At 39.2% G+C, this 144,179-nt stretch overlaps 1 protein-coding gene across 3 annotated transcripts; it reads right to left on the reverse strand.

The window, feature by feature from the left end:
• Positions 1-26,888: 26,888 nt before the first annotated feature.
• On the reverse strand, positions 26,889-106,425 carry STXBP6 (syntaxin binding protein 6; the record flags this gene model as incomplete). 3 transcript variants are annotated; one of them, XM_080619971.1, is made up of 5 exons in its annotated part: positions 26,889-26,912; positions 32,288-32,424; positions 55,163-55,328; positions 57,156-57,286; positions 106,272-106,425. In XM_080619971.1, 5 exons carry the CDS (start codon positions 106,423-106,425, stop codon positions 26,889-26,891), a joined length of 612 nt encoding a protein of 203 aa, XP_080476097.1. The 3 variants fall into 3 exon arrangements, with proteins under 3 accessions (XP_080476097.1, XP_080476096.1, XP_080476098.1); XM_080619970.1 differs by having other exon boundaries at positions 32,288-32,445; XM_080619972.1 differs by lacking the exons at positions 55,163-55,328; positions 57,156-57,286 and having other exon boundaries at positions 32,288-32,445.
• Positions 106,426-144,179: the final 37,754 nt, after the last annotated feature.

A 144,179-nucleotide genomic window follows, 5' to 3' on the forward strand; every position in this document is an offset into this window, starting at 1 on the left:
TATTTCAGCAACTGAATGGGAAAATCCTAAAAGAAACTGAGAAATCAAGCAAGCTAAATCATCATGTTGTTCATACTTAACATTCTGTCACTTCTGTCAGAATTTACTTCTTGGTCTATAATGTGTAAACTGCAATTTTATATCATATATAACTGTAGAGTTTTCTTCTGCTTCTGCACACTGAGAGAGATAAGTAGGATCCTGAAGTTCAGTTAATTGAGATATCTTAAGCCAAATCCTCCCCACATGTACATTAGTCCAAACACAGTCAATCCATCACTGAAGATTATATAGAAGTGGTTTTAATCATGAACATAGTTAATTAAACGGTGCAGGCTTACTCCGAAAAATATGGAAGTGGTTTACGCCTTCAGATTTGAATTATCACCTTCTCCTAGAAGGCAGGATCTGCTTTCTGAAAACAGTAGGTTGCCACTGAAAAGTAAAAACCCAGAACCTATGAACCCAATAAGTATTATTCGACCAAAAAAACACCCACCATCAGCTACAGTGCTCTATCAGATAGAACTATTACCTCTTAAGCACATTTCCAAAAATAGCTTTAAAGTGTTATCCTCTTAAATTTGAACCTTATTGGTAGAAAGTATGCTTTTTTTTAATTTTAGCTCCTATTTCTCTTTGATACATTCTAACAGAAAGAGGAAAAATAGATTTCAGGGAAGGTACCCACTGTTCCAATCACTGGCAAAACAGTAGGAGTTATTTTAATGGACATGATTTAAAGCAGAGCTTTATCAAGCATGACCTTCTATTTAAAACTGCAAAATATAAGGAAGTAATTCTTATACTAAAATATAGCTAAAGTAAAATGCAGAAAATAAAATCACAGGGTTCAAATATTTAAACATAAGAATAATTGTTTAATGCAGTATTTTATCAGACAATTGACCATGTTTCACTCAGAAAGAGGAAAAACAAATTGCAGTCACTAAATCACTCATTCCTGAACATTTTCGTTTTGTAAAATAAAGCCAAAAGAAATTGGGTAAATGTTTTGGTTTTAATCTTTTGACATTCACTAACAACTCCCCCTACTTCCATTCATGGGGGTCAAAAATATGGTGTAGTTCGTTAGAACTACATGTTTCAAAGGAAGGTTAATCTGTTTAAACAGAAATATAACTGAAGGTCTATACTGGATCATCAACTAGACCTAAAGCTTGATAGAAAGCACTGCAGGAAATAAATGTACAAGATGTAGACCAGTGGCTGTAGGACTGAATTAATCAACCATTACTTAGTAAAAATTATATATGTGATTTAAGAGGTCTGAACTGTATTAAAAATAAAGAAATAATCCCAGCATTGATTAGAATGTAACAAAATAATTTTAAATTACTATTTCTTACACTACACAAAGTATGGTATAAAAGGCTCACATGCCTGTAAAACTTGCATTTTCTTTGGTATATTAACTTTTAAAAGTGACTAGGGTTTATCACAGAGTATCATGTTCAGAAACAAGTTAGATGCTTTGGCTAAGAAGCAGATGCATGATAAATAATAGCATGGAAGATTTTCTAATCTGTCCTGTATCTCAGCTCCTGAAGGTCTGGCAATGTTATCAAGATCTTCACCTTCTTGAGATAATGTGGTCTCATATTGACGGGATAAAATATGCCTGGAAGTGGGACAACACCTAGATCAGGTGCTGAGATTACATTACTTACCATCACTGGCTTCCAAAAAAAATTGGTATTGAAACAAGTCATAGACTGAAATGGCTAGCTCACTAGGCAACATCAGACACTGATGAAACATCTAATTCAAACAAGAGTCTTAGAGCCATGGAATGTATTCCGCTGCACATAAAGATATTTAATATAAATCTATAATCATCACACTTATCTCTGTCTTTTGCTATTGATGTTTTGAAACATAATCCAGATTACTAGTTTATCAAAACCTTCTACAGGTAGTGTAGTAAATGAGCAGTCAAACAATTCTTTTCTGGGAATTTTTTACATATGAGGTTTTTATATTTATACTTACTATTAAATGTGAACAAAAGAAGAAAGAAAAGAAAAATACTAACAGTGTTAGGCCTGAAGTCATATCCATGGATATTTGGTTTCTGTGTAGCTATGTGATGCTGTTGGTCTTGTACTTCTGCAGCATAGCTGTTAAGTTCACAAGATCACAAAGATCTTAGCATGTCAGTTTTAACTAAAAGCAACTGTGAATTTAAGACCTTTCTTACAGTATTTGGTGACACAGTCCAAAGACTATTCAGAAGTGTGACGAGCCACTCAATTTTATGAGGGTTCTGGTTTTGCGTTTTTTTTGTTGGTCTTTGATCTTTATACTTTCCATTCCTCTTAATTTCCAAGGAGCCTTAGAACTTCTCTGCAGAGAGATACAGACTTATTTCAGAATAACCTCAACAGGTTTTTCTACTGTGCCATGTACTGAAAGGACACTTTAAAGAATTCCTCAAAGGAAGGTCACTTACAATCTAATTTAATTCATGATGTAATGAGTAATTTGGGGAGCCAGTACAAGGATAATGATGATGTGAAATCCAGTTTGATTGAGTCTATTTAAGTGAACAGCTAATGGAAAAGAGATCAGAAGTCTCAGAAGCATTACTGATATGGATGAAAAAGATATTGAGGTTACCTGCCCCAAGAGAAGATAAATCATAGCTCCATGATTTCTGGTCTTCAGAACTCTCAGTAATGCCCATTCAACCATATTTATACCATTAAGAATTATTTTCTATTGTTTAATTTTTATCTGCTTTTCTGCAATTTTAATGCCATTTCTTCTTAAAGCTATTTATTATGGAACACTTTAATCCTCTTTAATCCTTTGTTCTTCATATTATTTCTTTATCTATTTGAAAGTCATCATAGTGTATTCTCTGTTTTAGTTTGCTACACTAAATGACTTGAATTTGTGCGGACTTTCCTCACTGCTTACACTTTGCAGATCATTTTTGTTGCTCTTCTTTTGCAGGCTATTTTCCAATCATGTCAGACCTCTCTCTGTGGAAGAGTCAAGAATGCAAACAATGCTGAAATTTGTTACTTGTCCATACAGAGGTTATAAACAGGGTTTGGGACTTTGTGAACAATATTTTTGCGTGGATAAGTAAAGAAAAAAAAAAAAACAACAACAAACTGGGACTTTACAGCATGTTTTGTAGTGAAAGACAAATGATGAAGAGGAGAATGCTGGGTAAATTATGCCGGTGCCAGCAAGAGATGCTCTGAGCCTGGAGAGCAATCGCAGGTCAGCAGGAGGGCACCTGAAGAGCAGCACAAAGGAATTCCAGGCACTCCAGACAGTGAATCAGCTTCATCAGGAACACAATTTAAATCCCTTTATGCAAACACAGGTAACATGGGGAATAAACAAGAGGAGATAGAGATGTGCACACACCTGCAGGGTTATGATCTTATTGGCATCATGGAGACGGGTGGGGTGCTCCTATGGTGAGTGTTGGAATGGAAGGATACACTCTCTTCAGGAGTGACAGGAAGGGGAGATGAGGAGGGGGTGTTGTCTTCTATGTAAATGACCAGCTGGGATGCATGGAGCTCCACCTGGCTATGAATGAGGAGCCAAGTGAGACCTTATGGGTCCAGATTAAAGGAAGGGCAGGGAGAAGGGACATTAAAGCGGGTGTCTGTTACAGGCCACCCTACCAGGAAGACCGAGTGGATGAGGCTCTCTACAGACAGATAAGAGCAGCCTCATGTTCACAAGCCCTGGTCCTCATGAGGGGCTTTAACCACCATATCTGTTGGAGTGATAACACAGCAAGGCATAAGCAATCTTCCTGGAATGTATTGACGATAACTTCCTTCTCCAAGCAATAGAGCCAACAAGGAGAGGTGCTATACTGAACTTTATTCTCACCAACAACGACTGGCTGATGAGGAACATGAGGTCGAGGGGCAGCCTTGGCCACAGTGACCATGACATGGTGAAGTTCAAGATCCCTGGGGCTGTGAGAAGGACACACAGCAAACTTGCTACCTTGGACTTAAGAGAAGAGACTTTGGCCTCTTTGGAGATCTGCTTAGTAGAGTACCATGGGATAAAATCCTAGAGGGAAGAGGGTCCCAAGAAAGTTGGCTAATATTGAAGGATCATCTCCTCCAAGCAAGAGGGGATGCATCCTAACAAAGAGGAAGTCAGGCAAAAACACCAGGAGGCCTGTGTGGATGGACAAGGAGCTCCTGGACAATCTTCAGCACAAAAAGGAAGCCTATAGAGGGTGGAAGCAAGGACAGGTAGTCTGGGAAGAATATGGAGAGATTGTCTGAGTAGCCTGGGAGCAGGTTAGGAAACCTAAAGCCCTGACAGAATTAAATGCGGCCAGAGATGTCACAGGCAAGAATAAAGTACATCAGTGATGTGGCCAGCAGATCGAGGAAGGTGCTTGTCCCCCTCTAACTCTGCTCTCATGAGGCCCCATCTGGACTACAACGTTCAGTTCTGGGGCCTTCAACATAAGAAGGATATGGATCTGTTGGATTGAGTGCAGAGGAGGGCCACAAAGATGTTCAGGGGGTTGTAGCACCTCTCCTGTGAAGATGCTGAGAGAGCTGGGCTTGTTCATCCTGGAGAAGAGAAGGCTCAGGGGACACCTTAGAGCAGTTGGCCTAAAGGGGCCAACAAGACATCTGGGGAGGGACTTCTTACAAAAGCAAGGAGTGACAGGACAAGGGGCAATGGCTTTAAACTGAAAGAGAGGAGATTGAAATTAGATATTAGGAAGAAATTCTTCACTGTGATTATAGTGAGGCACTGGCACATGCTGTCCAGAGCAGCTGTGGCTGCCCCTCCCTAGATGTCTCTGAGGCCGGGTTGCATGGGGCTTTGAGCAACCTCGTCTAGTGGAATGTGTCCCTGCCCATGGCAGGGAGGCTGGACTAGATGATCTTTAAGGTTCCTTCCAATCCAAATCATTCTATGATTCTATGCTTCTATGAAAGAAGGATGCCAAAATTGTATTAGGGAAAATAGATAGGATCAAGGATAATGTAGCAGCACACTGACATTGATGGTTTGAATATTGCATGCATTTGGATGTAAGAATCTGTCCCAGGAAAACTGAATTGTTACCGAAGAGAGGAAGTTGGTCAACCAAAGTATTAGTAAAAATTCAGCCAACAGAACTAATTTGAAAGAAAATGGTATTTGAACAAATTTGTTGCATTCTGCAGAAAAAAAAAAGAAATCTATTTTTGTTCAAATATAAGAAATATCCCGAAAGGTTTTTATTTCAGATTTGTTGACAAGGTAAGGCTTTAACTGTGGTTTTTCCTAGCCATGTTTTCTTCTGCTGGTCAAATGCTTGAGGCGGTTTTTTAAAGCACAAAGCTCAGTTTTGCTTCCTTAACAACAAACTTTCATAGCAAGCTCAACAAAAAACATTTGATGAAGACAAGGTGGCTGTTTGGATGAGTGTCACAGGGTGTTATTTAGAAAAGTTGATGTGCTTCCAGAATCATGAGCATAAGTCCCTGATCAGTATCCCAGGTCCTTCCATATGGTTACTATCAAAAATGCAAAAGATGAACAACTTCACTAGTTAATCTTTTAACTTACCAGACAGCTGCATGACTATGAAGCTTTCTTGGATCAAGACAACATTATTGCAGCGGTGTTCCTGTGTCCTCTGTATGTTCACCAATCTGCTGCACTTTGTATTTGCTGACATAGAATAACCTTTCCCAACACTACACCACCAGACAGCAATTGACTTCTAATAATAGAACAAAGTACAGAAGTTTCCTGCTGTTTAGCCTTGTTTTAACAGGTGATAGCAGAAAGCTAGTCACCTGATCAATACTGTAAAAGGAGTAAGAGTTAAACAAAAGTATAATGCAGGCCATATGGATATGATCTTCTACACTCTAACATACTGTTCGAGTTTCTTCAGTCACAGTATGATGATGATGCCAAAGGATAAATGTACCTGCAACTGGCCCATGCAGCATTTTTCAGTGTGCAATGTGGTCATGTTACTCAGATGTGTTTTCTGCCAGTGAAACAACATGAATTTTTATATATAAAGAACTTAGCTCTGGTGCACACATTTCTTGTAATCAGAGTTGAAATTCAAGGATCCCTAACATCAGGCATGCATTAGCTAGTGCAGAACAGACTTCCGGACATCAAAGGAGTAAAGAAACAAGGAAGTGGTCTCCACTCTTAGTTTCCCACGTTGTTATTTGCACTTTTTTCCAATTGTCTCTTCCCACCTGTAGCAGTGCTCTCCAAGCCTTACTTTTGAGCCTGTCTGATGCAGATACCCATCTGAGCATACCTACATCTTTCTTGTAGACACCAATGTCAAAGCTACCCAGTATTTATATCCAGTATCACTAGGTACATTCAGTAAAAGGACCAACATGTTCATGAATAGTTCTTTCCTGGCATCACCAAGAACTCTCGAATGAATTCTTGCAACTTTAAAATGATACCTCAAAGAGAAGAACCAGAATAGAGGAAAGATAACTTTTTCATCTGCAGGAGCTCTTTTTATCTTTTGTGACTAGTGTGGTGGTCTAGTGTAGAAAAATTATTTGAATTTTCATACAACTCTATATGGACAGCACAGGACAGGGAAAAAAAAATCAAAACCAAGCAAATTGGGGAGCTATAGGTGAGAATGAGACCTAAGCTGGAGTCAGTATCAGCCCAGAGTCACAATGTTCTGATGAATGCTAGATACTCCTCTCTTGCAAAGGACATGGGGACAAAGTTACTGTTCTTACCATAACACCATCTATTCTGTCGTCCACAACACTGAAAGCAATAATAATTAACCCTGATGTAAAAGCAACAAACAGCATCTAGTATTGCCACTTAAACAGATTTAAGTGACCAGCATGCTTAGGTTTATACATAGCAAGAAGGGCCAGCACAACTTCAGGACACAGTAAGCCAATGTTCAGGTCTTGCTTAACAACATCCTGTCTTTCGCTTGCAGCTAGGCTTCAACAATCACAGAATCAGTGTCCAAAAGCTTTTTTCCTATTGTTTGCTATGCTAGCACTTGCTACAAGTGACACACTATTATCATGCTTCTCTTCGCCAAAATGATAAAAAAAAAATCTGAACCTCTTTGAACTTCCAGTGTCAAAATAGAAATTCTGAGCTCATTGGCCCTAATATTTTGAAATTCTTAGAGGTCTAGGCTACAATAACATCGTATTGTAAGCAGGAAAATCGCTCATGGACTTCTAGTTAAATTCTTTTCTTTGCCATTTTTTATGGATTCTGCATTATTTCAGTAATAGCAAGTCTAGCAAAATGTACAGTAAATGGGTAGAAATTGTACAGTTTTGACCAGGAAGAGGGGGGTTTGTCTTTTTTTTTCTTTTCCTTTTTTTTTTGTTTCTTATATCTTCACTCTTGATGGGTGCTAAAACTTGTTATCCTCCAAGTTACAGACCCAGATGAGAACATACCACCATACCCAAGAGTCCTCCTTTTTTCTTTTCTTTTTTCCCCATACAGGAGCCTCAGATGCCTAACCTATATCATTCTCTGCTACCTTATGATATATGTAACACAACATTGATACTGTGATGCTTTCTAAACGAGAGCACAGACGATCCTCTTCAACGTTTTCTTCCTCAGACTGACACACAGATCAAAGGCACTTCCAAGATGGTTCAGAACGCAGGTAACTAAACCATTTCCAATCACTTATTACTGCTCTTTCTCAGCGAGCAAATTTTCATGGCACATACGGGTTGGCTGACAACTGTGAAGCGTCTCTATGCACATTCTCATTTTCTTTTGTCAGATATTCAGGTATCGGTAAGCTCAATAAAAACGACACTTGCTTTGAGTGCTTTTTTCTGTTACATTATTCAAGTTCTGCCCTCTGTTTATGTCACTTAGAATATGTCACCAATATATTTTTTGTTGGCACTTTTTAAACTTGTTTCACTTCAAAATGCAATCTCAATATCTGTGGTTTTGAATCCATGGTTATTTTGAGATTTGTTATACTGAACATTCTTCCAAGAGACAATACCAACTCCGTTCTTCTCTTTACCACTTTGTGCAGGTCAGGTGCCTTGTTTGCCAGAAGTACAATACTGTCAAATCAAATTCATTGTAGCTTTGCTGATCCTTCGCATATAATAATCCTGTATTAGTTATAGCAGCTGCATTTTTCAGAAGTTAAAATTCAGTTTCAAAATTACTTGTTTGGGTTTTTTTTATTTTTTTTAATGCGCAAGCATAATTAACATTCCTTTGTGTAACTTTGCTTAGCGTATATCTATAGAAACTGAGATGAACGCTCTATAATATATGTTTCTAAAGCTAGAGAAAGTATCAATGCAATGTCTTGGCTAATTAAAAACCATACTTCACACAGCAGCCTGGACTGGCTTCTCAGTTGAAGGTCAAAGGTATCATCTCCTTAAATTGCATTCTGCATGTCCTGATCAATCTGTCAGAAGTCCTATATGCACCCTTCAGCACTTAATAGAAGCAGAATTTAGCAGAGGGCAGTTAATCAATAGTAGTTATGTACTGTAGCAAGGTGAGAAGACATATGATTTGTGAAGGATGTTTAGGGAAAAATAGTTAATTGTCTCCTACATAGTCTGACCAGCTATCTCAGTTTAAAGAATAATTAATACAACATTGTTGTTCAGAAATATATCTGAAAGAGGAAATTAAATTCTGGCAGAGAAACTGCTCTATTTTTTCTACCTTATCTTAAAACTATTTAACAGATGAGTACATTAATAGCACAGCACACTCTTTGAGAGTTCAAATTCACTAGCAAGAAAAGTCCCAGATTCCTCCTGTTTCTTGACAAAAGAGCATTTCTCCATGTTTTACAAGAAACCATTGTAATAGGAAAAAAAAAAATGTTCAAGTATGACTTGCAGAATGTTATCAGAAGAACTGCGCAAAACAGTTGGAGAAGATGGAATAGCATAAGCTAAAAGAGAAGTGACATAAAGAATTGTACCTGAAACAGAACAACCTTGAAATAGGTGATAGCTAAAACATTAAAGTTAGCTGGTAGGGTCATTAAAATTAGAACCTTTTTAAGTTTTTCTCCTTTTTTGCTACTAGTGACTTTCCTACTAATGTGCACATTAAATATGCAACTCAAGAGAGAAACTGCTTTTTCAGAAATGTATAATGGATAGTACAAATGTTTAACATAGTTTTGATGATTTTTAAAAGGCCAAGATAATTATCACTGCTAGCACAGTGTAGGTGTTTATCAGTTTTAACCACTTCAAGTGACAACTGTAATGCCCTAAGAGCTATTCGTATAAGTTCACATATACACTGATTTAGGAAAAATAAAAAATGATACTACAGCAGTATTACTTTTGTTTTTTCACTTGGATGATTGATGAGGACATTTCTCTCCTTCAGGGTGAATAGTCATGCTTGAATTCATGACAGAAAAGCAGTATGAATAAAAATCACATGAATTGCTTTTTTCTTCTCTGTAAATTCAGTATAATAATGATATTACTAACAACACATTTCAAAGACATGATCTCTACTCTGCAGCTCCAGAAATAGTTGGTACTGTGCAGGAACAAGTATTAATTGGCAAAGAAATCTTTGCTCTTCTTTGAGTCACCATTTCTCAGACTAATTGTCAACTATTTAATTACTGATATTTACTACTAAAAGTGACTTCTAGAAATCTCTTTTCCCCTGATGAATTAAAAAAACAAACAAACAAAAAACCCACCTAAAAATCTAGACTGAAAGGATTGGAAAACTATAGAAGGGAAAAAAATTGCCCCTTCAATCTGACCTCATCACTCAGTTCTAAGGAGGGGAAAAATACACTTTCTTACACCAGTTGTGGTAGCATGTTCTTTACATCTTGCTCCAGGGAATAGTGGAATCTGAACTACTGGTTCAGCTCACAGTAATTAAGGATTTATTATCAAGTAGACAAATGTTTCAGAAATAATTTTCTAAGAAAATCTTTCCTTTTTTGGCAGCTGTTGTCCTACTGAGTTAGAAATAAAAACTGGGATATGGGATAAAAAACTTACAAAATGGAGGATTTTTATGTGAAAATTGAGTCACATTGTAGACTCATAGTACAAATTAGAAATATGCTGTACTGGGGGTATATTTGAGTGTGCATGTGTACATATAATAGAATTTCTACATATCCATTTTATGCATCTGTGAACTGTTTTCCCTTCCATACAAAGCCAGGAACAAGTACTAGCTGAGTGTGAATGAGACTTGCACAGGTTCGCAGTAAATTCCAAACTCCAGGGACACAGATATAAATGTTTACATACAAACCAGTTGTTATTTTCATAGAAAACTGTGAATAAACAACCAGTGAGATGGGGATAAAAACCTGTCCAAATCAAAACAAAACTAAACCCCAAAACAGAGGTTCCCTCATGCCAGTGTCATTGAAGCATTTTTTGTCTGCAAATCAATAAAGGTATGATTTACTGTAAACTGAAACTGACTACAGTGACTACAGGGATTAATGATTGTGACAAACTGACCCAGTACATGCATTGCCTTGTCTAACTGCATTGTGACCCAAGGTTACATTGATCAACAAATTGAATCTTTTATTCCCCTGATTTTAAGTTGACAGGAATTCTAGCTTTAACAACCATTATAATTAAGAAAGTACATTTTTAATATTTTAATCATAATTAAGAAAGTATATTTCTCCATGTCTCTTTCTCAGATGCTCTAGAAAGCCTAGAAATCCCTTTTTTTTCTCTTATAGCAAACACACAGTGGTAATCCCTAATCTTTCAAATCTTAATCCTGGACCAGAAAGACCTATTGTTTTATTCCCTCTTGCATTCCTTGCTTACAGTTGGTAAGCTCACAGGTGGTAATCTATTTCTCAGGTCCTACTTCCTGCAATTCACACTTTGACACATAAAGAATATTAACTTTTCAACCTTTCCAAAGGATCTCTAAATGAGTCAATTTATCATGTTGGGTAGGGAGTCTTAATCTCTTTGGTGTGTCAGGACTGAAAGAAAATATGTTGTGCCACATATCCCACCTTCTCTTTTCCCTTGTTATCTCAAAAGGTCTTCAAAGTGTGTGGCTCACTTTCATCCTACATGGTCAGTCTTCATTCTTTCAGAGGGAAACAAAGGGAAAGCAAAAGAGGAGAAGGGGAGCTTGTTATCTAACACAAGGCATATATCAAAGCTAATGTTACTCTCCAGAAACTGAAATGTCAGATCCAGAGATCAAGGGTATCCTTGACCAGAAGTCAATTTTAACTTACAAAAATAAATTTTACCAAGGAATCTGTTCTGTATTTTACAACATTCAAGAGGCAAAATTAATAAATGGAAAGCTAGTTTCTATATCATTGAATGTAATTTGCAGCATTACATTAAGGACCATCACAAAATTCCATGTGCTTTAGCACAGTAGTCCTTCAAGGCAGACAATGTGAAATTCACCACTTATTTATGACTTAATTATTAAGGCATACACAGAAGATTGACAGAATATGCCTATTACACAGAGAATAGCAGGAGCAGCAAAAAACAGACTTCACATCCTGTAACAAATGAAAATACTTCAGAGAATTTCTCTTTAAACAAGTGTGGCTGCTGACTGCTGAGCACGAGTGCCTCCAGCAGAAGTGGCAATGAGATTAAGATATTCTTTTCCAAAAAGGGTTTGAAAATATTTCAAAATATGTAAATGTTTGCTGAAAAGGAAGACAACTTGTACTGGTTCAGACACGTGTGCGATGGCGTAGTATCTTGTTACAGAATGACAAGTATCAGGCTGATAAATTACAAGCATGGATTGAGACTTATCTTCATGCAAGTAAAGGAAGTTGCAAAGAACATATACAATTTCTTAATACCTCAAAGTTTTTCCCTTTCCCTGATACTTCATAAGGGAAATAACAGTTTCTTTAGCAATTCCTCTTACAGGAAATAATTGTATTCTAGCACAGAGCTGGCCCAAATAACTTTTAACCTCTGATAAATGAAAACTTCTAAACCATCCCTCCTACATTCTCCAAAGTTACAGTTTCACATCCTTTCAATACCAGTAACAGAAGGCTAATTTTTTACTGTACACAACAGTTCATGTAGGACTTTAAAAGTCACTAATACAGTAATGCTCTACATTTTCAAGCCATTTGAACTCTCTTCTAAATCGCCTCTAGGATCCCATTGCTTACAAAACAGACAAGAAAGAACTCGAAGCAGTACAAGTTGTACAAGTTGTTTTCCTTTTCAGCAAACATTTACACATTTTGGAATCATCATTATTGTACATATTAAGCAGCATGACAGAATTAATGAGAATTCTAAGGAATTGCATTTTCCTTTAATCTTTTGTAAATAGGCTGACTCAGACATGCCTTTTGACAGTAGAAATGGTTTCTTCTCACATTATCCATTTCTTTTAGTTCAGCAAACTTCCTGCACAGAATATTGCTCACGTCATTCTTCAAAACCTGTCTCACAGTTTTGAAAAATCCACACAAATATTAGGCTTATATGGACAAATGGAATTTAATGCACCAAAACCAGATAAGTGTTTATTTTGATTGCATTTGCAGTACTAATGTCTAGAAAAAACACATATCACAACTCAGGAAATCTGTTACTGCACTTAGAGACAACAGAAATGCTGTATTGAGGGGAAATGCAGAAAAGAGAGAAAAGAGTGATAATGTGAACTAATTACAATAACTAGTATGATAAGCATTGCTATGGCTATGTGAATTCTGTCATACTGTGTCAAGCAAGATTAACTTGCTAGTCAAGCTATGAAAACTGGCTATATACATACTCTTAAATTTCCTATTTGGGAAATAACCCATGCTTGCTTAAAACATAAAGGCTGGGTATCCACAAAACTAGTTGAAACAAGTTTGCTTCATCAGCTAAGCCTGAACCCACTTAGTTGTCAGAATGTAACTCAGGAGCTGATTAAACCATGTTATCTAAATTGCTTCTGATGATGTGCCTATAACATCTTTCTAGGGATCAGCTGCAGCTGATAGGATGATAGCTATGGACTTGCATTTGCTTACTGGAAGATGTTCTTTTGTTTCATTTGAATATACAATTACATTTTTATACAAGTAGTTATTCCCTGGGTAAGTCTGCTGAATAAGTACCTTCATATATTAATGTGATTTTGCTAACTTGCTCCATTAAATAAGTTTTCTACTATTTGACTCTATGTTTTAGTCTTCATGAAAAGACATGATGTGGCTGCATATTTTCTCTTTTTCAGGCATATCATATGAAATCTTTAAAGATTTTCTAGGAGAGTGTGCTTGTTTTTACATTGACTTACCTTGCAAGAAAAATCCTGAAGCTATTTAATTTGGAGAGATTTCTGGATTCCCCTGACACAAGAAGCACTTGCAGTCTGACTTGGGGTTTTGCTGTCTGTCTGTTGCTTTACAGTCCTTGGGGTGTCAAAAGTATGACAGATTTTAATACAATTTCTAGCAAGATAGGAATTAATATTTACCTCTAAAAAGAATTTGATGGAACTTAGTAACACTACACTTGTTGGACAAGTCATTGTAGTTCATAGCGTAAGTTGTCAGCCACTAATCCCCCTATGCTGCATTTCAGATAGAAACTATGCTGCAAGATATAAAAATTGAGATAAAGGCTTTGTGTCATTTCAGTAGCAACATTTTCACAAATCTCACAACTGAAAAAATCCAGATTTGAAGGCAGCAGATAATGGAAATTTTCACTTAACCCCACTACAGGACAAGGAATCTTAGCTGAGCTGGTGAAATATTAAGCTACCAACACTTCAAAGATTATTTTGTATGGAAGGGATGTGCAAGTAACAGTTTCTTGTAATTTTTGACCAATTAGAATGAAAATTGGGACATCTGTTTACCTTTAAGACCTTTAACATGACATTAGCATTTGGTTAGGCATTGAAAAATTGCTTTACAGCTTAGGGCATGAATGCTCCATCCCTGGCGGTGTTCATGGCCAGGCTGGACAGAGCCTTGGGTGACATGGTTTAGTGTGAGATGTTCCTGTCCATGGCAGGGGGTTGGAACTAGATGATCTTGAGGTCCTTTCCAACCCTAACTATTCTATCATTTTATGAAATATGAAAATGCTTGACTTAAAGTCATTATGATCATACACTAAAATGAAACCCTATGCAGTTCATTAGAGACAGCTAAAATATCTAATGTTAAAAAACAAAGTCTGACTACTTTTCTATTTGGAAATTCCCTGCATGATCTTATGAAATTTAACTCTACATGGATGCTTTGCCCTTTTCTTGCATGACAACCATGAATCTCATTCTTTTCACGAACTATCACTTCTCCCCTGAAATGCCAAGTCCTGTTACCCTTGGAAGGTCAAGGTGGTCCAGTGTATCCTCATTTCTTTACTTCAATTTTTTGGTCATTCTGTGCCTCCCATGTTCACTGCATGTCTCCTCTACTGGATGTCGTCCATGGGAAGTTGTAAGTCTTCTTTCTAAAAGTATGTCTCATCCTGTTCCATGTTGTTCTTTCGTAATACTGTCTCTTTCACTTCAGCTGAGTATCCCAATGCTCAGTTTCCAAATTCCAAAAGCAGGGACAGGAAAGACTTTGAAGAACTTCTTGACTTTGTTCAGCTGAGCTAAGAAAACAGCTCAAGTTAGGCTGCCTGAAATACTGTTTGCAGTATGAATTCTTATAGCAAAAACATTTCAGAATATGAATATTTCTGATGCTTTAATAGGATTTATCTTCTTTTCCTTGACTTCTCCCATGCTTTTAGGAGGGAGGGTTTGTGTGTTTCATAAAGGGCAATTTAATGAAATCTAACACTGACAAGGCACTTTGTCAGAGCAACACAGAGATGCTTTTGTTCCTTACACTAAACCAGAGAATGCCGGAGAACTGTTTGAGCATAAGGCAACAGACATTTCCTTCTCACAGTTGCTGAAGCCTATGACAGAAGGCATACATACACATCATTCCCCAAAATACCTTAAACTGGATTCTTTCACTGTATTGATACAAATGCATTCAGCCTGAAAGCTGGCAGCTTCTTGCAGTGCTTGTAAAATCCAAGCAAAGAAGCAATGAGATATTACTGCTACTTGTGCCCAGCTCTTCTCTTGTGTCTTTCTTTCTCCATAACCATTTTGCAGTAATATTGGGATTTGCAAGCACACCATGAAAGATACATTGCTAGAGCAGGAAGGAAAGAAAAAAAAGATCTTTGTCAGAACCTACGTTTGTTTTGTTTCTGATGTTTTTCATAAAACAAGAAATTAAAAGTGTTTCCGTTATATTCCTGACACATTCTACTAGAAATAAAGAATCGGGTTTATGCTTGCAGATCTCCATTCTATTCCTGCCCATTAACTTATTGTAAATTATTTTCATCCATGCCTTAGTTTATATCTATATGAAAGAAATTTGCTATTTTGTCTTTGAATTCTTATGACAGAAGGATGAAAAAATACTACATGTCCTGGGTTAGCAGTAGCAGTCATTTTTTCTCCTTTTTAGTAGCTGGTGCAGCGCTGTGGTTTTGACTTTCAGCCTGGGGATAATACTGATAAAACCGATGTTTTCAGTTGTGGGTCAGAATGTTTACTCTGACCAAGGACTTTGTGAGTCTCATGCTCTGCCAGGGAGGAGGGGAAGCTGGGAGGAAGCAGAGACAGGACACCTGACCCAAGCTAGCCAAAGAGGCATTCCATACCACAGCACGTCATGCCCAGGAGGTAACAGAGAGTTACACTGAAGGGCGGTTCACTGCTGGGTGGGGGCGAGGTATCGGTCGGTGAGGTGTTGTATTCTCTTCCCTTGTTATTTCCCTTATGATTATTATTATTAGTGGTAGCAGTAGTGATTTGTGTTATACCTTCGTTATTAAACTGTTCTTATCTCAGCCTGTGGGAGTTGCATTCTTTCGATTCTCCTCCCGGTTCCTCCAGGAGCGGGGGGAAGAAAGGGTGGGGGGGAAGTAGACCGTGTGGTTCTAATTTACGGCCTGGGCTTAAACCACGACATATATTCAAGATAAATACCTTTTATTACTATGGCTTCAGAATAGACTTTAGAGAAAAACCTTTAGCACGATTAAGGAAGAAACACTTATGTTAGTGATCTAGCACTATGAAATCTTGTCCTAAATCCTTTCAGACATTTATGCCCTTGTGATGTTGAGTATCCTTATTTTATGTGTACTGCACATCTACATCTTCATCTACAAAGAGCAACAAACTGAAGTCAATAAATAATGCAGCAGGAAGTGTTCAAACCTGAAAGGGCAAGGGCTAAAGATCATACTTCATGCTAAAAATCCAGAGACTTTAGCTGTGGAGCCACTTCTTAGCATGAGGGAGTTGTGAGTAATAAAAGGAAAATAATATTCAGTATGGAAAGACTGTACAAAAGCAGGAACTAGGAAAGCCAGTCAGAGTAGTAAGAGAAGCCATAAATAACCTTGCACATTTACTGTGCAAGACAGACGGAGGAACAGATTCCAGGAAGCATCCCCAGTCTATGAACATAAACACATAACCTCTTCCTTCCCACCTACTTTCTCTCTTTCATTGCATTTGTAGAGATTGCAATATAGAATAGAAACTTCAGGGGAAAAAAAGGGATTTTAATCTAATAACTACCAAGTTGATAAAATTAGCAATAGCTAACAGTTAATGATGCTTTCCTCATAAAGGGATGCTAAGAGTTACGAAATCTTTCCTGGCGGATAAATGGGACCTTTCTCAGCCATCTGCCTTACAAACAATCCCATATGTACAGCTATTATTTCACCTAGACACCGGCAGCTCTGCAATTGTTAATGGTCTCAGTGAAGAATAGTACCTGCCATGCAGTTTCTGTGCTCTGACTTTTAACAGACTTGTTTTCAGCTTGTCTGAAATAGAATCATAGAATAAGTAGGGTTGGAAAGGACCTTAAGATCATCAAGTTCCAACCCCCCTGCCATGGGCAGGGACACCTCACACTAAACTGTGTCACCCAAGGTTCTGTCCAACCTGGCCTTGAACACCACCAGGGATGGAGCATTCACAGCTTCATTGGGCAATCCATTTCAGTGCCTCACCACACTTACAGTAAAGAACTTCTTCCTTATATCCAACCTAAACTTCCCCTGTTTAAGTTTTAACCCATTACCCCTTGTCCTATCACTACAGTCCCTAATAAATAGTCCATCCCCACATCCCTATAGCCCCCCTTCAGATACTGGAAGGCTGCTATGAGGTCTCCATGCAGCCTTCTCTTCTCCAGGCTGAACAGCCCCAACTTTCTCAGCCTGTCTTTATACGGGAGGTGCTCCAGTCCCCTGATCATCCTCGTGGCCCTCCTCTGGACTTGTTCCAACAGTTCCATGTCCTTTTTATGTTGAGGACACCAGAACTGCACACAATACTCCAAGTGAGGTCTCATGAGAGCAGAGTAGAGGGGCACGATCACCTCCTTTGACCTGCTGGTCACGCTCCTTTTGATGCAGCTCAGGATACGGTTGGCTTTCTGAGCTGCGAGCACACACTGAAGCTGGCTCATGTTCCTTTTCTCATTGAACACCACCCCCAAGTCCATCTCAGCAGGGCTGCTCTGAATCTCTTCTCTGCCCAACCTGGAGCTGTGCCTGGGATTGCTCTGACACAGGTGTAGGACCTTGCACTTGGCATGGTTAAACTTCATAAGGTTGGCATCAGCCCACCTCACAAGTGTGTTAAGGTCCCTCTGGATGGCATCCCTTCCCTCCGGCGTATCAACCAAACCACACAGCTTGGTGTCATTGGCAAACTTGCTGAGGGTGCACTCAATCCCACTGTCCATGTCCCCGACAAAGATGTTGAACAAAACCAGTTCCAAAACCAATTCCTGAGGGACACCACTCGTTACTGATCTCCAGCTGGACACTGAGCCATTGGCTGGCCATCCAGCCGGTTCTTTATCCACCGAGTGGTCCACCTATCAAACTGATGTCTCTCCAATTTAGAGACAAGGATGTCGTGTGGGACAGTGTCGAACAAGTCCAGGTAGATGACATCAACTGCTTTACCCCTGTCCATCAGTTCCTTAGCCCCATCATAGAAGGCCACCAAATTGGTCAGGCAGGATTTCCCCTTAGTGAAGCCATGCTGGCTGTCACCAACCACCTCCTTGCTTTTCATGTGGATGCCTTCCAGGAGAATCTGCTCCAAGATTTTGTCAGGCACAGAGATAAGACTGACTGGTCTGTAGTTCCCTGAGTCATCCATTTTCCCTTTCTTGAAAATGGGGGTTATATTTCCCTTTTTCCAGTCGTCGGGAACTTCACCTGACTGCCATGATTTTTCAAACATGATGGCCAGTGGCTTAGCAACTTCATTCGCCAGCTCCTTCAGGACCTGCAAGTGGATTTCATCAGGTCCCATGGAGCACATTCCCCCTTGTGCACATTCAGGTTCTTAAGACGGTCTCCAACCAGGTCCTCTCCTACAGTGGGCCCAAGGTCTTCATTCTCACTGTCCCTGCGTCTGCCTTCCAAGACTTGGGTGGTGTTCTCAGAGCTTTTGCCAGTGAAGACTGAGGCAAAGAAGTCATTAAGAACCTCAGCCTTCTCCAAATCCAGGGTAGCCAGATCTCCTGATAGCTTCCAGAGAGGCTCCATGTTGTCCCTAGTCTTTCTTTTATTCTCAGTGTACCTATAGAATCCCTTCCTGTTATCCTTAACATCCCTAGCCAAGTTTAATTCTAACTGGGCCTTAGCTTTCCTAACATGGTCCCTAGCTTCCCAGACAACATCCCTGTATTCTTCCCAGGCCGCCTGTCCTTGCTTCCACCTCTTTTTTCCTTGAAGTTTCCTCAGCAGCTCCTTATCCATCCAAGGAGGGCTCCTGGCCCTCCTGCTGCACTTCCTTCTAGTTGGGATGCAACACTCCTGAGCTTGTAGCAGGTCATCCTTGAATATCAACCAACAGCCTTGGGCCCCCCTGCCATCAAGGCCTTTATCCCATGGAACCTTACTAAGCAGGTTCCTGAAGAGGCCAAAGTCTGCTCTCTTGGAGTCCAGGGCAGTGAGCTTGCTGCACACTCTTCTTGCTGTCCTGAGGATCTCGAATTTGACCATCTTGTGATTGCTGCAACCAAGGCTGCCCTGGAGCGTTGTAATTCCAACCAGCCCTTCCCTGTTGGTGAGCACGAGGTCTAGCATAGCACCTCTCCTTGTCGGCTTCTCTATTACTTGCAGAAGGAAGTTGTCTTCCACACAATCGAGGAACCTCCCGGATTGCTTGTGCTGGGATGTACCGTCCCTCCAACAGATATCAGGGTGGTTGAAATCTCCCATGAGAACAAGGGCCTGAGAGCGTGAGGCTGTTCCTGTCTGTCTACAGATTCCTCTTGATCAGGTGGTCTGTTACAGATCCCCACAGTAATGTCCCCCATCACTGTTCTCCCTGACCCACAAACTCTCTGTCAACTGCTCACCCGTCCCCAGACAGAGTTCCATACTCTCCAGACTATCCCTAACATAAATAGCAACACCCCCTCCCCGCCTGCCAGGCCTGTCTTTTCTAAAGAGCCTGTAACCTTCCATTCCAACACTTCAGTTGTAGGAGGCATCCCACCATGTTTCTGTGATGCCTATTATATCATACCCCCGTAGACGTGCACACATCTCTAATTCCTCTTGTTTGTTCCCCATGCTACAGGCGTTTGTATAGAGACATCTGAGCCGAGCTCCAAATGAAGCTGGCTCTTTGGCTGAAGCGGCTGGAATATCTCTACATTGCTCTGAGCATTTATCATAGGTGCTGGCGACTGACTGGGTGTGTTGGGATGGAATGATGCCCCCCTCCCCCAACGCATCTAGTTTAAAGCTTCCTTGACCAGTCTGGCAAGCCTCCTACCAAAACCACTCTTCCCTTTCATTGTCAGACCAGCTCCACCAGCCCCCAGTAGACCTGGGCTACTAAATTGAGTCCCATGTTCTAGATACCCAACCCCCTGACTATGGCACCACCCTTCTAACCATTTACTAACCTGGCCAATCCTCCTAGCCTTTTTAAGATCCTCCTCTTTATTCTGGAGAATTGACGAAAAGACTATCTAAGCTCCAGAGCCCTTAACCACCTCTCCCAGAGCTCTGTAGTCCTTCTTTATGTTCTCTGGGCTACGACTATCTATAATGCTGAACAACTGCACATGGGGAAGCAACAGAAAAAAACAGGTAAGATAAAAACCAAGGGTACTTACATTTCTTCATATGTAGGTTTGAAACCCATCAGGACTTGCCTGAAATTTTGCTAGTACTCATTGCTAGGACTGCAGACAGTTGTCTACCCACTTGTGAGAAAATACCAATGGTGTGATGGTTTTAGCTGGGATAGAGTTCATTTTCTTCATAGTAGCTTCTATGGGGCTGTAGTTTGGATTTGTGCTGGAAACAGTTTTGATAGTACAGGGATGTTTTTAGTACTGCTGAGCAGTGCTTACACAGGGTCAAAGCCTTTTCTGCCTCTCAACCCAACCCCACCAGCAGCAGACTGGAGGTGCACAAGAGGTTGGGAGGGGACACAGCTGGGAAAGCTGACCCCAACTCACCAAAGGGATATTCCATATGATATGGTGTTATGATTAGCATATAAATCTGGGGGTAGGAGGAAGGGGATGACATTCAGAGTTACAGCTTTTGTCTTTGTCCTGGGTTCAGCAGCAGCAGTCATTTTTCCTCCTTCTTAGTAGCTGTTGCAGCACTGTGTTTTTGACTTTCAGCCTGGGAACAGAGCTGATAACACCAATGTTTAGACCGACCAAGGACTTTGTGAGTCTCATGCTCTGCCAGGGAGGAGGAGAAGCCGGGAGGAAGCAGGGACAGGACACCTGACCCAAACTAGCCAAAGAGGCATTCCATACCACAGCACGTCATGCCCAGGAGGTAGAACTGAGAGTTCCCGGAAGGGCTGGATCACTGCGGGGTGGGGGCGAGGTACCGGTCGGTGAGTGGTTGTATTCTCTTCCTTGTTATTTCTCTTATCATTATTATTATTGGTGGTAGCAGTAGTGATTTGTGTTATACCTTAGTTATTAAACTGTTCTTATCTCAACCCGTGGGAGCTGCATTCTTTTGATTCTCCTCCCCGTCCCTCCAGGAGCGGAGGGAAGAAAGGTGGGGGGGGGGAAGTGGACTTCGTGGTTCTGATTTACGGCCTGGGCTTAAACCACGACAGTCTTCCCAACTAACCATTATGTCTGATGGAGCCCTGCTTTCCTGGAGATGTCTGAACACCTGCACAATGATGGGAATTGGTGAATGAATTCCTTGTTTTGTTTTGCTTGCATGCATGCACAGCTTTTGCTTTACCCATTAAATTGTGTTTATCTCAACCCACAAGTTCTCTCATTTTTACTTTTCCGATTGTCTCACTGTCACATCACTGAGAAGTAAGTGAGTGGCTCAGTTGCAAGCTGGGGTTAAACCACAAGTGGCAAGCCCTCCACCATTGCTGTCCTCTTCCCTGGGAGCCGCATCATCATGTGGCCCTACTGGCAGTTACTTCACCACCTCTTCTGACTTGCTCACATGGTGACCCAGAAGTCTGCAACTGTTACCTCATTTTGCCTACCCTCTTGTCAGAATTTAGCCACTGTTGATTTGCAGCACAAACAGTGCTCACACTTCCTTATCCCTAAAGAGCAATACTAGGATGCTTCTGAGCTAAACTCTCCTACAGGCCTCAAACGAATGTAGCAATCTACTATTAAAGCTAAATGCTTTTCATCAGAGTGCAAATCACACCTACACCACCAAGGATCTCACAAATGTCATGTATGTTTCCAGATGTTGTATTTAATAAAACTGGTAAAGGTTTTGGAAAGAAGGGAGTCTCATTAAGATCTTGATACTTCCCACAAGCAAATGAACATTTCGCAGAAAAAGGATTTTCTCATCATGTTACTCTAAAGAAAGCTTTACTGCATCTCTTCTTCCATAAACAGGAAAAAAATCCCAACTCATTGATATAGCTGCAAACCAGCATGCTGACTAATATTAGCTGCATATGTTGAAGATTTCCTTTTTGCTATAGTATGAACTGTGAACATTATCTGTTTTTTTACCACATTTCCTTTCTGTTCTATCAAGAACACTTTAAGACAGCAGAAAAGTCTTTGTCTTTCCATTGTTAGCAGCAACAGAATTTCAACACAATATAGGCTTGAACTTAGTTCTTCTGCAAAAGTTATCATGTTAGCTACCAGACCTGTGAAATGGTTTAAAACATCAATTAGAATTCTGTTATTGAGTCTCTCCCATGATTCAAAGCAAACAAATGCCATTATCTCTATGAGAAATTATACACAGAAGAAGATTAGGCTGATGATCAAGAAAAAAAATGCCAACATGGTAAAACTTATCTGTGAAAATGCTCAGAAAATGAAGCAAACGTTTTGTTTGTATCTTAAAGGATAAACGTGCAAAAAAAAAGAAGGAAAAGAACTGCCAAATTGTTGTGTGAACTACAACAAAATGCAGCTTTGATTTTGCTTCTGATCCACTAGAGATCTATTTCTTTTACAGGAAGTTTCATGCAGTTTGGGCATTGGTTATATACGGCTGTCATGGTTTAAGATCAGCCGGCAACCCAGAACCACGCAGTCGCTTGCTCACTCTCTCCCCGTTCCTCCTCCTGCTCCCGGAGGGATGGGGAGGAGAATCGAAAGAATGTAACTCCCACAGGTTGAGATAAGAACAGTCCAGTAACTAAGGTATAACATAAATCACTACTGCTACCACCCATAATAATAATGATAAGGAAATAACAAGGGAAGAGAATACAACTGCTCACCACCCGCCAACCTATAACCAGCCTGATCCGAGCAGTGATCTAGCCCTTCCAGATAACTGCCCCCAGTTTATATAGTGGGCATGACATGCTGTGGTATGGAATACCTCTTTGGCTATTTTGGGTCAGGTGTCCTGTCTCTGCTTCCTCTTGGCTTCCTCTCCTCCCTCTCAGAGCATGAGACTCAGAAAAGTCATTGGTCAGAGTAAACATTACTTTGCAACAACCAAAAACATTGGTGCTATCAGCACTGTTCCCGGGCTGAAAGTCAAAACCACCGTACTTCACCAGCTACTAAAAAGGAGAAAAATGACTGCTACTGCTGAACCCAGGACAATGGCATTCAACACTGGATGGATAACATGCATTCCAGCAAGATTTACCTACCAAGCAAAATAATTTAACAAGGTGACAATATTTTTCAACAGTACATTTTTGAGATTAGCATCTTGGAATTAAGATTAGGACCCCATTTAAGCCTGAAAAAAAGAGAGATGGCAGCAGTCAGTTAATAATCAATGATTTTTCTGCAAGTAGCCCTCAATCAAATACATGGGATTGTTTCTCTGTATCTTTCTTCTGAAGAATTCCACCTTTAGTTTTATTCCCATATAGCAATTAAAATTGCTTTTGCTTTGATAAAAAAATATCAATAAAATTAGATGGCCAAAAGAAATTAGCAATAATTTGCAAATAAGTATTTCATAGCAAATTGAAAGAAAATTAACAAAGAAGTTCTTTTTAACCTATACAGCCTTTAGGTAGGATGCTAACTTCAACCCGAGTTATCTGTTGTCTAGAATCTCCTTGGACACAAAATCCTTCAAACTGATTCCCATTACTTCTTTTTTAATTACAGCATTCTTTCTATAGAAAGTTTTCACCATGAGAGTGGAAACTAATTTTTATTCAGTTTTGCTAGAGTGAGATATAATTCTGCTGGAGTGAAATATGTGTCATTTACAAATAATTTATATCTTGCATAGACAACTCAAATAATCCAAGGACAGTTTTCTTTTCATCACAGTTAAAGTATTTAATGACAAAATCAGGGTTTCCAGAAATGACTCACGAGAGCTGGTCCCGCTTTTTTTTTCCGCAGAACAGCACAAAGTAATTTCTACATCTTTGAGAACTTTCAAGGAACTGGTTACAACAGGTACCAGCAAATATTACAATTAGCAGTATTACGATTCTGGTATATTATAGCAAAATCTACCTACCGTTAAGATCACTTTTTAGAGAGCACGTTTTTGTTAATATTTCACATAATGCACAACTTTTGCTAGACACAAAAGTAGCCTTTTAAGACAGAGTTTGCAGTACAGTAGTGAAACCTAACAATATTTTTATTTTTTGCAGAACTTTAAAAAGATAAACTATTGATGTCATTACAATTTACAAATACATTCTTTCATATGAAACATTAACCTGAATTATAGTATATGTTATATACATGACTATCTAATAATACTAGGTTGTATACACTACAAGCTCAGTTCCAGAAGGAAACTGCAGTGCTGTAAGATTTTGGATACACATTTATACACCTCAAATTTTTTTCTATAAACTACCATATCTTGTCATTTAATGAACAGCAAGAACAAAGTAAACACACAGACAAATCGCTTTTCCTTCATTTAATAACACTTGGTTACTCAAAATTCCCATAGAAAATGGCTTTTTATGGTTGGATAAAAGTCCTGAGTTATGATACGTAACACAACACACTTAAGTGGAGAACAGGAAAAAAAAAATGCTGAAAAACTGTCAGTGAGACTAAAGCAATATTTTAGAATAGTTCAACTCACAAAAGGTCTGGAACTTTACAGTGCAACTGTGACCTTGGCCTGTCTAGCTGATATTCATGTAAACACCTGAAAATCTACGCCTTCTTATCTGAATTTAGACAACTTATTCTTTTCAGGTTTATCTGGAGTTTAGACATTTCTTTTAAATTACTGACAAGCTTAGAAGACCAGCTAGATGGCAGCAGTTCAAAACTTATTCCTTCTTTCTCTCAAGAGAAAGATGTGTGAGGTTAGCAGCAGAATGTAGTTATGAAAAGAGTGGAAAGGATGATGACAGAAGACAGCTATGTGGTCAAGAAGGGCTCCCGCAGCTATTTTTAAAAAATAGCCTAATATTTTGTCTCTAGGAGAAGTTTAATATTTAATGAGGGACTGGTTTTCTGGTTATTTGCAGAAATACTCATAGTTATTAGAAAAGTGCTCAGAAAGCCACTGACTTTTCCAAGGCAAACATTAATTGTATGTAGCTCAATGGAGTATTCAGAACTCATGTTGTTAATAAGCCTGTTCTGATTTATAACAGATGTGGCCAAATTCCTTTTCAGTTGACAGTGCTGGGTGTAGCAACCATTACAGCTGATACTAAACAGATTTAAATGATCCTATGGTGCTACAGAGATGACAAATTTACCCCTTCTCTCAATCCCAGTGTGAAATTCAATAAAAAGCTTCATATAATACAGTTCAAATTACAGGAAAAAAACCCAAACAAACCAGATGTAAAGTCTGAATGCAATCAGTTAACTAGATAGTGTCTTCAATTCAAATGAGAATGTTTTTGTAAAGCCAAGCATCTTTTCACAAAATGGGTATTTCCAAGAGATATTCAATTACTTCAGCTTGCAGTAACTAAAATACTCTCAATTACTAACAGAAGTTTTCATCTCCCTTACAAGCACTGCTCTGAGGATTTTAGACTTTTCAAAGTGTCATTTATAATGCAAAAATATTATTCTACATTGAAAATGAAAACTACAGTACATTCATATAATGCCAGCAATCTGGTAAGATGAGGACAAAAAATGGAGAGCAGGCATCTTTAGAAGATGAAGGCTGAAACCTCTGCTAGGATTCCTGTTTCCAGTTTAATGGTTTTAAAAAACCCCAAAACCCAAAGAAATAAAAAGGTGCAGCATCCTCCCCCTTTTCACTTTAAAGGTGTCTTAGATGATCTTAAAAAAATGTTAAGAAAACAGTGGTGAAGGAAAAGAGTAACCTTTTTTTTTTTTTTAAGAGAATACAGTGCATATATTGCACATAGTGAATACAGAATGAAGGAGTCACCCTTCCAGTGACAATATATATATTGAAAACTGAGACACAAACCAGAAATTATGATATTAATGTACCAAGACATGCTTTTTGAAAGCCTCTACATTAGAAATCAGATCACTAGCTAACACAAAAGTCATTCTAATCAGACAAGTTTCTGAAGTGTTGGAAAATAGTGCATTCTCATTTTCCCACGCATTTGCATTCTCATTTACATAGGCCTTTACCCACAGAATCACAGGCAAAAAGATGATGAAATGTTATTTATCAGATTGTGGAATTCTAGATTGTGTTTGAGGCACAGCTATGTTCACATTGATGTAAATCTTACCTTTCTCCTCAATTTTGAAACCTCAAGCATACATTCTGTAGGTTTCATTATACTATTCAAATAATCAATCCAGAAGTGAAAACAGGAGTATGCATAATGCAGATATGAAATTCAGATATGCACTTGTGAATGCTGGTGATGGCACATGCAAAACTTCCTACATCGGGTAGAAGAAACAAGCTTTTCTGTTTCTCAGGACAAAGCAGTCTATTCTCCACTGGTTACAACCCCAGGTGTATAATTCCAACATTTTCATTCTGCTGATGCTACATAAAATGAAAAGTATACCCCTTCTTTGGATTTTATTTCCACACATATGTCCACAACCAGTTAAATAATGTTCTGTACAACTGGGGAAGAATATTACTATTTTAATTCTGATCAGCTTGTGATTTGGTCCAGTTCCCCTGTTTGCTTTCACTCCTGTAACAAATTAAATACAGGTAGAAAATACTGCAGGACTGTGTAGCAATATTACAAAAGAGGAACAAAAGTCAAAAAGGTAGAAATGCAACACTTTTTCCTGCACAGAAACTGAAAGAAAGCATCTCCACTGAACTGGAAGAAAAAAAGCACACAGAAGTCTGGATCTCCTGTAAAAGATGCTGGATGTAGCCTTTTCAGTTTCTCTTGGGAAGATTTCAAGTCTGGGCAGTATCTCAGCATTTGTGCTTCATGGCAAGCTGAAAAAGAAAGAAAAAGTTAATTAAAGGGAGCTCACGTAACAATAGCTATATCAAGTTAATGTAGCTAGTTTGGATCAGAAGAGTTTGTAAACCAAATTCGCCAAAAGATGTCTCAAATCTGTAACTCCTTTGCACACAGATATGCAGTCATTCCCTTTACTGTGTGTCGTGGTTTAAGCCCAGGCCGTAAATCAGAACCACGAAGTCCACTTCCCCCCCCCCACCTTTCTTCCCTCCGCTCCTGGAGGGACGGGGAGGAGAATCAAAAGAATGCAGCTCCCACGGGTTGAGATAAGAACAGTTTAATAACTAAGGTATAACACAAATCACTACTGCTACCACTAAGAGTAATAATGATAAAGGAAATAACAAGCAAGAGAATACAACCGCTCACCAACCGGTACCTCACCCCCACCCTGCCATGATCCAGCCCTTCCGGGAACTCTCAGTTCTACCTCCTGTGCATGACGTGCTGTGGTATGGAATACCTCTTTGGCTAGTTTGGGTCAGGTGTCCTGTCCCTGCTTCCTCCTGGCTTCTCCTCCTCCCTGGCAGAGCAGGAGACTCACAAAGTCCTTGGTCAGGGTAAACATTCTGACCCACAACTGAAAACATCAGCTTTATCATATTATTCCCAGGTCGAAAGTCAAAACACAGCACTGCACCAGTAGAAAAAATGACTGCTACTGCTAAACCAGGACAGTATCCACCCCTTATTCCATACCATTCACGTCATGCTCATATCCCACATTTTCAATATACCCTCACTCTCATTTCAGTGCACTGTTATCTTAGTGCACAGACCAATCCCTATAAAGCTGCTGAGTCCATTCGGTCCATGATGGTGGGCTCCATCCCTTGTAACAGTCTTTCAGAGCAGGAGAGGCCCATTGCAAAGTCCACCCCTCGATCATGAGTCCATCTCTATGTTGCATCTCTGCCCTGATGGCCTGAAGTGTCATGGGCCCATCAGGCCCAAAATAATTCACCCTCTCCTGCAGCAGTCTCTGCAACTTGTCGTTGGGGACTCCACACAGCTGCCTTCCATCTCCGATGCTTCCAAAGCACTGGAGGGGCCCAGTGGATTAGATACTCGCCCACACTGTCCCACACACCGTGACACTCATGGCTGTCCAGCCTTGGGGAAAACCTCTCGGTCCCCCTGTATTGTCTAAACCCAGACAAGACCCAAACCTGACTCTGCTTAACTCTCGGGATCAGACAAAATGGCCGTGGGTAGAACACACTCTGTGTATGTGCCAACATGGGGATCCCCATCACAATCAGCAGGCAGGTCCCAAGAGTACCCAAAGGCCATTCAAAACCTTCAGAACTCTCAAATGGTGCTGCTGTGCTTGTCACTGGGGCTAGTGTAGCTGTTGTGCTTGAAGGCTCTCTCACCACCAGCTTCTCTTTTTCTGAGTCCAGATTTTCCTCCTCTGCCTTGCTGGGAAATGCTGCGTGGTCTCCTGCATCCTCCTGCGGCTCAGGCTCACGGGGCTCGGCGGACGGCTGCTGGGCGACGCTCTCGGCCGCCGCGGGGTTGGGCTCGGCTGTGGGGCTCGGCTCCTCCGCCGCCTCCTTCCCCTCCTCGGCAGCCGCCTCCTTCCCGGTCTCCGGCCCCGCTCTTGCCGCCGCTTGGTCCCCGGGGCCCCTCTCCCGGGCCGCTTCGGCCGCCGCCGGCTCCCGGGGCTGCTCCCCCTCAGCTCCCCGCAGCCTCACGAAGACGGAGGCGAGGACGAGGGCCAGGACAGTGAAGAGCAGCGGGACGGCCAGGTACAAGTCCACGGCCACGTCCATCCCGCCCTGCTGCCGGAGCCCGCCCGCATTACAAGCCATTACCATAAAGTACAATGAAACAAGAACCTTAGCCCAAGGCCCACACTTGATAAACACTAACACAGCAAATACTGGCTCCAAGCAAGCTACGACATACAGAAACTGTGGTATCAAAAAGAACAACTTTGAGAGCCCATAAATCAGCATTGTGCCTCAGTCAGATCTGTTGTTATCTCAACCCTTCGTGCCCCATGTTGGGCGCCAAAAAGAACTGTCGTGGTTTAAGCCCAGGCCGTAAATCAGAACCACGAAGTCCACTTCCCCCCCCCCCACCTTTCTTTCCTCCGCTTCTGGAGGGACGGGGAGGAGAATCAAAAGAATGCAGCTCCCACGGGTTGAGATAAGAACAGTTTAATAACTAAGGTATAACACAAATCACTACTGCTACCACTAATAATAATAATGATAAAGGAAATAACAAGGGAAGAGAATACAACCGCTCACCAACCGGTACCTCACCCCCACCCCGCAGTGATCCAGCCCTTCCGGGAACTCTCAGTTCTACCTCCTGTGCATGACGTGCTGTGGTATGGAATACCTCTTTGGCTAGTTTGGGTCAGGTGTCCTGTCCCTGCTTCCTCCTGGCTTCTCCTCCTCCCTGGCAGAGCATGAGACTCACAAAGTCCTTGGTCAGGGTAAACATTCTGACCCACAACTGAAAACATCAGCTTTATCAGTATTATTCCCAGGTCGAAAGTCAAAACACAGCACTGCACCAGTAGAAAAAATGACTGCTACTGCTAAACCAGGACACTGTGATAGAAGGGCAAAGTCTCTCTTCGCTACGCTAGAGGCAGCAGGATTTATTTGCTTTCATAGCCATATTTCCCAATGTTCCATTATTTTGCTATCTGTGAGGACAGCTACAGCAAGACACTAGAAACAAAGACATGCCTAAAAGAACAATCATTTCAACTTCATGATTTGGATTGTGAAATACAATCAGAAATTCTAGACCTGTTCAGGAGCTCTGCCATTACATAATGATGAAAAATTAAGGACTGATTGCCTTTCTACCTCTGTAATTACTCATTATTTCTATTTCAAATAATTCAAAACTGTGAATGAGAGGGAGGGGAAAGAGCTAAAGTGACTTAAATCCTGTATAAAAAGTGTAGATAAACTGCAAACCAAGCAAATAACTGAAGTTCTAGACCCTGTATATTAGCTGCAGGTAACACCATGCTAACAAAGCTGAGATGAGAAACTCACCTAGAAATCAGACCTAGCAAGAACTAACTAAGAGCAGTTAAAATTTCCTCATTTACTACCAGTGAAAAGTTGACCAATAAATGACTCAAATTTAATTTGCATAAGCTTTTGGTGCTCAGGGAGTTCTATAACACACTCACCATGGTATCTGCCCCATTTGGCCTTCCCCCTGACCCTTATCCATCAACATCCAATCTTGTCACCATCATCAAGCTGCAGAGTCAAACCACACTCTAACATAACAGGACTACCCCACTGCCTCGTCTTCCTTGCCTATCCCTCCTGAAGAGTTTATAGCCATACATTGCAGCACTTTGACATTGCACAGTTGTGCAATTCATCCCACCATGCTTCTGTGATTGCAACTGCATCATAGTTTTCCAGCTGCGTAATGGCTTCTAACTCCTCCTGTTTGTTGCCTGAGTAATGTTCAGATACAGAAATCAATTTGTAAGAGAAATCTGTATCCAGTCATGATACTGTAGGGGTGAAAATAATTACAGGCTGGCATCTGAAAGTACAGTTACTGTTTATTGAAGGCAAGTATAAAGCAACCACAATCAGAACTCTGCTGACCGAAGTGCTCACACAAATACTATTAAGTTAAAATTGGTGCTTTTCTCACTGTCACTATTTTGTCAGAAAGTTCAAATTTTGCCATTTATGCAACACTCAGCTGGATCTCACTTTCCTGGTTTCACTGAAGTTAATAAGCTTTCCCTTCTGTACAAACAACATCTAAGGTCTCAATAGTAGCTGCCCCTCAAAGACTTAACCAGAAGAACATTAATAATAAACAATACTGTACTTATTCCTAAATGCACCACTAAAACCCAGACAACCCTGTTGCAAACCAAAGCACATCACCATAAACCAACAGTCTTCTCTAAACTAATATATTCCTGTGTGGCTGCCCCATACATTTTTGTGAGGTAACAGAAAAGGAATTGCAGGACTACTGCACTTCTAAGACACAATTCAAGACTTGGGGCATCAATACAGAAAATACTGAAAAACAAAACGAAACAAAAAAAAAACCTGTAAACCCTGTTTTACTGCATTATCCTTATGATCATTAAACGACAAGTACTTGCTCCCCTGAAACATAAAGATGTTATTTTCTTCTTAAAAAGACAAAACTCAGAGCACGTCTTCATCTGTGGAACTGCTGTTCTGCCCATGTGAAGAAGAAAGAGCAACACACACTACTCAAACTTTATTTAAGATTCATATTGGCTCATATATCAAGAGGCATGTTTCACTTTTGAACTCCTTACCAAAGCAGCACTCTATGCTTTATGCTAAAGCAGCAAACTTTTTGCCCCCTATCCTAGAAGCAGTGGTAGCTGCTGTTTAAGGTTGGTTTACTAAGTTGGCATAGTTATCATCACTGTGTGTGGGAGAAGGTGTTACTGATAGATGGAAGAGTCCAGGAGCAGGCTCGTGCCATACTCAGGCCACTAAGCTGAACTATGCTAAACTAAAAGGACCATGAAGTATAGAATTATCCCAGTAAATATTAAAGTAAGTTGTTTTGTGACATGTTAAAGACAACATAAAACAGAGGTTTGTATAGAACTGCAAGATACCAATCCAGGATTTCCTATTGTTAATGCAGTAGCCAGGCTTTTTTTTGGCGTAAGCATGATAAAGCCTAATGCATGTGTTAAGCAGCAAAACTATCAAACCTGCACGCTAAAATAGTTAAGCACATTCAGAAAGCTTTTACTTTTTTTTTTTTGAAAAACATTTTATCTGCTGTGGATGTGTTACACAGCCATCAAATCAAATGCTTTGGATGTTGAATTTCCATCAGAGATGGAAGTTCAGCACAATTATCCAATGCAGAAGCATCAGGCATAGTACTGTAATACCTTCCACCAAGCATAGAAAACATCCATACATTCCTCAGACAGAATAATTCCTCAAAATCCTCCTAAATCACATTTCCAGACATAAAAAGATAAATCTTCAGAAACAGACAGATAATCACTGCTTATCAAAGGGGATTAACAACCATTTCACTCTACTGCTGCACAAAGTATGAGTAATTGTGCCAAACAGTAGTGGGAAGATGGATCTGAAATAGGCTTCAGGAAACTGAAGACAGGTAGTTTTAATTCAAGCAGAAATGCAGCAAGCCTCAGATCTGCGCACAGAAATTACAAATCAGAAATCTGCCAAGTGATGAGGAAATGTATCAAGGAAAACAACAAGCTGTTTGTAAACAGTAATGGACTGCAATTCTTTCTAGAGCTTCCTCCTCTCGAAATAAAGGAGTTCAACTTTAAGCTGAGAGCCGTATCCCACCCAAATCTTACCTTGTGTGCAGTTTCTGCAAACTGCTGAGCACTGTTTTTCAGCTCCTCTGTCTTTTCTTCTGCTCGACCCAGCCTTTCTCCACGCTCATTCAAAGCCTGACTTGCCTTCTGTACTGCACTTGTCACACTGTCTGCTGCTGAATGGAGTATGCTGTTTCCTGCAATATCAAAAGAAGCTATTAGATATATGATTAGTATTCAATACAATTATTTTCATTTACAATGTTCCAGAGCTGATGTGTTTCCTGCTAATCTATCATCCAGTTGCATTTTGGAAAATGGGGTAAGTTATTGTTTTCTCATTCAATCCGTACTATTAGCAAATTACAAATAAGTACCATATGGTAACATAATACTTGAGAGTAGACATAACTTACTTACGTATTATTTTTTAAGCCTTATGCTCAAACATCATTTCAGGAAGCTATTCTATTATGCCAATTAAACCGTTCACAAGTGCACACAGCTTCTTCACAAGACTCTCACGTTAATATAGATGAACTTTCTTTGGAAGTTCCGCTATTTCCCTAGAGAATAAATGATTGACAGCACTGGACACACCTGTATGAAAACACCATTTACAACTGTACTCCAAACACTACTACCACAGTTATTTTACGCTGTTTTGATCTATCTACCTTTGACCCTTCTCCACGTGGGGCACCTGCCAGGTTTCATGTGACAACATAGTTTATTTAAACTTTAGTATTTAAAGTCCCACCAAGGCTCAATATCTTCTAAACCTTTAGCTCTATTGGCTTTACCATCCAAATCAGCTTAGCAGCTTCTGAGTTTCTTCTCTGGCACACAATGTAGAAGTTTCTTCAAGTTTTCAACAGAACTGTACTTCTACTCTACATTTATCTCTTTTAAATGCTAACCTTTGTAAATACTCCCTTCTATATTGCTTCTCAACAGAAGGGATTATCCTTTTTCTGAGCTGCTGCTGAATATTTATAATATGAACCACAGTACTACCTGAAAACTCTCCAGAGAAAGTTACATGTTACCAGTATGAACTGATCAGTATGAAAAATTATTTTGTCCTAGCCTTTAAACTTTGTCAGAAAAAGTACTAGTAAAAATTCAGCTTTTTGCAATACAGGAGCTCGCCCCTTGGTGTCTTCCACAAGCTTTCGAACTTAATGTACCATACAGGGAATTTGTTATCTAGGAATTTGTCGTCTAAACATATACAAAGGCACCGTGAGAGCCAGAAAAGAGAGAGTATTAATCACCAGGCAATGCTGTTGCTGACAGTTTTCTAAACTGCCCCAAATACTGTAACTGCACAGAGCCTTTTTTCACACTGCCAAAACCAAATCCGTAATGGTTTTAAAATGAATTATGCTGGTAAAGGTACAAAAACTAGTTCAACACATGAAGCTGACCCAAGCACTACAGCAAATCTGCTGTTATAACAAAGTCTGCTGTTCTTACGGATGTAGGAAGACTAGTGAAAATGAACATAAACCCACTGCTTTCATTGTTACTTTGAAAAACACATCTACTTCAAAAATATTGCCAGGTTAGAAAAATAAAACCAAAACATTAACTTGAAGGGTTATTTTGCTATTATGTTCATGAGGAAAAGAATAAAAGACCCATTCAAACTCATTTTACAGGTAATACTCCTTTCCTTAGAAACAGCAAACAAACAACAAAGAGCAAAACTGAAGGTTGCCTCAAGTAGCCTGTGGAACAACAGCACCAGCTAGCCATGCAGGAACTCTTGAGATGAAAAACTGCCTTAAAAATTCATTAAACTAAAACACTGCTAGTATCAAACTATGGAGGTGGGGGAAGGACTTAAGAACCTACACACAATGACTCACATCTGATGAGTCAATACTAGAAATACCAAGCAAAGAGCACCCTGACCCCTGTATACCAATACTGTTACATTTTTTATATCAGTAATTAAGAGACAGAAATGAAACTTCATCTTTCAAGTGGTCTCTCTTCAGACACTGAGGAGTCTGATAATGAAACCGAACAACTTTAAATATTGTACACTTTCTTACTTCAACATTTTTCAGTCAATTGCTATTTTTTTCATAATTTGCTTGTTTAAAGGCAAGTTCTTAGGAGATTATTTTGGCTTCTGTTCAGGTAGCTCTTTCAATAAACACATGTAACTGGGCAACACTGCACTGGAAACAGTTTCCATTTTTTGGAGATGTGATCTAAAGACTAACTTCTTGCATAAATCACTGCTAGTTTTCTTGTATGAGAGTTTTAAAAGCTCTCAACAATGGATTAACTGCTGTTTACAAGATCACAGAGCTTCTGTTTAACTCAAGAGAAGCTGGGCACATGGAGAGACCGATAAAAGCAAGCATTATTTGAAGACTGACAAATGTGCTGGGTGGTAAAAGTTAACATATTTTTGATCTTTTTTCAATTTCAACAGGAAATTGCAGAGTGATAATATTCTGTATTTTCTGTATTTCTGAAAATATCAGGATTTATAGCCAAGGATTGATATCTATTTTTCCACTTTCTTTTCAGCAGAGAAGAATGAACTTGGAAGTTTGGCACAACAACAGTAAATTTTTTTCTCTCTAGCTAATACAATATTATGTTCTTTCCAGGTAAGATCTGCTGCATTTTTCTATGGGCAGTGACTTGCAGAAGCTGCTATTGTGAGGCTGCTTTGGAGAACCTTTAGGATAATATTTTCCAATGGCAAGTTAATAAAACAATAGAAAAAAAAGTCTAATCTGTGAGCAACACAGAAACCCATGTATCATGTACTGAATTTCATCAGTGTATTTCTAGGGCATCTGTAGGCGGTTGCTGGTATGACTATGCCTTGTCCTTGTACTAGTACCACTACAAGAATAGCAACACACTGGATGTTTTGGAGAAGCATTCCTATGAACAAACCACCTTCAACCTGTAAAATTTTAAAGCTGTTCTTTAGGAGGTAACTATTGTGATTCAAGATTTCCAGAGAAGTTTGTTCCACGGGTGAACAACAAAAACACCTGAACTGCACCCACTTAGGTGTAAACTTATGCCAGCATCTCTTTCCTAGAGTCTGGAAAGACTGTTTTCTGCTCTTCTTAGTTTTTACTGAAGACGTGACAACTGCTGTTTAACCACTTCCACTCCCTCCTCAGCCCCTCCCCTAAAGAGTCTGAGGGATTTCAGGACTTCTCATCTACTACGTGAGAGATGCAAGTTCCTTAATTGAAGACTCAACTGCTTTTCACCTAGATCTTCTCAGAAAAAAGATTTTATAACACTTGCAAGATGAGATAAACACCACCAAAACAGGGGTATGGGTCAGCTGATGTTCTGAGCCATTTTTAGTAGGAAAGAACTCACAATGTTCCCAAGATGTTCAAGAGTCTGCGATCTCAAATTTTGCATGGCTACAGTCTTCACTGTGAGCAGAAAGAGTCACATGCTGTGTTGCTGCTTTTTCTAAGGTACATGGAGATCCATTTTTGGAGCACATGTATCTTTCTACAGCTCTGCAAAACAGATCTCAGAAGTCTGAAACTAATCAAGCTTAATACAGTGACTTCAGTTTAATTTTGCTATCTATAAAAGCACAGAAATATGTTGCTCATTTATTTTCAGTTACTTAAAGAAGTGCCTTAAAAATGTCACTTTATATTTTTTCTTCTGTAATACTTTTATCATCTGAATTTGTCTACCCAGCAGAGAAGACAACACAGATTTCCAAATCAATAGCTACAACTGTATTACAGTAGTAATACAAATTGCTAAGAAAATTAAACATTTTATTTTGAATTTGCTGTAGTGAAATACAAACCACTAGAATTAAACTCCCCTCTCCCCTTAGCAAAATCAATTAGTGACCTGTATAATTATACATGACATTAATGGGGCCCAAAGAGGAAGAAATAGCAGAAGGACAGCTGCCCCTTGTGCAAGTGCTTCAGACCAGTGATTCTAGCACTGTTACTTGCTTAGGGACACAAAACCTGAGAGAATAACACATTACAGGAAGCACCACAGCTTCTCTCACACTCATTTTTACAATTTTGCTCTTAAAATCACCAGCTATATCAAAGGGTCTTGCATCCCATGAAAACACGTGACATGTCTTTAGGCCTTTTACCATGCACAAGAGAAAAGGACATCCTTAATCCAACATACCCAGTACCTGAAAGATACAGACATATTATCATCAATTAGCACGGGAAGTGGTATGTTTGTTGATGAAACTAACTGGTGTTTAGAGACTATTTAGTTTGCATAACTTGTTTTATCACACATTCATTAAAGGTTCATCGCATCCTCCATTAGCCATATCAAACACAAGGATTTATTTATACATTAGTGATAAGAGTCTACATTGACTAATTTGTAAATGCAAGCACTCACTTTTTAATTCTATATGCATTAATACAGCATTTAGCAACTACCTTCTTCTGAGAAGGAAGTAAACACAATTAGCTATGATAACTGAGAAGTTCCATCTATCATGATTTTTTTTAAACAAAAATGTGTCCACTGAACTGCATAAAACTGGACCTGTGTCACTGAATAAACGTTAATACCATAATGACAATCAGTAATAGTATAGACAATCGCATAGTAATTATTCTAAATGTCTACACATACTATTCACATTCAGATATACACTGGTGCCACTAAAAGTTCAACAGAAGTTTGGAAGCATTTTCTGTCAATAAAAACAATGCTTTTTTTCTCCTTCTCTATTTTGTGTTTTGTTAACTGCCTGTGCACTCTTCACATAAGAACCAAAAGCACTGAACAATTAAAATATCAACAGAAAACTAAAGGGATCTAGGGAGAAGAGAAAGGTGCTGAACAGTTAAAAAGAAGATATCCTTGTGAAAGAAGGAAGCATCACAGAGATGGTTTTGTAAGTGTGTCGCGGAATGGACTCAGTCGGAGATCAATGTGATCAGACAAAGCCATTTTCAGACAAAGTCATTTATTATCGAAAACTAACTCTTTATATACTATTTCTTAAAGTTGTCTTCACTAACTTGGCACATTGTGATTGGATACATATCTGTGTGGCCCTTAACAACTAACATATAACTGGTTAAGCACAGGTGTGAGAACCTGACCTTCAAAGTTTTCCAAGAGTCCTCAATTTAGCAACTCAGTAAATTCCAGCTCCTTCTTATCTTGCTGGGATTCTCACTCCCAATGTTTCGCTCCCATCCTCCTTCATCCTTTGTTGTTCCTTAGTTCATGTCGACCTTCACGTAGGCACCTGCTGATCTGGGCACATAGCCGTTCTTTGCCAGAAAATCATCCACATAAGTGGGGATGTGGTCTGGAGAGGAGGCTATATAGTACAGCACTATTTTTCCTGCCAGATTATTTCAAAAACTTACTGAATAAACAGTTTAAATTGACAAAAGCCAAATATGGGGAAAACAAACAAACCCCCAAAAAACCCAAACAACGCCACACTAGGAGGGGAAGAGATCAATATAAATTCTGGATTTCTGCACAAAGAGTAGTGAAAGAAACCTTAAGACTGTATTTCTAATTATAGCTAGGAATGAAGATTGCTTTCTAGTTTCTCTTATCACTCCTCAAAAATGGATGTGACAAAGATAGAATACAGCTTCAAAAGGGAATTCTGAAAATAAATTACCTTTTCAATTTTCATCTAAAATTAATGAAGATCCTTTTGACAGATCAGCTTTAAATTCTTTTGTGATGGTATTTTTCTAACCCTTCATACCAATTATTATTAATGTACTCCATATACATATATAAAAACTGATTAAATTATAAAATTACAAAGAAAAAAATGCCAGTTTTCTAATATTTTGATCTTTCAAACTTCTTACTGGCAAGTTACCTAAGCATGGAAAAAATGCTCAAGATAACTATGGTTATTTAAGACAAAAAAAAAACTTTTATTGTACTTCTGAAGTTCATTCAGAAACGGATGTATTACCTTTAAAAATCACAGAAATATTTGACCTGAAATTACTGTTCATTTCGTAGGTCTCTCTTAGCATTTCATCCTGTCATCCAGGCTGTTAAATAGTATGGTCCTTGGTGCTGACTTAAAAGGAATGCCAATAGTAACTGGCTACCATTCTCTTGACTATTCCCCTTGGTGTCCACCCACCAAGTCTCTAATTCCCCAGCTTTGCTATGATGATGCTAGAGGACAGTGTTGAATATCTTGCTGAAGTCAAGAGAAAGGACGTCTGTTGCTCTCTCTTCCTCCATCAAGCCAGTCACTTCATCATCACAGATGAGAAGCTGGTCAGGAACAGTTTGCTTTTAACGTATCTCTGGTGCCAACGCTCCTTGCTCTCTGCTAGAAAGGTTTTTCACAAGGATTTGCTCAATAGCCTTCAGAAGATAAAAAATATATTTCAAGTTAACTAGAAATTGAAGTTTTCAACACAGAATTATAACCTGGTTCAAATAATTGTTAAATATCAAAGCTTCTCTATGGATGCAAATAGAATTCAAACTCATGAAAACCTCATTTGATCTTCAGTCCTGCAAATAATATGGCACTTCTTACTTGTCGTTAACTTTCAAATTTCAGGCTTGATAAAAATTACTACAGACCTTTGCATGTCTGAAAGTGGTTTGGGGTTTCATAGTCTTGTTGTTGTTTGTTTGTTTTCTTCTTTCTTACCCACCTCCATCCTGTTTTTCATAAAAGGTTTTGAAAACCAACCTCCCATAATTACTGCACAGCAAAGTTCCACAGTATTTCCTTGATACTAAACTCATTCATTGCTGCTTTAAAAACTTCCAATAGACTGAAGAAGAAAAAAAAAATCATTATGGCAGCTTGTATCAGTCAAAAATTGGTTTTGTTTTTTTTTTTTTTTTCTTAATGTTCTTTTCTGTCTTTTTATCAGTGAAGGGTTGCTATTTTAGCATTCTATTTCTGCTAAGCTCTCTCTCTGTCAGAGAGAGCCTGCTATGCTAAACCTGAAGGCACTCAAGCAGCAGGAAACTGAGAGGGAAGAAATCCTCTAGTGTGGGCTGCTGTGTGGGAATCTGTACTTGTTCCAGCTAAATATCTCCACTGGCAGTGCTGATGAACAGCTTGCAAGTAATCAGGCTCTGCGATCTGCAGCACATGAAGACCCCTGAAGCAGGCTTCCCTAAACCTCCCTGAATCTACTAGGGTACAAGCAGCCCCATTGCAAAACTTCTCTCCATGTTTAAGGATGAGCCCTGGGATTTGCACCACAGGAAAACTGAAGTGTTTCTGAACACAGCAGAAATCAGATGATTCCTACAACATTATTTTGTACTCGCAAAACCTAGAACTAGTCACAGGATGCCTCAATCCTGAGTTACAGTTACTAGTGCTTGCCAATAGTAACACTTCATATGCCCACATGACTTCAGTTTAGTTTCACTTTAATCAATCTAGCTACAGGTAGAAATTTACTGAAGTCAGCATTTTAATATTCTTCAGACAACCTTCCCTTTAGGACTCTCTCTCCAAAAGCACTAGAAATTGGTGATTCTGTCTGGCAAATAAGAAGTGATCACTGCTGCCAAAGACAAAACAGATTTTGGTCTGATCTGGTTTGAATGATCATTAGGTTCCAAGAAAATTCTTGAAGATGTTGTTTAACAAAAACTGATGGACATTTAAGAAAATCACAGCAATCGGCATATTCAGAAAAGGCTGAGAACAAGGTAAATGTATAGTGATAGTTATCTAGCATCTTTTCAAAATCTCCATGTCTGTGGCTTTTTTTGTTTATTTGTTTGTTTGTTTGATACCTTTCAGACATTTCTACCAGCAGGCAAAATCCTGTATTTCCTACATCTCTTCATTAGCACAAGCTGACGTATCCATTCAAATTCTACTCAAAATCAGGATTTTTTTCTCATAAGAAATATTTAAAAAGAGGAAGCATTTTATATAGGATAAAAAGACAGTGACTACTATAAAGAGTTGTATTTAGTATTGAAAAAAAATCTATTTTGAATGAAAGCCTGTGGTGGGTTGACCCTGGTTGACAGGTATGACCTCACCCAGCTGCTTGCTTACTCCCATCCCATGGGATGAGGGAAGAAAATCAGAAGGGCATAAACAAGAAAACTCAAAGGTTGAGATAAAAACAGTCTAATAAGTGAACGGCGAGGGGAGGTAATGGGACACAGGGACAAGGACAACTCACAACAAAACAATGGATGAAATGATGGGAAATGATGGAAACAATGGAAAAGCAGTCACTCACTACCAGCTGCCCAATGCCCAGCCAGTCCCCGAGCAGACCACAGTCCCTGAGTAATGGCTACCTTTTGGAAAGGTAGCTGCCCCCTAGTTCTTACTGCTGAGCATGCTGTTACATGGCATGGAGTACCTCCTTGGTCAATTTGGGTCAGCTTCCCTGGTTGTGTCCCCTCGCAGTCTATTTGCTGGGGGCAGGCAGAATGAAAACCTGAGAAGGACTTGACACTGCATAAGCACTGCTCACCTAAAACATGGGAGTATTATCAACATAGCTTTGGTTATGAAAAATACAGCAGTATATTGGCCGCTATGGAGTAAATGAGCTCCATCCCAGCCAAAACCTAACTAAACCAAAGCTTAATTCACATTTTCCCTGTCAAGGCAGTCCAAAGGGCTTCCACATTTCCAGATGAATTTTTTTTTTTTTTGTTTCAAATGTAATTCACTGAAGTATTGACACTTCTTTTAGCATAAGCCCACACTAGAGAATTTCTTCCCCCTCAATTTCCTGCTGCTTGAGTACCTTCAGGTTTAGCATAGCAAACTCTCAAATCAGCTACCTGATTTGGAAGTGCAAATCTGTTGATACACTGTCACAGAATCATAGAATAGTTAGAATAGAATCTTAGACCTTAAGATCATCTAGTTCCAGGCCCTCTGCCATGGGCAGGAACACCTCCCACCAAACCGTGTCACCCAAGGCTCTGTCCAACCTGGCCCTGCACACCACCAGGGGTGGAGCATTCACAGATCCCTTGGGCAACCCATTTCCGTGCCTCACCACCCTCACAGTAAAGAACTTCTTCCCTGTATCTAACCTGAACTTGCCCTGTTTAAGTTTGAACCGATTACCCCTCGTCCTATCACTACTGTCCCTAATGAAGAGTTCGTGTTTTCCATGCCTCCATTCTAGCACGTTAGTACATTCAGTTTCTCAATAAGATTTAACACTGCTTAACCAGAAGCAAAATCAATAGCATTGACACAGTGAGTGTAAGCAGTACCTTTGTTTAGAAAAAAACTGTGTTTTATCTTCAGGGCATGTTGGCCTAACCTACCATTAGTCCAAGGCTTTCCATCACTACTGTAGCTTCACAGATGATCATAAAGGTTATAGGACAATTTTGTTCTTCCCCTCCTTCTATATCACATTCACCTTCCTGCCAAGTGATTGCTACACATCCTTCCACATGTATTGGTGTGCTGAGGGCCTCATTCAGGAGCTATTTTAAATAAAAGAGGAAACTGCTGCTAAAAAGTACCAAACAGATAAAAGCTTTCTGACCTCTCAAATAGCCACGCGAGAGCCTTATTAAACAGCTCAAGTCAGTAAGCAGATTACAGAAACAGTATTTCTGTGACTATAATCCTATAATTCCCTCTTACAACTTTCCTGTTACAATTCCTGTATCACATGAAGTAAACATTCTCTAGATAATTTCAGTATTTAAATTATCAGCCAGAAAGGATGACTAAGTGATGTGAAAGTCAAAACATACATAGCAAGTAGTATCTTTACTGGATTTATTAATTATAATTTTGAAATGCTTGAACCTGAATTTAAATCTGAACATCAATTTCTGTATTTATCTTTCAAGGATAATGTACTTCCCAACTTAAATTTGAACCTTAAAATCTAGAAGTCTCCTAGCTCAGCCTGGACTAGAGGATTTCCATGGACTTCTGCCTTCTTTGAAAGTAAACAAAACACATGTAGGTCTTTGTACCTAAATCTGGAAAGTTTATAACCTTCAAAAGAAGCATTAATTACCAAAGTCTGGTGACTGTTGTGATGCAAGTGGAATATATTCTGCACTTAATGCGTGATCAGTAAAAGCTAAACTAAGAGTCACTGAACTCTCAAGTCATGGATCAATCTTCCACCTTCATAAAAATCTGATTCTGCCCAGGAAAATAACACAGGTTTCAGGGTAACAACTGATCTCAAATTAAGACTCATTACACTAGTTTCCCCTGTGGGGTAGGCAATTTCTTCCAACACAAATGAATCTTTTAATACTCATTAATGCGAATAGCGGCCAAGAACAGCTGTGAATAGAAAAATGCAGGCAAATACTGCGCATCATTTTGAAGCAGAAACACTTGTAGACTAAAAATCCATCTGATCTGTTATTTTGTCCAAAGCATACAAAACAAATAACATAAAAAAACCCCCAGTATATTATAAGCATTCTTTAAACCTCTATAAACTTTTAAAATATGACTCCATTTTTTTCATTCTTCCTGATTTGCAACATTTGAAAAGAAGCCTATAACATGAATTCTAGTAATTTAGAACATTTTATACTGTAACACTATGTTCTAATATAATCCTAGTTTGACAATTCATTGCTTTTGATTTTGTTATTTACAACTGCATACAAAGTCTTTTTACATATCTGTAATCTTGTACTTTTCAGTCCAAAAAGAGAGCCAAGTTTAACATATCTCAGTTCTCATATGAGGAAAGAGCATATTTTATTCCTGCTACTAGTCAAGTAATATCTATACCATGGGAGTTAAACAAATGCTTCTAAGTTGCTTCTAAGAATAACAGAAAAAAAAACACCTTATAAACCTTAACATTATACTTTTTATTAAAAGGTCCTACTGATTATCAAGAATGCAGGAAGTGAAATGATAATCCTAATTGTTTAGCCGCAAACCCCTCATCAGCAAACAACAAAGCAAGTAAGCTTTATTGACAACTGAGATCAGTTTCTTCCTCTCCTTTCACTGGCCATGTCAGCCCTTTAGATCTGCTAGGTACAGTACACTTCTGCACCATTATCAGCAGGAACCCTGCAGAGCAATCATAGGATCCAGGTGCTCACTGAATAACCTAGAGACGAAGTTCATAGTGAATGGAGCTGCAATGGTTCCTGAAAGGTGACAAGGGAAGTCTGAAAGATACTGACTTAACTCAGCATGAGTGGGAAGGACATACTACTGAAACCCTGTCCAGGTCAGAATAGCAATGACTTTCCGAACTGCAAGCTTAAGTCAACACTTGAGAGAAGTCAACCTCCATACTTTCCTGGCCAAATTCAAAACCAGCTTTAAAAAGCATCCTTTCAGCACTAGCCCTTTAGATGGGAAAGGAGGGGAGGAGGAAACAGAAGACAGAACACTGTTTATATAGGAGTACGAACTGAGGATATGCACCGGTAAGCAGAAACAGCAAGGAGCTAAGGTTCTCATTTTGTATTTTTGTCAAACGTAAATAAAAGCTAAGAGGGAAAAAAATACTTTGATGTTGCATTTTGTTAATAGTCTGGTAATAGAGAGAGAATGGAAAATATTACATAGATCCATCAACTATGTATTATTTTAATGAAAAAAATTTCTAACAGAATGCAGAAATCAGACAAATGTCTTCACAGAAGTTTTTTGTAGCCCAATAGCAGCACAGGATCTACTATGACTAGCTAGTATATTTGGTCTTTCAGTAGCTTGGATCAGCTTCTAACCTTCAATAATGGGAAAGTTAAGTCATTTCAGGGATTGTCATTTCAGATTCAATTCCACCCCTGGGAATCAAAATAGTGGTGTCTATACCAAGCCTCTTCTCTTAGGATGTTCTACAGCTGCACAGTTGTAATGCAATGCATTAAAATCTACAGTGAGTGAAAGTGATGTAGGTCCACTCTGTTTTGCATTTTATGAGTTTAAATACTGTGAAGAGGAAGAAGTATAGAAAAATAAATAAATTCTATACTTAGAAAATTACAATCATACCACAATGGGCATTCTGAAACAACCCTTCTGTAAGTAATTCTGAGCAGCCAACACCCCAGTACTTTGGTCTAAGTCATCAGGACTACAAAAAATGTTCAATTTCTTAATGTTTTATACTAAACAACAATGCTAATCCATGAAAACAAATTGTAAAAATATTATGTCATTGCAACCAAATTTTATGCGTTATTTTTCAAATGGCTTGAGTAGCTTCAAGTAATTTTCTTATTTATTTGCTACCTAGACTGATCATCTGTAACTCTGTATTTTAAATTTACCTCTTCCAGGTTAAAAATCTAAACAGTTTTGAAGCCTGGGTTAGGAGGTTTTCATATATATATGTATGTGTGTGTATATATATATATAAAAATACATATGTTAATCTGTAGACCAGATGAAAGATGCTAGACACTCTGAAACTAACTTTTCCTTCTAAGTCAAAGAAGAACAGGGAGTGACATTCTATTCAAATGTGGACACTGGATATATATAATTAAGCTAGCACAGAATGGCTGTTAAAATCAGGGGTGGAAAGCAGAATTAGAATGGACATTTTATCCAACAGCATTGGCAGCAGACTTCTTTGTTTAGACAGTTATGTACACAAAATTGAAATAGAGCAGAAAGATGAACACAGAGAGAGCATTGTTCAGCAATAAAATACTTAATATTTCTCTGTTTTAGATTTAATTTTGCTGGACACAAAGTTAACTATGTATTAACACATAAAGAAGCAATTTTAGTTCTATTTCTTTATTCCTCTAACCAGCCTCCTTAATCTGCAAGTTCTACTCCCAGTGACCTGGAAAGGGTTATGTTTTATTACCATGTTGAACAAAGGGGTCACCTCCCAACATCCCAACTGCTGAATAATTTTATCCTCCTTCCCCTCAATTCCCACAAGGTCTGGAGGTAGAGAATGTAGTTTAACTGGTGTCATCTGCCTCATCTTCACATAGATTTACCATGGACTTTTGAACATTTAAATACTATTTTCCAATTCAATTTTTGGAAGCACTGAACCTGGGAAGGTCAGCCATATTCAAAGGTAGTTTGAAGTGTGAGAATGTAAGCCAAAGAAAAACAATCCTGACATTTTTTTTTAAATTGTAGTGGCATATTCAGAGTTCTATGTTTTCAAATGCCAGGATTAGAAGAAGGAAAACACAAATGAATAATAACAAAACTGCAGTCTATATACTGTAGATTTTATGAATTAAAATGCAGGTATCAAATTAATATTGCATCTGAAAAATCAGAACAAAATATCAAATGTTAGCAAATAAAGACTATACAAACAAGGCCATCTACGCATTCTTATATCAAAATGGGAACTGCAAAGGTGGAGATGCTAAATTCCTTCAGATGAGAAATGACCTATGCTATCAAAATAGAAAGAGCCATTGCTGTGAGATCACACAGTGGGGAGATATATATACACTGAACTGTTCCTATCTGTGTCAACAGAAGCACAGAAGACTGAAAATGTCAACACTAACAAATGCCTACTAGTTATGGAAATAATGCTGGACAAGAAGTACAACATTACTATACATCTGAATGAAGTATAAGTAATGTCATTGTCTTACGACTCTGAAAGGAACTGTTTAAGGAAAATGTGGCAAATAGGATTTTTACCCAAAGACCAAGGAGTGGTAAGTGAGACAGACCAAGTCTTAGACTTCCTGACTGGAAGTGGAAAGAACCAAAATTCAAAAAGGTAACAAAAGGATACTCTGAAAAAAACCCCAAAAGTATCAATTCATTAAGTACGAGGTGGTTATGAGCAACCCATTACAAGTGAACTAGCGGCTGTGTGGTTTACAAACAAGCTGACGTCAAATTGTTGGAGTGCTGTAATTTTAAGAAAAAGTATTATTTAGTGCTTCATTTGAGTTTTCTTGTCTCAAGCAGCCTATAAATTTACACAAAGTTCATTCTCAAGGATTTAAGACACTCATAAATATTAAGAAATGGATTTGGATGCACACAGAAGTATATCCATAGGGGTATTTTGAATAGTTTATTTTCAGTTATTACTATTGATGCACTACTTGCATTCACTTTCCAAACTGGGAAAAACAGCTTCATTAAATAAAGTAACAGTGACCTAAAGAAATGTGAGAATTACTGGGTTGCAGGAACACAAAAGGGGGACTTTAATTTCTGAAACAGCTGGGCATTCAGGTGGTGCAGTTTTCCCTTTGAAAGGCCTAATTTGGCCATTATCCAGCTCTCCCCCCTCCCCCCCCCAAAAAAAAAAAAGTGAAGCAATTCTGTTTTCCATTTCAAATAGATCTGAAGTCATTATGAACACAGACATCACCTTTTGATGTCAGAGTACAGATAGATCAAAACGAGTCTTATTAAAGGGGAAGAAACTTTGGCTTGTCTTACATGGTTACATGCAAAGGCTATCAGAAGACAGCTTTCAGTGATTGATTAATGCAGAGCAGGATCAAAACAGAAAAACAGAACTAGCATCCAGCTCATTTTAAGCAAGCACTGATGACCCCAAATATGCGTCTAAAATACATATACAAAACCAAACATGTTTTATGTGTTAACCAAACATATGTTATCTACACATAAATACATCTGTATATGTATAAATATATTGAGTATGTGTAAGTCAGAGTTGTACCTTCAAAAGCTGTTACAACCACTAACCTAATGAAGTTATGCAAGGTGAAACAGTAAAAGATATGTTAGTAAAAACAAATCAGGGTCAAACTGGCAGCGCATAGCTTTGCCACAATTAGCATAAATTACATTAAAGATAAATTTACCTCTGGGGTAAGAAGCACCTCAAGTAAACCTTGAGGTGGGCTAACAGGACTGACAAACTGAATATGTAGTAACTCAGGTGTGCTGAAACAAATCAATCAGTAAAGAAGAAAAATATTAACTAACTTCTCTTCAGCTTACTTATCTGCAATTTTCTTTAGGAAAGCACAGAAGATCAGCTACCCACAGCAAGCATTTCAAAGATGCTGTAAACTTCTTAGAAAAGTCATCATTAGCTCATGAGTCTGGGCAATTGCATACAGTAACTTTACAGCTGGAGGATGTGATCTTTTGTATTCACTGTAATGCAACATGGGACCCACACAAGCTTTTCCTTGTCATAGGTAGCACTGTGACACTGTGCTTTCTCCTGGACTCAGACTCATGGCATAACTGATATGCAGAAACTGACTTCTCTATCAACATTATTTTTACAAGCTGTTCACTTTCATCCACAAAAGCACTTTTTTAAGCAGAATACACCAAAACAGTGCAATAATTTGCAAGCCACAATAAACAATAAAATAATTTTAAAAGCAATTTCCTAGACAAATATTTATCAAGGTACAGACACAGTGAAACAAAATACACATAAGCATATAGCTCAAAGGTGCTGGAATGCACTACAGATATTGCAGCAATTCAGTAGAACTGAATTATAAACCAACTGTATTTTATTTATAGAGGAGGGAAGTGAACAGAACTGCCACAGGGGATCAGACCAGTGGTCTGCCTAGCTGTATGCATTACCACCTTCCTGAAGGGATGTAATATAGGCAAACTGGATCAACTATGCAACAAATTCGTCCCCAAAGCCTCAATAATAATGAGTTTGCTTGACGATCAGAAGAACAAGAGAACAGATTACTTCAGATCTTTGTTTATATTAAAAAAAATATTATTACATTAATATCTTTAGATAGCTAATCTTTCCAATGTTTTTACATAGGCAGCACATTAAAGGAAGGGTTTTTATAATCTAAGTGGCTTTTTGTTTTCTTCTACATTTGATCTTTTTGTTATTTTAGTGCTAATCAATCTTCAAGTAAAAACAAAAACGAGATATTACCTATAATTTTTCAAGACAATTACATTCACACACTTTAATTTTTTCTAGGGTTCAACATCACCACATAGTTTTGATGTTGTCTCCCCTTCCTTCAAAATACAGGACTGAAGTTTAAAGTGTAGTCAAAATTACAGAAATCAGAAATGAATAATTAAAGTCTGAAAAACATACAGCACAAAAATAAAGAGACAAATTGAGAGGTCACAAATGCCTTTCAGAAAAACCTATCTTCTCTGTTTCAAATGTACTTCCCCTGGCATTGATGCTGGGACAGAATCCCACAGGATTGAGGGCGTGTGTGTGGTGGTGGTGTCAAATTCATTAGCTCAGAATTTATTTGGAAGAGAAATTCTCCAAGAACAGTATGTTAAATTACACAATTTTTCAATGGCTATCAGGTAAGACCTGAAACCAACAAGTACCAGGTATCGACAGGAGGGAGGGGAGCAAGCATCTTTCCATCCTAACTCTTAACAGCAAGCTTTGCTCATCTTCTTTATTCAGTCATTAATCTTGCACAGTATGGTCAACACCACTATATGCTCACTAGCTCTCAAATGGGGTAATCTGAGTCAGCAGTCTATGAAAAAAAGAAGTACTCATTACCATTATTACACTGGCAATATATACTTGGAGGAGAAAGAGAATGATCCATTAATAAGTCTTGCCAGCTGTCCTAGAGAAAAGGTTCCAGAGGCAAAGATGGCCATACTTTGTGCTTCTAAGAATATTTTAAGTAATTCAGCAGAACTAAATCAGCTGAAAAAAGAAAAGAAAAAAACAAAAAAGCCCCAACAAACTAAAAACACAGCAAGGAAAACAAACAAACAAATAAAAAAAAAAAATCCCAAACCAAAAACCAAACAAACCCCACAACAGAATTAAAAAAAATTAAAAAAAAAAACCCAAACCAAATACAAGCCAAAACCAAATGACTGTTACAACCAATGCATGCAGGTGGTACAAAGCTTAAAACAAAACCAACCAAGCAAATAGAGTATCTTTCAAGGTCATAATCTTCCTTCAACCTGAGGTCTTGCTCCTTTCCAAGGATTATGCACTTCTAATATATATCTAAAGGTGGCAGCACCTGTTAATTTTTACAGGTCCAGAATTAAAATTCTAAGAGCTGCAAATGCTGTATTTGAGGGTTCTATCCAGAAAGATTTGTCTTCAGTATCAGCCTAATGTTATGTCAAGAATTTTTTTTTTACATAGCTGACATAAAAGCAATAGCAATACAAACCTGGCCAATGAATAACAATTAACACAAAAATACTGCAAATTAGACCAGTTCCAGTATCAGAAACTGCATGGTAGAAAGATACAAAAGCAGAAAATATTTCTGTCAAAAAACCCCTCTATCCTCAAATGCCTGCCTTTCCTTTCCAAAATAACATCCAGAATGAAGGTAAGCTATGGAGAGGTCTCTTCTAAACAGACAAACTTGAAGTAATTAGTATAAGATACTAATGGGAGGAATCTTGTTAGTCTTCCTAGATTTGAGTTAGTTATTTGTTCCCAGAATTAGCATCCACACCTTTAATCATAGAATGGTTAGGGTTGGAAAGGACCTTAAGATCATCTGTCATCAATCAAGTTACAGAAGACATTCTAGCCTGCATTACCCTGCTATATCCTTACATGATACTCAAATGAAAACAAAGCAAAAACTGGTTCTGAAGAACAACATTACAGAGCTCTGGCCTGTAATGGGAAATGGGTGTGTGGGGAGGAGGTAGAAGGAGGAAAGCAATGAAGAGGTTCTGTAGCTCCACAGGGACACCCAATGTTTACTTATGGCTAAGCTCCTAAGCTCTTCCTGCAGAAACAGGAGCAGCATGAATTTCACTTTCTTCCCTTCTACCCTTTAGAAAGGAATAAAGCTCAATAAGATAAGCTTGTAAACAAGCCCTTCAAGTTCTTTCATCTTCATTCCACTGGGAGGAAGTGCTCTTTGGTGTAATTTTTTTTTTGTTTTTGAAAATATGCATTAGCTACAAGACACACATTATGTATATGATGCACTTATCTGTATCATTACATACATAAGCATGTGGGTGCATGCACATATATATTCTAATACTTAAAAAGTATTTGTTGGGTATTACAAGTTAAACTGACTAACCACCCCAAAAGAATATTTCTGTTCAAACCTCCCAGAAAGTTCATAAGAATATCACTTAAAATGTAAATGCTACCTTGTAGGAGGGGATGAAGTGACATGCTTCATCTGAAATCTGACTGTCCTAAGGTTTAAGAATGATTTGAATATACTGCTTTGGCTAATTAGCAATATACACCTACAAAACAAGGAAAACCCCACCAAGTTGCAAATTCTGAACTGAATTTAATTAATTTGAAGCTATATAATCAGGTTCTTTGGGCTGCTTGACTACAGCTGGACCTTACTTCTTCCAGTCAGGATGAACTTGAGATTGACAATGTATCTCACTGTACTTTCCATAAGAACTCTGACACTGCAGGTCTCTGACTAAATGGGTTTTGATACACATGGACCCATCCCTGGCCTTCAAACGACTACTAGCAGAACTGCAGGTACCTCCCCGGTATCTGAGCCTGCCAACTAGCAACTCACAGAACAGCTTCTGAAGTCAACGAATGGTGTTCCTTTTGGTCAATTAATTACTTCATTTGCCTCAAATGGAGTAAAAACATAAACCTGTGACTGAACTAACTTCACAGCATTACATATTACCAAGGAGACCTGCTTTAATTGGGAACTACAAGAAATATGGAGAGGAACTTCCTACAAGGGTATGTGGTTATATGACATGGGGGAATGGCTTTAAACTGAAAGAGGGTAGATTAGATATTAGAGGGTAGATTAGATATTTGGAAGAAATTCTTTACTATGAGAGTGGTGAGGCACTGGCACAGGTTGCCAGAGCCGCTGTGGCTGCCCCATCCCTGGCAGTGCTCAAGGCCAGGTTGGATGGCACTTTTGAGTAACCTGGTGTCGTGGTTTAAGCCCAAGCTGTAAAACTGACTGCCACTACTGAACCCAGGACACCTGGTCTAGTGGAAGGAGTCGTTGCCCATGGCAGGGAAATTGGAACAGTGTGGTCTTTCAGGTCTCTTCCAACCCAAAACATTCTATTTCAAAGCTGCTATGACATTTATTTTTAATCAATAACTGGAAGCAATATGGCTCCAATAGATACATTTAAATATAAAGTAATGCAAAAGCTTCTGAAGATGACCGGAAAAAGGGAACTATAACCCCCATTTTTAAGAAGGGGAAAATGGATGACCCGGGGAACTACAGACCAGTCAGTCTCACCTCTGTGCCTGGCAAAATCTTGGAGCAGATTCTCCTGGAAGGCATGCTAAGGCATATGAAAAACAACAAGGTGCTTGGTGACAGCCAGCATGGCTTCACTAAGGGGAAATCCTGCCTGACCAATTTGGTGACCTTCTGCGATGGGGCTATGAAACTGATGGACAGGGGCAGAGCAGTTGACATCATCTCTCTGGACTTGTGCAAAGTCTTCGACACTGTCCCACATGACATCCTTGTCTCTAAATTGGAGAGACATCAATTTGATAGGTGGACCACTCGGTGGATAAAGAACTGGCTGGATGGCCGCACGCAAAAAGTTGTGGTCAATGGCTCAATGTCTGGCTGGAGATCAGTAATGAGTGGTGTCCCTCAGGAATCGGTGTTGGGACCGGTCTTGTTCAACATCTTTGGCGGTGACATGGACAGTGGGATTGAGTGTGCCCTCAGCAAGTTTGCCAATGACACCAAGCTGTGTGGTTCGGTTGATACGCTGGAGGGAAGGGATGCCATCCAGAGGGACCTTGACACGCTTGTAAGGTGGGCTGGCGCCAACCTTATGAAGTTTAACCATGCCAAGTGCAAGGTCCTATACCTGGGTTGGAGCAATTCCAGGCACAGCTCCAGGTTGGGCAGAGAAGAGATTCAGAGCAGCCCTGCGGAGAAAGACTTGGGGGTGTTGGTCGATGAGAAAATGAACATGAGCCGGCAGTGTGTGCTCGCAGCCCAGAAACCCAACTGAATCCTGGGCTGCATCAAAAGGAGCGTGACCAGCAGATTGAAGGAGGTGATCCTGCCCCTCTACTCTGCTCTCGTGAGACCTCACTTGGAGTATTGTGTGCAGTTCTGGTGTCCTCAACATAAAAAGGACATGGAACTGTTGGAACAAGTCCAGAGGAGGGCCACGAGGATGATCAGGGGACTGGAGCACCTCCCGTATGAAGACAGGCTGAGAAAGTTGGGGCTGTTCAGCCTGGAGAAGAGAAGGCTGCGTGGAGACCTCATAGCAGCCTTCCAGTATCTGAAGGGGGCCTACAAGGATGCTGGGAAGGGACTATTCATCAGGGACTGTAGTGACAGGACAAGGGGTAACACGTTAAAACTTAAACAGGGGAAGTTTGGATTGGATATAAGGAAGAAATTCTTTACTGTGAGGGTGGTGAGGCAGTGGAATGGGTGGCTCAGGGAGGTTGTGAATGCTCCATCCTTGGCGGTGTTCAAGGCCAGGCTGGATGAGCCCTTGGGTGGCATGGTTTAGTGTGAGGTGTCCCTGCCCATGGCAGGGGGATTGGAACTGGATGATCTTAAAGTCCTTTCCAACCCTAACTATTCTATGATCCTATGATGATGAAAAGATTAGTGAAATGTATCCCCATGCATATTAGAACATTACGAAAATTGCTAAACAAAAGAAAAAATCTTTTTTTCCACAATTAAAAAAAAATGGTGTGAAAAGCTAATTTAAACTATTTTTTTGGTCATAATTAATTACCTGTATTTTCAACAAATACCAGCATGGGTGTGAGAACAATGCTTCCGGAACTGAGTAAGAATTTATCTGTATGCATGAACATACAAGAAAAGCTTGCAATTATAGTATAAATACAAAACTTTCATAGAAAACTTAGCGTTGCATTAATAATGCCAATCTGAATATTGAAAGGAACAGCAGATGTTAAAATTATTAAGATGCAATACTCTGTTTAAAGACAATGTCCAATAAAAAGGACTGCAGTGCCTTTTATAATTATTGATAGCAGTTATTTACTAATTAGGACTTTTTTTTTCTGTAGACTTTACATTGCTTGAAGCTGACACACAAAGTCAATGGAATTTAGGGTTACCTATTACTTGGTTTCTACCAAGTTTAAACTTATGCACAAGGCACCTGTAACCAAGTGCGTGGAAAAAGCTGGCAGTATGAAGAACAGCAGAAGCACTGTATCTATGAAACTTATTAGTTCCTGGCCTAATGCCACATCTGTAGTCTTTACAGAGTGTGTGTACACACATGGACTGCGTCTGTGCACTATCAGAATGACAGCCAAGGAATACGGAAACAGTCACCATGTGGTATCAGGCAGTGACTGAATAAGCCCAGCTACAAAGCTGTAAAAGAAAGAACATGGGTAAGCTTTATGGGACATGGCTGGGTCTAGTGCATGTTAAAAATATTAACACAGAAGTCAAGCAGAAGTCTATGAACCTAAGTAGCATTCTTCCCCCTGTCCCCTCCACTAATGACACTTGTTTAGGACAAAATGTTGATATCTGGGTCAGTTGAATCAGGAACTGAACTTCAGACAGATCCATCTTACATGAGAGTAAAACTTTCAGAGGCTGAAATGTCAGGTGGTTTATGAATACTGACTTATTGGCAGGAATGATGGGAGTGAGCATCATGAGCAAACAGATGACAAACAAAGGCTTCCATATGAATGAGTGCTTCCATATGAAATGAAAAAAATCTCAGAGGATATCTTCTCCCATAACTGCACAAATTACTCCTCCCTCCTCCTCATCACACAAAAAATAGAACAAAGGAAACCCTAGTTAATGTGGAAGGGAAAAAATGAGAAGAGGAAGTTTACAATAAACTTTGTGCCTTTTTTCTTAGTTTGAGAATAGTAAAATAAAAGGACGATTGACAGAACAGCTCTGACTTACGACCACAAAGCTACTGGTAACCTCAGTGTCAGTAGTTAAAGTGTAAACTGGAGATGATTTTTCCCTTCCTCAAGTTTACCTTTAGTGTTTTAGAGCAAAGGGATGCAAGACAAAATAACAGCCAGAAAAAAGAACATATGAAGGCTGAAGCACAAAATAATAGTTCTGGTAACAGCATACAGGAATATATTCTAGATTTATAAGAGAGGAATTACTAGAAAAACCTGAGTAAGGCTCTCCATATTTACAACTGAAGCAGAGTGGGGTGGGAGGAGAAACAACAACTAAACAAGGCCCCAAGTCAGCTTACACTTTTCTCTACAGTTTGGAGACTCAATGAGAAAGAGAAAAACAATTTCTTATTTCAGCTGTGAAGAACACAGATAGTATAAGAATTTAAAAACAATAATATTCTGGTTTAGAGCAGACAAAAAGGAGACTTTTCAGAAATTTCAGTCTAAAGGAACGACTAAACCAGTTTATTTTCCTAAAGAATATTTTGTGAAATACGTGAAAATACTCCCCAAATAATAGTTTTTGTTGCTCAGTAAGTGGACGGTGAATACCAATTTCACATACTGACCACACTTTTTTTACCTAACCAGATGTTTTTTAGTCTAATCCCAGAAATCCACCTTAAGATATAACTTACGAAACAGAACTCTACACAAGCTGATTTCTGTCAAGATCAAAGTGACTCCCCAAAGACCACTGGAAGTTTAGAAATAACCACTTTTTCATAGACTTGTGAGGAAATGGCAATGCGGAGCAGGCTTTAGTAGGAAGTATTTCAAGCCACCCAGAAATGCTTCTGAATGAACAAAAGTAGGGAGACAAATCAAAACTGAGGTTGCTAAAAAGAGGGAGGAGAATGATTTCTCACAAGGTGAGTAGGGGATGTTGCCTCTAGAACTGAAGACTAGAGAAGCAACCACAGTGGAAGAGTCTGAAGCGGTGCTCAATGAAGAAACGCTGAAGCCTAGAACTTTACTTCTAAGTTAGCATATTCAGATCCACGATTTCAAGATGCAATTAGGCTCATTTCAAAACAGAATAACTCAGTGCAAATCATTTTGTGTCCAACTGCACCAAGTACTCCAGCTTCAACTGACTTACCTCCCATAATTTTAGATTGGCAGTTGATAAATTCTGGCTTCTTGTCTGTAAGGTATCGCTGACAAGTGTGATGTAGAACCTGAAAAAATGTGCACTTTTCTGAAGCTGTGCTTGCTACCCATTGGTCAAAAGCATTTTCAAATAGTAGATCAAATTCTGGGGAATCCTAGAAGAAATAAAAAAAATGAAAATAAACCCCACACACTACTATTATTTCAGTTTTATAAATGACTTGGGAAAAACAGATCTATTAATTTAAAAAAAGTATTATGTTGGAAAAGCAGAAAGGTCATGCAACTCAAGACTGTCATGGGATTATTTTTCCTTCGTATATTTCTGGATGCAAAAAGAACAGAGAGGTTTTTTTCTTGCAGGTATTTTTAATGAGGAATATTCACCTATGAAAAAATATCTGAAAACAAAAAACATTTAAAATTGGAATCTCGTTCTCATAAGAAATACGAGACTTTAACTATGTATCTACAAATACACATTTATTTGTCTTCTGTATTATGCAAGGATTGGTGCCTTAGCACAAAATCTACTTTCATGTTATATTTTAAGAAGATGTGCTTCTGCTCTTAAAGCCAAACCAAAGAAGGAAAACAAATAGCAATTTAGTTTTGTTAGTTATTGTGTTTAACGTATTATCATAAAGTGTTGCATAGGTCTCGGGGTGACATGAACAAAAGAGCAGTCCCAGAAGAAATCACAGCCCAGCTCTATACCATGCAGCAACTACCAAAATAAATGGATTTATGCAAGAGGTATTGCTATATATTTAGCAGTATTTGCTAAACACCATTTTGTAATCTAATCTAGTAAATGCTTTTTTTGAATTGATGACACTAGGAATTCACAGCAAGACAAGTTTGAAAGGAACATGTCTAAGTTTAAGAACTTGATAGGACTTTCAAACTGAGAGTATCTCAAGTATCTCTTATTTACATAGCTGCACAGCAGATGCTGGGAAAGGGCCTAAACCTCAGATCCATTATCTATTTTTAATTGCTCTCATTTTCATTGTCCCCTTACCCAGAGAAAATATAATTCCACCCACTGCATTTCAGAGCAGTGGCCAAAGGGCTTCTTTTTTGTACAGAAGATTATACCGTGTGGTAACAGAATTTAGTGCACCAGTTAGGATGCTTAGGTGGCTGATCAGAGCATAGCTTTGAACAAACCAAGGGGGGTAGTCACAAACACTTTCCTGTACAATGAACACAGTTAAGTCATTTTGTGATCGCTTAATATAGGCCACATTCGTAAATTCTAATTTTGCTGATTTACTACTGAAGATTTGTATTTATGAGCTTATTAAATGTTAGTACGACTTTGTCTTGAGAGGTCAAGGTGGACTCTATATTCCACACTGAAAGAATAATCCCAGAACTAGCCAGGGAAGGGCAAGAGGGGAGGGAATGTTGTTTGTTTTATTTTTGGTGTTTTGTTTGTTTGGTTTGGTCTAAATTGACTTTCACATGTCACTGGCAACTAAACCACACCACCACCCTTTGTATAAAAAGCTAAGAAATGCAGAAAGACCTGAGGACAGGACTACACTAGAAAAAAATGAGAGGCTCACAGTATTTCACAAACTTGAACTTCAGTAACCTCTCATGTCCTTGCTTTTACTTAATGCTCTATCTTACAACACAGCTGGATGCCAAAAGGAACCCCAAGAGGCTTATAGCTGAAGACAAGGCAAACAAGGCTCTTATTTTTCTCCTTGCAAAGAAGAGAGAGTAGAAAGGAAAGTAGGGAAAGGCAAGAAGAAAGAAAACCCATATGAATATAAGCTTTGGCCTCCTCCCACCTTTCCCATTAAAAATCTATTTCACATATTGCATTGATTTATTTCTTTTTTTGAGAATTTGGACTTAAACCTGCATCCTAACTTTCCAGATGCCTTTTGAATAGTGACAGAATGCTTGACTCACAAATCAGTTATACAAGAGCTTAATTTTCTTTTTCTAGAACTGTTCAAACTCACCCGATTAGGGTCTATACCATTGACCTGGCGAAGCTGCTCGAGCATCCACTGTGTTCTCCTGACAAAAGATGTAGAGCCTTCAAATTGCTTCACCTTTGTAATAGATGCTTGAGCTGGTTTCTTGTTTGTCACTAAACATATAAAAGAAAAAGCATGTAACTGAAATAGGCTTAATGTTTCAGGAACATGACGCTTAGTTCACTTTAACAGTAGTTGGTTTGCTGGTGTATTTTCTATAATGTCCCACAAAGCAAACACATCACTGATTCTGAAAGGGCACAGTAGAACACATGCCCTTTTCTGGATAACGTACTGAAAACCACGTTCCAGAATGATGGTACGATACCCAACAAGTATTATACTATTGAAAATCAGATATATTTTAGGAATTATCAGCTTAAGTTGACAATACCCTGGAAAAAAGAGAACTAAAACAAAGGTCTTGCATCTGCTTTTTTACAATCATCTTACTGTTCTTTTTTCCCCACATTGTTTAGCTGAGGTTTCTCACACTCAGCCTCAATTAATTTCTTCTTGGAATTCAAGAAAGGAGAACACACACATACAAAAAAAGGTGTGTGTGTAGAAGACATCTCCACTCTTCACTGATATGGCCCTCCAAAAAAAATATTATTGGAAAAGTCACTTCTCTCTGCTATTAAATACTAGCAGTTAAAGAAGGCTTTTAAAATAACCAAGATTTGAATAAGATTGCTTAGTTTTGTGCACCCTTTTACCCAAATAATCAGGAAAGCTAAGAGGTTGCCCACTCAGAAGATGCATGCTGCATGCACTTCTGCACTCAGGGGTACAGTTATACAGTAAGTAAATATTGGCATGATATCTCAGCATTCCATAATGTTAAAAAGTTAATAATGTGTCTCACTGTTCTCTTTCAGTATTCAAATAATGAAAATTAACCAATGCACAGATCACTGTCTGGATATTAAATGTACTTTGGAATAGATTAGGACAAATGCACATTAATATAAAAAGCTCATTTCAGTATCTCAGACTTATACATTTTCAGTTCAGTGTGTGCGTCTGTATATGTGAAAGTCCAATCACCTTTAAGAGAGCTTAATTTGATAAGCAAAAAATTAATTTCCAAGGAAATTTTAGTAGGTAAAAAAAAAATAAAAAAAATAAATCTGATATTAACATTCCACATGGTAGACAATTGTTTTTAACAAGTTACACTGAAGAAGAAAGCATGAAGTAGAACGTAGCTGAACTCAATATATTGAACAGACTATTAATAAGAATGTAATAAAAAGATTGCCAGAAGTCTCTTCATAAGCAGTGGAAGCACTAAGAATCAAATCAGTGCAGAATGCAATTCAGAATCACACGTTAAACAGTACAGAACAGAGAAAATAGCACAGCATCAGAAAGGCAGCAGCAAAATTAAATCAGAATAACTACTGAAACTCAAAGACTAGATATTACTAAGAAGTGATATTACTATTAAAGATTCTTCGATTGCCCCATGACCTATGTACCCAAGCCTAACAATAACATCAAAGTAGAGGTGACAGGCATCCTATCCATGCTTACACAGTATATACACAGGTTCTGCTTTTGTTGAAAATTTATATACCACTGTGTAGGAAACAAATTTAAAGTTACACAAGCAGACCACAAACTTATGTCCTTACATTCCCTAAATACAGCCTAACATTTGTCATGTCTTTTTTGTTAACTTCAATGATCACTCTGGCAGATTCTAAAGCATTCCACTAGACCAAGTTCCACATATTATCTACAAACGATTATTAATAGAACGCTATATAACAATGGCTCAAGTTTTGTGGTCTGTGGATTATTCCCTTTCCAAGAGAAACAGGCAATAATCTACTGCTGAATGAGGCATGCATTAAAAAGAAAATATGCACAATACTATACAGAAGCCACATAGAAAATTATCACTAGTAGCAAAACAAAGCATTCAAACCTAGGAAGCATTAGACAGACAAATTATTTATCAAGTGCTGTACCTCCTCTTACCCCCTCAGTCTCACGGAAAATCAGTTATAAGATTAAAGTTTAATACAGCAAACTTCTCACTGCTCTGAAGGCTTCTACAAGACATACATTCTAGTGCTCTTGAAAACAGTGGTCATTGCATATTTCAAGATATGATAGTTAAAACACCAAATATCTAATCTCAACATTGGCATCTCCAGACTCCTCCACATAGCACTTTAAATAATTAATGATCAGCAGCTTTGTTTTCAGCTGGAGCCATCAGTGCTTTGTACTTCAGCAAAAGAAGATCACATTAAGTGCCTGAACCTCAGCAACTCTATTGGTGACCAACTATAAAAACATCTTGATTAGATGACTGTTTCTCTATCATCCACCACACAGCAACTCTGGCAGAGTCCAAGAGGGCTAGTCTACACTGGAAAAGCTTATAAGGATCTTGGGTATCTCAGCTGTTTTAGGTAGAAATTCAGTCTCAAGTTAGCTAATGTGATCCTCCTTGAAAAACAGCAGTTTTCCCTTTAGGTCTCCCACTTATAATTACTGTGCACAGCCAAACAGATCTAGTTGCATTTCATCTCTTGTGTCTTGGTATTTCAGGAAAAAGCTAGCATTTCTCAAACATTCAAAAAAAATCAAACAAAAAACCAGCTACCCAAAACCCCACAATACAGACTTTAAAAACTTCATTTACTCCATGACAGCTTGACAGTAATACGGCAGTCATTACAACTCTGTGACACCCTTTGGCAGCTGAGAAAAACCATCCTCACTAGCTGCTCATTATGTTGCTTTGCAAACTAGAACACTTCCACACAAAATAATGAGTGGGTGCTACCCTGCAAACATGTAAGAAGTATATTCTTAAATCTGAAAAAAAAATTGGAAGCAGTTACATGCTCCTAGCCACACATCCTCTGACAAGTCATTCTGATGAGTTAGCTAAAATCTTCCACATGCATTATTGACCTTAAGAAAATAAAAGACAATATTCAAGTTATGCTTCAATTTTAGGTGGGATTGTTTTGTTTCCTTTGCCTATTTTTGTTTGTTTGTTTATAATAGAACTTAACATTATGCCTTCAAAATATGAAGCTGTAGTAGTGTGGACAAAGTATATTTCTTTGGAACCCATCAATAGATGGTAGGTCCATATGGTACTTCTGTGTGTCATCAGATGCAAATAAGTAAGCTTTTTTATTTTCTATTTATATTTTATTTTTTAAAGAATACAGTTATTGGTAGAGGAAGAAAGAATGTGAGAAAACAGTTACAGCAATTTATGATGGAAGACACTGTGAGATTTGGTTTTGGTTTTGATTTTTAACACTATATTAACATACATAACATTTCTGCTGGGACTGAAGAAATCATTAACCATTTTGTATTGTAAATAGAAAGTTACAGTATTAAGCTTCAAAGAGGTTGTTAAGACTTGAGAGGCATGTATTTAAGTTAGATGTTTCAAAAGCAGATCAGAGAATATGAGGCAGAATAGTCAGTTCAGAATCAGCTTTAGAGAATGCTGTGACAGTCAGAAAAGTCACTGTTACCATGTGGAACACACTAAAACAAATGTATCTGAATTCCAGACCTCAGCTAGAATCCAGTACTCACATGCATGTCTAGCATCTTAAGTAGCAAATCAATGCAGCTGTTCACACAGAAAGCTAAGGGAGACTAAAGACCACACAGAAAGCTAAGGGAGACTAAAGCCCAATCTGCAGTCCAGAATATATTTTACGTTTTCAGTCTTCTAAGGTACCTTTACTTGAATGCAGAAGATAGAATACTAAAATTTTAGTCAAAATACTTGGCCTTGAGAAGCACCTTGAAAGCTCTAAAGCACTGTACTATGAACATCTATTTATTTTAATCAGATTTGAAAGGTGTATTTAAAAAGCAATGTCTGTCCTTGAAGTCCTGAGTCTGGGTATCTGTGTTTGTTTCGGATGCACTTTAAATTTGGACCTGTGCGTTTAATAACTCATACTCTAGGTAATTAGGAATCTTATGACAAATTGTTTGACGGCCTCACAAAAGTTCTTGTCATATTGCAGTGCATTTCTACACTGCTGAATGACTGAAGTAATAACTGAAGGCAGAAATTAAAAAGAGCAAAGTCTTGAAGCAGGCAGTGACTTCTTACACTGTAACAAGATTTTTTTTTTAATCTGGGCACTGAACAGATTAATAAATCATGCAGCCTTAATTTTCATTGCTGTTACGTGATGAGCTTTTCAGGAAAACAAAAAACAAACCAACCAAACAAAAAATAACAAACAAACAAACTCACACCAAAAAAACCCAACCATCCCCCCCAAAAGAAGAAAGATCATTAAAAAAAGTATTTTCTTCTATGAAATTATTTCATTTGTCAAAATGTCAGGCTGAGACTCCTTAGTGGGCCTGCATAAGTCTACTGAAGGCACTGGCTATTTGTGTAGCTCAATTCAGAACTATTCATCAACCTAATGTTAGATCAGCATAATTATCTGTATGTCAAATCCTGTATAGTGATTCTCACTAATAACTTACAAATAACCAATGTTGCAAGTTCACCAAGCTGGCTGTCAATAATTAATGGTGGAAAAAAAAATCATCTTTATAATGCACTAAACATTTTTAAAAAAGATCTCTGACGAAGAAAAAGTTGAACTCAACACCAAAGTGACATGATGTGATTTCATGATTACTGTGTCTAGAATTTAATCTTCCCTCTCTTCTTGAAGAAACACTGCCCTAAAGCAAAACTATTCTTTTCACAGAAAGACTAACTCTAAAAACAGCCAGGAGTTTCCTAAAAAGCTTTTAAGCAGGTCAGAATAAAAAGAGGGAATTTAAGAGCAGTAGCACATCTTAGTTTAAAATATTAATATCAATACAGATTTTTATTAGGAAATAGATAAAATTATGTATTTGTGGTAGAAATGCCTATTTTTTGAAGCCAGATCTTAAGGAAAAGAAGTAGGGTATGAACAGACTGTGAAAGAGATAATTACTGCTCTATACTTTCCAGTTCTCTAGAGTTACATATTGAAATGCTGTCTTCTCCCTCCAGACTTCCGTTTGTGCAATTACATCTAATTCTCATCCTCCAAGTCCCTTCACTCCCCAGCCACCAAGGAGAAAACATCTCTCAAACTTGCAAAAGCTCATTGACTAAAATTCTGACAGTCACGTACACAATCCTAGTCAGCTATGGCTATCAGTTAGGCTGATCTGCAATTTCTGACCAATGAAAAAATAGTGGCACTTCTGCTTCTACGTCCAATTGCTACTCAATTGTGCAACATGTTTTGAGTATTTGTATTCACAGGATGAAACACAAGTAATTTGTGGAAATGCTTCAGAAGCTTGAGGAAACCCAAGACTAATTTTTTTTTTTTTTTTTTTTGCTTGCAAGTGTCAAAGTACAGAGTTTCAATGGAAAGACATCAGGAGGTATCTACAAGGACTGAGTCTCATTTGCTATTCTCACCTACATAATTTCAAAGTAAAAGTCAAGAAAACAAGATTTATCTTTATTCCTCTAACATTTGAAGGAGTTTTTCTTTATATCACAAGAACAACCTGACTAATTGTTTTCCTCCACATTTCAAAATTTCCCTGTTTTCTTACCAAAGCAAGGAAAGGGGGACTATGGAGGGGAAAGGACACTAAATAACAAATCCCTCAACCCTAAAGATAGTAGAAGTTTGTATTGCTGTTCTGCAATGCTTCAAGGTAGCCTGAACCACCACTGTTCAGGCCACATGGTCCTATAAGAGAAGTATGGTCCTGGAAAGCAACTTCCAGAATTTCCCAAAGCAGCTTTCCAAGAATCAGACAAATGCAGCTACAGATTAAAAAAAATGGAGCAAATGGATACATTCTGACCTACTTAGGTATTAAAGAATAAGGACCAAGTATGTGAACTGTCTTAATTTCAGGAAAAATATTTCCAGTCTGCTTCACGTGATGAATACAAACTTTGTGGTCTATCAACTCCAGCTCTGAGTTTGAACACCAAGATTTGTAGTATTTCATGTTTCCTCAGACCAGTTTCAAGTAAAGACTGATCTAATGTGGCATCTAAATTCTAGAACTTTGAGCCTTCTCATTCTGGTTGTCCACCTGCTAACTCCAGGAACCTTCATACCTGCCACGGTTTTCAGGCCTCAGTTATCTATAATACAAAGAGATGCTCTGAGAAGACAGTGCTAACTGGAATCCAGACTTACATTTGTCACGTCCAGGATTAATCTTAGGTACAGAGAAAAAAACCCAACCCAAACCAGAGGTATGTCTGCAGTAAAGATAGCTAGCCTCAGTGAAAAATAAACAAAACCAGTTAAAACTGGGGCAGGTTTAAATTTCCACTTGCTGGCCAAGGCCTGCCAGGTGTCAACATGTCTGCTGAGGCCTGACTTCCACGAACTGCATTTCCTACTTCTGCCCACATTTCCTTTCTCCTTTAGGCAATGCTGCTTTCTCATCATCTGAGATTCAAGGAGCTGAAGGCACCCAGAAGCTGCACAGTTCCCACCTTCTCCACTCGTCAAATAGAACAAGGGGATATCAGTGGCCCTAAATACACAGCATTTTAACCAAAAATTAATTCCTGTTTCTTTAGGCACAGCTAATATTTTCACATCAAACGGGGAAACATTAAAACAGTAGTTTTAAAATTTTGTTGTATTTCAAATACAGAGGCAATCTACTCGTAAATCTAAGCACATACTGTTTTTTCCCAAAGCCCTCCCCAATAGTTCAAATAACAAACACTTTTCATCATGTCTCCTTCAATCAGCACCTACTGCATCACTGTCTGTAACAAGTTGCCAGCTTCACTGTCATTGCTTTCCAAGTAAGAATGTACAAAATACGTATCTCAATTAAGGTTTACTCATACACTGCTGAAAATACAGTTCTCTAAGTAATATTTTTTTCTTTCTACATACAAGTTCTTATCTGCTGAAGAGTAAAACACAAATCGAATACTAAAAAAAAAAAAAGTTACCCTGGAAATTCAGATTAAGGCATATGTGTTATCTTCCCAAGATGAAAGACAAAACAATTTTCTGGTGCCTTCAAGTAAAAGGAAAATTGCTTTGGGTTGCAATTTTTATTATTTTTTTTTTTTTATGTGTAAGACACCATGAAGTGCTGTAAGCCTGCCTGAGAGCCCATATATTTTCCAAACATACCACTGTACATACATACATACACCAAACATACTCTGCTTATAGGCAGAGTGTCTTGCCTTTTGGGTTTGCACCTAGCTTTCCATTATATTTAATTTTCACAGAACCATGTAAATGCATGCCCTTAAAAATAGTTTTTATGCTTATTCAAACACTTTAAGCCCCCAACATACCATATATATATTTCAGTCCTTACAGTTTCTTGACTTATTTTTCATTCCTACAAATTTTTTAAAGCTAGAAAGACAGAAGTATTGCAGTTATAAATAAAGAGCTTGCTTAAATTATTCTTCATATACTACAGCAATACTGTTTAAGGTATTGATACCAAAGCAACTCTTTTTCACATTGGCACAGTTACATAGACAGATGCACTTAACAGTGGAAAAAATGGCAGACTTCATTTTATAGCCAGAAAGAAAGCTTCTGCTTAACTTCAAATATTTGGAAAAGAATCTTATTAAACACATATTCACTTCCAGAATGACGACTGAACTTCCAGGTTTTGTTGTAATTGCCTTTTACTATTCCACCTTGCAACACAGCCAACTTTGAACTTTTCCCACCTCCTTTTTCCTGCACACAGTCAGCTGCATTTGAAGATTCCTGAGATATTTCTAGTAAAATATAGCAAATATGAATTAGGTTAAAACCTAGTTGTCCTGGGTTCAGCAGCAGCAGTCAGTTTTTCTCCTTCTTAGTAGCTGGTGCAGCGCTGTGGTTTTGACTTTCGGCCTGCGAATAATACTGATAAAGCCGATGTTTTCAGTTGCTGGTCAGAATGTTTACCCTGAGCAAGGACTTTGTGAGTCTCATGCTCTGCCAGGGAGGAGGGGAAGCCGGGAGGAAGCAGAGACAGGGCACCTGACCCAAACTAGCCAAAGAGGTATTCCATACCACAGCACGTCATGCCCAGGGATGTAACTGGGAGTTCCCCAGAAGGGCACGTCCTCTTCTCTGTCGGGCTCATTTCCGGCGGGCGGTATCGTATTCTCTTCCCTTGTTATTTCTCTTATCATTATTGGTGGTAGCAGTAGTGATTTGTGTTATACCTTAGTTACTGGACTGTTTTTATCTCAACCCGTGGGAGTTACATTCTTTCGATTCTCCTCCCCATCCAGGAGGGGAGTAGAAACTGCGTGGCTGACTTGCTGACTGGCTTAAACCACAACACTAGTCCAGAGGACAAGATGGTGCTCTGACAGATCTGCCAAGGCATTGTAACTGCAGAAGATGACAACAGGTATTCCAGTCAGGTCCCAGGGAAGAGGCATGACTTCCTTACAACCTAGGGACCAAAATCTTCATCAGAGACCTCTCAACCAGTACAGGGCTCCTGCTGATCCTGGCCTACAGCATTCTACATTAGTAGCTCACCTTGTTCTGAGATGGTAGAGCCTCACCTCTTGACTGGAAGGTATTTGGTAATGGAGCATTTCAGCCCACCATAGCATGTGCCCTTCTGTATTAGTATGGATCATGTACAGCTACAGTCTTCGCTCTCTTGTCCTCAAAAGGCAGGCAGCATCCTACACAGACTTGGTTGAACAGGATACTTTAAATATCCTTGTGAGCATTTATGCACACTTCAGAAAATCCCACTTCAAACTAGTTTAGAAATCCAGGCTGAAGATACAGACCACAGTGAATATCTGTGTGGGTGGCTAGAGATACTCCTTTTATCACATTCTGGTCACTTCAGTACCCGCAACTACAGAGAACCTGTTAAAATCAATACCACAAAAGCACTTCTAAAAGTGGAATTTGGCATAATTCCCATACAAGTTAACAGATGTGAATCTGCATGCAGAGAGTACACTAGGAATTATCTCACCAGCCTGAAAACAATGTTTGAACTTCACAGTGAGTGCCCTGAGAGGCAGGAAGAGGCTCTGGAAAATTAAAGTTCGAACTGCTTACTCAGTAACTCACACAGAAAGTATGGTATTAAGAAATAGTTCTCCATTTCTAAGTTTGCTTAACATAACTTGACAGGTTTCAGTTTTTGGACTTAAGATCCTACAGTCTAACAGGACCCTGCTGCAACAGAGTAGGGTGTTTACTAGAACATTTAATGTGATTTATAAACCAGTGCTGTTTTACTGATTTTGCTCTGAATCAATGACCTAAAACGTAGTAGACGAGCCTACTACTAAAGTCTGCATACAGCAGATACAAGAAAGGACTCCATTACATCTGCTCAACACAAACTTCCAGGCTTTTGCTACACAATGGCATAAGTCAGAACAGCAGTGGGCAAATTACTCTATATTCTCATGACTCAAACTTTCAGATGGACAGAATTCTACAAAAACCTTCACATTTGTACGGGGCATGATAATATCCAAGTATCAATGTAAGCAACTCAAGACGGCTGGTAGACTTTGATCACCTCAAATTATGAAGAAATTAAAACACATACATACGCACCCCAAACTAACAAAGCCCCCAGAAACATCTGTGGGGAAGTACAGAGGTGACTATAGGAAAGGACAAGCAGGAAGAAAAACAATTAAGTGGGCCAACGGCTGCAACCCCAAGCTATCATCACACATTATTTTAACGGAAGCCAGTTATTTAAATCCTGTCTATTACAAAAACAAAACAAAACAAAAAAACCCAACAAAACCAAACTAACCAAACAAACCAAAAAACCATGACAAAATGCAGTATCTCAGCCTATGAAGTACTCTACCCACAGTATATAATCCACAACACATTTACGCAGCAAAAGCCAGATATGCAGCCTTTCTTGCATCTTACTGCTGGAACTCCAGTGATTACTATGAAGGGATGTTTTTATATAACGACTTTTCCACTGTCTGAATTATTTTCTGTAGGCAACTAAAGTGAAATAGAGCAAGCAACACATACAGTTAAGACAGCACTCAATCTCAGATGCAAAAGTAGGGAAAAAAATCTTGAAAACATGCATATTCTTAATATTTTGAACTTGATTAAAATTCATAAGAATATTAGTACTACCATTATTAGGTCTGGGATAATGATCATGTTATGTGTTTTTTACAAAAATAAAAAGGACTTTTTACATATCAGTACCCAGTAGTAGTCCAAAGAGTAATTTTTTCATACATATATGAACATTCATATGTGACATATGAATGAACAGACTTCTGAAATGCAACCTTGGTCCCCAACTTTTTAGCTGCTCTAAAAAGTGTGAATGCAACAAATTTACTTTAGACACCAATTTTCACAAATTTATATATTAAACGCTATTAAGAGAGTTTAGAAGTAAGACCAAAATCCTCCGTGGTACAGAATCTTGTGCAGTGTTTTATGGACAGCTCAGCAGACAGCAATCTTCACACACTTCTAATGCCCATCACGCTTCTGGAAACCAGTTCTCTGCTACCTGCAACCAAGGGTTTCCAATGCTTGAAAATGCTTGAGTTCAGTGGGTAAGTCGTCTTCTTCAATGGCATCAACCAACAAGCATTCTGTGACATAACACACAAAATAAGCAGAAACTTTCTTAAACCTTCAGATAATTTAAGCCATAAGGAATATTCGTGAAGCGACACAGTATGGTCTCTTGTCAAGATGTTCACTACTATTTCCATGTGGTGTTCAACAACAGCATTTTAGGGTCAGAAATCGCCTCTGCTGTGCTGGTTTAGGTTGGAATAGAGTTAATTTTCTTCATAATAGCTAGTATGGGTCTATGTTTTGGATTTGTGCTGAAAAAAGTGTTGCTAACACATGGATATTTTCGTTATTGCTGGGCAGTGCTAACACACGGTAAAAGCCTTTTCTGCTTCTCATTCTGCCCTGCCAGTGAGTAGGCTGGGGGTGCACAAGGCATCAGGAGATGACACAGCTGGGACAGTTGACCCCAACTGACCAAAGGGATATTTCATACAACACAATGTAACGCTCAGCGTATAAAGCTAGGGCAGAGGAAGGAAGGAAGGGGGGTGGGGGAACACGGACGGACATTCACAGTGATACCTTTTGTCTTTGCAAGTAACTGCTAGGTGTCATGAAACTCTGCTTTCCTGGCAATGGCCGAACACCTGCCTGACGATGGGAAATGGTGAATAATTTCTTTAGTTTCCTTGCCTTACTTATTAAACCATCTTTACCTCAATCCATGACCTGTCTGCGCTTTTATGATTATCTACCTTATCCTGCTGTGGGGAGAATGAGCAAGCAGCTGTGTGGTGCTTAGGTGCTGGCTGGGGTTAAAACATGACATCCACTTTTATGCCAATTTAGTTTGCAAAGCTCTTTGAGAACATGAGATAGAAGGTAATATATGAGTTATATTTAAAATTTTGAAATCTTTAAGCATGAGAATAATGATTTAGAAATCAAGAAGTCAAGACTCCAACAAGGCTAACTTAAAAAGTGCTAAAAAAAAAAAAAAATCCATCTAACAGAAATAATTGTCTTGCTGAGCTGGGACCTGACACCTAAGTTGTGCACTTACCTTCCATTCTTTTCACTATGCTTTATTCTTCTGCTCTATTTTATATTTGTACAATAACGGCATTTCTTAAACTGCCCATTTTTCTTTCAACTACTGATTTATTGCAGCTACCCACTGAGCTTGTTTCAGTTTGTGAACAAGCTGCAAGTAATTTAAGTGTCTAGAAACTAAAGTATATGTGTAGTTTGCTACTTGTACTATACCAGTGCTTACTTACAGACTGACACATCAAAAGGCCCTACACCACAATAAATTGGGAGCGAACAGCCACAGGTAACACCAGAAGAAGGTGCTATTTATTTGAAGATGCAATGTGTATATAGCATTTAGTTACTGTATGTTGTATCTTAAGCTACCTGACATATGACATACTGTGTACAGTTCCTCTTATTAACATAAAAGATTTCACTGTAACAAACCAGATCAGAAACTAAAAAGTAAATACTTAGAATCTGAATTGTTACTACTATTAAAGTCCTCTGCAAAGCACTGAACATCTCTGTAAAGAACACTCCTGTAAAATTTGCTTCTTTTAGCTCAGTTTTATTAAAATAAATCTCTCATCTGCCATTGCACAACCTTGCAACGGTAGGACTGAAAATTTGACTTAACTGATAGTCTTCTTCCACTTACTGCTCTTTTAGAAAACTCTTCAAAGCACCAGTTGTCTCTCTTTACCAAGGATAAGTCTACCATTTCCAACCAGGAGCTTTCCTAGCCTTTAAAGGTACAGAGAGTAAGACATCAAACAGGTTTAACAGCAGAAAAGAAAGCATGCACACTATTAGCAAATAATTTTAATGGTTTTTATTTCTCCAACTTCATCACGCTTCTTAATTGAGGCCACAACAATAAGGAATGACTCCTTGAACAGTAATTTTGAAGAGTACTCCACCAAATAAAGGTCCATCATGGAACATTTTGTTGGGGAAGATAAATGTGACTAGGTATGCCACTTTGATATGCAACTAGAGGGCTGCTGAAGAACTTCCCTAACAGCTTCCATATACAGAATATAGACTATATAACTTACATAAGGTAAAGATCACTTCTGTAAGTTTATCTAAGCCATGTCTTCAAAACTTTACATAAAAGGCTAACTTTCTAAAGTGACATGGAAAAGTGATTTACAATAATGTGCTAAAACAATCAAGTATTTTAAAAATGCATTTTTAAAAGGCACATTCTCAGACTGCTCAACTGAACAAAAGCCGAGTATCTAAAATCACAGATACAAGACATCATAGTAAAATAACTTACATGGAAATATCCAGTCTGTTATCAGAAAAGACAAAAGCTTCCTTGGTAGTTGTATGACTTCCTGTAGCTTTTTACCATGAACCTTCAGCAAGTCAGCTACAACATACATTTTTAAAGTTTCTGTGCTTCCCCACAGTTAAAAGAAACCTCAGAGAAACTGTTTTGCAGTTTTTTTCATCAAGGATTTTACTGACTTCAAAGATTTTCAGCAGGTTTGTTAAATCTATTAGATTTATTATGATTAGGTGTAGATTTAATCTAGTTTTGTAGATTTAATATGCCGTAGTATAATGACTAGCAGATGATCAAACTGGTAATTCAGTCAATCTGCTATTTTCATTTCCCAAAGGGTTCACTGTAATAGGTAACAGAAAAACACAATTAAGAAGATATTGAAGGATAAAGTTTACCTCAGTATTTACCACGCAATGGTAAATGGTATGTCTAGTATATATAACTGAACTACCTTCTTCGTTACATTTGTGTGGCATGCATACAAAGATAGGACTAAACATCTCAAGTGCATACCACCAGCTTTTTTTCCTTACCAGCTCTTTTTTCAGTTTGCATTCTTTTCCGTTTGCAAAAGGCCTATTGATTTGTGTATCTTAAAATGCATAGCTCCTTATGTTCATAGAATCATAGAACGGTTTGGGTTGGAAGTGACCTTAAAGTTCATCTAGTTCCAACCCCTCTGCAATGGGCAGGGCCACCTTCCACTAGACCCGGCTGCTCAGAGTGCCATCCAACCTGGCCTTGAATACTTCCAGAGATGGGGCAGGATCAATTACTCTTATTTTATAGACATACTTCTTACAGGACTATGCTCTAGGTAGTCTTTATAGGCCCCAAATTTTTTGCCCAGTAATGTGGAAGACTATATGTTCTTCTCTTTATTCATAACTCAAAATGAAATTTGGCTTCAGAATTAATCTCTCAGATGTCAAGCTACGAAAACCTAACCTGAATGTGTCCCTAGCTATTACTTAATTTCAAATGAAATTAAAACTTGGAAACAGGTTTAAAATACAATTGATTATTCATGCTTAATGAGAAAAACAGATACCCTACAGACACAGAAAAGTCTCAAAGAAGTCTATAAATAACTTTTACACATTTTAAATATAAAATATATTTAAAACCTTTTAATGATTTACTATGGTAATGCAGCATAAATTTTTATTTTGTAGTAACATTTTACTGCTTACAGTAGCTTTTCATTTGTGAAAATATTCCTCTGAAAATTACCCTAAAAATAATCTATACTGCCCATATTACAAAAGGAGTTTTCTTCATGAATTTATTTTATAGCACAAAAAATGAGCAACTCAGCCTTTTTTTGCACTTTAAAGATTCTGATAGCAAGAGGCCTTTGCAAGTGACCTTATTTTCTACAGTACCGCATACACTGTACTGCACTATTACAGGGAACAACATCCTTTTTATTACATTTCATAAAACCAAAGCCAACTGTAAATATTCCACACCAGCCCCACCAAGAAGCTCATTACCACATTAGAGACATGTTGTTAGTTATAACTGAAAAAGCTGTTTCCAATAATTGCAATGATCACTAGGCACTGTCTTTACTGAACATTAAGATCATAATTTCCTTTAAAGTTTTATCAAACAGGATCACTAAAACCCATGTAATGTGAACGTGTTTCACAACAGTATTTTCATATTCTGCGCTGGACAGGATTCACTGTTTGCTCCTCAGCAGATTAACAATTCGCCAATAGTTCAGTTGCGATGTGGCTGTATTTGATCCGCCTGAGGAGACAAGTGTTTCCAAAGCAAAACACAACACAGGAAATAGCTTGCTGATAAGAGTACTAAAACCACCTAAACAGATAAAAAAATAAATAAAACCAAAACACTCTTACACTTCTCTTATACTTTTGCTATTTCACATACTACTGTCACTATGTTGCTCACATTTGTACTTTGTGCAGAACAGCCTATCCCGCAAACAAAACAAACCCAAAACACAACCAAAATGGGGAAAACACACAACAAAACACAACAACCCCCCCCAAACAAAAAAACCCCAAACACCCCCCCCCCAAACCAACTAAACAAAAAAAAGCCCTAACCAAGCAACAGCCCACAATCATTTTCTCCTCTTTAGCTTGGCTTGTAATGAAAGCACTTTTCAGGTCAACAGACACTCACTAAAGCCTAAGTACTATGATTCTACCAAAATGGATACAGATTGGAGAAGGAAAACAGGCAGACCCAAAAAAACATGAAATAATTATAGAGACAACTTGATACATTAAGAGGCCAAACCTGAAGTCTTGGCTGAAATGTGAAGCCAAAAGAGAAAAGATATTTCAGTTTGGAAATATTTTAAAGTTTCATTTTGGGTCCCAGCTCAATCCCAAAGTGTTATTTAAGAAACCTGTATGGATTGCACTAATTTTGTCCATCATCTGTAAATGCCAACAATAGAAGCTACTACAGATGTACATTCCAATTTTCCTCCACCAAGTACTAATTATCATCAAGTCACAAAACCCCCAAACAAATAAAACAACAAAAAAACCCACAAAAAAAAGAAAAAAAAAACCCAACAAAAAAACCCACACAAGCCAAAAATATACATGGACCCCCCAAAGCAAAAATCTCACTGATACTATAAATAAATTAAGTAGAAATCCAAATAAAACATTAAAAAAAGAACTTTCAAAAAACTATTTTTATACTATACATTAGTGGTCATCATTCAATTTAAGGTAAATAGGAGGCATCCAGTAGTATACCACCCAAGTGCTACAGCATGCAGTTCTTTCAATTACCAAAGATAATTTTGATACTGTACTTAAGATTTTATTGGTCTTTTTCCTGAAAGATTAAGAACAGTGACTCTTTCTGTCCTCCAGTAAAACGCAACCACAAAGGTCCTTCTTTTCCTTCACAGGGCAAGAAATTGGCCACTACTTTCAACACTTCCAATATACAGACTAAAATATAAGACTCTGGGGGTTTTAGAGGCTAAAGGATGGAATAAGAAGATAATTAGTACACCTCAAGAGCTGTAAAAGACATCAACATCCATGTTTTACAAACTGTGTTGGCCTTTTGAAGGGTTATTAATCATCCCTAAACACAGCCAACTGAGCTAATGACTCGGGTCCTCCCAGTTAAGCTCTATGGCCAGGGAATGTATATTAATGCCTGGTTTGAAAACAATCTGCAGATTAGTGTTTGAATACTATCTCACTGAAGCTTGGTCTGATGTGGCATGGAAAAAACAGAAAAAGACAAAACCTCTTCCTCAGAAAAGTATAGACCATACCAAAACTGTTAAACATTTAGCCTATGCATCTGCATGGCAAAACAGAAAACCCAACCTAAAACAAAACACAAACCGCCAAGTAACCAGAAATAAAACCATGCCTGTCAAAGCACTACTGCTTGCCATTTTTTAATTTTCTTTTTTAATCCACCTGAACAATTGGCTTTTATCTGTCCAAGCATATAACTATGACTTATTTGGCTGGAAGTGTGTTTTCTGGATGATTGAATTGCATCCATCTTCCACTAGAAAACAGCCAGTGAAAGCATAAATGAATTGACAGTACATAAAGAAGAATGCAAAAGAAACTCATACACAGAGGAAGGAGTATTTTCTTTCAAGCAATATCCACAGTGTTTCCGGATACAGTACACTAATATCAATACTTGAGAGGGGAAAACCAATTATTTTCTTTTGCAAATTGTGTATAGAAGTAACATTTATACTTCTAGCCAAATTAAAACCATGTGGAAAAAAAACCCCAAACAAAACCAAACTGTTCCTCACATCCTGATTTCCTCTACCTTCAAAGGTTAAAGCTAAAGATTTCTGAGGCAGATAAATGCAACAGTTTGAAAGAAAAAACAACAAAAGAACAGGCATGAATCATGAATAAAGTATAGATCACAGAAATCAAGAATCTTTCACTTTCTAAAAGAAGTTATACAAATAGGACACTCAATAGCTGGACCTTTTGTCAGCAGATGTGCTCCCTTAGTTTAGAGGCATGCTGTGATTGCTGGTGCAAGAGCTTTAATGGAGTGGAGACAGCTGCTGTCTTGGTGGGCCGTACTACTGCAATCAGATTACATTCCCACAAACACTTCCATGTATCAGGAGGGGAAAAATACAATGCTAAAATAGTGCAAAAAAGCTCTAATCCATGGCAGTATCTGAAGGGCAAATAATTCCCCAAAATAATTCCTCAAACCATGAGAAAAAGCCAAGAAAAATCACTGCAAAAACCCCCAACATTTCACCAATTGTCTTCTTACACAAAAGCAGTGCCTGAACACAAAGAGAACACATACTACAACCATCACTGTAACACCTTGCAGACTTGTTCCTACTGTTGTCATTATGTATTCACTGCACAATGCAATAAGACGTATCAATTTTAAAATGGATGAACTGCTTATTGTGTCTCCCTGTACTTTATTCTTCTGACTTGAGTGTTAACTTCTCTGTGGTAAGAAATGAGGTGCTGACCAGCGTACCATGAGGTACAGTTTGTACCTGGAAAGACAGTTAAGACAGTACGGGGGGGGTAAGGAGGGGTGGAATATGCAACAAACCCCAGCGGGTTTTCTAAAAGAATGAAGTTGTTATCTCTAAACACAACCATCTCTGAAGAGATGCACAACCTACAAACCCTAATCTGACAGCCCAGTGTTCTCATTTGTGACATTTTATTGTTGCATGACCGATTTTTTTCAGTCCTTTGCAGTGCATTGGAGATAACAATATGGATAACCTATACCACACTACATATTTTACAAGAAACTCATTGGAAACTTGCTTGATATGGAAAATGCATTTAGTTTCTTCCAACCTGACAACAGAAGAACCAAACAAGACCAGATAAACATAATTATTCTAACTTCTTTAAAATGAGAGTCCCCAAATAAGACTACTTATTTCTTGTGTCTACAGTAATCAAGAAGGAAGGCTCAGCAAGAGTGCTCCAGAAGTCATGAGAAAATGCGTAAGGTAATTTCACTTTCATACATACTTTGCAACACTTAACCTAAAGCAAAGCACATAAGGCCCACCCATTCCATAGTAAGGTACACAAACACACCAAATAAAACCATGTCCAAACAACAGTTACAGAATGAAAACATAACAGCCATCACCGAAAAGAAGAATAACATCAACTTTAGGATAAAAAACTACTTTGCTGTAAAATTCCTCATGAGAGTGATTAATCTGGGAAATTAAAACTAAATGCAATTTCCTTCACAGCATGGTATTGTTGCAAACTTGCCACACTTCACAGCTAAATTTTCAAAAAGATAATCATCAACCTTATGACCAAGCAATGATACTTCGGGCAATTCTTATCAGGAGCAATGATAATAAATGGTTAGAAGGGTGGTGCCATAGTCAGGGGGTTGGGTATCTAGAACATCGGACTCAATTTAGTAGGCCAGGTCTACTGGGGGCTGGTGGAGCTGGTCTGACAATGAAAGGGAAGAGTGGTTTTGGTAGGAGGCTTGCCAGACTGGTCAAGGAAGCTTTAAACTAGATGCGTTGGGGGAGGGGGGCATCATTCCATCCCAACACATCCAGTCAGTCGCCAGCACCTATGATAAATGCTCAGAGCAATGTAGAGATATTCCAGCCGCTTCAGCCAAAGAGCCGGCTTCATTTGGAGCTCGGCTCAGATGTCTCTATACAAACGCCTGTAGCATGGGGAACAAACAAGAGGAATTAGAGATGTGTGCACGTCTACGGGGGTATGATATAATAGGCATCACAGAAACATGGTGGGATGCCTCCTACAACTGAAGTGTTGGAATGGAAGGTTACAGGCTCTTTAGAAAAGACAGGCCTGGCAGGCGGGGAGGGGGTGTTGCTATTTATGTTAGGGATAGTCTGGAGAGTATGGAACTCTGTCTGGGGACGGGTGAGCAGTTGACAGAGAGTTTGTGGGTCAGGGAGAACAGTGATGGGGGACATTACTGTGGGGATCTGTAACAGACCACCTGATCAAGAGGAATCTGTAGACAGACAGGAACAGCCTCACGCTCGCAGGCTCTTGTTCTCATGGGAGATTTCAACCACCCTGATATCTGTTGGAGGGACGGTACATCCCAGCACAAGCAATCCGGGAGGTTCCTCGATTGTGTGGAAGACAACTTCCTTCTGCAAGTAATAGAGAAGCCGACAAGGAGAGGTGCTATGCTAGACCTCGTGCTCACCAACAGGGAAGGGCTGGTTGGAATTACAACGCTCCAGGGCAGCCTTGGTTGCAGCAATCACAAGATGGTCAAATTCGAGATCCTCAGGACAGCAAGAAGAGTGTGCAGCAAGCTCACTGCCCTGGACTCCAAGAGAGCAGACTTTGGCCTCTTCAGGAACCTGCTTAGTAATGGGATAAAGCCCTTGATGGCAGGGGGGCCCAAGGCTGTTGGCTGATATTCAAGGATGACCTGCTACAAGCTCAGGAGTGTTGCATCCCAACTAGAAGGAAGTGCAGCAGGAGGGCCAGGAGCCCTCCTTGGATGGATAAGGAGCTGCTGAGGAAACTTCAAGGAAAAAAGAGGTGGAAGCAAGAACAGGCGGCCTGGGAAGAATACAGTGATGTTGTCTGGGAAGCTAGGGACCATGTTAGGAAAGCTAAGGCCCAGTTAGAATTAAACTTGGCTAGGGATGTTAAGGATAACAGAAAGGGATTCTATAGGTACACTGAGAATAAAAGAAAGACTAGGGACAACATGGAGCCTCTCTGGAAGCTATCAGGAGATCTGGCTACCCTGGATTTGGAGAAGGCTGAGGTTCTTAATGACTTCTTTGCCTCAGTCTTCACTGGCAAAAGCTCTGAGAACACCACCCAAGTCTTGGAAGGCAGACGCAGGGACAGTGAGAATGAAGACCTTGGGCCCACTGTAGGAGAGGACCTGGTTGGAGATCGTCTTAAGAACCTGAATGTGCACAAGGGGGAATGTGCTCCATGGGACCTGATGAAATCCACTTGCAGGTCCTGAAGGAGCTGGCAAATGAAGTTGCTAAGCCACTGGCCATCATATTTGAAAAATCATGGCAGTCAGGTGAAGTTCCTGACGACTGGAAAAAGGGAAACATAACCCCCATTTTCAAGAAGGGGAAAATGGATGACTCGGGGAATTACAGACCAGTCAGTGTCACCTCTATGCCTGGCAAATTCTTGGAGCAGATTCTCCTGGAAGGCATCCACATGAAAAGCAAGGAGGTGGTTGGTGACAGCCAGCATGGCTTCACTAAGGGAAAATCCTGCCTGACCAATTTGGTGGCCTTCTATGATGGGGCTACGGAAATGATGGAGAGGGGTAGAACAGTTGATGTCATCTACCTGCACTTGTGCAAAGCAGCTGACACTGTCCCACACGACATCCTTGTCTTTAATTTGGAGAGACATCAGTTTGATAGATGGACCACTCGGTGGATAAAGAATTGTCTGGATGGCCGCACACACAGAGTTGTTGTCAATGGCTCAATGTTCAGCTGAAGACCAGTAGCAAGTGCTGTCCCTCAGGGATCGGTGTCGGAACTGGTCTTGTTCAACATCTTGGTTGGTGACATGGACAGTGGGGTTGAATGCACCCTCAGCAAGTTTGCCGATGACACCAAGCTGTGTGGTTTGGTTGATACGCTGGAGGGAAGGAATACCATTCAGAGGGACATTGACATGCTTGTGAGGTGGGCTGATGCCAACCTTATGAAGTTTAACCATGACAAGTTGTCATGGTTTAAGCACCGCTGTAAATCAGCCATGCAGCCTCTCACTCCCAGACTTGCTTCCTCCCCCTACTCCCAGAGGTATGGGGAAGAGAATCAAAAAAATGTAACTCCCATGGGTTGAGATAAAAACAGTCCAGTAACTAAGGTATAATACAAATCACTACTGCTACCACCAATAATAATAATGATAAGGGAAATAACAAGGAAGAGAATACAATACCGCCGCTGAATGATACCCAGCCCAACCGAACTAGCCCTTCCGGGTAACACTCATTTTATATCCTGGGCATGACGTGCTATGGTATGGAATACCTCTTTGGGTAGTTTGGGTCAGTTGTTCTGTCTCTGCTTCCTGCCGGCTTCCCCTCCTCCCTGGCAGAGCATGAGACTCACAAAGTTCTTGGTCAGACTAAACATTCTGACCAGCAACTGAAAACATTGGTGTTATTAGTGCTGTTCCAAGGCCGAAAGTCAAAACCACAGTGCTGCACCAGCTACTAAAAAGGAGAAAAATGACTGCTACTGCTGAACCCAGGACACAAGTGCAAGGTCCTACACCTGGGTCGGAGCAATCTCAGGCACAGCTCCAGGTTGGGCAGAGAAGAGATTCAGAGCAGCCCCGCAGAAAAGGACTCGGGGGTGTTGGTCAATGAGAAAACAAACATGAGCCGGCAGTGCGCACTCGCAGCCCAGAAAGCCAACTGTATCCTGGGCTGCATCAAGAGAAGCATGACCAGCAGGTCAAAGGAGGTGATCCTGCCCCCTACTCTGCTCTCGTGAAACCTCACTTGGAGTCTTGTGTGCAGTTCTGGTGTCCTCAACACAAAAAACATATGGAACTGTTGGAACAATTCCAGAGGAAGGCCACGAGGATGATCACGGGACTGGAACACCTCCTGTATGAAGATAGGCTGAGAAAGTTGGGGCTGTTCAGCCTGTAAAAGAGAAGGCTGCATGGAGATCTCATAGCAGCCTTCCAGTATCTGAAGGGGGCCTACAAGGATGCTGGGAAGGGACTATTCATCAGGGACTGTAGTGGCAGGACAAGGGGTAACAGGTTCAAACTTAAACAGGGGAAGTTTAGATTGGATATACGGAAGAAGCTCTTTACTGTAAGTGTGGTGAGGCACTGGAATGGTTTGCCCAAGGAAGTTGTGAATGCTCCATCCCTGGTGGTGTTCAAGGCCAGGTTGGACTGAGCCTTGGGTGACATGATTTAGTGTAAGGTGTCTCTGCCCATGGCAGGAGATTTGGAACTAGATGATCTTAAGGTCCTTTCCAACCCTAACTATTCTATGATTCTATAAAATCAGTTTAGTTTTATGTTGACAGAAGCTTCCTTTTCTCACTAAGTGTCCTGACCACCATTCTAGGTCTTATTTAATGCACTTTCAGTAAAAGCAAAGTTAATTCAGGAACAAAAATTATCTCCAAACTCAAAAAGTCCCCAGCTATCTGTGACACTTAGGAAGGATCTAGCATGTTCATAAAGAGATTTAACCTAAATCTAGTATTTTCCTCCATAAAAGTTTGGTGGGTTTTGTGCTAGTTCTAATTCCATTATGAAGCTTTAAAGCTGTGCTGTGTACTCTTTCTTTCAAGCTGGCCAGCTGAACTGTGAGCCACTGAGGAGATACAGAATGACACCTATGAGTCTCCTGGTCCTTTCAGCTCCTCCCCTCACGTCAGTCTACCTCTCCAATCCAAATAACCCTATCTGCCTGAAGATAGAACAGAAAGACAGAGTATTGAAAGCTGTGCTACACTTCCATGTGACTCTGTTCCCATATGGTATGTATATATATTAGATTTATTTGAGGATTTATAAGTTCCATTACAAGCATCAATACATTGATTTAGTGTTGTAATGCAGAACAGTGAGCTGTAGGTCTCCTACCTTTTGATGTCAGTTTTATACAATACATGACTTTTACTCTCCCAGTATTGTTCTTCAGCATTACTTAATTATTGAAAGCTGAGGGCATAACACTTATAATCAGACCAATTTTGTAATGCCAACTGTAGTGTCTGAGGGCAGACACTCAGAGCACTGAGCAGATTTGAAAATGAAATTTGATTTGAAAATTTCAATTTAAGTAAAGCTTACATAAACTTATACCAAAAGCTTAAGTGGCTTTAAAAATACACAGAAATTACATACCTATTACTCAGAAATAATTGTATTATTTAACTTAACTGCCCTCTTAGCTGATGTCAGATTTTCTTCTGATCACATTCTATAATTGTAACATTTATGTCACAGTCATTCTTAGCCTGCTGACTACTCTGTAAAAACTCTGCAAGCTCTTTCAAGTGAGTAGATTAAATAAAAGGAAAAGCCTCACAGTATTTCTACCAAATTATCCATTCCTCCCCTTATCCCATTCAAATTTAAATTCATAGCAAAACAAAACAAAATCTCCGAACACCAGGACTAACAGGAATTTCAACATATAACTAACCAGTTCCTATTTTTCTTGTATGGAATTTATTACTATGCAATTACATGCACTTTTGTATTTCCATTTGCCATTTTAAATAATTTTTTTGGCTTGGTTATGACTTTTTGGAGTTTCTTTCTTATTCTCTGCTTTACATACCCCTAAACCAGACAATTCCATCTTCAAAGGAAAGCTCCTACATCTAATCTGACACTGTATGTGTAGTAGAGCATCTGCTTCATTTTCCTGTTCTCACAGTATTAATATATTGTATTATTCTAAGCCTCATTGCTTGTAAATGTGATGTTAAGAGCTTCTTCCCACTGCACAGTTTAGAGCCAAAATTCACCATAAGTCTTGGCTTGTCTGCTCCCTACTCTATGAAGGCTATCCTGTAATTACCCTGTTAGAATCATCCATAGATACTCACTGAAAGAAACAGCTAAATGGTGCAGCAAAGAAGAAAATATATCTGCTGTCCTTACTGTAAAGTGCTTAGTATAAATGTATCAATGTCTTTCTCAAGGGCCTGAAAATACATTAAAATTTGTTACTCAGTTCAAGGCCATTCTGTTCACATCTTAAACTATAGATTATAGTCTAGTTTTTATATTATTTATATAATATTTTATATTTCACTTTATAGTTTTTATAGTTCATTACTATAGAAAGTCCACAGCTTTTTCAGTTTCCTTAAGCCTTTACTCTATGTGAAATAAAATCCATTCAAAGCTTGCTGGAAGTCTTAAACATATTAAACCCTTATAGTAGAAGTTAGAGACCAGTAAGTAGCCATGTTCCCCTCAAAGGCCAATAATTTTCCTTTTGAAAATAAAAATGTCCAATTAAAAATTCTGTTGTAAATATTATAATTAAAAAGCAGTTCCATTTGTTAAATTATTAATAGCTGCATTAAAAAAAAGTGTCCTGAGTGACACAATCACAAAGCAAATCACTGCAAAATCACTGCAAAATCACTGCAACACATACACTTCTATTCAGCTTTAGCAATTCAGACTGAGCACTGATCAAAAGTTACATCAAGCACCTCACTAAGATATTCCCTGAAGTATTTCTGCTTAAACTAGATAAATTAAGAATACATTTTAAAAGATACTTACAGATTTTACCACATTCTATGCTTCTTTGTGGTGAATCTCTGTACTTGAGACGTACTTGCAAGTGTGCAAGCATACAAAATTAATTATCTTGTCTCCCAGTTTTTTTAGACTCTTCCAACAGTCTAAAAATAGCCTTTCCAATGACAGCATCATAAAGTAAATTGCCATCATTTCCTTTGTCTCCTATCAGTAACATTACGTATTTTCACTGCCAATTAGGAAAGATTTCCTGATAAATCAACTAGTGATACAGATCTTAAGTTTATGTTAGGAAAAAATAAGTTACTGCACAACATCCTTTGAAATGACATTTGCCATGTGGTACCGGTATGAACCAAGTACTGAAATCATAAAAATCAGAACACAATTTACAAGTACTGACTTTCTTTTAAAAGCATTAAGAATCAGAACAGTAGCAATGCCTATTGTTGAACTGTAATTATGCATTTTCAATGTGATGTTCAGAAATTGTATGATGAGAGCTGATCAAGAAAATGTGGATCAAAAATTCTGAAAAAGAGGAAAAAAAAAAAAAATCCTCCCAAAACATAGAGGGTTTTGTCACTAAACTCAAGCTTTCACAGATTTGTCCACTGATTTCACTCAATTTAGACTACTCAGAAATATTTCTTTTAGTGAAAAAAGCTTCTATAATTCCAAAACAATGATTTAAAGAATTAAAATACCATGAAGTAAGCATTTGGTATATCCATCTATTAACATACCAAAAGACACCCTGTTTTACTGAGAATTTTATCACTTATTAAAGACAAAAGACATGTAAGTCCCTCTCCAAGGACTGTGGTATATTATGCAGTCTGGTCAACTGGTTAATAGGCTGTCAAGAGGGTATAAGTCCCAGGCCAGCCTCAACTTAAACACATGGCCTTTAAGTCCACTCATCAGCTGATGCAAATGAATACAAATCCTTTGATGACTGTCTATACTGAGGACTTAAGATCAAATATTTTATAGATTTAATAAGCAACAAGATAACAACGAAGTTCTGTCAAAGCAAGAGAAACAACTTCTGTATCGCTAGCGGTTCCAGCTGGTCATTTCTTATCTTTACTAAGAATCCTCATATTAAAATGAGGGGGCCTGGAGAACACTAACAGGACGCTTAGTAAATAAATGTAAGCATTACAAGCAGAAGACTTTTTCCATGAGTCTATTTCTAGGATTTTTTAATGCCTAAAAGCCACTTAACGAGTTGAATGAGGACTTATTTCATATGAAACCCACAGAAAGGCTATTTCTAAGAAACAGGTTCTAAACTGTTCTCCCCCTTACCACATCCATCTCTATTTGTTGTTTGGCTTATTTTCCTCTTTTTAGCCAGGATATATGTTTTTGAAATTATGTCAAGAATTAGGCAAACTGCATCTTATATCTTCCTGAAACACATCTTCGCCCATATTCTGTGTATAATGTCCTTTTAAAGTTCTTTTCGAGTATAAAGAATTTAAAATTTCTTTATTCGCACTTTTCCCTGCCATGGTTAAAGAATTTATTAGGACTGCTTAACCTCCATCAGAGGCTTCTTTTCTCTGTCCAGCTGTATTAAGACCACTCTTGCCTAGCTAAAAAGAATGCTTTGTCTTAACAAATATTCTTGCACAGTATCTTTTTCTCATACGGAGATAATTTCACAGACTTCAGAGTGATTCTTCTAGCTTGGAAACTACCTATACTGCTGAGCCTTTTTTGGACAAGGCATTGTTAGTATCACAGCAATGAATCAATATAACTACTCAAAATATAAAGTTAAGAAGCAAATCCAGAAATACTAAACCCAAGAAATGTAACAAAAGGTTTGCAATGACTATGCTATCATCAATTTTAAAAGGAATCACCGACCACTTCAACAAAATATATATTAGCTGATAGTAAAATACAAAGAGAAATAAAGAGAGGATTAAATAACCATCACCTAAGACTTTATCTTAAATCATTATCACAAGGTTAAGTTCCAACTCACAAGAGTAATGCGAATTTACTAAACACACATCTTTTTATTACAACACAGTATGTTTCTATATTCCATAACTATATTTAAATTTAAATATATTTTACTTAAGATATTTATCCATTTACCCATATTTAGATACCCACGTATGTGTTCAGTAGCACTGCAGGTGTACTTACATCTACAAAACAAAGAAAACCTAGAGTAACATGACAGGAATGATACAAAATGATGCAGGGAAATTTTGCAATAAGAAAACCTAGATGACTTTAAACATTGATTTTAGACAAGCTTGCAAAAAAAGCATAAAAAAATTAAGATCCAGTATCAGATTCAGTAAGTCTAAGATTTTAGAAGGAGACAGAAAATACACTAATGAGAATACTGATGTGTTTGTGCTTTCCCTATATTTGCTCTTCTAGAACAAACTATTAGCCTGTATCAAAGAAACTGCTGCTAGATGGATCCTTCTCAATATCGCTGTTACAGACTAACCACTCATGGGCAAAGTAGCTCTTCCTTGCAGATGAGCACTGACTATGCTATTCAATAAAAACCTACTTACAGAATAAAATCCAAACCTGTTGAATCATGTTTCTTTGCAAGTTACCAAATGCTTAGCTGACTTCTGGGGAGGGAGAGGAATACTGCGAGAATTATTTTTCAGCTACTTTCTGTGGAGTCCTTAAAGGACTCAAACTAAATAAAGTAAGATGCTGAGCAGTAAAAAAGAATACTGTAAAAGTCTAAAGCATATTGGTATAAGCACATGGAAGTCTCTTTAACATCAAATCAAAGATTATTTACTTTATTGGGCTCAGCTCTAAACAGCTTCAGGATGCGGGGCCAGGAATTTCAGGACTCCACACTATATATCACTGCTTCTCAATGCTTACCTGCACATTTGTATTACACACCACTGCTGTCTACAGAGTTAAGACTTGTAAAGCTTCCCTTTCCTATCAGAATGCTGCAACAATGGTATGACAACCTTCTTAAGCCAAGATAAAAGGAGAACGCAAGAAGCTTTAGCACAATCTATTTTCCTTTAATCGTTCTCTTCCGCGCCATTTGACAGCCAGCCATTAAGACATAACTATATCAGAGCTCCATGCCCATGGCTGATGTTTCAGGAGGAAAACAGCTCCAAGCTGTTGTCTTAGTGGAAACACTGCTTTTCCACAAAAGCAGTAAAACAAATAAATGTATTAATTTTCACATATCAGTCCAAAAAAAAAAACAAAAAACCCCATCACAACAACAACAAACAAAACAACCAACCAACAAGCCAAAACAAGAAACATGCAGGATTTGTTTTTTGCTGCAAAGATTCACTTTCACTACTTCTCTGAAGAATCTGCAACAGCATATTGCCAACAACTACCATAATTCCTGCAGATATGACACGGCCTCTCACTAAAACCAAGTTGAAAATCAGTTGGAAATCTCTAAGCCCTAAGCCTCTGTTGAAACTTAAGAAAAAAAAAAAAAAAAAAAGCACCATTACATTAATTATGCTGCTTCAGAGTGAAATTTACAAGAAAATAATACCAAAGAAATCTCCTAGAAAACGCAAGATTTCAAAGTATACCACTATTCAATAGCTTAATTAAAGTACACATTAATAGTAGCAGTCAGACACAGCACCTTAAAAGGGAAGAGAGAAGGGACAGAAAAAAACACCACACCACCCTACAGGCCAGTACTCTTCATGAGAAATGTTTGTTTCACAGATGTCCATTTCCATTACCTTTTCCATGCAGTAATTATTCCTAGTTAGTGACCTGTTGCAAATACCACTTTCTCAGTTTACATTTGCTCAGAATAGCATTCTGCTGTTAAGGTAAGATGCTTTCCTAAAGCCAAAGTTATTTTCCTTCCCCCTTGAAATAAATAAATAAAAGAAACAAATTCTGCAAGTAATAGAGAAGTTGACAAGGAGAGGTGCCATGCTTGACCTTGTGCTCATCAACAGGGAAGGGCTGGTTGGAAATGTGATGCTCCAGGGCAGCCTTGGTTGTAGTGATCATGAGACAGTTGAGTCCGAGATCCTCAGGACAGTGAGAAGAGCGTGCAGCAAACTCACTGCCCTGGACTTCAAGAGAGCAGACTTTGACCTCTTCAGGAACCTGCTTAGTAAGGTTTCATGGGATATAGCCCTAGAGGGCAGGGGGGCCCAAGACTGTTGGTTGATATTCAAGGATCACCTCCTACAAGCTCACGAGTGTTGCATCCCAACTAGAAGGAAGTGCAGCAGGAGGGCCAGGAGACCTCCTTGGATGGATAAGGAGCTGCTGAGGAAACTTAGAGGGGAAAAAAAAAAGGCTTATAAAATGGGGAAGCAAGGACAGGTGGCCGTTACCCCTTGTCATAGAATCACAGAATCATAGAATAGTTAGGGTTGGAAAGGACCTTAAGATCATCTAGTTCCAACCACCTTGCCATGGGCAGGGACATCTCACACTAAACCATGCCACCCAAGGCCTTATCCAATCTAGCCTTGAACATCACCAGGGATGGAGCATTCACAACCTCCCTGAGCCACCCATTCCACTGCCTCACCACCCTCACAGTAAAAAACTTCCTCCTTATAACCAATCTAAACTTCCCCTGTTTAAGTTTTAACCCATAACCCCTTGTCCTGTCACTACAGTCCCTGATGAATAGTCCCTCCCCAGCATCCTTATAGGCCCCCTTCAGATACTGGAAGGCTGCTATGAGGTCTCCACACAGCCTTCTCTTCTCCAGGCTGAACAGCCCCAACTTTCTCAGCCTGTCTCCATAAGGGAGGTGCTCCAGCCCCCTGATCATCCTCGTGGCCCTCCTCTGGACTTGTTCCAACAGTTCCATGTCCTTTTTATGTTGAGGACACCAGAACCGCACACAAGACTCCAAGTGAGGTCTCATGAGAGCAGAGTAGAGGGGCAGGATCACCTCCTTCGACCCGCTGGTCACGATCGTTTTGATGCAGCCCAGGATACGGTTCGCTTTCTGGGCTGTGAGCACACACTGAAGCCAGCTGATGTTCATTTTCTCATCGACCAACACCCCCAAGTCCTTCTCCACAGGGCTGCTCTGAATCTCTTCTCTGCCCAACCTGGAGCTGTGCCTGGGATTGCTCCAACCCAGGTGTAGGACCTTGCACTTGGCATGGTTAAACTTCATAAAGTTGGCATCAGCCCACCTCACAAGCGTGTCGAGGTCCCTCTGGATGGCATCCCTTCCCTCCAGCATATCAACCGAACCACACAGCTTGGTGTCATCGGTAAACTTGCTGAGGGAGGACTCAATCCCATCACTACAGTCCCTAATGAAGAGTCCCTCTCCAGCATCCCTATAGGCCCCCTTCAGATACTGGAAGGCTGCTATGAGGTCTCCACGCAGCCTTCTCTTCTCCAGTCTGAACAGCCCCAAGTTTCTCAGCCTGTCTTCATACGGGAGATGCTCCAGTCCCCTGATCATCCTCGTGGTCCTCCTCTAGTTCATGTAGATCACTGAACCTTTCAGTCCTTCTTCCAAGCCTGAGAATACTGAAATGGTTTGCTCTTACATGAACTAGAATCTCAAACCCACAAGATTATCCATGAAACTAAAATTTTTTGCCAGCTGTGTAAAAGCAGTATGTTGCTGCATCAGCCGGTTTAAGAGTTCTTAAGTAGACACATCTGCATCCCAGTTCCAGGTTTCTACAGACCTTCTCTATCACAGCTGTGAAGTGTATGATATTTTAAACTAAAAGAAATAAGCACTATTCTACAAAATTTATACAGCACAGGGACAGGTATTCAAGTAATTAATTCTTTGGCACTGCTAGAAGTGCAGGGATGTGTCCCTATTAACATGTCAGGACAGAAACTGATGGTAATGAGGCCTTCAAAAGGCTCTTCAGAAGTCAATTTAGCTTTCTCAGAGATTTACTGAATGTGGTATAATTGCAAAGAATGCAAACACAAGTTGAATATAATCCAGAACAGCTAAAGAAATGACAACTTCAGGGAAAGAAAGCAAAGACGTTCAGATTGAAAGGATGCAAAGACTAAAATTACAGGGGAAGGGAGCTTAGCAGCCCTATCCCATTCAAAGGGCTTTATCTTAATGTTTCACTCTCCCTAGTCAAACTCAACAGCATGAAACATAAGAATTATAGTACTGATGAAATGACTGGTTAAAGAAGCATCCCAATAGTTTACAAATGCTCAAAGATTACTGGACAATACCATGGAATAGTAACGCCTCAGTTTTAATTATATTTGAAAGGAATGTCTGATTCAGTTGTACTTTATGTGCTGAGTTAGGCCAGACCATACCTCGGATTATTAGGTATTGAGTATGACCAGCAAAACTAAGATAATAACTAGGATCAGATTACTTTAAAGCAAATAATTGAACCACATCCATTTCTCTTAAGGAGAGCCGAAATGCATCATCAGCCAAGTGATGTTTCACACCTACATCACCCACACACAACAGGCATTTAAAAAGTAATCTAAAAAACGGGCAGAAGCTTGTCCACCCTTCTGTGTTTGTCAAATTGTCCAGGCATAAGAGCTATTAATTTTATTTTAAAGAGACCTTGAAGAAAGGTCAGCCACACAGTAATAAAAGGCCTTCAAGCTACATAGCTTTCTTCCCTACCCATGGACCACACACACATTAGCATCACACTTCAACAAAAACCCAGGAAAAGGCATCCTATCTGTTGCAGTACTTTTGCTTAAGAAGGAAGCAGTTCTTTACTTAAATCCCACCATGAGATACCCACAAGGAATAGAATGTGACACAAAAAATAATCTCATACATTCTCCCCAACTCACCTGATACTGCCAAATAGAAACAACATTTCTCCTGAGAAAGAGGAGGACAGACATATTATATGGCTACTTTTGCAATAAATATATACATATAAAAGTAATATCAGGAGTTGCAGTGCTTATGCTTTCACACATATTTGTTTGGAATCCCATTTAGAAACACAGGAATTCTGCTTAAGATTGCTTGGAGTCCTCCTCAATACCACAAAAATCTCACTCAAGTACTTCTTCTCTAAGAAGGATAAAGAGCTATCAGAGCTGCACATACTTATCTCTGTGGAGCAAACAAACATGGATTCAAAAGCCCATGGCTTGAAATGACATCAGCTAGTTCAAGTACCTGGAACAAAACCAGATACTCGGCTGGCTGACTTCCCCCCCTCCCCTTGGTTGTAGCTGCTGGACTAAAATCAACCACCTCAGTATCTCCTTAGAGTTCCCGTAATTCCATGGCCTTCCACATATGCAGTGCAGACCAACTTTCATGCTGAAGAGTTCTCAGAAAGGGTCATATCTCAAGAGATTAGAAAATGCATGGTATTACAGGTAGCAGTTGGGGAGGGGAGTTTCCTTTTGCCAATGTAGTATACAAATCAGTATACTAATAGTAATCCCAGCCTTTTACTAATTCATTATACCATCCCATGAAGCTCATCCTTAAGTTTAATTTTAAAAATTATACAGCAAATTCATAGTGAATGCTTGGTATATTAATGATGTTGAACTTTAAGACCCAACACAACATACTGCACAATACCACACAAACTGCAGCTGTATAGCCCCAAACTGCACTAAGTCATCTTGTCATTGTTATTTAACCTAACTGTATTTTTCCTTCTATATAGAATATGTAATGAAAATGATTTAATAACATAAGAAGCAGATGCATCTTGAAAACCTAACCAGATGCTACCAGCAGGGATTCTGTGGAATCCATAACTAAGACAAGACACAGCCAAGGGTGTGGAACACCCTGCAGAGTTAAAAAAATGCAGCAACGCACAAGTAGGAAATTATTAAGTTTTATTACGGCATTATGATAAACAATGCTAATCTGTAGACTGAGGTTACAGATTATGTAAGAGATCTTGCTGATGAATGATTTAACATTAAAGGACCACAAATATAATACTGTTATCACAGATGGAGGTTCTGGCTACCAGGATTTAGGGCTTGAGGTCTGGGGGCTTTTTAGTGTTTATATATAACCTAGAATTGCAAGTAAACAGTTCTGAAGTTATAGTCAAATAGGAATTGAAACAGCAGGACCTTACAGCATAAACACCTCTGAAAGGAAAGCCTTCCAGACGTATGTCACAGTACACTGAACAACCCAATTATTCAGGTGCTGCAGTGGTTCAGTACTCTTGGGACTAGGAATTTCTGCTGGGAAAATGTAAACTTCCGTTCTCCAGGAGTACATCAAAACGGTTGTATGATTAAGACAAAGTTTCCTAGAACAATAAATATAAATGTCTTACCTAGAAAAAAAAAAATAAATAAAAAATAAAAATAAATAAATAAATAAACCCAACAAAACACCACCCCAAACAAACTCACCTAACAAGTACGTGATTATCACTCCGAGTGGAACACTAATAACCAAGCTCAAAAACAATTCAACAGCAGGTCAGGCATAAGAGACTCCTAACCAATGTGTAACAAGATTCTGAATAAACAGTGTATCAGCTATAAAATAAAGTAAGACTTGGTTGAACACGATATGGTAGTATCTGCCTAATTTTATAGATTAGCTGTACTGTCAGAAAGCTTCACACAAAACTAAGCCTTTTCTCTATCGTTCCTCCCCCCGCTTGACCCACTTCATTCCTCCCTTGCCTGGGTTATGGTTCCTGACACCTCACCAACTTGGTTGGACAGTGCATTACAACCAACTGACACACTGAACCTAAAAGAAAATATTAAATTCTCTGTAAGTTATCAACACTGTTATCAACTGTACATTGAGCACATACTGGTACAACACAAATGATAGGGGGAAGATAACCAAGTCATTTTAGAGCATTCTCTGCATTTCTGAGCAACAAAATAATCCCAAAGATGCACAGGTAGAAAGGGATAATACACATATTATTACTCAAATATTATGATCCCTTCCAGATTCTAGACCATAACAACACACAGTTTACATGCATTGATACACTAAGTTTAGTTTTACCTGCCTTGGTCTGATTTTTTAATTCATTATGGACAGTACCAAAGGGATTGCAAGTAATTACAGGCCAGTTAGTCTGACCTCAGTGCCGGGAAAGTTAATGGAAAAGTTCACACCGAGTGCTATTAAGCAGCACTTAAGAAATGGCCAGGGTATTAGACCCAGCCAGCATGGGTTTATGACAGGTAGGTCATGCTTGACCAACCTGATTTCCTTTTATGATCAGGTGACCCGCCTGGTGGATGTGGGAAGGGCTGTGGATGTTGTCTATTTGGATTGCAGCAAGGCTTTTGATACTGTCCCCCATAACATACTCTTGGAAAAGCTAGCAGCTCACAGCTTGGACAGGAGCACTCTTTGCTGGGTCAGTAACTGGCTGGATGGCTGGGCCCAGAGGGTGATGGTGAACGGTGTTGCATCCAGCTGGCAACCTGTCACCAGTGGTGTCCCTCAGGGGTCTGTGCTGGGACCGGTGTTGTTCAATATTTTTATTGATGACATGGATGAGGGTATTGAGTCCTTCATCAGTAAGTTTGCAGATGACACTAAGCTGGGAGCTTGTGTCGATCTTTTGGAAGGAAGGAGGGCTCTGCAGAGAGACCTGGATAGGTTGGATAGATGGGCAGAATCCAATAAGATGAAATTTAATAAGTCTAAGTGCCGAGTCCTACATTTTGGCCATAAAAACCCTTTGCAATGTTATAAGCTGGGGACAGTGTGGCTGGATAGTGTCCAGGCAGAAAGGGATCTGGGGGTATTGGTGGATGGTCAGCTGAATATAAGCCAGCAGTGTGCCCTGGTGGCCAAGAAGGCCAATGGCATCCTAGCCTGCATTAGGAATGGTGTGGCCAGCAGAAACAGGGAGGTTATTCTTCCGCTGTACTCAGCACTGGTGAGGCCGCACCTTGAGTACTGTGTCCAGGTCTGGGCTCCTCAGTTTAAGAAGGACGTGGAAATGATTGAGCGTGTCCAAAGGAGGGCAACGAGGCTGGTGAGGGGCTTGGACCACAAGCCCTACGAGGAGCGATTGAGAGAGTTGGAGTTGTTTAGCCTGGAGAAAAGGAGACTCAGAGGTGACCTTATCACTCTCTACAACTTCCTGAAAGGAGGTTGTAGACAGGTGGGGGTTGGTCTCTTTCACCAGGCAGCAACTGATAGAACAAGAGGACACAGTCTCAAACTGCGCCAAGGAAGGTACAGGTTGGATATTAGGAAGAAATTTTTCACAGGAAGAATAATAAAATATTGGAACGGTCTGCCCAGGGTGGTGGTGGAGTCACCATCCCTGGATGTGTTTAAAAAGAGATTGGATGTGGCACTTGGTGACATGGTTTAGTCGAGGTGTAGGGTATGGGTTGGACTCGATGATCTTGGAGGTCCCTTCCAACCTGGTAATTCTGATTCTAATTAATTACTTCTGTTGTTTGTTTTTTTCATACCATATTACAGTGGCGACGAAAAACCTGCAGACCCTCACAGTATTTGAAATATCCAAAAACATTATCTTGATGTATTGCTTAATCACATTTGTGACGTTCTGCATCCATCATCATTTCCAGTAAATTATTTTGTTTGTGGTGAGTTTTAATTTACACCTGCTATTCCTTTTGATTATTATTTTATTGAAATACTATTTTACTGCAACAGATTCATGTTTCAATAAAATGACTACAAATATCATTACCTAAAATACAAAATCTATGAAAACATGCCCAGAGGTTCTGAGCCTCACCCTCCTGTGGCTGATGACACTGCATTTAAAAATCTGGCCCCACAGTGGATGTGAGGAGAGCAGTTGCACAGCTGCCAACTTTTCATGATGAAGGCTGCACACTGCAGTGAACAGCTTGCACACTACAGCACCAGTTGTCCCCTGAGACTCCCTGTCACCTGAATCTCAAAGATTCTGTTTCCATTTGCATAAAAAAAAAAAAAAAAAGCCCAAAAAAACCTCACTAGCAAAAGTTTCAGGTAACAAGGAAACAGCATTCCTCGTGGAAAAATCATTCTGTAATCAGCTACATTATGATTCAGGGGTTCCTCTAACATATCTTTTGGTACTCGCTATCCTGCAAGATAAAACTAACGTGGTGCAGCCACACACCAGTGTCAAAAAATGAACCCGAAAAGTTAGACAAGAATTCTAACGTTTCTGGTATTAAACTAAAAAGTGGGCAGTCTACCCCTTTTCTTTACAGTACTACTTACCCCTTATACAAGCTTATAGTGACTTAGCAACTTGGTGGTAACTGCCTCTGTTTCAAGAATATCGATAACTAGATTATGAAACTACTGGTTCAGTAAAAATAACATCTTAAAATAAAGGGCATGTCAGTCAAGTTACTCCTATTCTAGGAAATTCTATGCGTAGTCTGAGTCACATTGCTTTGACGGATAAAGCACATAGTCAAGACACAGCCTGACAAAGTTGCATGTGCTTATATTATATTAAGTTTCCATAATTTATTGAATATCAATTCCATACAGTTCTTGGAATATTTGTATTATGCTCAAAATGAAACAAACCCCACCCTTTAAAAACCATTTGTATACTTAGAAAAAAGAAATAAAAATTGAATCAGCCCTCAAATTGATGCATTCCTGTTATGATTAAAGAGAAGCTGTCTGCTTAGACAGCACTTTAAGGCCCAAAGAATTTGCATTTCTTTTATTCTATTTTCTATATACATACAAATGTTTGACAAACTGTGTTATTAACATGTCACATTAGCAGAGATAAAGCATTTTATGAAAAAGATTATGTCACCATATTATTCAATTTTTATCCACACTCTTTTGCAAGAAATGCTGTGAGACAATTCGCTACAAATTGAGGAGCTAGGCCTAAAGCTAATTTTAAAACATGAGGATGGATGTGTTGTATTCCTCCCTTCTAGAAGCCTCAACATGTGGAGAATGCAATATCCTACTTTTTATATGCATATATTATAGTATTTATGGAGATCTCTGTGTAAGAAGACAGGAAGAAGCTGTAAATTCTCTTTCTGTTGAGATGAATATGCAAAAGAAAATGCAGCATGAGCAACTGTGAAGCCAAAAAGCAGTAACAGGTGAAAAGTAAGCCAGGGCACAACTAGGTATAGCAGAAGTTTAGAGCTGAATCCCAAACACTTCAGGGAATGCAACATAGCTGTTTCTAATGATCCATCCCCACAAACCTGTCCTGATGACCATTTATTCACAGCCAAAAATACAGACCTACAAGGCTGCTTTAATACTCATTTCTATTTCTTTGCTATTCTGTGCACTTCTTAATTTTCCAAGTGGTTTTAAAACCTGGCTCTGTGGCCAAAAAAATCCCCAAATAATATTTCATGATCACTTTCTCTGCCCTTCTGCTATGTGACCCCTGTACGCAGCTGATAAGCAAGTGCTAGAACTGCTTTGATCAAATATTACACAAATCAGCTAAATGATACCTTTTGATCTCCCAACAGACACTCGTTAACAAAACATGGAGTTCACAAAACCCATCAGAAACAGCAAACATCCAATGGGGCTGTAAGCAGAGCGTGGGGGAGAATAACAAATAGGAATCTCTGCACTCTAAATGATTTCTCCTGAGCAGGGAACGCAGCCAAGTGATAGCATATCAAATTTTCACAGAAATAGCATAGCGGAAGCCTGGGTTTACAGCTGCAGCAGGATTCTAGAAAAAAAGGCAAAGAGAAAAGCAAAACAAAACAAAAATACGGTCCTACATATTTTTTGAGGTATTGGGAATTGAAGAGCTTGACTGCAAGATGGAAAAGTCTGAGAATGGACTGCTCAAAAACAGCAAGAAGGTAGAGAGGGATGGGATAATCACATGAGGTTAATAGGCAATCAGCAACATTACTAGTCTGAATTAGGAATGGAAGAGGTTGTCATAAGCACTGGCTGACAAAGGAAGAAGAGCGTTATGGTTTATTTGTTAAAAGGGTAGATTCTTGCGTAGAGCTGGACAGCTGGAAACTGAATTAAGCAGAAATACCGGCAAGCTGACAATGGCTTGTTACTAGTGAATATTCACATTCAGGAAGGAAGTACGCAAAATTAAAACAAGAATTAACTTGAAGTGAAGTAACAGTGTTTAGTGACTGAAATTTCTCCAAGAAGGTGTTGTAGCCTGACAGAATCACAATCAGCTGACAGAAAACAGTTGATATAGCAAGAAGCAATAACCAATAGTTGCAGAACAAATCAAATTAATTAGCCATAAGGAGATTATTAAAAGTAATAAATAGAAACCTTGACAAAGTAAAACTTCCACAAATAAGAAGACTTAAAGAAGCTGGCCACAACAGGAAAAGTAAAAGAAAAAAGAAAAAAATGCATTCCAAGCATTTTTTCCAGCATTTCAAGGCATACATGCAGAGGCGAAAGACATCATGGAATCAAGTAGATCCCTCTAAATCATGTAGGTATTTTTAAGAGAGAAAAGAGCAAATGGAAAGAATCTCTGTTTTGAACAGGTCCACAGTAAGCAGAGAGGTGAGAACAGTCTTTATGAAACCTATTAAGAACGTGACCAAGAGTAATCTGAAACAGACTGAAACCATAGGTTACTGGCAAATGCTTGCAAGAGGAAAAGTAGAGCTGCAGAAAGTAACTTCCAGGAGATTTTATCCACTTCACTAAATTTTGAGTCCAAAGCAAAAGTACACCTTAGATTAGTTAGGTATCAGTCCAAAGACCTATCTAATACAATTCTTGACAATAATTCTACTGTTTAGATCGCTGCTCTGAATAATTCTGCCTGAATGAATTAATGAAACCTGCCTGACACCACTGCCCCACTATTTTTGAATATATTATTTAAAGGGTAAAGGTTGGACCAGATGATCTATGGTGTTTCTCCCCACCTGGATCACAAAACCCCCACTAGTACTGGAAGTTAATGATGTGCTTTAGTCCTCACAGTATCTCAATATGGATTAAAAGACCTATCTTGCAAGATGGCAACATCATGTTCCAATACATCAGAGTCAAGGGCAGTCTGTAGTTCTATTAACTTCTGTAATTACACATACTGATTCTTTCCATTCTGCTCTTTCCTTCCTGACCCTTTCTCCTGGACAGGAAAAAAAAAAAAAAGTTATCTGACATTAACACAAAAATGTTTTATTATGCTACATCAGTTTCTAGCTAGAAAACAAACCAACCTTGCCTTCGGTTAAAAATGATACAACTTTCAAAGCATCTCTAAATCTCTTCCATTTTTAAGTTCTCCACAGTTGAGAATGATGTTTGTTCTTTTGCTTCCCAACCATCTTCCATTACAGATTGAACACTGGGTGAACAATCAGCACTCCCTTACATGGTACAGCTGAAGGATGGTTTGTGTGTATTTGTATGCTGTATTTGTGGGCTAAATTTAAGAAAACATGACATCTGAATACAAAAAATAAACAGAACACAAATTATTCCAGAACTTTAAAAAAAAGTTCTCTACCTACCTCTTGTTGTTTTCAAGTAAATCTAACAAATTTCAGCTGCCAAAAACTTTATCAGATAGTATTTTAGACAACTTCAGATATTCCAGACACTTGAACACTTGAGATTTCTTTGGGAATCTGTCATTAATGCAGGTGAACAAGCACAATGACTGGAGGTTGAAAGCTTTGTTTATTTAAGCTTTCAATTTTCACCTCAAGAGAAAACATACTTTGTGTAAATGTTTTAAATGCTCTGTGCAAATGCTCTCTTGCTAGAAGAGAATATTCTTTTAACAGTTCTAAAGTCCAAGTCTCTCTTCCAAGTCATTGATCCAGTCACAGAAAACTGCTCTTGCCAGTACTACTGTGTTCCACGAAGAGTGACAAAAGGCAGAGATCTAAGAAAACTAACACAGCAGGGACTGATATCATACTATCCACAAAAAGCATTTACTAGTTATTTCATCCAGCAAGAAGTTTATGTTGCAGCTTCCCTTCCAGCTGAGCCTGTCCTCTGACGACATCTGAGATGACAATAGGGAAGGACACTTAGATGCTTAAAGCAATTTTCCAATAGCCATCTAGATTTAGGGGATAAATCTGCCTAAGAAATTTCACTGTCCAATGCACACGTTCCACAATATTATATACCTACCACAGAACCACCTCCTAGAAATTCCACCTAAATTAAATTTTCCTCAAAATACTGATGTTTGAGAGTTTGAGCTGTAGTATGGTTTCAACTCCATCAGTTACTGAATGTCACTGTGTGCTGCTGAGCTCTAATGAACACGGCAGAAGAGCAGCTGTCAGGGTGTGCCAGACTTTCTCTATGAAGTTGTTCCAGCTAAACAGTTACTAGAGATTGTTTTAACTTGGACAAATGGGTAGGCGCCTCCCTGATATAAGGCCAACAAAACTTGCATAGTTTATATTCTCTCAGCCTCCCCACCCTTCATATGTTTTTTCCTTCTTGTTAGGATATGCATAAACAGAGTATAAAAACCAAGTTACATAAAAGTCTTAATGCAAGTAGTCTGGAGGAAAAAACACTGCCTGCTGTAAATGCAGAACAATTGTTTGTGGCAGTATATATACACATGAATGCATGAGACCATGAGCTTGTTTTTATTGCTACAGTTAAAACTGTCCAGATACTATACCAGTGAGGTAAAAAATCAGACAGAACTTCCTACTGTATTTTATAGGTGGCATGTTACTTGATCGGTATGTGAGCTCCAGTGGCAGCAATTTGGATAAACTGGAGGTTATAGGCAAATCACAGCAAAAGATCAGGCATCAGTTCTGATCTGTTCTTTTTCCATTTAACTTACTTAAAAAAGATTATTTACAGACTAAAGTCACAAACAGAAAATACCTAGAGTTTGGGACTGCATTACTCACCTTTTTCTTTGTCATGGTAACAATAAAACCTACCTAATGATAGGGAAGCTTGAAGTAATATTTTAATCAGCTTAGCAATTCCTTTATTAAGTACTTCTTACATGCTTCTCCACACTGCAAATGATTTGATATTACAGATTCCAAAGGTCAGAAGTATGATGAAAACTTACAGGATTTGACTCCTACAGCTTAGTGTGCTATAAAAAGATAAGATTTTAATCTGATGTTTAGAGTCTGTAATACACCAACCACTGGTCAGGCAGAGAGCACACTTCTGGTTTTCTTCACAAGTTGATCCGATTACTAAGAGCAGAGATACATAGCAATTGACAGAAATCCTTTCTGAAGTGCAGCAGCAAGGTAAAAATCCAGATGTTTTCTGCCCAGTATGATTCAAGTTCACCTATCCATAACGCAGTGAGTCAGGGAATTACATAAACGCCACTCTCCAGCACCATGAAAACTGAGAAAATGGATCAAAATTAATCCTACCACAAAGCAAAACAAGCCAGTTTTAACTGCTACAGTACAACCAGAATGGTTTCCACCAAAGCTAGCAATTAGGTGCATGGTTGCTGTACTTCAACTTGAAGGAACAGTTACTACACAGTACTGTTTAGTATATCCATACACCTAGCCCTGCATTTTTATCACATATGAGATAGCATCAAGCCCTGCCAAAAGCCTTGCTTGGACAAAGAATGAACAAACTGCTTCCAAAGCCAGCATGACATTCAAACATTTTAACCTGGCATTAAATTTGATGCAAGCATCTGCCATATTCCGGGCAAAACACTGCAGTGAAATATGCTGTACTCACTGAAGGAAGCAGCTGCCAGCTCTTGAGGAATACAAACCTACCCAGCAACAAATGGATAAAGCACTACAGAGCCATCATCCTCCTCTGAACATGGAGACGGGAAAGGGATTCTGCAACCTAAACTACTTTGAGTAAGCCTTCACAGCAATTTTTTGATACCACCATGAAAATGACTACAAATTCCATCTAAGAATAACCTCATCAAGCTTCCTTTATGATAAAGGGGGCAACGTGCAGCTTCCAGTACACATTTTCCAACATGCAGCCTGCAACTGACCTGTTTTAGGCATAATGACTTATCAATAGTTAACTTGCCCCTTTTAAGTACTGCAAAATTGCACCTGACTAAACAAACAGATCCAACACCTTACTTTTCCCCATCAAATCTCCTATGGTTTTGTTTCTCATGTTTTTTCCTTTCTTATTTTTCCAAGATAATCTAATTTGGGATTTTGGAAATCTTTCTAAGGAGTCCCTATGTGCTTGATGTGGAGGTAAATGCAATTTCAAAAGCTCAATTCTGAATAAAACCAAATGCAACATTAGTATCACAAGTTCCCTGATGAACGTATCATTTTACAATACTAAAAGTGACACCCAATAGTTAACTATTAAGTGTTATCAATCCGCTACAATTCCATTTTGAGGGGAGGGGAAAAACAAACAAACAAACAAAACCTGAACAGCAGCCACATAACTGCACACTCTCAGCTTGTAATTTAGAAAATATTTCCAGCATGCAAACTAGATCAAGTAATATGTTGGGAGGACACACGGGAGCACACATACATTCCCCTTTTGCGCTTTAAGAAAAAAGAAAACCGCACTAATCTTTGACTAGATGCTTTCAAATACGCAATTCTGTAGTTTTGCTGTAACAAGATTCCCTCCTACACAAAAATCCTGTGGAAAAAAAAAAGACTGGTTACATTAAGTTGCACAGCTCCAGAGTCAAGGATCAGAAAATCAACATATGTTAAGGGTATTATTCTGAATATAATCAATAAATGTAAGCTATGTTCCAAAGAAGTTCATTATTTCCCCTCTTTTATTTCAATAAATAGAAAAAGATCAATAATGAAGAACAGAAGGTAAATCTGGCTCCCACCCAAAAGCCACCAGCTTTTCTAACTGTCCTGGTTTAGCAGTAGCAGTCATTTTTTCTACTGGTGCAGTGCTGTGTTTTGACTTTTGGCCTGGGAATAATACTGATAAAGCTGATGTTTTCAGTTGCTGGTCAGAATGTTTAGCCTGACCAAGGAGTTTGTGAGTCTCATGCTCTGCCAGGGAGGAGGAGAAGCCAGGAGGAAGCAGGGACAGGACACCTGACCCAAGCTAGCCAAAGAGGTATTCCATACCACAGCACGTCATGCCCAGGATGTAGAACTGAGAGTTCCCGGAAGGGCTGGATCACTGCGGGGTGGGGGCGAGGTACCGGTCGGTGAGCGGTTGTATTCTCTTTGCTTGTTATTTCCTCTATCATTATTACTATTGGTGGCAGCAGTAGTGATTTGTGTTATACCTTAGTTATTAAACTGTTCTTATCTCAACCCATGGGAGTTGCATTCTTTCGATTCTCCTCCCCGTCCCTCCAGAAGCGGAGGGAAGAAAGGTGTGTGTGGGGGGGAAGTAGACTGCGTGATTCTGATTTACGGCCTGGGCTTAAACCACGACACTAACTCAGATTTTTAATTCCTTTTATAGAATAGAATTTGGCATTTATTATCATTAAGAGCAAGTGATATTTTGACTTCTAAAACACCTTTGAGAACTATGAAGTTAAAATATCAGAAATACATTTCAAAGACAAAACATTCTGATAAAGAAGGAGAAAGAGGCTTGGTTAAGAATTGCATTTAGTATCAAAATATCTTACTATGAGCAGATGAAGGCAATATTTTGACAGTTTAATATGAGCACCCAAAACATCAACATCATGGCAGATTCACTCAGCTGTGATACAACAGGGAAGCTGTTTTTGAGGCAAGCATTACCCTTGCCTGTGCTGTCAGTCTTTCAAGCCACAACATGAAGTATGCCTCAGCACAGCAAGTTAAAATCAACCAGCACTACCGGAAACAACTGCTTCCACACTTTCTACAGGCCCTGAGGCTAGCAGCTAAGAGTAGATGGAAATTTTATACATGTGTATACATTTAATAGATATTTATTTAGATACATGCAGTACGCTGCATCAATGTACCCATGTTAACCAACAATTCAGAAAATGTAAGTACTCTCATTTATTCAACTTAATGATGAGTTCAGATCAGTGAATACAGGTCATTGAGCACACAGCAAGAGGAGCTTGATATTCATTTGCCCTACAGGTACATGAGTGATTAAACCTTCACCTTAAAGAAGCCATTACCAAGACGAGCCAGTGATAGTTATGAATTTTATCTTTGGAGAAACTGTAAGGAAGGGAAGCTTGTTCAGTTTGTATACTGTTCTGGCTTATGGGTAGAGAGTGGGGGGAAGGATTTGCATTTTCCCCATGAAATGTGGCATGAAATTTATGTTATTACTGCTGTTTAGAACAACACAAACTCCCCAGCTAACCCAGAGCAACACGCATGCATGGTTAGAGGCTCATGGTAGGGTAGATGAGGTTTAAAACACCTCCCAGACTTGGATTTTTTGTTTCTCTTAAAACAGAAAACATCAAGGTTTTAATGGGCCTTAGTTCACTGCTAATGACAGTACTATTCCTCTGCATACATAAACTCCTATTTCCTTGTTTTTAAAATAATTTAATAAAACGTAAATAACTTCTTAAGTTTTAATCAAAAGCTTTTGATTGTTCTTTAGGTTGCTATTTCAAAGGGAGAAGTAAATATAGTGTATGTGTCAGGGAATTCCTCCCAGCTCCTCTGACAGTAAGGGCTAAAATTGAGTATTCAGATGTCTTCTACAAGTGCCAATTATCAATTAAGTATTACACAGACAGTGCACTGTACCCACCCAGAGAACTGTTTTCCATATTTTCTGACCTAAAAACACAAACAAAACAAAACAAAACAAAAAAAATAAATACAGAAACAGGAAAAAACATATACAAAATAGGACATAAAGGCTGACAACACTTGCGTATACTTACTTACTTCTGGGGTAAATCAATTACTGTATGAAAATTGAATAAAAATGATCCACCTACTGTGGTAACTGCAAAGTGCTTTCTAAGCCTACCTTTGGAAAACCTCTGTGACATGGGCAATAAGGTTAAATTTCAAAGGAGGAAGAAAAGCCCAATACACTCTCCCTCTGCATGTACATCTTATTTTTGTATATTATTTCTTATTATTTAATTGCATATTATTTGGCTTTTCTAGCACCATTCTTGATAGATTCTACTTTTGCATAAAAGCCATCCAAAAAAGGCCCTGAACTGACAATATGTTAATTTAATCTGGAGATGGCAAAGAAATAACCCTATTAAAGTCCTAATCACAGGGGGAAAAAGTTGCACTCCCAGTTTTAAGGAACTTTAGCTTTAAAGTTAAATTCCAATCTTTTCAGCAGGGCTAAAAAGAGCAGTACAGCTAAGCTGAGAGTGTTACAACACACAGGAATACAGGTTCAAAAGAAACCATCTGGTTCCTTCTGTTCACTTGAACTGCAATAGATTTTTAGTCCTGAAAGGTCAATGCCACATCCATATGTACAAACTGGAACACTACCAACCCACTACAACAGATTAAAACACTTTTAAAATATTAGAAGTTATTTAAAAAAAACGCCATAATGATAGTGTCAAAAGAAATACACACAGGACTGTGCACAAGCAAGCAGGAGAGAAAGCCGATGTCCTGTATTTCTGTGAACTGATCTTTTAAGTATTTTATACTTAATTCAGAATTCTAAATAAGGCTAAGAACTATTTTAAACAATTATGTTTCAATTATATAAGACAATGGTGACAAAGTTAAAACTTAGATCTGATCCAGTAACTGTCACTAGGTCTGCTAGTGTGGAGGAGGTGATAAATATCCACTTTCAGCTCTGAATTTCTTGTCTTTTCTCTGTGTTGAATCCTCTTCTACATTTAAGAAAAAAAAAAAAAAAAAAATCCCAGTTTTCATCTTCTCTGTTCTGCCTACAGCTACCCCACCTCTGTGCTTCCCATCTGTCTATTCCTTTCTTGCTGTTCTTCAACTAAGTCCCACAAGATCTCTCTTGGCTCTGCTACCAGTCTAACTTGGTCAGCCCTACCACTACAGCAGGCTAGAACGTTGCAAGTAACGCAGGTGCTTGGTTTCCACCAGTCTGGCAAGCAGCCTTGCTACAGCTTTCTCACCTCACCCTGTATCCAGTTTCTGATGACAGGCTTTAGGTACACCTTTTAGGAGTATTAGTGCGTTATTTCCTTCTAACCAATTCAGCATTTAGTACTGTCAAACCAAAATATCCAGTACATACTTCAAACAAACTTTGAGGAAGAACCTCCCTTACTCACCCATCTTGCTCTGTTCAACATCTTATGATTTTAATGCTTAGTTATCTTATCTCTGAGGCCTAAGGGCATTCTCCCTGCTCAGCATCTCTATCCATGCTTACAAAAATACAGATGACAATTACGACATAATGTATTTCCAATGCAACACAGTAAGGAAAACATTTAACTCTGATTATAACAATTCATGCAATCTGTCAGTTACAAACTAAGCAGTAAGTAAAAGTAGCTATCACAATGGCTGGTGGTTCATTTTCTGTACCATATCTTGAATGACACAGCTAGGCAGGATAATATATATTCCCAAAATGTTTACAAGTCCCATGACAAGTCAGGTTCTATGTATATTCTTTCAACTGACAAATCCAGTTCTAAACAGTAAATTAACAAATTCCTTTTAAAAAAGGCAAAAATGAGTTAGTCCAAGGAAACTAAGAACACAAAGATACTCCAATCACCATGTTCACCTAATACACAGTTGTCCTGGGTTCAGCAGCAGCAGTAATTTTTTCTTCTTCTTAGTAGCTGCTGCAGCACTGTGTTTTTGACTTTCAGCCTGGGAACAGAGCTGATAACACCGATGTTTAGACTGACCAAGGACTTTGTGAGTCTCATGCTCTGCCAGGGAGGAGGGGAAGCCGGGAGGAAGCAGGGACAGGACACCTGACCCAAACTAGCCAAAGAAGTATTCCATACCACAGCACGTCATGCCCAGGAGGTAGAACTGAGAGTTCCCGGAAGGGCTAGAATGCTGCGGGGTGGGGGCGAGGTACCGGTTGGTGAGCGGTTGTATTCTCTTGCTTGTTATTTCCTTTATCATTATTACTATTAGTGGTAGCAGTAGTGATTTGTATTATACCTTAGTTATTAAACTGTTCTTATCTCAACCCGTGGGAGTTGCATTCTTTTGATTCTCCTCCCCGTCCCTCCAGAAGCGGAGGGAAGAAAGGTGGGGGGGAAGTAGACTGCGTGGTTCTGATTTACGGCCTGGGCTTAAACCACGACAACAGTAAACCTGGGAAAAATGGGACAAGAGTAAAAAGCTGACAAAGATGTTGCCAAGGTAGATGTTGCAACACTCAGCCTTAACGCATATGTTGCTTGAAATGGAAAATAAATCCAGAGCTAGCTACAGCTGTATCTCATTCACTGTACCAAATCACAGAAAGGTGGAAAGTTATCAAGTATATTCTATTATTCCCAAGATACAGTTCAACTTAGACCACTTGGGGACACGGCTAAACTGTTATCCCCACTCTAACTTACCCTTACTAGAGGAAAGCTTTCTCTTCATTTGTAACACAACTTCTTGCTGCAACTAAAACCATTATTGTTTCACAGCTGTCAAGAACAGCAAAAACCCCACAGTTTATCGTTGTCACAATTTCCTTTAACCACAGTGGCAGAAACAGTTGTTCCTTAAACATTAGTTTTGTGCTATTGATTATTCTTGACAAAATAACTTTTGCACTTGACCCTAGCAAATTTCATCATCTTTCTGATCATGTTATTTGGAACCCTAATATTGCCCTCAAACACACAGACAGTTCCCTTCCTAGTCACTTGTCTATTGAAATTACCAGATCATACTGTATGTTCCATAATATAAACTATAAACATATATAAACCAACTGGTCTCAGATCACTGCAAAACCCCACTAATAGTAAGCCATGCAAGAGGTCTCTCCCAGCACAATTTGCAGCTTTTTGGTGCCCGCCATGCAGCAGTTTCATTTAGATCCTGAATGCTTCTCCTTGTCATCAGTGAGAAACTCTGCTGAAGTCAGGGCATCTGTTGTTTCTTCCTTACGCATAATATGTTATCCTGTTGAAGAAAGACATTAGGTGCATCTAAGATAATTCAGTCTCTTCAAATCCATGTTGGCTGCTACATGTCAACATGTGGGTGGGGGACCTGAAGGAGGGCTAGGTTCCCCAGAATGGCAATTAAAAACCAAAATCCACCTATTGAATAGAGCTAGCCTACAGAGAATTATAGGCACAGATCACACCTCTTAACCTTTCCTCACGAAGATGGGTACCAAACACCTGGGGTATTCCAAAACTGACTGAATGGCCCTAGAAAAGAGTTGATCCACAAATTAAGATGACCAAAAAAACCACAACTGACTGCCAAAGGAAGAAGAGTTGAGCTTTGCTTCAAAAGGTTACTAATTTGAACATTTCTTTAAAAGATGGGAGACCCAGACTCAGTTTCCTCTGCAACCTGGGAAGACAGAAACCTGCAATCTTTACATCTGAAGAGTATCCCAACCACAAGTTTAGGAAACAGTCTAGGTGAATCAATTTTTAAAATTTTCCTTGAAGCTCTGTCTATGGGGAGACTGACAAGCAGAACACTCCGCTAGAAATGAAATCTTCCATTTCATCTCACCTCAGCACGTGCACGCAATTACTTTGCAGCTTCTATTTTAACATGAGCATTTGCACATATGCATACAAATAACATTTCGCTAGGTAACATTCAACTGATGCACATTTTGTGTGCAGGTGTGTCGTGTTTTATAATCGTAGAGTGTCTAAGGTTTACTTCCTATGTTTTGTAAGTTTTAACATAGTTTTCAGTGAAGACAAAAAAAAGGTAAAGATTCCATGAAACCTTATCTTCCATTTAGACCAAAAATAACTGCAATCTTCTGAGATTCATAGAGCACTTCTTCTTCTGGCCACTAGTTGTACTTCCAGTAGATACACACACTCAAAGGAACAAGTGATATGCCTAAAAAACTAAGTGACTAAATCACCGCAGGATACCAGATACACACACTCAGCTGGCAGACAGAGCAAGGGATTTCTGCCTTTCTTGAAAGCTACCTGGAGGAAGGGCTGGAAACCTAAAACTTCACTGAATGCCTACCTCCTGGCACCTGAATTCCACTCTAAGTTTGAACAAAGGAATAAACTACAGGGAAATGAGGATCACAAACTGCTTTCCAAATGTACTGAGATGTAATCTTAAATTACAGTGAATTTCGCTACAACAAACAAAGTATTCAAAGTATATAAAAAAAAAAAGTTGCCAAAAACATATATACCATAGTTAACCACAAGTTACCAAATTAATCGGTTTAATTTATACACTTAAAAACATATTAATTGGACTATTATTTTTATCAGAAAGGGTAAAAATATGAAGCAAACTATCATACAGCTGCCACCTACCCTGTTCCTGAAATCCAGACTCTCACAAGTGCTGGGTTGACCTTGGAGATGCTCAATTTCATCTGAACATACCAGCAGCAAAAAGGTAATTTTTTCCTGTTCCCTATGATGTCTCACAAAACATGTCTGCATACATCCCTTTCTTCTTCAATCCAAATATTCCCATCTTCACCCCTTTTAAAGTCAGGAGACTGATGCACAGCACCACTTTTCTGTTCAATGAACTGAAAATATTCTGGGTGAAAGTTGTGTATTTAACTAGCCAATAAGCTGGTAACAGAGGCAAACGTGAAGAGGAAAACATATTTGCTCCAAACAAAAAGTTCAGCACATTAAAGTGAAATACAATGTCAAGTTCATCCCTCCAAGAAAGATCTTAACCTTAATAAGCAAAGACTGTTACCAAATGTGCTATTTGTTTGTAACTTCGCAGCTATGTTGTGAGATAAAACGTAGGGTTTTCTTAACAATGAAACCACCTGTTCAATTTATTATATGGTATAAATATTGATTGCATGGCTTCTCAAGATTAATGATATAAGCACCACAATTCTCTGGTTACATTATTAAGATTTGAGTCACCCAGCTCCTTATGGCCACAGATAACATCTAATCAGTTAATCAAAGGTAAACCTGAACAGGCAATTCCATATCAAAATCATTAATCTTACCTGACAGGCAGATGTATGTTAAATATTCACCCTGACCCCCAGTAGCTAGGAAAGGAATCTTTTTTTTTGTTCTTCTTTTTACTTGGACAGCTCCCAGCATCCTTTCATCATGGGGGGCAAAAATTTCTTTGCTGATTGCAGATTTGGCATTCATTGTAGATCACAGATACAGCAGACTGATGCACTCTAAAAACAAAAACATATTTAAAAATATTAGAAACTTCCAAGTTATGTTAAAGTCCAGCTCATTCTCACAGCCATTAACAGCTCTGACCTTCAAATAAAGATTTTTACTATTATTGTTCAAAGAATTTAGAAGATAACTTCATGCATTTAGAGGCAGAATTTCTGAAGTATCCAAGAGTCTTCACTGAAGTTGTTCTCCACACTGCTTAAATTCTTTTGAGCTAGCTTAATTTATTTTGGGCAGAAGCTGTCCACACTAGCACCTCAGTATGACGCAAAATCATCTCAGAGACACCCTGTAACTTCATGGTGCATAAAAGCTTCATTAATTCCCTCTCTGGTAACTGGAGGGAAACTCATCTGCCTGACACAGGGAATGGACTACAAGGGCATAGGAAAGGAAAACCGTGGTTGTGCTGGCAGACAAGTCACATTCACAGAAGATACAAGAAGCTTCAGACTCATAAGACTGTTCCTGCAGCAACACTGCTACTGGTGATAGAACTTGATTAAGCAGCTCCTGCACCTCTCACAGCTTTATGATCCATGCCTTCAACTCCTCTGTAATTACTAACTGGGCAATTACCTATGGAAAGGCATCAGAGAAACTAGAGGGGTTAACACAGACAAAACTACACCTCTGCTTTTCTGCTAAGTAAATTTGGCCCTGGTCAGTTCCTCAACGCATTTCAAAAGAAAACACAGTCTACTTTGGAGAGACATCTGGAGAGGAAAAAAAAAAGAAATAAATGTACAGAACAGGCAGGGAGAAGGAGGAAAGCTGCTTGTTCAGGCACGTCTAGCAAAAGAAAGGTCAATCTGACCACATATGGAGGAGCCTACCTAAAGGAGAGAGCTCAGTTACAGAGGAGACATTAACATGCTCTTCATGTAGACAGTACCACAGCTGTATCTCCAATTAGTTCTGCAGTTAAATCTAAGAATAAATACACTATCTCACTGATACAGACTGCAAAATGTCCCTTTTAATTGTTCAAATATAATGACTTCAAGCCACATACATTATATTTCCATATTATTACATTCCATATTATTATTATATTTCCATTATTTGAAAAATCATGGCAGTCAGGTGAAGTTCCCAACGACTGGAAAAAGGGAAATATAACCCCCATTTTCAAGAAAGGGAAAATGGATGACCCAGGGAATTACAGACCAGTCAGTCTCACCTCTGTGCTTGGCAAAATTTTGGAGCAGATTCTCCTGGAAGGCATGCTAAGGCACATGAAAAACAAGGAAGTGGTTGGTGACAGCCAGCATGGCTTCACTAAGGGGAAATCCTGCCTGACCAATTTGGTGGCCTTCTATGATGGGGCTACGGAACTGATGGACAGGAGTAGAGCAGCTGATGTCATCTCCCTGGACTTGTGCAAAGTCTTCGACACTGTCCCACACGACATCCTTGTCTCTAAATTGGAGAGACATCAATTTGATAGGTGGACCACTTGGTGGATAAAGAACTGGCTGGATGGCCACACACAAAGAGTTGTGGTCAATGGCTCAATGTCTGGCTGGAGACCAGTAAGGAGTGGCGGTCCCTCAGGGATCAGCGTTGGGACCGGTCTTGTTTAACATCTTTGTCGCTGACATGGACAGTGGGATTGAGCGCACCCTCAGCAAGTTTGCTGATGACCCAAGCTGTGTGGTTCGGTTGATACGCCGGAGGGAAGGGATGCCATCCAGAGGGACCTTAACACACTTGTGAGGTGGGCTGATGCCAACCTTATGCAGTTTAACCATGCCAACTGCAAGGTCCTACACCTGGGTCGGAGCAAGCCCACACACAGCTACAGGTTGGGCAAAGAAGAGATTCAGAGCAGCCCTGCAGAGAAGGACTTGGGGGTGGTGTTCGATAAGAAAACGAACATGAGCCGGCAGTGTGCGCTCGCAGCCAACTCTATCCTGGGCTGCATCAAGAGGAGCGTGACCAGCAGGCTGAAGGATGTGATCTTGCCCCTCTACTCTGCTCTCGTGAGACCTCACTTGGAGTATTGTGTACAGTTCTGGTGTCCTTAACATAAAAAGGAGATGGCACTGTTGGAACAAGTCCAGAGGAGGGCCATGAGGATGATCAGGGGACTGGAGCACCTCCCGTATGAAGACAGGCTGAGAAAGTTGGGGCTGTTCAGCCTGGAGAAGAGAAGGCTGCATGGACACCTCATAGCAGCCTTCCAGTATCTGAAGGGGGGCCTGTAAGGATGCTGAGGAGGCACTCTTCATTAGGGACTGTAGTGAGAGGACAAAGGGTAACGGGTTCAAACTTAAACAGGGGAAGTTTAGATTGGATATAAGGAAGAAATTCTTTACTGAGAGGGTGGTGAGGCACTGGAATGGGTTGCCCAGGGAGGTTGTGAATGCTCCATCCTTGGCGGTGTTCAAGGCCAGGTTGGATGAGGCCTTGGGTGGCATGGTTTAGTGTGAGGTGTCCCTGCCCATGGCAGGATGGTTGGAACTAGATGATCTTAAAGTCCTTTCCAACCCTAACTATTCTATGATTCTATGATTATTTAGACTTTCATGACCACAGATCTTCTTGACATCTTTAGCTTTCTTAGAATAAGATCATCTTCAGGTCTCAATACTGAAGCCAGAAATTTGGTATTTGCCACAAAATAACTACCAGAAAACAGATAAATTTCAGTCAAATCAGATTTTGAAGCCAAGAGAGCCATGAATTCATCATTTTTAGTTTGCGTACTACCAGCAAAATAATTTTTTTCAGTCTCCATGTTTTGTTGGCACCTATTTATGATATTCCCTTTTCTTAAAAAAAAAAAAAAAAAAAAAAAAAGAGCTGCATTCGTGGAGGCGTGAGAGAGCAAAACAGTCCAAATCAAATTCAACATCTACTGTTTTGCAATGCAAACAGAATCTGTTGCCAAAATAATCTGTAATAGTATACCTCAGTTAACCAATACACAGGGATCCAAATTCTGACAAGTTCTGGCATGAAGTCATTTTACACACACCTTTACAAAAATCAACTGCATTTAAAAAAATGTTGCCATCAAAAGAAAAACCCACACCCATTTCTAAGGAAGAAACAAGGCAGAGCTCCTGAAAAGATGTGATTTCATAACACTTGCCATGTAAGTTACTTATCCTTTACCGACAATTACATCAATACAAAAACAAGATCAAAAGAATAAATTTACCTGCTAGTTACTCAGAAAAGGTGGTTTCCACATTCATTATACCACACCTTACTCCTCTTCCTCCAGGCTTCCTGGATTAAGAGAAGATGCCCATTTTCCTTACCTACAGTTGTTTGTAGCAGGAAATGATACTGGTTTATAGCTTAAAAACTTTCATATGGTACTTCAAGATTTACTTTACAGATATCACAATCAATAGGTCTCATTGTATATAGCTGCATTTGATAAGAATGCTGAACAGGAGGAAAGCCAAACAAGAGAAAATCTCCAAATCCTGTTTCATAGATTTCTCAAATCTCTTTGCTTCATACGTGCGCTGCAGTTTACAGCATGAAACAAGAATGACTGCTGCATATGCAATAACCCCAAATAAATGGAAAACCTAGGAGATTTAATTAATGTACCTATGTATATACACATCTCTATCTCTTAATGCAAAAGCTTCTATGCACAATCAGTATACGGATCTGACTGGAAATAAAGCCCAGTTCAATGCAGCACCTCAAGACAGATTAGAACTCCTATTTCAGTAGAGACACATAAGACATGACATAAACCAATCAAATCTTGCAATTTATTGCTCCATGCTGCTATTTGCTTTGTGATTCATCTGGTTTTATATACACCCACCAAAAGTTGTACACAGAGATGCAACACACACCAAACATTGTAGGTGAAACCTCCAACTAAAGTGTGCACTCACTGCCTCAGAGGCTGTGATCTGTGTGTTCCCAATACTTGGCTTACAACAGCCTCAGATGCCAGAATTAAGCAATTAATCTAATGCAGTGTACTTGACATGATTGCTCAATCTAATATGGAAACTGACACTAGCACAAAACACAAAAGCCAGTTTACTTAAAAAAGAAAACAAGTAACTGTGCCTGTGTGCAAACAGACCTCTGAGATTGAGCTGGCAGTAAAGTTTGGATTAAATTGTTTTTCATAGATCAAAAAGTCAGCAGCTGGACTTAAATAAGCAACCTTCTCCATCTTTACTGGTGGATCTATGCAAAAGACCTTTGTTTTGTAGTAAGCGAAAAAAAAAAATCCATAGAAAAACAAAACAAAACCCAAACACAAAAAACCCCATATGAAAGTCTTGTTCAAAGAACACGAATAAGCCTCAATTTTCCCCATTCTTCACTAAAAACACCTCTTCTGATAAGAACGATGCTGGCTGTACATGCACGACTCCGTGTAGTACACACATATTTCTTTACGCTGTAATGTTTGTTCTTGGCACATGCTCCAGTATGAATTCAGACTCTTAGCAGTTTCCATTCATGGCCCATGTGGACTCACACATTGGAATGAAAACACATTTCCCCAAGCTGAAACACTAAAAGTTTCTTCTTTAAGGCATTTATTGGAGGATATATGAGCACAACGAGACAGTGCACTACTGTCCACAACATTTACCCCTCTGAGGCAGGGTGAAGTTAAATGTTTCAGTAAAGGTATGAGTCTTTAAAAAAGAGCCCGCATTTCCTGCGTTACACGCTTTCCTCGTTCCATGCATCTAATTCCACTCAAATAATTGTAATGATGCTTTTGGCTGAACAAAGAACATTCCATTTTCCTCCTATGGTTTTTTGCTCCAGCCATCACAGTGTTATGGAAGAGAACATCAGCATTTACACTCTGCCTCCAAACCCAACAGAAATGCCTGAGAGGAAGATTCCTGTGTGGATTTGAATTAGTGCCTGCAATGCACTGCCCCATTTGCATCCCTTCAAATCTTTCTCTACTGCAATTCTTCTCCATGGTATTTCTATAATTAAAAAGCTCCTCCTAGGAACAGCAGTCCACTCCTCTGTTAAGTGTCTCTGAAACAAATACAATTGAATAACCCAAGATACTTATGCTGCCTTCACAGATCTCACATGCTCAATAACAAAAAACATTGGACTGCTTCGTGGTCAGCCAGAATCTCAGACTGTTTCTGGGCAGCCAGCCAGTCAGCAAGCAGCTGACTTATCTTTTATATCCAGATGTTTTATGGGACTATGCAAGCAGAAAAAAAGAGACTGACAGAATCTTTGTTGAAGTATTAGTATGCAGAAGGAAGTGGGGAACCAATCCTCAGCATGCAGAATTTAAGTAGCAGTAAATTAGCAAGGAGAAATGAAGTAAAAAACAAGAAAAGGGCAAGTAATGTAAAATAAATAAATAAATAAAATGTTCAGTATGTTGGGTCTTGCTGCTTTCAAGAATCTTTAGTTTAGTCACAAACAGGGATGCGCTTGCAGGACTGAAATGGTGCCGGCAGTGTGAAATCATCTGAGTAACCAACTACTGCTGGGCAGCACTGACAGCTCTAGCAAGCACTCAATTCTGCTTTAATAAAGCTATCATCTTGACAGAGGACATATACCTTAGGAAACCATTGCAAGACACCAATATTAAAACGCCGTATCACAATAGTTCCTGCTATTGTGATAATTGTCTGGTTTTTACTTGCTGGAAGTGTTGAGGCTACATATTCGATCAGTATTGTTCATCACAATTCTGTATTTGTTGTAGTCTCAAACAAATAGCCAGTACAACTTCGAGGAAGCACAAAATCATTGCTAAACCAAGGCAAATTAATAGATCCTTGAAGAACAAATATTAGAACAGAATGATTTCTAAAGTTTGTTTAGAATAAGCTTATTAAGCTTAATGCTATCTTAAAGAAATAACAGCAAGTTTAATTAGCTCTGCAAACAAGGATTAAACCAGTAGATCAATCTTACTCTAAAATAGACAAGATAAAAATCCTTAAAAGGCTTGAAAATAACAAGATGATCGAAGTACATTTTGTCATCCTTCTCTAACTTCTCAACATGGAAAATTATTGTCTTAAGAGGTCAGCTTAACTGTTATGACCTTTTAGATATGCTTAGATATTGAGACCAGTTATTTCATCTGCCCTTAGAAGTTTGTTTTCAGGCTGAAATATTTCAGTTTCTTATGCCATTCCTCCGATTTCTTGCTCCAGACACTGCACCTCTCCAGACTCTTTCCCATTAGCCTATTTCTTTTTTTGAAATGCAACCCTCAAATCCAGACTCACAACTCCATTTATGGCATCAGAGTCAACTGGAAGAACTACTTGATGGGTCACTAGAATAGACTCCCAAGGGAAGTGGTCACGGCACCAAGCCTGTCAGAATTCAAGGGACACCTGGACAATGCTTCTTAGTCATGTGTCTCAGCTCCCTGACTCAGCTCAGCACACAACTGTGCATCAGCACATGGGAAGGAAAGCTGGGGTAAAACTAGGGCTGCCTTGGGCAGCAATATACCATCAGTATCAGCTTACAAGGATAGTGAAAATGTGGTTTAAAGACAGAACCCAAGATGTCAGAAGCTTTCATCAACTAGAGAGATTGGTTCATTGAAGACACGGCACAGAGCCAATTTAGACAAAATCTCTCAAAATCAAAAACTGCAACAAAGCAGCAAATTGAATAAAAAAGTGATAAAACAAGGGAGTTCATTGGGGGTTTCTTGATAAGAATAAACGTGTCTCAAGATAGGAGCAGATTTCTTGGTATACTGACTTCATCATTCTGGTGGTTAAACAGAGGCATAGCTAAAATGCAGGTTGGAAGTTAGGCTCTGTTAGAGTGCTGTGTGATTTCTGGGCTAAATCAGAACTTGATGAATATATAAAAATATTATGTTGTATATACTGCAATATTAGCACTGCATAACTAGAACAGACCAAGTCACTGTAGCTACTCCAGCAAGACATCTCACAGGAGCCTGATTTTGCCTTATTAGCAAATAAAATCACAGATGTTCAGTTAAGACAAATTCTGCAAGTACTAAGCACTGACCGCAGAAAAAACAGATGTTAAATATATTTATAATTCAGTGTACAGGTTGGCAGACAGATAGGATATTGCTACAGTATTAGGTGAAGGTATTTTAAAGAGAAAACAAAATAAAAACACAACAATAACCGCCAACTATTTCAGCTAACAGCTAGCTCACAGTATACTTGCCACTGGCTTACTCCAACTAGTATGCTTCAGTATGCTCGTAAATCATGTTTTCCAAATCCACACAGTTCTATTTCCATTCCTCCTCAGTGGTACAGACTGCAAATTTCTGCACACTACAGTCATCTATTCAACCGAATATTGCAAAAGAGAAGGATGGAATGAATTTAGGTCTCTCAGGCTGAAGATTTTCAATTTTCTGAAATGTAACCTGCAACAACCACACCTAGGTTAAAAAAAAAAAAAAAAAAAAGGGAGGGGGTAAACCCTTTATTATGATGTTCCTTTATATTACTTTAATGCTGGGGAAGAGTACAAAAGCAGAGTAATACAATAAGATAAGACATAATATCAAAGGATTAAAGCTTTCTATTCATTCAATTTCATCCATCCAAGGTGAATCAACTTTCTCTGGTTAGCATAAATATTTTTTATAATCACTCCAAATATGCGAGCAAAATCACTTACTAGCAAAAAGCATAATTCTTATTCTAATGGAACAGATCAGGTTCTGGGGATATCAGAATCTTTGTCAGGGCTGACAGACCTCTGTAAAGTACTACACCAACATTTTACTTGAGAGAAAAACAAGAACTGTTTAGAAGTAGTAAACCACCTGTTGGCAGTGTCCTGATACTTTCTAGCAGTTAACTAAATAAAGTTTTCATTCTGGCAAGTAACACAAGCTGAATACATTTCTGACACCCTGCATGCTTCTTCCCTGGAATCCTCCAACTGCTGTAAGTATCACCCATTCCAAAACAGGTGAGCCCAGTAAATCTTGAAAAAACTGCAGAGTCCTGCACACTAAAGAAATTACAAACTAACAAACAAAACAAAACAAAACAAAACAAAACAAAAACACAACAACCCAAAACCAAAACCAAATGAGTCTGCTGCAGTGTTTTGTTCAACGGACATGATCATCTCAGGAATTCTACGCTATTTGTGGCTTTCATTCCCCACTATGCTTGATTGCTTAGCTCCACACTCCTGACAGAATTTGGGGCAGGGGAACCACTGCAAAAAGACTGTGTATGTTTGAATACTTTTGTTTTTTTCTTTTTTTAAATGAATGGCTTGTTGTTTTGTCTCACAGAAATCTGGGGAAAGTTAGAAGGGAAACTAGTGGCTTTTTCCTCTCCCTTGATGATTTCACAGTGATTTGCAATCAGTGATCAGTGGTAGAAGTACTCTAATTTAGCAACTTTAACAACTATAAATTTTCCATTAAACATGGAGATGGTGGGCAGAAATCATCTTGTCAAGTGGTAGCCTGTTGGGAATGAGATATTCTTCTTTTTACACTTAAAAAAAACACACCACTTTTCCCTCTGCACTCCTGTCAGGGACTAAATAGTGACTTCTCAAGGATGTGAAAGTTTTCATCAGATTTATAAATCTGGACAAACCAGCAAGTTTTAGATTAAAATCCCTTATAGATCAATATGGTATTAATAAAGGTAAAACCAGTGAGGTGGTTGGTGACAGCCAACATGTCTTCACTACAGGCAAATATTCTCTCACTGATTTGGTGACCTTCTACGATGCGGCTACAGAAACAATGGATGGGGCAGAGCAGTTGACATCATCTACCTGGACTTGTGCAAAGCATTCAACACTGTCCCGATGGATGGACCACTTGGTGGATAAAAAAATTGACTGGATGGCCGCATGCAGAGAGCTGCAGTCAACAGTCCAATGTCAAACGGGAGATGGGTAAAGAGTGGTGTCCCTGAGGGGTCGGGTGTTAGGACCGATCCTGTTCAACATCTTTGTCGGTGACATGGACAGTGGGATTGAGCGCACCCTCAGCAAGTTTGCCAATGACACCAAGCTGTGCAGTTCGGCTGATACACTGGAGGGAAGGAATGCCATCCAGAGGGACCTCGACACACTTGTGAGGTGGACTGACGCAACCTTATGAAGCTTAACCATGCCAACTGCAAGGTCCTACACCTGGGTCGGAGCAATCCCAGTGTCAGCTCCAGATTGGGCAGAGAAGAGATTCAGAGCAGCTCTGCAGAGAAGGACTTGGAGGTGTTGGTTGATGTGAAAATGAACGAGCCGGCAAGTGTGCACTCACAGCCCAGAAAGCCAACTGTATCCCGGGCTGCATCAAAAGGTGTGTGACCAGCAGGTCGAAGGAGGTGATCCTGGCCCTCTACTCTGCTCTCGTGAGACCTCACTTGGAGTATTGTGCGCAGTTCTGGTGTCCTCAACATAAAAAGGACATGGAACTGTTGGAGCAAGTCCAGAGGAGGGCCACGAGGATGATCAGGGGACTGGAGCACCTCCCGTATGAAGACAGGCTGAGAAAGTTGGGGCTGTTCAGACTGGAGAAGAGAAGGCTGCGTGGAAACATGATAGCAGCCTTCCAGTATCTGAAGGGGGTGTACAAGGATGCCGGAGAAAGACCCTTCATCAGCAACTGCAGCAACAGGACGAAGGGTAATGGGTTTGAACTTACACAGGGGAAGTTCAGGTTAAATAGGAGGAAGAAATTCTTTACTGAGAGGGTGGTGAGGCACTGGAACAGGTTGCCCAAGGAAGTGGTAAATGCTCCATCCCTTGCAGTCCAAGGCCAGGCTGGACAGAGCCTTGGGTGACATGGTCTAGTGTGAGGTGTTCTTGCCCATGGCAGGGAGGTTGGAACTAGATGATCTTAAGGTCCTTTCCAATACTATCTATGATTCTGTGAAATATATAGTGACATTCCACAGTTCTACACCAAATTCTGAGATCAACAGTATAACAGCACAGTGAGGGATGAAAGAGCGGAACCAAGATAACCAAAATGAACTGAAAACATCCTTCTCCAGTTCTTTTTATTATGTGTTTTTACATTTTCTCAAAAGAGATGGTTATTGGAATACCATTCTCTTAATCTTTTCACCTTGAATAATTACATATGTTTGGACACCTGAATTGAGACAATACAACATAAGGCATGAGGAAGTGCAGCAAACAGTAGCAGCTGAGCTTGTGTAAGAAACATTATATCCAAGCAGGGGCACAGGACAGGACAATACAATATGAAAACCCTGCAACATCCATTTCATAAATTTAGGAGTGATTCTACACTGCTTGCATGCAGAACTTCCACTTATAACCCTTAAACAACTACCCTTGGACAATTTCGTGTGTCGAAGTAGGAGAACTCTTAAAAAAAAAACAAAACAAAAAAACAAAGAAACAAACAAAAAACCAAACAACCTAAACAAAAAACATACCATAAAAAAAAAAAAATGCAATACACATCTTCCATTAGACTGATCCCAGAAGATAATCAGCTCAATCAAGTGTCAGGTATCCTTCCAATCTCAGTCTCACAACTTTACTGTGCACTGTTTACATTGTCTATTAACAGTGGCCACAGCTATGAACCCTGAAATAATATTCTCTCTGAATCTATCTTCACAGGCTTACACAAAAATAATTATAGCACCAAAAATACACCAAATTTAGAAATACACATTTTCAAATGGACTAGGAATTTCCCCTATCAAATTCAGAAGTACAGGAATTGACAATATCCACAGCAACATATCCTCTGCAACAATTCTATGCCAAAATCAAATTAATATATCCCACATCTAGTGTTGAACTGTAAACACAGATGGTACAAACAAAATGACATCTCCAACCTTCCAACCGTTTACTGCCGGAAAATATGTCAAAAAAAATACAAGAAGGCAACACCCTTAGATAAAATGGCATCCAACTGAAACAATAAGCACATATCCCATATAGTCTTATAATTTTTATCTCAGAAAAAGTTCCTGTGAGGGCAACAGAAAGAAATAGATTGCATCTTTAACTAAGACATCTGAATACAACGTTAAGAGAAAACAACTTCCAGCCTTGAAAAAGAATCAATGCAGGTATGTACATGTTTCTCCCAAATATGATGTTCTTTTTCCAGCATAAACAGCTTCATGAAAATCCTTCATGTGTGCAAACCCAATCCCCAATATGCAATAGTAGGGACCCATACAACTGGACAGAAATAACCAGTTACAGGTAGTAAAACTGCTGCACCATAAATCAATCTAGTCCTGTCCTCAGCCAAAACAAGCTCTTCAGCACCAGGTTATACCAATTTAACTGTGGGATGTTACCAAATAAAGTGGTCAACATCCTTCAGCTTCCATTTTTTTGACAATTCATAAGAACGCTAATCCTATACTAAAACTTGCAGCTGCACATCATTAGTATCAACACAGTGCAACTGGTGTGAATATGCACTACTTTTGACAATAAACTACAGTTCACTCTGTTAATTCATTCTTGAAAACTTACTGTAATCTCCGCGGATGTCTTTAGAAACAAGCATAGAAACAATATTCTTAAACTCGATTATTCTTGAATCCCAAACTGATATCTTTGAGACAATGTGATGTGAGATTTTCGTGTCAGAGAGAAAAGCTCAAGTTCAAGGTGACTGTGCTACCCAGCTGCATACATTTTTGCCAACAAAACACTTGCTGTTCTCACCTTATAAGCCACAGCAACAAATGTGAGTAGTTATATTACAGCCTTCTTAAACAGTACTTCAAAACCTACTACATCTCCTACAAAAATTACCAAGAATGAAGTATTGAAGATCACCTCAATTTCTTCTTGTAAATAAATCATGACTCAACTTGATAAATAAAAACAGTTCACAAATAAAACCTCAGAAAAAGCAAGTGCAGAAGACAACAGCTTCATTTTCAATAACCATCTGCTGTCTACTAGTGCCATAATACTGCCTTTCAAGTAGTTTGTGTTTAAAATCTGCTTTTCTTTGAAAAGCTTCTGTGCTACTTTTTGTCAGCCACTCAAAGCTTTTACCTCAGTGATGATATTTACCCATTTACAAATTTAGGCCAAAAGTGACCTGGCAACAACATGCTGTTCCTCACCACTCTTTCCATATTCTTGATTCTTCTCACTGCATTCAGATTCTTGGTTTTCCTAGTATAGAAAATGTGATGGGGAAGAGTTCCTAGTATCATAACAGCTCAAAAGTAGAAGGCCACGTGAAAGTGTGAAAAGAAGGTGAGTTTTACTGACTTCACAATATAATTTTTCTTTTAGGAAAGCACAATGAAACTCCTTTTCTTGTGATCTCATTGTGCTGAGACCAGCACAGTTCCCAAACCCATGACTCATTCCTATCCCAGCAAAAATATTGCTGGGAAGACAGATGTTTTGTTTGTGATGAATTAATTCCTTAAGCGTGTCTCAGTCATAAAAATACCAGGCTTCACTTTGTATGATGAAAATAAAGCATGAGATTCATACTCCTGCCTTTCTCTTTTCTAAATACTATTGTGTTAAAATTGAAACAGTGGTAGATGTTCCCAACACCTGAACAACTTGTTTAAGAAAAACACCAATAAAGATTTGATTTCCCAGCTATGATGTATAAATATGTCTAAATATTCACAGTTCAGGCTTAAAAGTTTACTTCCATAGGTCTTATGCAGCAAAAACTATTAGCATTAGTTCCTTGTGACATAAAATTATACTAAGGCCCAACTACAGCTTATTAACAGAAAATAAAATTGAAAGAAGTAGCTTTCAGCATTGCTCAGTTTGACATCAAACCTCAAAAGACTGTTTTCATTTAGGCAATTTTGTTATTTATTTTTTTAAGTTCTTCTCGCTACACACTTGGATAACATAAGTGGAGTTAGGCTAACTTAAGAGAACTAGCTGCTACATGAAGGTTGCTTCTTCCCCATGAAAATATTTTTGTCTACCCCTAAAATGCACAGAATCACAGTATCAGCCAGCTCAACAGAGATTCATTTTCTTACGATGCACACCTGCATTCTCCTCCTGCACTCTGTCATCACCATATCCTCCTTTGCACATGGCTCATTGTTTTCTAACATAATACTTCCTCCTTCCTATCCGGTTTCTTTTGTAACACTACACTAAGGTGTATCTAATTTGCATTCCAGTGAAGAAAACCTGGCACTTCAAGACATTAATGGAAGCTAAGTACCCATACCTTAGTGAAATCCTAGAAAACCATCTCCAAACACAACGTCAGAAACTCCCCCACTTCAAATAATTCTATTTATACTCAAATATATTGCATTTCACTTGCAGTTAATGGGATCTCTGGTCTTTATTCAATGTCCTAGATACTGTTCAATACCACAGAAGACCTTTCTCACAGCCTTCATACCAAGTGTAAGGAGAGACATGCACTCATGGAGCTCAAATGTTAACAATCTGGGAAAACCCTGCTGCAGTTAACCAACAAATGTATGACTCTTCTCATCTGCCCAGACTAAGACTATTAGGTCTGAGAAGCTGATTAACTTGAGCTGGTGACATAAGAGTTTAGTACCGCTGTATGACAGATGTAACCAGTTCCTTAGTAAACTTTGTTTATTTTGATATGAAAAGCCCCCCAAAACACTGTAACCATCACTTCCCTACCATCCCTGATTTTCTACTTCTGCAGCAAAGCAATCAACATGGAGCTGTTAAATTCAGGTCTGCTAAGGGCATTGTTAGCTATCTGATAGATACAAAAGTTCAGAAGATAATTGCTAGAGGTTACTTGTATCATATCTAGTTCAATACACCAGTACGTCCATCAGCTGCTCACTGTCTAATAGCCATAGAACTACTGGGTTTAGACAAGTGATTTTGTCACATTCCCACTACATTCTTCCCAGTAAGTTTGAGATTAATCTAGTTTCAGAGCTATGAAAAGCACTATTAGAATTACCCCATTTTTTTTTCTACTTTCTACCTTAAATAATATAAACTGGCAAGCAGATTTCTCCCAACTGGAACAGGTGGCTGTGGTGCATCAGGTAAAATACTCTCACAAAATAACTTTTTCAATTAGGTATTTTAATTTTACAGCTAAAACCTTGCATAGGTTTTATCAGGACCGTGACAGGGCTTATCAGCCCTGCCTAGTCCCCAGGGGCTCCCCACTCCCTGCTCAGCCCAGGACCGCATGTCAGCCTCCCAGGACCACCAGCCTCTGCCCCAGTGATGCTGCAGCAGGGCTGGTCTGCAGCTCCCCACATCACAGCCCAACCTCAGCCTGGCACCCGTGCAAGTTTAACCAATGCCAGAAACAAGGAAGAGTGACTCAAAACCATCAGCAACTGTTTGCACAATGAACATCAACAACAGCTTGAGCAAACAAGCAGGATCCAAAGCCCATACATTTCAAGTCTTATTGTGACAGGGAAAAGGAAAAAACAAATGAATCAAGCATACAAAACTGATTTTTACTTGCTTTAAGAAGGCTTTAAGTAATAGACTGCAGATCACAAAGAGATTACCATGGAAGCTACTAGTAAAGGGCAGCCAACCCATTAAGAGGAGAGAACCACAAGAAAGGAAATAGAAACAAACACCTAGCCATTGCTTGCACATGGTACTGTCTCCAACTCAGCAGGAGTAGCCAGCCTGAGCTATTTTTCAGTGAAAAGGCAATTTTGCAAGAGGCTGCCCAGCAGAGTAGTGGGAAGACAGACAGCACATATCTGAAAGCTATACCAACAAATCAGAGACTTTTTTGCTTATTTGTGGTTAGCAAGGGCAGCAGGGACTTCAGAACTGCAGATGGAGATCTTCAGAGAAAGGGCTGTGAAACTTCTGCAGAACAGCAGATCAGCAGCCTGATCTGACTTTGACCTAGAAAGGCTATACCACCTCCCTTAGTCACTATGCCGCCTGTGGGCAAGAGCCTCAGTGCACAGAGCCTAAGTGACTAATGATCTTTGAAATGCTCTCCAGCATGTCAAGAACATAGCTCTTCTGACAAAGCCGAGCTGATATTTAGTGGGAAAGAAAAATGATACAAGCAATTCAAGTCTAATAAGAGTACATTAAAAAACTGGTTCTGTAACATTGGCAAGAAATCAAAATTAGACAGAAGGCAAAAGACCTGCCAAGTCTCATCAGGTCTTCCACTCTAAGTCAAGACAACAAGATAACCACTCTAACACCACTGTGAGAGCCCAACACATCATACCAGTGTCAATAAAAATTCCTTCTTATTCAAACATGACAGTTCATACATAATAGAAATAACTGCTCAGACTGCAAATGAACCTTATCAATATTTATCAGCATCCTGGGGGCATAATCCCATTCTAGTGAGAAGAAAAATGGATCAGGCCAGAAAAAAAAAAAAAAAAAGGCACAAAATCGTCTTGCTTCACAGTTTAACATGGTTGCTTTGCCATATGAGTCAGCAACAGGCAGTCTTCTGAATGTCAGGGGGACTCCAGTCTGTAAATTTGAATAAACTAAAAAAGAAATAAATCCTTTAACGGAAAGAATAAAAATATTTTAAATAGCTAGCATTGTTATTTTGTAGGTGAAATAGTGAAATGGACATTTTAAATCATATTTCTGAGCAAACTGTGTAGTTGTTCAGAAAGAGTTAAAATCATAGAATCATAGAACAGTTAGGGTTAGAAAGGACCTTGAGATCACCTAGTTCCAACCCCCCTGTTGAAGTTTGAACCCTTTACCCCTTGTCCTCTCACTACAGTCCCTGATGAATAGCCCCTCCCCAGCATCCTTGTAGGCCCCCTTCAGATACTGGAAGGCTGCTATGAGGTCTCCATGCAGCCTTCTCTTCTCCAGGCTGAACAGCCCCAACTTTCTCAGCCTGTCTCCATACGGAAGGTGCTCCAGTCCCCTGATCATCCTCGTGGCCCTCCTCTGGACTTGTTCCAACAGTTCCATGTCCTTTTTATGATGAGGACATCAGAACTGCACACAATACTCCAAGTGAGGTCTCACGAGAGCAGAGTAGAGGGGCAAGATCACCTCCTTCGACCTGCTGGTCACACTCCTCTTGATGCAGCCCAGGATACAGTTGGCTTTCTGGGCTGCGAGCGCACACTGTCGGCTCATGTTCATTTTTTCACAGTTCACTAGTGTGTGTAACTATTAGTAAGACATTGACTACAAGCCTTAAGAGTTTAATTCTACCTCTCAAAATGCTGGCTATACATAAGAGACTGGAACTTCACCCTGTACATATATGAGAAATTTTGAGGTAATTTTGGTGCACTTCAAAGGTTTAATTATTTCCGACAGGTCTTCTCCATTTCTGGTTGGTGGATGTATGAAATTAAGAGCATAATTGCCCACTGTAAACAAGCACCCACGTACTGATAAAACAAACTGATTCTTCTTAGCCTTCTCTGGTGCATAATGCAATGTTTTGAGATTTGAAATAGAAACAAGCAATGAAATATACATATATAAATTAACATCACTGCCAGGAAAACTACCAGTTGAGAATTACCAGTAGGAGAATATCAAAAACAACAGCTCAACTTATTTCTGAGGACGGGCTTAGAGAATGGGGAAGTTCTCATTCTGAAAGAAGTTCAACCCACATTGAAACTCAGATCTGGAAAGCACTTCAGAAGATTCAGACCCTCCTGGGGATAGCTCCAGCACACATTTATAACTGGCATTTCTGTAAGCAGTTTTTAATTCCACCCCAAGGTAACCTCCTTCTAGAGGTATTTTTTCCCTCAGGAGATGAAATCAGGAAATGTCATTCCTAGATCTGTCTAAACCAAAGGAAACTCATCATGTCATGCATATGAGACATAAAAGGGAACATGCTATTCCTTGTCTTAATATCCTTTAATCCTAATTACTACTAATGTCATTTACACCACTCAAGCTTCAGCTGCTTCTGCATAATAGTTCAAACTCATCAACACTGCCAAAGTGCATAAGTCTCTTAAAAGGTAGCAATAAAACCAATAATCTGACTTTCTAAAACTGGAAACTATTGCCCATGTGCTGATGTAAAAAATTAGGTTGAACAGCATAAGAAGAAATACAGATTTCCACCTTGTAAACCCAAATTAAAAAAAAAAAAAAAAAAAAAGCTTTCTATTTAGTACTTGATAATCTTGTTCTCTAGCATTTGACAGATCAAAACGCCAGACATCTGTCCATCCAAAGGGCACCCACTTATTTGTACTAGTTTCAGAACATACAGCTCATGTTTGACAAATACACGTGCTGTTTGCACCACACAATTACACCACTCCGCCAAGCGTTCCTCTGTTACATGAGCATTCTGTATTGCACACCAGGTCTGTGCCCATGCTTGTGACACATCAGCATGAGGTAATTGCAGCGCTTATGTATAGGATAAAGGTGCTCAACAGACTCATAGGTCACATGCATCCATGCTGGAACAGCTCAGCACTTTAGCAGCAAGCAGTAATGGTAGGCTGCACCAACTGTAAATGGTGATGCTGACAAGTGTTATAAAACAAACTCCTTTCCAGCTGCTAGAGATCCCACAAACCCACTAAAAGCAACACAAGGGGATTAATGCAATCTACAAGCAATTGGACAAAATGTGTGCCTATTTAAAAGGATCTGAAAACTCGTTTATACTGAAGTTGTCATTTTCACTTAACTAAAAATCCGCAATGAGAGCCATCAAGCAACCAAAAGGAGGAGGACAGAGAGATGGTTAGATCATATTCATAAAGAAAGGCTAGATGAAGCATTAAATGAACCCGGTCACTCTCCAATGACAGCTGGAATCAAATAAAAACCTAAGATTCCAATTCATATTGAATTTTTCCTTATGGTTAAAAATTTCTTCAAACAGAACTTACGTGCTTTCCTTCAGTTCAAAGTTTCTGCCCTCTAACAAGTAAGTTCCAGACAGAAACAGCCAGTTTTCCCTCTTTTCCAAAATTAGCCTTAGACTGAACAGAATTTCTGGCATGATGAAACATGCTTACTAAGTACAAAAAAGAAACAGCCATATAATAGTCAATGTAACTTCCTTTCAATTTCTTGTGAATTACTGAATACAAGAACAATACAAATACAAGAATCTTGAAGCACAGCAAAGAAAAATCAATAAAAAGCATCCTTATATTGCATGAAAATGAAATGTGCCAGTTAACATCTAGCACAGTCACACAAAACAAAAAAGGTCATCTATGAGCAGAGAGCACAGTTCCTTACTTCCGCCCTTAAGACAAAGCAGCAAAAGATATTACGAACATCACTGAGAAAAAGAAAGTTTAATCTTTACGTAATTAGTAGTAATTCTGTTACAAGTAAATAAACAGACGCAAACTGAAAACATACTGAAATAAAACACTAGATTTAGAACTTCATATTCGTAATTAGTATCCTTCTGTTGTCCCACGCAGATTTCCCTCTTCCCATTTTTACTTCTGAGACAGAAGAATTTTTCACGTATGATCACAGAATCATAGAATAGTTAGGGTTGGAAAGGACCTTAAGATAATAAGGTCCAACCCCCCTGCCATGATGATTACAGAGGGGTTACACCTCCAGTATACTCACTCTATTAAACCAATGAGAGAAAAAAAAAAGGGGGGTGTGGGGGTTGGAGGCGAAAAAAAGAAAACTTGTATGCAAAGGCCAAACTTCCAAACTGTTCTTTCTAATTCTGGCATAGTGACAGTATCCATAGGGAAAGATTCCCTTTCTCCTCCTGCTGTACTTCAAAATGCCCCTTTTGGTTACTTTCACAAACTTGTTTTGACAAATTGGAAATACACAGAGACATTACTGTGGCCATTAGTGGAAAATGGTAGGCAAATGGATGTTCTTCAGTTACTCTGAAACTAGAATATAGAAAATAATGCAGAAAAGAGTATCCTTTCTTTTTCTGGAAGATGATGCAAAATATCTGCACTAACAATGAAGTCCAAAATGTAGAGCAGCTCACAGAAATAATCTGCATTAGGCAAGCAGCACTGGCATTATGCAGATTCAGTATGACATCGACGCTAGTCTTTTAAAACTTAAACAATCATGAGCTCAAATCACTAAGCAGGATTGATGCTTACTGACCTTCAGATTTCAGAAATGCTTGCAACGAAGCATGTGGTAGCCTTAAGAGCTGCATTTTTTAGAGAACCTTTTCCTCACAGTCTTGCTGTTGCCCACATTAACAGGGTTAATTCCTCTACGAGAGGAACCACTATCTCCACCTCAGAAAGCAGGGGGGAGAAATCATGCAACTAACTTTATCAATATAGTTATAATTCTAGTGTCTGCCAGGAACTGTCTGTCTCTCAGAAGTTACTGCAATTGCTCTTTTTATTATGTAGATTACGAAAAAAGTTTGTCTCCATGCTAAATCAGCACCAACATTCTTTATCTTTTAACATTATTATGGTAATTCAGATACAAAGGAAAAGGGTTTTTTGCTATCGTACTTAATTCTGTTCAACACCTTCACTCCAACTGAGTCAAACTGTAACTCCTGTCCTGTACTTACTATTTGGATATACTTTTAAGGAATGGCCTGAGCAATTCAAATCCCCAGATTTCATTCGACAACCTGAACATGGAAATTATTTTAGCTGATATAGGAGATTAATTTATCAAATCCCCCAATTTATGGATCTTCAGTATGTAACTTGGGCGGGGGGGAGAGGGAGAACACTATGCAGGTAGCATAGAAGAAAAGCAAATAGGAGTTAAATGTTGGATACAAATGCCATAACCTTGGAACATTACCACTCTGGTCCACGTGTATCTGCATGTACTGGCTTTTTGGATGTGCTTCCTGAAGGTGAAAAGGTAACAAAGAAGTGACGACTGCCACTTCTTACATAACTTTAATGCTTTAAAAATGCTTAAACTAACAAGGTCTTTGAGCTTATTTCTGCCAATTCAAATATATTAGTAGGCTACACTTTGAATACATCAAAAACAAGAACCATAAATCCATTTTGTTTGAAGAACAGTGTTTGGGTGATAAAGCAATCTACAACAGTTTTATTAAAATGCCCTCATTGCTATTATTCAGTAACACACTTTCAACAGTAACCGTAATTACCTTATTTTCATAGAATCATAGAATAGTTAGGGTTGGAAAGGAACTTAAAATCATGAAATTCCAACGCCCCTGCCATGGGCACGGACACCTCACACTGAAGCATGTCACCCAAGGCTCTGTCCAACCTGGTTTGAACACCGCCAGGGATGGAGCATTCACAACTTTCCTAGGCAACCCATTCCAGTGCCTCACCACCCTTACAGTAAAGAACTTCCTCCTCATATCCAATCTATCCAATCCAATCAATTTTCCTTACCTTTATTTAAGGAGGGATGCAGGAGGAAACTTACAGCAGTGCAATCATGCATGACTGAAATTAGTGATACAATCCCACCATAACTTTAAAGTATGAATGAAGAGGGTATAGGTGAAAGGGAGAACAAAGGCCCCATGTGAAACAAACACCACAACCTCTTCAAGTTCCATAAACAAACTTACATAGTTCTACCACTTTTGGGGCCTTTAAATCCACACTGCACAGAAATCAAGAGGCTATTCTGATTACTACTGTTGTTCATTCTCCTGTCAACACCTTAAATAGATTAAGAGTAGATTTCAGGAATGGCTTTAAACTGAAAGAGGGGAGATTTAGATTAGATATTAAGAATAAATTCTTCACCATGAGGGTGCTGGCACAGGTTGCCCAGAGAAGCTGTGGCTGCCCCATCCCTGGCAGAGTTCAAGGCGAAGTTGGACAGGGCTCTGAGGAACTTGGTCTAGTGGAAGAAAGGGGTTGGAACTGAATGATCTTTAAGGTCCATTCCAACCCAAATCATTCTGTGATTGAGCCCTGCTCTCTGGCTATACCATTACTCTGCCAGCAGATTACAGGATTTTTTTCATACACTGCTCTCAAATAGAGTCAGCATGGACTCTCAAGCTCTCACAGGAAGGCTGCCCGATTCTCTCCTCCCTTGTACTGTAAAGATGATGCTAGCCATGTTTTAGACAGAGAGAAAGAACTAGGTCTTTCAGAAACCACTGGGTTTCTCTGCCTTTCTCTGTTAGGACTCACCCTTCTCACGATCTTTTCCAGTAGCCAAAATCCAGCTTGTACAGCTGTGTTCACAGTGAGAAACACAGTGCTTTCAGTGTGCCACCACATTTGGTGTCTCACAACTTTACTCCAAGCACCTGTGAGCCTGCCTAAAATAAAGGACAAATGTTTCCTGAGCATTCAAATGCATGTGGTATTCCTTCAAGCTTCTGAATATATGTTAACTACTTCAAAATGTTTCGTATCTGGTAAGACCAAGGTACAAACACCTGAGCAAGGCATAATTGGAAACTCAAATTGCTACTCACCTGATCACTGCCCACAAGTTCCTGCTCTTCTGTTCTCAAAGCAGGTGGCCTTGTTAAATAAACTACTCAAATCAGATTCAGAATCAAACCCAAATGTTTACTGCCCTTTAGCTGTCTTTGCTGCCACACAATAGAATTATTTACTGTTCTGGTGTCTTTTCACACTGCAATAAGAACAATTCAGATCTAGTATTTCCTCGTAAGCAGTTCTAGAGCTGCCTTCCTCAGAAACACAATTCTCTCCTCTGTCTCCTCTGTTCATTTCTGAAAGAAAAGAAAAATGGCCCTGTTACAATGCAGTGGGAAGGGCAGAGAGCAGTGAGAACATATGCTGAAGTAAAAAGGAAAACAGTTTTAAACAAACTAGAAACTTGTCGTAAAATCGTTAAAGATTCAGGTAACTGTTACTAACATCCTTTTGTGATCAGTACTCTTCACTACAATGTGCACGGCATTCCACACTTTGTTAAACATCAAGGGTTCGCATGTTTTTGCTAGTAGCTTAACACTTTTCTTTCTTCAAGGTCTTCTCCATTTAATATTAAACTTCCACACTAATCATGCAACAACTTGAGTAGGCATCCTGCTGCAAATACAGTGTTTTTAACCACTTGTACCCATCATACCCAAGTGAAATTTGGTAAAAGGACAGGAGATAAAATCAATCAAAGTACATGACCCCAGGAGAAGGAAAACTTGAGGAGAAAAGACAAGAAGGAAAGGAAGAGGAGTCCTATTAATCTTCATATGAAGACAAGCATGCAACACTCAAGCAACTGGAAAAATCAGCATCTACGATGCAAGAGCCGTGACTACAGTCACACAGCACGATACAAATATTGTTCTCAGAACTTCTTACAAGGCTTTCATTTCATTTTTACAAAGATAACAATTTATCAAAAGATATATCATTATGAAAGCTGCGTCTAAATTGACAAGAGAAAAATTTTGGTATCGAGGACAGGGTTAAGTGTATTCTGTACTTTTAGCTACTATGCCGAGTGATGTTTCATTCTTTCTTCATAGAGCAATCTTTTGTATGGCCATCTGCACAGCAAGTGAAGAAAGCAAGAGATGTTTTTCACATAAGGATGATACCAGAAAAGTGTGGGTATAGCCCTAATAGCCAGATGCATACTTTAAATTCTTTGCAACTCATTATTTTTAGTTGCTCACTCAGCTTGACAATTCTAGCATCATTTATATACTTGAGAGAGACTGTTCTTTCCTACAGTAAGCAAATAATTTCATAGAGACCCTAAAGAGAATTGCAAGATTACCATCTGCAAGCAAACAAGGATCTACTGTCAATAAACCTTCCAAATATCTTCCAAGAAATGTTTCGGGGTTTGGTTTCTTTTTTTTTTTACCCTCAGCTGCCCATTCAATCCAAAGACAAATAGAAGTATTTACTATACCAACACAGTGGATCAATAATTAAATCATCTACTAGGATTCTTATTACCAATCCAAAACATAATAGCGCTCAGACCACTTCCATTCTAAGGTCTAAGGTCTCCTGTGTACTGGTAATAAGATGAAGCTCTGCAAACAGACCATTGGTATTATTCAGCTTCGTATTCTATATAAGAGCAGATTTTTTACAGATAGCTGAAGTTAAGACAGTTCTACTCTTCAAACTAATATTAAACAAAAGCTGCACATTATGGATATGCAAAGTTACAAGTTCATCTCTTAAAAAGCATAGATCTTAGATAAAGGTAAATGTATAAGTGATTTACAAATTACATATACTAAAATTAATCCTTAACAAATTCAAAGAAGCACAATAGGAAATTCAGAAGTATGATAGAGATATTATCATTTAAAGTGCTCAGACTTTTTTAGAATAAGGAAAAATGACAACCAGAAGAAGAAGAAGAAGCAGCCTTTCAATGTCCAGCATGTTGTTATTCAGATAATCCTACAGTGAAATTAATTGCTCCTTGCAAGGAAAGATTAAAAGATAGCTATCAGATCTATTTCTCTTGCCTTTGAATGTACATTGCTCCAATTTTCAGCTTTATTACATGCAGAATGTTCTGCACGGTATATATATATAAGACATACCAGGACTCGACTCTGAGACTCTCGTATTTGTCTTTTTCTTATTTTTAGTGACGATTCAGCACTGACACAGCTTCTTTTGCTTCAGTTCCATGACAGCATAAGGATAACCATTTAGTCACCAAATATAATTCTAATATTTATTCAAACCACACTTTCTCCAGCTTTTCATTTTGGGATTTTCTGGAGCAAGTCATCCAGATCTGCTAAATCAAAAGTATTTATTCCTAACAGCCATTATTTACTGAATGTGCATGAAATATTTCACATCCTCCTGTCACAGAGTATAACGACGTATCTGGAAAGACACAGAACATACCACAGTGGCATTTACAGAACACTTACCTTCATCCCTTATCACCAGTAACCTCATAATTTCATTTAAAGTATGCAGCTCCCAAAAATGATGAAAGAAACTTTGTGAAAGGGAAGACAACTGGGAAGTAGAGAGAAACGGAAGCTAGAAAAGAAATGTCACATCTTACTCTCCTGAAAACATACTTTGTTTTCAAGATAAGCTGAAAAAATCTGATTATTTAGATAAGGAAACAAGAAAACATAGAAAGCTAAGAACTAACCTGTCAATGGAGGAAATCAAACATTGAACAAATTTTTTTGTCCAAAGAAAAGGAAGTTAATGTTTAAGATGAGGCACAACAAGGAAATACACACCTGCTAAGTCCCTCCAGAAGCTCCAGGGAACTGCTAGACGAGGCTTGAAAGAGAACAGTCTGATGATTAAAGATACATACAAAGGATGATAATACAAGAAATGATGAAAAATGACGAAAAGATAGACAAAATTATAAACGCAGAAAATATAGAGTGAGATCATAGTAACACACAGCTGGGACCACGTCATGGCAATAACCCTTGTCTGAGGAAGGTAGCAGAACCAGTGCTACTGGTTCATTAACCAGATGAACACCTCCAACAGCATTCACACCTCAGTGTTAAGAAAACTACTCATCACACCTCTCCATGTTTCAGAGGTATTTAAAACTCACTTCCTCCCATCTCAGACATGTCTATAGAGTGACTGCTGCACTTATCGGAAGTCCTATCTCTTTTCCATTTTCAGAAGAGTTTATTCAGAATAGCTTATTCTAATACATCACTGTTTGGGTTCCACTTTTCCTATTCGTATTACCCTGTCCCTTCTCCTCTCCTCCTTCTCTCTCCCACCCTCCCAGTATCTCACTGAATGATTAAAAAGGATTTTTCTACTATTGCCAGCAAAATTACATATTGACCCCCCTTTCAGAAGAACAAGGTTCCCTTTCAAAGCCATAATGAATACAAGCTGTCACCTCTATCCCATACCACTCTTTTGGAAAAGGGAAGACAAGGGGAAAAATGTTCATATGATAAGGCAAAAATGAGTATGAGAACTCACATCAAACCTGGGCACATCCTGAAGTTCAGACAAGCCTGTGTTGTAAGAATATGAAATAAATTCACATAACGGAGGGAACATTCAGAAAGCTAACCCTGGATTTACTGTTTTGTTACCAGCAGGAAGTGCACAAATGTGCTCATGTAACTGGCTGCCAAACCAGGTGCCTGTGAAACACCCAGACACTACACCTTCACATGGCTTGCACTGCTCCACCTGTGAAAATTCATTTCCTTCTGGTGCAGACACAGGGTATACGCAAAAACTATGTCAGACTACAGAGCAAGATACAACAGATGCACAGAGGCAGAAAATGTAATAGCCCATATACATCATTGCCTATTTTACTCTAGAAACCTAAGTAACTGTTTTTTACAAACTGGAAAGGGGAAGAAGTTGGTGTCACCCACTGGGCAAGATTCTCCATGGCATAAATCTACAAATTCAAATACCAAGAGACTTCAAATGCACACAGAGTTAATTCCACATGTTCTACTGAATTGCTTAAAAGGTTAAAATAATGTCTGCTACACTGGCAATCTACATATAAAAACAGAAATAGAAAGATGCATTATTATCACAATTTTACCACTGACATACAACATGACCTCAAACAACTCACTTAAGGTCATTTTTGTTTCTTATTCCTTTAAGGGCTAGCTTATTAATCGTCTATCAGATAACCGTTTTGACTAAAATATCATATTGGACACAGAGGCTTTACTTTTATTTCAAGATGATGTGTCATATTTGAGATCCCATTGAGGCATTAAAAGTAAGTTACAAGTCCCAGTTTCATCCTGAGAAACTTCACAGATCAATGAATTATCTTACCTTCACAAAGCTTTCTCAAGAGACACCACAAGCAACTGAACTCCCGGGCTACGGATAATTCAGTACTATCTTGGTATAGTTCGGACATGCAGGGACAGTGGTGTGCCATGTGTAAACGAGACATAACCCAATAGACATAGTTCACATCATCTAACATGGTACAGTCACAGAATGGTATTGCCTTATTCCCAACTCACATAAAAGCTATTTCATGCTTTTCAATAGTGCTTATTGAAGTAACATCATTACTATTTTGTGAAACACTAGAATGCTTCAGTTCATGCCCTTAAGGCTTCAAACTCCTTCCACTGACAAGACAGGAAATGTGGACACCTCAGGTCAGGGGGTAATCAGGTGCCTAAAGCTGACAGCATCAACTCAGAACTGAGACAATGCAAGGCCTGACATAAAAAACTAGTTTTAAGCCCAGACTGAACCACAATGCAATTTGTGTCTAACTGCATATTAATTAACAGCTTTATAAGATACAACTGACACCATAAGAAAAAAACTTAATCTTAGGTTTGGGTATCTCAAGAACAGATTATGTACTGTAACTATAGCCTTAGCATCTGAAAAACGTAAGCCACCTATTCCCATAATTACGTATTAAAGGAAACCTCCTTAAATACACAGCAGATGGAAAAGTAAAGCAACTCCATGGGACAAAGCATGACTAGCTGCTCTGTTCAAGTCCCAGTGAAGACAACTACAGGCTTTTCTTTAATTTCCATAGGAATTCAATTAGGTCAGAATCTTAACCACATGAATTTCTGCATGTATATTTCAGGCCCTGGTAAACTGAAAGTGATCTGATACCCTACCTTAAAAAAACCCTCTGCCTCCTACCATAACATAGCCAAACTAGTTTGTCAGCCAGAAAAATTATTAAAAACATGTAAATATTCAGTCTTGGTTGCATTTTTCAAATACAGATCATACTGCATTACCAGTGATGTGGGAAGTATCCAGCACTCTGTATACCATTGAATCATTCTTTGCTTCTCTGACAGTCACTTCTAAACAGCTGCACGTGCATACAAGCTGCAGTAAAACAGATGTTTTCAAGATTTAAATGAACAATTGACACAATTTCAGTTCTTTTAAGTTGCAGTTTTACTAAACCCAGTTAAGAATAATCCTTCCCCAAAACATATTGAAAGCATGTTTATACTGAAACTGAACTTCTGTACTGATGAAGATAAAAATAGTTTGGGCATAATTTAAGATGGCTCAGCAAAGGCCCCCATTTAAGATAGCTGAGAAAACATAACTTGGGAAAATTTCAGCTCTAGTAACCAGGAACTCCATTCCACCTGTGAATGCCACCCTGACCTCACTTAGCCGTCTGCCAGCTGCTTACAAAGGGCAAAGAACAAGACAAAAAACCTCCTATGTTTGATATTCCCTCTTAATTAGTGAGCATCTAAATTTACAAGCCACAATTTCCCTTCTACATCTCTCAAAACAAACAAAAAAGCTAATCTTAACACAGCTTTTCTCCTAAAGAAAAAAGTGCCAGAAGTGAAAAAAAGGATGTCCAGAGGTCCCATCCAACCTCCGCTGTTTTGTAATTCGATGACCTTCCAGGTTTTTGTATTTTAAAATCAGATTGCTTTGCTCAGGCAATCACTTTGGTGTAGATTTAGACTTTGAAATGCCAAAACTAAACTGTGAATTCTGAGTTTCAACACCCACCTTTAAGTCCGTCCCTCAGAGGCTAAGTGCAGCTGAATACAAGTTCTTTTGTTGGTCTTTCCCAGTAGAAAGACATCAGGTATTTTTTTGTCTCTCTGCATCCTGTAACTTGCATTCAGTGAAGAAAAGTAGTAAAGGCCACAGGCACAGAGCCCACCTGCAGTGGCTGCCTATCAGCAAGGAACTGATGGCCACCAGGAAGCCTGTAAGAAGTTTCTCTGCTTTGCCAGAACGGCAATGTGATCAACTATTGACAGACTGGTATTACTCTGTTAGAGTGAGCACCTGATAATTCATTTATTTTCTTGAGCTTGTATGGCAGGCTCCTCACACTACAGTAAAGTGTCCAAATGATCTGATATGTGCAGAGATTAGTGACTAGTCTGCTAGCACCTTTGTGACTTTAATATAAACGTTTTGGTTAGTTTTGTGGAGTGGGAATTTGTTTACAGTAAGTTAACAGTCAGTTCTACCCTTTTAACAGCATACACTTTATTATCTTGTAGGACTCTTGACTTGGGGCCTTGGTCTTTCAAGCAGCATACAATGCAGAAGGGATGGATTCTCAGAGATGTGCTCCACTTGTGCCTGGCAACACAAAGAAAACTCTTACTGCCTTGTGGTCATATGCACTATTTTCCAGAGTCAGCATTTCACAGGACTTTATCTGTATTAAACAGAAGTCATTTTAGCCTGTATAGTTTTGAAACCTGCATTCTTTTAAAAATGGTATTTTTAAGCTAATATGTATCTTTAATCTAACAAAAACTGTACAAACACGATAAGTATCTATCGATAAATTTGTCTTATTTAAGAAGTGACGATCCAGTATAAGTAAGTAGCCTGCAGTAGTGTAATGAAAACTATTCAACTGGGGAGAGGGAGGGAGAGAAGTAAGGGAAAGAGAACAAGGACACCCAAACCTTCATATTAAGCATTTTATAAATAGCTTATTTTTGTATTATTCTCACTGTCTAAAAATCCCACATGCACACAAGAATGAAGTGATCTGACAATAGAGTTGAAGAAAAAACATAAAATACTTTTCTTTGGGCCTTCTATAGCACACATTATTGTGTTATCATTGCACATCCCTGACTCGAGATGTTCAGATCCAGACCATGTCTAGAGGGACACTCAGAGACTTGAAGATATATGAAATGGAGATTAGAAATCTTCAAGTGTGTGATTTAACAGCAAGCTCAGTCCTCACAGCACTCCTACTCAGGGGTAAAACACCCCTTACTGTCAACAGCACAGTTCTTCCCAGACCTTCTACTCGGGAATTCCTTCACCTGGAGAAGCTGTCACGAAATTGTGATTGGGCTAACTTCCAAAATGGTGATTTTTCTCCATTCTAAAAATGTCAGAGTCTTATTTTCACTGATTTATCTTACTGCATCTTTAAAGGGGCCATGGAACTTTCAATGCATATCCTTAAAGAAAATCAAGAGTATGCACAAGGGAAATTAGTGTGGCATGACTACACTGTAACTGCATTCCTCCAGGCAGAAAGGCCCTGTAACATTTCACTGAAAGAGACCTTTTTCAAGTAATCTATCAAGCAGACTACCATCAACCCCACAGGGGATCATTCTTCCCAGGGACAAGAAACTGTAAAACTGTATTTCATGAGGCGGGGGTAGAGAAGAGGGGTGGGTGGGAGGAGAGGCACATCATAACTCACCACCATGATTACTCACACTCAAACTACCGCAAATATTTCTTTCATGCCTATTACTTCAAAACCCACCACGTTTGGAGTTTTAAGGCACCACTAATTAAAGTATGTAACTGCACTTCCAGAACAATTCAAGAGTTAAAGGGTGTTTAGAAACTACAGATGCAAAAAAGAAACCTAGGGATTGCTAACTCAATGCATCATCACCGAGGTACGACTTCCCTGCCCTATGCTTATTTCTCTCTTCTACAAGAGATGAGAGGTCAGAGACTTCTACAGTTCGATGCTGCAGCTTTGATTAGATTTCATAATCAAAAGAGAATCAAGATACCATATTGCCATCTTCCAGTATCACAGAATGGAAAAGGCTAAGGTTCAGCCTGCCTCAGAAAAACGTTAAGCACAAAGAGATACCAGATGATCCCCATCACATGAGCAACAACTCTTAAAACTCTTTAAAAGAGAGGCGTCATGGGTCTGTGGTGCCTGTTCAAGCAATGAAACACAGTAACACTAGTTCTGACTCACAAAAGGAGAAGAGCCAAGCTGAATACATCCTAAAAGGCAGCTTATGTTTAGAGAAAGATAGAGGGATTTGCAAAGTGATGCAATTCCTAAAACAGAAACTCCCCCGTTTGACAGAGGGCAAAATAGGATGGGGAAAAAAAAAAAAAAAAAGAAAAAAAGAGAAACACATTTCTCTAAATAATGGCAAATATTTCCTTCAACTTCAGAAGCACCACAGCAATACAAGAGGATAGAGACGACAGATTCTGCGAGTTTTACTTTTCCATTCCGTGGTTCTGAGAGACGGCAGAGAAGACAGGTAAGGCAAGGAAAGCAGTGGTGGCCGTTTCGCTAGATTGTCAAGGTTACTCCTAAAACACAGAGCTGGAGGGACACCAGCAGATCCGCTTAACGTATGCCGGCCGGTTTCGCGCTCTTCTTCACCACACGGAAAATCTTCACAAGGAACGACGGGAGAGCTACCGCTCTCGGGCTGCACCAGCGGCCCCGGCACCTCGCAAGGCGCTGGGCTGGTGTCGGAGCGCAGTCTCCCGCTGTGGGGTTACCACAGGGCCGGTTCCCCCCGGCCGCCCCGCTCAGCCAGCCTCCGACGGCGAAGCGGGGAGGGCTGTGCCGCCAGGCGCACCCCTCGCCTCAGCCCAGCTCCGCAGGCTCTGCGGACGGCCGCCCCGCCTGGCAACAGCCGCCTTTCCTCGAGGGCGCAGCCCCGGCCCGGCACTCCCGGGGCGCCCAGCGCACTCCTGGCACCGGGATCGGGGCGGGGAACGCCGCTGCGGAGTTGAGCGTTAACTCGCTACCCGCTTCCTCAGCGGGCTTCTCCCGCGGGGGCCGCGGAAGCAGGCAGCCCCAACGGGGTGGGCGCGGCGCCGCCACCCAGGGAGCCAGTGCTCCACCGAGCGCAGACCCCCGTCCGCACCATGGCGACCCGCAGCACCTCGGCTACCACCCCGCACCTACCTTCCTGCCGGCTCGACTCCTCTGCTGGCCGCAGCGGTGCGCGGAACCCGCGCGGAGAGCAGCACTGTGCCGTACCCCTCCGTTTCGTGCTGTGCCCCGCGGCGGCAGCCGCCGCGCTGCCAGCGCCAAGGCGTGAGGGCGGCCCCAAGTGCGCGGGCTGCGCCAATCGGGGCCGTGCGCGGGCCGCCCCTCACCCCCGTCGCCGCTGTCCCGGGCCGGCCGCGAACCGGCGGCGCGGGAAAAGCGGGGCAGGAAGCGGGTTTGGGAGGCGGGGAGGAACTAAGCGCGTTAGGACGGGAGTTGGGGATCGCCGGAGGGGAGGGAACGGACGAGCCTGACGCGCTGCTGATGGCCGGCTGGCCGCCGCTTCCGTGCCCACAGGCCCCCTTGTAGCCTGAGTGGCGGCGACGGCTGTGGCAGCGCCGTACCCCGAGAGCGCACCGTGGGAGCGGGCCGAGCACGCAGCGAGGCGGCGGGCGGCGGAGGCCTCGCGGGAGGCGGATTCCGCCTGGGCGGGCGGAGCGCCCGGCTCCTGGGCTGCGAGGGTTTGGACGGGCAAAGCTCCAAAATGAACGTCTGAGGCATCCCCTCGGCGCTCTTGTGAGTTTTGCAGCGCTAAATGTGCCGAGGACAACAGCAGCACATTCACCCATTGTCACAAAGAGCCCGCGGTGCGGGAGCCGGGTATGGCTGTTCTTCATGGTCCGAAGGTAAAGCGATGCAAAGAGTACGTGCCTGGAGAGCCCCGGGCTGGTCAGGTGCGGGAACGGCCGCTCTAGCCCGTGGTGAGCTTCCTGAGGGCGTGACGTGCTGCCACACCCTCGGGCTTCAAATAACACCAGAGGGCTACGAGGGTAGGGAGGGTGCGACTGGAAACAGATTCTGCTACTGTTCTTTCTCTCTAGGCATCAGTGAGATGCCCAGATTCAGCGCCACGCTGCCAGGACTGCTGTGTGTTCACTCTGGGAATGTAATGCTGGAAAACAATAAGCTGGTTAGTAAGAAAATAAACATTCCTAGCATAGCAAAATATTTTTGTACTTTATTTTACAGTGTTTATAGCACTGCATTTTTGTATGAGTGTCAACATGAATTGTAGTTAGTACAATTTCCGTTAGTTAATGAAAATGTAAGTTGACTGCTTGGTGTGTGTGTATTTTGATACCATCATTCAATCTAACGGTTGCTGATGTTCCGGAGTGGCAGTTGCTCACTGCTGCCTCAGTTTTCAGTCCACTGCACTCAGTTGTGTCGCTGTGCCTTTAGATCTCACTTAAAAATGCTCTGAAATCCATTCAATGACTCATATTAATTTCAGTAAATTTTGCGTGGGTGTCGTGGAAACAGGCCAGTCTACTTCAGTTGTAGGCAACAGCCTCCCACAAATGCCTTGCTGCCTCCCCATCTTCTACATGAAGAAGTTCAGCCTGCAGTGGCCTTCAGTTTTCCCTCCATACTAAAAATAGATTCCAAAAACATGGATCACTTTTTTGTGTGAGTCAGGTTGCTGGTAGAGTTCAACGGCTCCAGCATCCGTGGGCTTCTGGCCAAATGCACTGCTGTGAACAGAAAACAGGGAAAACAGGACACAGCTCTGAGAGGCAAAGTTGGAAACAAGATTACATTTTTTCCTCACAAATCTGAGTGTTGAAACCTTCAAAGAGTTCATCCCTGTGTTTTCCAGAAAGATTAACTTGGGAACATCCAGATATGTGTCCATTCTTATCTACTAACTAAATACCAAGTCTTCTAAAATGTCATTTTCTAACTTCTCTGCAACCATACAGACAAGTAATACTGAAGCTCAGATAGCCATTTAATTGCCTGATTCCAGAAACCAAGAAGAAAAGAGCTGAATATAAGTTCAGAAACACTAAAGATGGTACTTTTCAGTCCTTCAACCTTTTATCTGTTTTTTTTTTTTTCCTTTAGTTCTAATGTATTTTGGTGGGGTTTCACTCTTTGGTTTTGTTTGATTGATTTTTTCTCTTTTTTCCCCTTGGAAGTTCTCTGCAGTCAATATATTTCAGATGAGAGCAGAACTTGAAGTCCAGCTTTTAATTCTGCAGTTACTCAGACCTTTAAATGTGTCTCATTTTTGCTTCCATCATCTTTTGAACTGTTATTATTTAATTTCAGCAAGTTGATTGTTGCTGCCACAAATGCCAAATTATATTGATGGACTCCAGTTTATAGTTAAGCATATAGTCTTTCATTTAAAATGGCTCGTACTGTTCTTGTAAAATGTCTAGCTCAGTGTCCTTGGGCTTGTCAGGCTGAGCAGCGTGCTTGTGCTCAGCCACAGTTCTCCTCCTACGACTGGATAAATTTATTAGTTAGACAGATTTAGCACACCAAAACTGTCCAGCAGGCTTCAGTGTTCATGCCAAACGGGTCTAGGCAAGTGGGTGGGTTTACAAGCCTAAGTAGCCCTAAACACAAAAAAGATCTGTCAGTCAGCCATGTAAAATTATTTGAATGTCTAGAGGCTCGGACAAATAATATCTGGTGAATTAAAATGAATTAATTTGAGAGATTATTGCCCACAGCAGAATGCCAGACTCCTTCACAGTTTTCCATCTTCATAGTAGAACAGGACATGTGTTTGTGCCTCTCCTACCCCAGTTCATAGGCTGTTATCTCAGTACAAACTAACCGCACCTCTAATGTAAACATTCCTTGCAGCAATCTCTGGCCAGGAGGCAGAGCTTAAACCTGGGAAGCCATACTGTCTTAAACTATTTTAACTAATTCTATCAAAGCACCTCTCTGAGAGCCATAGTGTTTGCAAGGTTGAGATCTGAGAAACAAACTCTGAGCTTTCCTGTATGTTCTATAATCCTGTGAGATCAGGAGGGAGGTTCAGACTTGGAAGATTCTTCTTCCATCAGTTCCACCAGGACAGAAGTGGAATGGAGATATTGGTGGTCGTCTGGGTCTAAGACTCAGATCGGAGTATTCAAAAGCAAAACTTGGCCTTTGGTCCAGGAGCACGTGAGGCTGTGGAAGTGGCTTGTGTGCAAGACACGTAAAATTGCATTTCAGACCATAAACTGCTTCCGAGAAATATGACTTCAGAATTTAGGCTAAAGAAGTGTCATGCAGGCCTGGAGAGCAGGAAATCTATTATAGCTATGCTGTTGAACCACCGGAATGCCTAGGAGTGTCACTGATAAACAGCTCGATAAAGGACTAATGAGCAGGATGTCTGCAGTCCATCACAGCACTAACTATGCAGGACACCTGAGGCATTGTATGTGAAGTAATGTGCAAACATATTTAAAGATAAGTAGCATAAACTGAATGCACAAGGCCGCTAATGACAAGTGCTGGTGTTCATACTTCGTGCATAACTAAAGTATTTACCCATTTTAAATGCTTTGCAGATGCAAGACAGAGATAACAATTCATAAGAAAGTGCACGATATGGACTATACAGGGAAGGGGGCTGTATACTGGGCTTTTGAATCTCTCAGGCTACAGTGCTAGGGGAGCAAGAACTGTGTTCTGCTGCCATCTGCATATGGTGCTTCTCTTGCTTACTGTTCTTGCCCTCTGATCAGAAAAAACCTCATGGCAAACCCAAGTCTGTGATTAAAAGTAATGTAATTGGGTGAGTCAGGGAACTTGGTGGATGGCAGGGGCAGGCAGTAGGGCAGCTGGTGTGCCTGCTGCCCTGTGAAAAGGCAGCCAGCCTTGAAGAGCCAAGAAGTGGGGTCTGTAGAGAGCAGACAGCAGCAGGGGTAAGGTAAGCAAGGAAGGTAAAAGCAGAAAACAGTCATCTGTGACAAACAGCAAGTATATTGCAAAACTACAGCATATCCCCAGTGTGTCATCTGAAGGACCATTACCCTGTTTTTTCTTTTTGCTTCAGAATGAAATAAGCAGTATTGTTTTTTCTAGTGATGAAAGAGTGCATCTATATGTAAGAAAGTAAATGGACAGAATTGCATCTGGGTTTTTTTAAAAGGTACAAATAAATTTTTAACATAAAAGTATAATTCCCATTGACCTTGCTGAGTCTTATTTTCCTCTGAAAGTGCTCAGTATTAGCAAATGTTGCTTAACAAAAATAAATTTGGTACAATCTGGTCCACAAAATTAATATTCTTTACTAGTGTTTGCAAGAAAAGCAGTATGTATCTATGCACTGCAAAATTGATTAAGTCTGTATTAATAGATACAGACTTCTTGGTGGTAATAAGGTCATTTAACTAATTGCTCCCACCCGTTCGTTACTCACAGAGGGAGCACTCAGGAATTCTGCACTTTCTGTAGCAGGTAGCAAAGGATGCATTTCTTCTCTTTAATCTTTCACTCTTCCTTTCCTGCATAATAAAAAGCCCGGCAGATACCTTCTCGTATTCTTTCTATGAGGCTGAAAGAACAACCAAAAAGAATGAGACTGGGAAGAAAGTTGGACTGAACAAACAACACTATAGAAAACAGCCTGTATATGGAATATTCTACAGCAGGATCTATAGGACACGTAAAGCAAAGAAAGTATTTCATTGAGGGAGTCTCATCTGACAGAACCATAAAACAAGAGAAGGAAGTTTCAATAATTCAGAATATCAGTGAAAGTCTATGTATGTGAAGGATGCTGTTCTACAAGACTGTCTTAACTTTCTTTAAGACAGACAAAATGAAGCACCACAAAAAGTCAAGTAATATTTAATCATAATTTTCCTGTTCACTCTGTTTTTTCACTGGTATCTTCTGATGTTTATTGATTTCCTGTTTACATGAAGAGTAATATCCTTAACTGCAAACTCTAAGCCTCATCTGCAGTTGAAATTTGAAATGTTTAATTAAGTATGAGCACTGTCCAAAAGACATAATCTTTATGTGTGTCTGTGTATGGATCCAAATCACAATTTACTGGGATACATTAGAACTGTCCAACTTCATAAAATGAAGGTTACTGGAGCTTGTTGTCACAGAATGTGCACTGTGACCAGTTTAAAAATAGCCATGTAAGAATGAGATGAAGAATTGTTCCATGATCACTGATATCTCAGAAGGCTTTCAGACACACAGCAAGGCAGTGAGGAGCACAGGTGAGCCTCAGAGGTCTTGGAAATGTTTGTGACATTTCCCTTAATTTTTCTAAAGATGCTGTCTCTGAAAAGACATACAGTGAGTTAGGCAACAGTGAGAGCTTTAAAGGGGTTTGCTTATATTTTTTAAAGCACATGCTTATAGGGCTTTGAAGACCCTAGCTTTTTATTAGATCTGGTTGGCTTAGTCACTAATTACAGGTTTCTCTTAAGCAGCAGATAAAATCCATGCATAATGTTTATGATTACCAGGCAAATGACATCACATGCTGCCTGACCTAACAAAGTACGTGACTTGACCACAGAAATTCTAGTGTGATTCGTAATATGGTATGGAGAATGCAACATAAAATTATATATAATTTGCACAGCATGCTTTTCTGTTTATCATCACTAAATAGTTATTATAGCCATGTGGAGACGAGTGGTAAAGATTGTGGGGCTGAGCATGAAATTCAAGGATTTCAGAAAGGTTGCAAACATGCTGTCATAACAGTGAATTTAACAATTTTTACAGTTGAGGATTTTTTTGCTTTGGAGTCAAGAGTTCTTAGAAAGTTTGTACCAATTATTTAAAAAACACCCTTCATGGTAAAGTGAAGAAGACGCAGACAGCACAAGATAATTTACTGTGATGCCTGTACAAAGCACTTGTCTAATGTTCTGTCAGTTCTGTATTTTTCTTTCCTAAATCATGTCCCAGATTAGATAAAACAAATATGTTCCTTCCTTATAAACAAGTTTCTTTTTCTATTCAACTTGCAGCTGTGAATGAAAAAAAAAGAAAAATCCGATTGTTTTGGGAAAGTTTTGTTCTCCCAGAAAGCCATTCAGTTTATTTTTTGTTGTTGCAGCAATTGTAGACCCTTATTTTGTTTAAGGTGTGAACCATTATGTGGGTTTATATTTGAAATATAAGTTGTACATGAAATGTAGTTTCCTGTAATTAAATACTATATTTGAAAAGACTTGATAATAATGAAGAAGAGTACATTTAAAGATTGTATAGGCAGATAACTGAAGATATCAAGCCAAAATCTGTCTCTGAAGTTATCCCTGCTTTGAGTTTGGACAAAATGACCTCTAAAGATCCCAACCTAATGAAATTTTCCTGTGGTTCCACGACTGAGTTTGATTCAAGCGTCATCCTAAAGCACTGTGAGGAGGCTCTGTCTGAGGCCAGCACAGACATTCAAAACCTTCCTGAGAATGTTCTACCCTGACATGGCACTGAGGGACATGAGGAGGTGGGCCAGGACTGTGGCAAGCTCTGCAAAGCTCTCCTCTGTCCTCATGGTAGTCAAAAGTCTGGTAAGACAGAGAATGTTTCTTAATGTTTCTTGTAACTTCCCATATGGCACTCTTCAAGGAACCACTACTGTACTCTTTTCTAACTAATTTGTGTATTGCTGAATGATCTTCAAAGTGGAACAAAGGAGTAAAGAAAATTGCAAGGAGGCAGTTTTATTGTAAAAAAAAAAAAAAAAAAAAAAAGAGAGAGAGAGAGAAACCTCTGCTTACAAACCAGGAAACAATAAATAATAAGGCATGATTTGAAGTACAGACTGAACTATAAACATTCGTCACTTACCACATTGCTGATTACATCTTTTTTTTTTTTTTATAAGAATCATCAAATAAAACCATAAAAATTGGCAAATCTGTATCTGCAGAGCAGTTGATTCAGCGCTGGTCAAAACTGGGAAGAACACAAATCTTAGAGAAGCTTTAAGATCTTGCCAAGCTTTACTGTCTGGAACTCAGATTTGTTGTTCTCATGGTTATGTTTACCTTTGTTTCTGCAGCCTGTCTTGACAAAGACACAAGAAGGCAGATAGATACAAAAACCTGTCTCAGAAATAACTGTGTACCACCACTCCTTGGATTGTTTTGATTGTTTTTTCCTAATGCGAATTTATAACAGCATTAAAATAGATTTCCTATGAGGCTTCTTCCTTTGTTGTGCCATCTGTCTACCTTTTGTGAGGGCACATCAAATTGAAAATAGTTTCAATGTTCTCTGTATCATAGACTTAATATGTGAAATTCAGGGCCAAATTTGAGTCTGCTACTGATAAAATCATCTACAGACTCTGTTAAGGTGTTAACACTGAAAGAGGCTCACTCGTTGCCAGTGCTAGAAATTGCACTGAAATTATATTAGGCACAATTTGC

The sequence above is a fragment of the Psittacula echo genome, assembly GCF_963264785.1.
Source record: "Psittacula echo genome assembly, chromosome: 5".
Taxonomy (NCBI): domain Eukaryota; kingdom Metazoa; phylum Chordata; class Aves; order Psittaciformes; family Psittacidae; genus Psittacula; species Psittacula echo.